The 144179-nt window shown below is 46.0% G+C and overlaps 2 long non-coding RNA genes across 4 annotated transcripts; both read right to left on the bottom strand.

Moving 5' to 3' along the window:
• Window positions 1-1795: 1795 nt before the first annotated feature.
• Window positions 1796-3103, bottom strand: LOC135374921 (uncharacterized). Its single transcript, XR_010417151.1, has 2 exons — window positions 2414-3103; window positions 1796-1994 (listed from the first exon to the last, which is right to left on the bottom strand). It is a non-coding gene; the product is annotated as an uncharacterized LOC135374921 (long non-coding RNA).
• Window positions 3104-33121: 30018 nt separating this feature from the next.
• Window positions 33122-101203, bottom strand: LOC135378928 (uncharacterized). Of its 3 annotated transcripts, XR_010418641.1 has the most exons (8): window positions 101137-101203; window positions 80385-80465; window positions 34641-35273; window positions 33951-34022; window positions 33819-33890; window positions 33687-33758; window positions 33555-33626; window positions 33124-33494 (listed from the first exon to the last, which is right to left on the bottom strand). It is a non-coding gene; the product is annotated as an uncharacterized LOC135378928 (long non-coding RNA). The 3 variants fall into 3 exon arrangements; XR_010418640.1 differs by having other exon boundaries at window positions 33122-33494; window positions 33951-35273; XR_010418642.1 differs by lacking the exon at window positions 33951-34022.
• Between the last annotated feature and the right edge of the window lie 42976 nt (window positions 101204-144179).

Raw genomic sequence — 144179 nt, 5'->3', positions numbered from 1 at the left:
AATATTTTTGCAGCGCATGGATATCGTGAGAAGGCGTTCGTACTCATGCGCCGGAAGCACGCGGTACACATGAGGTACAGCTGCTATAGATCGCGCTTAAAAGGTACCTAGCCGGTACGGATGGGTCTCGGAGCCCTTGTACCGTTTGAATTTCGCAGTGGTCGCGAATTCTACCTGCTGGTTGAGGAATGTACCTCATGTGTACCGCTTGGCCCAGGTGCGGGTCCTCATTCATGCGGTACATATCGGGTGCCGGATTTAGAGTGTAGTCCTGATATCCAACGGAAACAGAGCCCGGCGGATAGATTCAGAAACGACTTTGACATAAGGGATGACAACGCGTGTCTAGCGGGTGCGGTTCCCGTCGCGCGGTCCAGATGTTTGCATGCGCTTGCGAGGGTCCTCGATAAACCTGCGTGAGTAGCCACGTTTGTCCAGATAACCGGCGATCGTCGCGTCCTCTGAGGCTTGTAACTCAGTGCACGATGATAACTGTTCAGATAGGTGAAATAACGTTCGTACCACACTCCGTTTGTGCTCCGTGGGGTGGTGTGAGTCAAAACCAGGGAAACTGCCGGTATCACAAGGCTTTCGGTAGACACATGTTTGTATGCCGCCCGAGCTACATCGGCGCGCACACACATCCAAGAAAGGAAGCTTGCCCTTTTGTTCCATCTCGTAAGTGAAATTCATCGATGGCGCAATGCTGTTTAGAACCGAGTGGAAGTCATCAACGTGGTCACCGTTGAGAATCACGAACGTGCCGTCGACGTAGCGGTGATAGAACTTGACCGGGTGGCAAAATCGTTCCATGGCGGTTTCTTCAATATGCTCCATGACAATATTAGCTAAAGTGACTGACACGGGGCTACCCATGGGACAGCCTACAAGGTGGTGGTAAGTCCTCCCGTTGAAACAGGCTGAAATAGGCTGAAATATGCGTATGTCAGTTTTCACGGGATAAAGTAGGGTTTGTATTTAAAAAATATGCCTACAGTCAGCTGGAACGCCTTGTAGAGTGCATAGGCAAAGTATGCAATGAGGTTCCTTGACAATGACATTTCACATATTGCCTAAAGCAATCAGACATTCTGCAGAATTTCAGTATTTCATCTGTTGCAAAAAAAAAAACATCTAATGTCTCAAAACTAACACGTTAATTTCTTGCCCCTTTGCCGATCTAGACTGCTTTGCGCTTGGTGTCCTGCGTTCTGCCATTGCTGCTGAAGGAGCAGCCAGACTACCTCAAAAACTCTAAGTACCCCTGTTATGCAAACAATTGTTAGTTATGTCTCTTGTAACGATATTTTTCACACATTTTCATTTGTTCATCAAGCACATTTTTCCTCTCTGTTGATGCCACAGACTTTCTCTCGTATTTCATCCTCATTCTTGATAATTCCAGATAATTCAAGCCTACATTCACAGTTCCTTTATCTCCTGATACTTTCTCAGTCTCCTGGTACTTTGACAAATGGACAATTAAACAAGCTGTTTCGTGTTTAATCTTGTGTGCCATACTCACTAAAAGCCACCACCTTGCTTGACTATTTTTGTGTTCCTCGGCTCTGAGCTTCCGAATACATGAGTAGTAGGTACTGGACTCTCACAGTGCACAACGCCCAACTGGCCTGAACACGATTTAATTAGCAATTAGAGCTAATTGGGACCCCCCACATTAATCAGCACCCTCCAGGGAGCCACCACACTAATTGGGGAAAGTCTAACTCGTGTCCAGACCAGCTGAGCGTTGTGCACTATGAGAGTCCATAAAAAATAAAAAAATAGATAGAAATAGAGTGGAGAGAAGGAGTTTAATTGAAGATCAACGGCGCCATCTTGAAGAAAGCGGTCCGGAAAGGCCGCTGACCGTCGCTGGGCGACGGAGCACAGAGGCAGGTTGCAAAGCATCGCAGCTATGACCACCAGTTCCGGACATCCTGTGACGTCAGCTGTGACGTCATCACGGCATGTCTGGGCAAGTTAGGACAGCTCTGGGCATGCAAGGAGAAAAACACTCGTAATACAGAGGCTGGAAAAGCAAGAGTATGCAAACCATCAATAGCTAACAACAAAAAAATTAGTTACACAACAAATGAGCCCACCAGAACAGGAGCACAGAACCATGCGACTGCTCCATCCGAGAGGCAGGCAGAAACTGACTCGTAATGGTTTTTGTCCTGTACAAACCCCGCAGCTGCACCCCCTAGCGGTTACTTTCTCAACTAATCTCACAACAAAATTATTAAGAATCACGCCAGCGCTACTCCCGGTCCCAAGGCAGAAGATGATAGAAAATGGCGGGAATGCCCGGACAACAGCAACCAGCACCCGACGTGCACGGGCACGAAAATCGCAAACAAAGCGGGAACAAAGTTGGCGAAATCATTAGTTACACAACAAATCACCTCACCACAGTAGGAGCGCAGACCGATGCGACTGCTCTCGTCGACAGCCAGGGATCAAGTGACGACGGAGCGAACGACCGCACGTCTTCTCCCAACGAGAGCCAGAGGTGGACTGACGTAAGCGCCACTCTACGGGTGCTACGCATGCGCGCGCTCGTAGCGCTCTCTGCGCGCTCCTACCGCCACCTGCGAGAGGCTAAGAGAGAAGAGCATTCCTGCGCCCCCTGCTGGCCGTTCTCATTGGTCGTGAGGCTAAGTGAGAAGAGCATTCCTGCGCCCCCTGCTGGCAGTTCTCATTGGTCCAGACATCATCCTATTGTCTCAGGGCTACACTGTTTTTTTCCACTAATGCTCCTTTGGTCAATCTGCAGTGAAGCCACGGTATGACGTCATCATGCACCTGCGTGGCTCAAGGACGCGTGCGCTCTAGACAGGGGACCTATTATTTATTGAATCACTATCCCAAGATTATTTGCTTTATTCTTCTATAACGATTGCATAGGAAACTATTGCAGAAGAGCACCATGCATGAAAACTGATCGTAGGAATTCCAAAGTCTTACTAAATGAGACTTGCAAAAGAACAAAACATCCTAACATGTAACTCCATCAACGGCTAATAAGAGGACTAGGCACTCAACAAATCAACGCGCGCAGAACTCAGGGCAGCACTATCGTCAAGACGACAATGTTCCTTGTCAAACAAAGACAAAATACAAAGCGTTAACAAAGGAAAGCATGCATATCGGGGCATGTCAGGACACGTCAGGACAAATTCGCACGACTGTTGGGCAACAGAGGAAAACGAACACTTGAACAGAGTGAAAAAGGCACTCACCATCATTTTTCCCGTTCACAGCATTCCCTCATTGTAAATCCGCTCGTCACAAAATCCACCTGCATTGTCGAACACCATTCACCAGTGACGAACCATACATCCACACCCCACCAGAGGCAGACGGAACCCCACCTAAGCTACGCTCTTCCACTGACGGCCAACGCCAGGATCATAATTACCGTGTCTACACCCGCCAGTGTCCAAGAGAGAAGTGAATCCTTGCGCCCCCTGCAGGCCAGTCTCATTGGTCGTGACGGCATCCTATTGTCTCAGGGCTACACAGTTTTTTTTTCACTAATGCTCCTCTAGACAAGGTCAACCTGAAACAATAGTCTCTCGGTATGCGGTCATCATGCAGGTGCGTGGCTCAAGGACGCGTACGCTCTAGACAGGGCACCTGCTATTTATTGAATCACTATCCCTAGATTATTTCCTTTATTCTACTATAATGATTGTGTAGGGAACTATTGCAGAAAAACACCATAGACAAGAGGAGATTGTAGCATTTCATTCCCAAAGTCTTACTGTACAGGAAAAAAAAAATGGTTCAGCAAGACATAAAGTCACACACCTGTCCCCCTCGCGGCTACTCTCTGAACTAAATGAATCGCAAAATTATTAAGAATTGCTCTACTCCCATTCAAGGCAGCACTATAGTCAAGAATATGCCTTGTACAAAAGGAAAAAAACTACATGCAGAAGGAAAGCATGTCAGAACAAGCCCAGGCATGTCAGCACATGTTTGTCAGACAAGGGGGGAAAAAGCGAAAAGAAACAAAGAAGGAAACCAGCATCAAACTATTTCTTCTTATTCAAAAACAGTGCTCATCATAAATCTGCCCAGGACAATACACACTATTTTTCTATTGCCACACTTTTTTCCAGTAACGGTCAATGCATTGCTACAGACTGCGTGACGTCATCACATCCTGTCTGAAGAAGAAGACACCGGCAAAGACTCCTATTATTTATTGAATCGCAAGATTATTTCCTTTGTCCTACTCTTAATGACATTGATTCTCTCATTAAAATTCAACAAAAAAGCACCCCGCATATTATCGATTTTCACCCCAAAGGCTCATCATGGTCATTAGAATTACAGTAAACTGCCACTGCTCTTTTAAAATAATAAGTGAGACCACTCAACATCACCTCCAGGCTTATGTAATACATGACCCTTTCTATGCTCATACATTCGTTGCCTGAGGCTACACCTGCGAGCAAAAAAGGCGCGAAAGCACAAGACAGAACGCCTTTACGGGAACACGATAGCATTCCTATACTATATTAATGATTATTGCATTGCAGTTTAGAAAAACTACAACTAAACTATAATTTTAGGAGCCCAACTTTCTATGGAAACTATAATTGCCCTATTACTTGGATCGCTACTAATGAAGCGCTCCAATTTTTTCTCTCTTCCCATTTCAGCCTTGTCATGCAGGGAAGCAGACTCATATCCAAAATAATTAATTTACACTGAGGGTGCCGTGCTTCAGGAATTCCTATCCTGCGTTCAGATGCAAGCATTTCTTCACGGATACCTTTAACAGCTGACTTCCTCAACATATCGAACACCCAACAAAATCAAACAAACAATCAGAGAAACCCTCTTCTCAGCTGCACCATGCGACTTTCTTCTGCGTAAAATCGGTGATTTGAAGAAGAGAGCAGCGAAAAATTGCGCGCGCTTGTGCTCGACCTGAAGCATATGCCAATAAACCAAGAAAAAGGCACTCATGTCTGCTATCTGATAGTGCCACATACACAGACGCATTGCCCTTGCGTAAAGAAAGCACAGGACACGGATACACAAATTTCCTTGGGTGAGCAGGGAAAAGGCTTAAGACCACAGGTCACGACACATCGCCACGCGGCTAGCACAACATGACACCAACAAGATACTAGCAGCGGGAAGAACTGCAACACTGCTAAACAAGTCCAGACATGCCACGATGGCGTCACAAATCAGGAAGAAAAAAAAAGCACACGCACGCACGCACAGAGGACAACGCATTAAACACACGGAGCGCTCAGGAATAATCGTAGCGTCACCGCACATCGCTACGAAGCTAAACGTCTAACACAAGACGACGACAACAAGATATTAGCTAAGGGTAAAAATTGCAACACTACCGAACAAGTCCAGACATGCGACATCGCATACAAAACACTGCTCATCGGGGAAAAGGCCTAAGCCTGCGGCGGATCATCATAGAGCGTACACAACTTCATTTTTTCTATTTTGCGTAAACTAAACGCGGTCTGCTTGGAAAACGACGTACAAATTTTCTTAAGGAGCAGAGAAATATTTCTACTCCGTGCTCAGATACCAGCATTTCTGCTCAAAAACCTGCAAAATTAAACACTGCTTACTTCGTCAAGATATCGAACAAAATCAAACAAACAACCCCACTTCCACTGGTAGAACACTATTCAGCTTTTACGCAGGAGGCTTTCTTCTACATAAAAAGTAGAGAAAATAAGAAAAGAGCAGCGAAATATTATACGCACATTTGCTTGACTTAAAAAACCTGAAGCATATGCCAATAAACCAAGAAAAAGACACTCATGTCTGGTATCTGATAGTGCCACATACACAGACGCATTGCCCTTGCGTAAAGAAAGCACAGGACAGGGATACACAAATTTCCTTAGGTGAGCAGGGAAAAGGCTGAAGACCTCAGGTCACCACACATCGCCACGCGGCTAGCACAACATGACAGCAACAAGATACTAGCAGCGGGAAGAACTGCAACACTGCTAAACAAGTCCAGACATGCCACGATGACGTCACAAATCAGGAGAAAAAAAAGCACACGCATGCACGCACAGAGGACAACGCATTAAACACACGGAGCGCTCAGGAATAATCGTAGCGTTACCGCACATCGCTACGAAGCTCAACGTCTAACACAAGACGACGACAACAACAAGATATTAACGAAGGGTAAAAATTGCAACACTGAACAAGTCCAGACATGCGACATCGCATACAAAACACTGCTCATCGGGGAAAAGGCCTAAGCCTGCGGCGGATCATCATAGAGCATACACAACTTCATTTTTCTATTTTGCGTAAACTAAACGCGGTCTGCTTGGAAAACGACGTACAAATTTTCTTAGGGAGCAGAGAAATATAGAAATTTGTACTCCGTGCTCAGATACCAGCCTTTCTGCTCAAAAACCTGCAAAATTAAGCTCTGCTTACTTCGTTAAGATATCGAACACCCAACAAAATCAAACAAACAACCCCACTTCCACTGGTAGAACACTATTCAGCTTTTACGCAGGAGGCTTTCTTCTACATAAAAAGTAGAGAAAATAAGAAAAGAGCAGCGAAATATTACACGCACTTTTGCTCGCATAGCTATAAGAGAAAAAAATAAATAAAATAACGACGCACACGCTAATAAACTGTGACAAAGACACCCATTTCTGCTATCAGATAATTATTGCATAATGCTAAATACTCATTTGCATTGGCCCTGCGTGAAGAAACCACAGGACAGGGATACACAATCTATCTTAAGCGAGCACGGAAAGTCACTTCTACTCGAACAGCTTAATACCATAAAGTCTGAATTTTTGCAAAGAAAATAAAGCCTGAACAGCGCTACGAAGGTGACAGACACATACTAACGGACAAACAAACACTTCTTCGAGTCTGTATTATCTTTTAAAAAATAACGAAAGCACACATAAAAAAAATCAAATCGGCTAGGTAGCCTACCAGACGTTGTGCCTTAAAGTTGGCTGCACGCAATGTGCGGAAGCATGCTGTGAAGCCAACTTGCGGTTTTGCTGGATGCACATGAAGTCCGATTCCAATTGGAAATCGCGCTAAGGACGTGCCAAACGTGGAATTTTCGCAAGATTAATCCCAATACCTGGAATTCTGTTCATTTTAGCGGGAATGCTGGCGCTTGTGCTCCATTATTCGAAATTTTCGAATATTCGAATTTCTCGATTATCAAATTTTCGAATACGAATATGGTTCGAATATCAACAATATTCGAACAATATTCGAAATTTCGAATATTCGCACACCTCTAGTGAATACTGACACTCAACGATATATAACAAAAAACAAACAAATTCCATTCTCATGAACTCTCCTCTGCCGAGCGGCTTTCTCCTGCTCTACCTGGATGCTGACTTTTTCCCCCCTCACCTACATTCTGAGTAAAAACAGTGACAGAAGAAAAGAACCGCGAAAACTTACACGCATTTGTGTCACAGGACAGGGATACACAAATTTCCTTAAGTGAGCAGGGAAAAGGCTTAAGTCGGTACCGCTCAGGAATAATCGGAGAATCACCGCGTATCGCTACGCGGCTAGCGCTTGAACAGCGCTACGAACGTGACAGATACATACTAACAAACAAACAAACAACAGCAGGACCGGCGTCGGGCACTCATAAAATACCCTGGCCAAAACAAAGACTTCGCCAGGTTCGCGAGGCAATTCCATTAAAAACGCTCGTCCTATCCTACAGATAGCAATGCAAACGCGACTGCCCTTATTTTTTAAACCACTATTTCACGCAATAGTACATAAATGTATCACTCGTGCCACACGAAAAGGCAAACACTTACTTGTCAAGTGGGGTCCCAGCGCGTGCGCGCGCGCACACACACAGGCACACACACACACACTAACATTTTCACACTCACAAACACAAAGTCTATTTTCACAACCACATAAATCCATATTATTCCTCAGGTCAATAATTATCCTGCCATCGTCAAAAGACGGCACAGACATGTATGCTTACGCAAGACAATCGGTCCTCGTTCCGGATGTAATAGGATATCGTCACTCGGCCGGCGCGAACCAATAAAGAAAGAAAGGAACGCATGTTCGCTATACGAAGAAAACGGTGCCGTGCTTCTACGCAGCGATCATTATACAGACGCGTAAATGTGAACATCATTCGCTACACACTGTAGCTCTCATCATTTTTAAACCAAACCGTGTTCATAGGTCTTCACTAAATAGGTGAGCCGATAATGACTCCAAATAAAATAAAATAAAATAATCATTCCAGCATCGCTGGCTGCAAGCTTGGGTACCCAACAGAGCAGCGCGCTCCTATCAACACGCCTTGGGCTGACCTTACACACCCGAAGCCTTTTCTGAATGCATTCTGCCGGCGCTGGAATAAAAGATTTATCGCGAGGGTACTACGATGTCAGCTCTGTTGCTGTTTAAGTGATAAAACAGTGCGCCCGAACCGCGAAGCGCGCGCGCGGGCCCGGTCTCGCGGTTTGGACTCGCGACGCGTGCGATTCCCCGCGGCGCGAGCGCAACGCGGACCCGTTCTCGCGGTTTGGACGCGCGCGATTGCCCGAGTAAGCGCACTGTTTTATCACTTAAACAGCAACAGAGCTGACATCGTCGTACCCTCGCGATAAATCTTTTATTCCAGCGCCGGCAGAATGCATTCAGAAAAGGCTTCGGGTGTGTAAGGTCAGCCCAAGGCGTGTTGATAGGAGCGCGCTGCTCTGTTGGGTACCCAAGCTTGCAGCCAGCGATGCTGGAATGATTATTTTATTTTATTTTATTTGGAGTCATTATCGGCTCACCTATTTAGTGAAGACTTATGAACACGGTTTGGTTTAAAAATGATGAGAGCTACAGTGTGTAGCGAATGATGTTCACATTTACGCGTCTGTATAATGATCGCTGCGTAGAAGCACGGCACCGTTTTCTTCGTATAGCGAACATGCGTTCCTTTCTTTCTTTATTGGTTCGCGCCGGCCGAGTGACGATATCCTATTACATCCGGAACGAGGACCGATTGTCTTGCGTAAGCATACATGTCTGTGCCGTCTTTTGACGATGGCAGGATAATTATTGACCTGAGGAATAATATGGATTTATGTGGTTGTGAAAATAGACTTTGTGTTTGTGAGTGTGAAAATGTTAGTGTGTGTGTGTGTGCCTGTGTGTGTGCGCGCGCGCACGCGCTGGGACCCCACTTGACAAGTAAGTGTTTGCCTTTTCGTGTGGCACGAGTGATACATTTATGTACTATTGCGTGAAATAGTGGTTTAAAAAATAAGGGCAGTCGCGTTTGCATTGCTATCTGTAGGATAGGACGAGCGTTTTTAATGGAATTGCCTCGCGAACCTGGCGAAGTCTTTGTTTTGGCCAGGGTATTTTATGAGTGCCCGACGCCGGTCCTGCTGTTGTTTGTTTGTTTGTTAGTATGTATCTGTCACGTTCGTAGCGCTGTTCAAGCGCTAGCCGCGTAGCGATACGCGGTGATTCTCCGATTATTCCTGAGCGGTACCGACTTAAGCCTTTTCCCTGCTCACTTAAGGAAATTTGTGTATCCCTGTCCTGTGACACAAATGCGTGTAAGTTTTCGCGGTTCTTTTCTTCTGTCACTGTTTTTACTCAGAATGTAGGTGAGGGGGGAAAAAGTCAGCATCCAGGTAGAGCAGGAGAAAGCCGCTCGGCAGAGGAGAGTTCATGAGAATGGAATTTGTTTGTTTTTTGTTATATATCGTTGAGTGTCAGTATTCACTAGAGGTGTGCGAATATTCGAAATTTCGAATATTGTTCGAATATTGTTGATATTCGAACCCTATTCGTATTCGAAAATTTGATAATCGAGAAATTCGAATATTCGAAAATTTCGAATAATGGAGCACAAGCGCCAGCATTCCCGCTAAAATGAACAGAATTCCAGGTATTGGGATTAATCTTGCGAAAATTCCACGTTTGGCACGTCCTTAGCGCGATTTCCAATTGGAATCGGACTTCATGTGCATCCAGCAAAACCGCAAGTTGGCTTCACAGCATGCTTCCGCACATTGCGTGCAGCCAACTTTAAGGCACAACGTCTGGTAGGCTACCTAGCCGATTTGATTTTTTTTATGTGTGCTTTCGTTATTTTTTAAAAGATAATACAGACTCGAAGAAGTGTTTGTTTGTCTGTTAGTATGTGTCTGTCACCTTCGTAGCGCTGTTCAGGCTTTATTTTCTTTGCAAAAATTCAGACTTTATGGTATTAAGCTGTTCGAGTAGAAGTGACTTTCCGTGCTCGCTTAAGATAGATTGTGTATCCCTGTCCTGTGGTTTCTTCACGCAGGGCCAATGCAAATGAGTATTTAGCATTATGCAATAATTATCTGATAGCAGAAATGGGTGTCTTTGTCACAGTTTATTAGCGTGTGCGTCGTTATTTTATTTATTTTTTTCTCTTATAGCTATGCGAGCAAAAGTGCGTGTAATATTTCGCTGCTCTTTTCTTATTTTCTCTACTTTTTATGTAGAAGAAAGCCTCCTGCGTAAAAGCTGAATAGTGTTCTACCAGTGGAAGTGGGGTTGTTTGTTTGATTTTGTTGGGTGTTCGATATCTTAACGAAGTAAGCAGAGCTTAATTTTGCAGGTTTTTGAGCAGAAAGGCTGGTATCTGAGCACGGAGTACAAATTTCTATATTTCTCTGCTCCCTAAGAAAATTTGTACGTCGTTTTCCAAGCAGACCGCGTTTAGTTTACGCAAAATAGAAAAATGAAGTTGTGTATGCTCTATGATGATCCGCCGCAGGCTTAGGCCTTTTCCCCGATGAGCAGTGTTTTGTATGCGATGTCGCATGTCTGGACTTGTTCAGTGTTGCAATTTTTACCCTTCGTTAATATCTTGTTGTTGTCGTCGTCTTGTGTTAGACGTTGAGCTTCGTAGCGATGTGCGGTAACGCTACGATTATTCCTGAGCGCTCCGTGTGTTTAATGCGTTGTCCTCTGTGCGTGCATGCGTGTGCTTTTTTTTCTCCTGATTTGTGACGTCATCGTGGCATGTCTGGACTTGTTTAGCAGTGTTGCAGTTCTTCCCGCTGCTAGTATCTTGTTGCTGTCATGTTGTGCTAGCCGCGTGGCGATGTGTGGTGACCTGAGGTCTTCAGCCTTTTCCCTGCTCACCTAAGGAAATTTGTGTATCCCTGTCCTGTGCTTTCTTTACGCAAGGGCAATGCGTCTGTGTATGTGGCACTATCAGATACCAGACATGAGTGTCTTTTTCTTGGTTTATTGGCATATGCTTCAGGTTTTTTTAAGTCAAGCAAATGTGCGTGTAATATTTCGCTGCTCTTTTCTTATTTTCTCTACTTTTTATGTAGAAGAGAGCCTCCTGCGTAAAAGCTGAATAGTGTTCTACCAGTGGAAGTGGGGTTGTTTGTTTGATTTTGTTCGATATCTTGACGAAGTAAGCAGTGTTTAATTTTGCAGGTTTTTGAGCAGAAATGCTGGTATCTGAGCACGGAGTAGAAATATTTCTCTGCTCCTTAAGAAAATTTGTACGTCGTTTTCCAAGCAGACCGCGTTTAGTTTACGCAAAATAGAAAAAATGAAGTTGTGTACGCTCTATGATGATCCGCCGCAGGCTTAGGCCTTTTCCCCGATGAGCAGTGTTTTGTATGCGATGTCGCATGTCTGGACTTGTTCGGTAGTGTTGCAATTTTTACCCTTAGCTAATATCTTGTTGTCGTCGTCTTGTGTTAGACGTTTAGCTTCGTAGCGATGTGCGGTGACGCTACGATTATTCCTGAGCGCTCCGTGTGTTTAATGCGTTGTCCTCTGTGCGTGCGTGCGTGTGCTTTTTTTTTTCTTCCTGATTTGTGACGCCATCGTGGCATGTCTGGACTTGTTTAGCAGTGTTGCAGTTCTTCCCGCTGCTAGTATCTTGTTGGTGTCATGTTGTGCTAGCCGCGTGGCGATGTGTCGTGACCTGTGGTCTTAAGCCTTTTCCCTGCTCACCCAAGGAAATTTGTGTATCCGTGTCCTGTGCTTTCTTTACGCAAGGGCAATGCGTCTGTGTATGTGGCACTATCAGATACCAGACATGAGTGCCTTTTTCTTGGTTTATTGGCATATGCTTCAGGTCGAGCACAAGCGCGCGCAATTTTTCGCTGCTCTCTTCTTCAAATCACCGATTTTACGCAGAAGAAAGTCGCATGGTGCAGCTGAGAAGAGGGTTTCTCTGATTGTTTGTTTGATTTTGTTGGGTGTTCGATATGTTGAGGAAGTCAGCTGTTAAAGGTATCCGTGAAGAAATGCTTGCATCTGAACGCAGGATAGGAATTCCTGAAGCACGGCACCCTCAGTGTAAATTAATTATTTTGGATATGAGTCTGCTTCCCTGCATGACAAGGCTGAAATGGGAAGAGAGAAAAAATTGGAGCGCTTCATTAGTAGCGATCCAAGTAATAGGGCAATTATAGTTTCCATAGAAAGTTGGGCTCCTAAAATTATAGTTTAGTTGTAGTTTTTCTAAACTGCAATGCAATAATCATTAATATAGTATAGGAATGCTATCGTGTTCCCGTAAAGGCGTTCTGTCTTGTGCTTTCGCGCCTTTTTTGCTCGCAGGTGTAGCCTCAGACAACGAATGTATGAGCATAGAAAGGGTCATGTATTACATAAGCCTGGAGGTGATGTTGAGTGGTCTCACTTATTATTTTAAAAGAGCAGTGGCAGTTTACTGTAATTCTAATGACTATGATGAGCCTTTGGGGTGAAAATCGATAATATGCGGGGTGCTTTTTTGTTGAATTTTAATGAGAGAATCAATGTCATTAAGAGTAGGACAAAGGAAATAATCTTGCGATTCAATAAATAATAGGAGTCTTTGCCGGTGTCTTCTTCTTCAGACAGGATGTGATGACGTCACGCAGTCTGTAGCAATGCATTGACCGTTACTGGAAAAAAGTGTGGCAATAGAAAAATAGTGTGTATTGTCCTGGGCAGATTTATGATGAGCACTGTTTTTGAATAAGAAGAAATAGTTTGATGCTGGTTTCCTTCTTTGTTTCTTTTCGCTTTTTCCCCCCTTGTCTGACAAACATGTGCTGACATGCCTGGGCTTGTTCTGACATGCTTTCCTTCTGCATGTAGTTTTTTTCCTTTTGTACAAGGCATATTCTTGACTATAGTGCTGCCTTGAATGGGAGTAGAGCAATTCTTAATAATTTTGCGATTCACTTAGTTCAGAGAGTAACCGCGAGGGGGACAGGTGTGTGACTTTATGTCTTGCTGAACCATTTTTTTTTTCCTGTACAGTAAGACTTTGGGAATGAAATGCTACAATCTCCTCTTGTCTATGGTGTTTTTCTGCAATAGTTCCCTACACAATCATTATAGTAGAATAAAGGAAATAATCTAGGGATAGTGATTCAATAAATAGCAGGTGCCCTGTCTAGAGCGTACGCGTCCTTGAGCCACGCACCTGCATGATGACCGCATACCGAGAGACTATTGTTTCAGGTTGACCTTGTCTAGAGGAGCATTAGTGAAAAAAAAACTGTGTAGACCTGAGACAATAGGATGCCGTGATAAGTGATAAGACAGTAAGATAAGACGTAAGTGATAAAACAGTGCGCTTACTCGGGCAATCGCGCGCGTCCAAACCGCGAGAACGGGTCCGCGTTGCGCTCGCGCCGCGGGGAATCGCACGCGTCGCGAGTCCAAACCGCGAGACCGGGCCCGCGCGCGCGCTTCGCGGTTCGGGCGCACTGTTTTATCACTTAAACAGCAACAGAGCTGACATCGTAGTACCCTCGCGATAAATCTTTTATTCCAGCGCCGGCAGAATGCATTCAGAAAAGGCTTCGGGTGTGTAAGGTCAGCCCAAGGCGTGTTGATAGGAGCGCGCTGCTCTGTTGGGTACCCAAGCTTGCAGCCAGCGATGCTGGAATGATTATTTTATTTTATTTTATTTGGAGTCATTATCGGCTCACCTATTTAGTGAAGACCTATGAACACGGTTTGGTTTAAAAATGATGAGAGCTACAGTGTGTAGCGAATGATGTTCACATTTACGCGTCTGTATAATGATCGCTGCGTAGAAGCACGGCACCGTTTTCTTCGTATAGCGAACATGCGTTCCTTTCTTTCTTTATTGGTTCGCGCCGGCCGAGTGACGATATCCTATTACATCCGGAACGAGGACCGATTGCCTTGCGTAAGCATACATGTCTGTGCCGTCTTTTGACGATGGCAGGATAATTATTGACCTGAGGAATAATATGGATTTATGTGGTTGTGAAAATAGACTTTGTGTTTGTGAGTGTGAAAATGTTAGTGTGTGTGTGTGTGCCTGTGTGTGTGCGCGCGCGCACGCGCTGGGACCCCACTTGACAAGTAAGTGTTTGCCTTTTCGTGTGGCACGAGTGATACATTTATGTACTATTGCGTGAAATAGTGGTTTAAAAAATAAGGGCAGTCGCGTTTGCATTGCTATCTGTAGGATAGGACGAGCGTTTTTAATGGAATTGCCTCGCGAACCTGGCGAAGTCTTTGTTTTGGCCAGGGTATTTTATGAGTGCCCGACGCCGGTCCTGCTGTTGTTTGTTTGTTTGTTAGTATGTATCTGTCACGTTCGTAGCGCTGTTCAAGCGCTAGCCGCGTAGCGATACGCGGTGATTCTCCGATTATTCCTGAGCGGTACCGACTTAAGCCTTTTCCCTGCTCACTTAAGGAAATTTGTGTATCCCTGTCCTGTGACACAAATGCGTGTAAGTTTTCGCGGTTCTTTTCTTCTGTCACTGTTTTTACTCAGAATGTAGGTGAGGGGGGAAAAAGTCAGCATCCAGGTAGAGCAGGAGAAAGCCGCTCGGCAGAGGAGAGTTCATGAGAATGGAATTTGTTTGTTTTTTGTTATATATCGTTGAGTGTCAGTATTCACTAGAGGTGTGCGAATATTCGAAATTTCGAATATTGTTCGAATATTGTTGATATTCGAACCCTATTCGTATTCGAAAATTTCATAATCGAGAAATTCGAATATTCGAAAATTTCGAATAATGGAGCACAAGCGCCAGCATTCCCGCTAAAATGAACAGAATTCCAGGTATTGGGATTAATCTTGCGAAAATTCCACGTTTGGCACGTCCTTAGCGCGATTTCCAATTGGAATCGGACTTCATGTGCATCCAGCAAAACCGCAAGTTGGCTTCACAGCATGCTTCCGCACATTGCGTGCAGCCAACTTTAAGGCACAACGTCTGGTAGGCTACCTAGCCGATTTGATTTTTTTTATGTGTGCTTTCGTTATTTTTTAAAAGATAATACAGACTCGAAGAAGTGTTTGTTTGTCCGTTAGTATGTGTCTGTCACCTTCGTAGCGCTGTTCAGGCTTTATTTTCTTTGCAAAAATTCAGACTTTATGGTATTAAGCTGTTCGAGTAGAAGTGACTTTCCGTGCTCGCTTAAGATAGATTGTGTATCCCTGTCCTGTGGTTTCTTCACGCAGGGCCAATGCAAATGAGTATTTAGCATTATGCAATAATTATCTGATAGCAGAAATGGGTGTCTTTGTCACAGTTTATTAGCGTGTGCGTCGTTATTTTATTTATTTTTTTCTCTTATAGCTATGCGAGCAAAAGTGCGTGTAATATTTCGCTGCTCTTTTCTTATTTTCTCTACTTTTTATGTAGAAGAAAGCCTCCTGCGTAAAAGCTGAATAGTGTTCTACCAGTGGAAGTGGGGTTGTTTGTTTGATTTTGTTGGGTGTTCGATATCTTAACGAAGTAAGCAGAGCTTAATTTTGCAGGTTTTTGAGCAGAAAGGCTGGTATCTGAGCACGGAGTACAAATTTCTATATTTCTCTGCTCCCTAAGAAAATTTGTACGTCGTTTTCCAAGCAGACCGCGTTTAGTTTACGCAAAATAGAAAAATGAAGTTGTGTATGCTCTATGATGATCCGCCGCAGGCTTAGGCCTTTTCCCCGATGAGCAGTGTTTTGTATGCGATGTCGCATGTCTGGACTTGTTCAGTGTTGCAATTTTTACCCTTCGTTAATATCTTGTTGTTGTCGTCGTCTTGTGTTAGACGTTGAGCTTCGTAGCGATGTGCGGTAACGCTACGATTATTCCTGAGCGCTCCGTGTGTTTAATGCGTTGTCCTCTGTGCGTGCATGCGTGTGCTTTTTTTTCTCCTGATTTGTGACGTCATCGTGGCATGTCTGGACTTGTTTAGCAGTGTTGCAGTTCTTCCCGCTGCTAGTATCTTGTTGCTGTCATGTTGTGCTAGCCGCGTGGCGATGTGTGGTGACCTGAGGTCTTCAGCCTTTTCCCTGCTCACCTAAGGAAATTTGTGTATCCCTGTCCTGTGCTTTCTTTACGCAAGGGCAATGCGTCTGTGTATGTGGCACTATCAGATACCAGACATGAGTGTCTTTTTCTTGGTTTATTGGCATATGCTTCAGGTTTTTTAAGTCAAGCAAATGTGCGTGTAATATTTCGCTGCTCTTTTCTTATTTTCTCTACTTTTTATGTAGAAGAAAGCCTCCTGCGTAAAAGCTGAATAGTGTTCTACCAGTGGAAGTGGGGTTGTTTGTTTGATTTTGTTCGATATCTTGACGAAGTAAGCAGTGTTTAATTTTGCAGGTTTTTGAGCAGAAATGCTGGTATCTGAGCACGGAGTAGAAATATTTCTCTGCTCCTTAAGAAAATTTGTACGTCGTTTTCCAAGCAGACCGCGTTTAGTTTACGCAAAATAGAAAAAATGAAGTTGTGTACGCTCTATGATGATCCGCCGCAGGCTTAGGCCTTTTCCCCGATGAGCAGTGTTTTGTATGCGATGTCGCATGTCTGGACTTGTTCGGTAGTGTTGCAATTTTTACCCTTAGCTAATATCTTGTTGTCGTCGTCTTGTGTTAGACGTTTAGCTTCGTAGCGATGTGCGGTGACGCTACGATTATTCCTGAGCGCTCCGTGTGTTTAATGCGTTGTCCTCTGTGCGTGCGTGCGTGTGCTTTTTTTTTTTCTTCCTGATTTGTGACGCCATCGTGGCATGTCTGGACTTGTTTAGCAGTGTTGCAGTTCTTCCCGCTGCTAGTATCTTGTTGGTGTCATGTTGTGCTAGCCGCGTGGCGATGTGTCGTGACCTGTGGTCTTAAGCCTTTTCCCTGCTCACCCAAGGAAATTTGTGTATCCGTGTCCTGTGCTTTCTTTACGCAAGGGCAATGCGTCTGTGTATGTGGCACTATCAGATACCAGACATGAGTGCCTTTTTCTTGGTTTATTGGCATATGCTTCAGGTCGAGCACAAGCGCGCGCAATTTTTCGCTGCTCTCTTCTTCAAATCACCGATTTTACGCAGAAGAAAGTCGCATGGTGCAGCTGAGAAGAGGGTTTCTCTGATTGTTTGTTTGATTTTGTTGGGTGTTCGATATGTTGAGGAAGTCAGCTGTTAAAGGTATCCGTGAAGAAATGCTTGCATCTGAGCGCAGGATAGGAATTCCTGAAGCACGGCACCCTCAGTGTAAATTAATTATTTTGGATATGAGTCTGCTTCCCTGCATGACAAGGCTGAAATGGGAAGAGAGAAAAAATTGGAGTGCTTCATTAGTAGCGATCCAAGTAATAGGGCAATTATAGTTTCCATAGAAAGTTGGGCTCCTAAAATTATAGTTTAGTTGTAGTTTTTCTAAACTGCAATGCAATAATCATTAATATAGTATAGGAATGCTATCGTGTTCCCGTAAAGGCGTTCTGTCTTGTGCTTTCGCGCCTTTTTTGCTCGCAGGTGTAGCCTCAGACAACGAATGTATGAGCATAGAAAGGGTCATGTATTACATAAGCCTGGAGGTGATGTTGAGTGGTCTCACTTATTATTTTAAAAGAGCAGTGGCAGTTTACTGTAATTCTAATGACCATGATGAGCCTTTGGGGTGAAAATCGATAATATGCGGGGTGCTTTTTTGTTGAATTTTAATGAGAGAATCAATGTCATTAAGAGTAGGACAAAGGAAATAATCTTGCGATTCAATAAATAATAGGAGTCTTTGCCGGTGTCTTCTTCTTCAGACAGGATGTGATGACGTCACGCAGTCTGTAGCAATGCATTGACCGTTACTGGAAAAAAGTGTGGCAATAGAAAAATAGTGTGTATTGTCCTGGGCAGATTTATGATGAGCACTGTTTTTGAATAAGAAGAAATAGTTTGATGCTGGTTTCCTTCTTTGTTTCTTTTCGCTTTTTCCCCCCTTGTCTGACAAACATGTGCTGACATGCCTGGGCTTGTTCTGACATGCTTTCCTTCTGCATGTAGTTTTTTTCCTTTTGTACAAGGCATATTCTTGACTATAGTGCTGCCTTGAATGGGAGTAGAGCAATTCTTAATAATTTTGCGATTCACTTAGTTCAGAGAGTAACCGCGAGGGGGACAGGTGTGTGACTTTATGTCTTGCTGAACCATTTTTTTTTTCCTGTACAGTAAGACTTTGGGAATGAAATGCTACAATCTCCTCTTGTCTATGGTGTTTTTCTGCAATAGTTCCCTACACAATCATTATAGTAGAATAAAGGAAATAATCTAGGGATAGTGATTCAATAAATAGCAGGTGCCCTGTCTAGAGCGTACGCGTCCTTGAGCCACGCACCTGCATGATGACCGCATACCGAGAGACTATTGTTTCAGGTTGACCTTGTCTAGAGGAGCATTAGTGAAAAAAAAACTGTGTAGCCCTGAGACAATAGGATGCCGTCACGACCAATGAGACTGGCCTGCAGGGGGCGCAAGGATTCACTTCTCTCTTGGACACTGGCGGGTGTAGACACGGTAATTATGATCCTGGCGTTGGCCGTCAGTGGAAGAGCGTAGCTTAGGTGGGGTTCTGTCTGCCTCTGATGGGGTGTGGATGTATGGTTCGTCACTGCTGAATGGTGTTCGACGATGCAGGTGGATTTTGTGACGAGCGGATTTACAATGAGGGAATGCTGTGAACGGGAAAAATGATGGTGAGTGCCTTTTTCACTCTGTTCAAGTGTTCGTTTTCCTCTGTTGCCCAACAGTCGTGCGAATTTGTCCTGACGTGTCCTGACATGCCCCGATATGCATGCTTTCCTTTGTTAACGCTTTGTATTTTGTCTTTGTTTGACAAGGAACATTGTCGTCTTGACGATAGTGCTGCCCTGAGTTCTGCGCGCGTTGATTTGTTGAGTGCCTAGTCCTCTTATTAGCCGTTGATGGAGTTACATGTTAGGATGTTTTGTTCTTTTGCAAGTCTCATTTAGTAAGACTTTGGAATTCCTACGATCAGTTTTCATGCATGGTGCTCTTCTGCAATAGTTTCCTATGCAATCGTTATAGAAGAATAAAGCAAATAATCTTGGGATAGTGATTCAATAAATAATAGGTCCCCTGTCTAGAGCGCACGCGTCCTTGAGCCACGCAGGTGCATGATGACGTCATACCGTGGCTTCACTGCATGCAGATTGACCAAAGGAGCATTAGTGGAAAAAAACAGTGTAGCCCTGAGACAATAGGATGATGTCTGGACCAATGAGAACTGCCAGCAGGGGGCGCAGGAATGCTCTTCTCACTTAGCCTCACGACCAATGAGAACGGCCAGCAGGGGGCGCAGGAATGCTCTTCTCTCTTAGCCTCTCGCAGGTGGCGGTAGGAGCGCGCAGAGAGCGCTACGAGCGCGCGCATGCGTAGCACCCGTAGAGTGGCGCTTACGTCAGTCCACCTCTGGCTCTCGTTGGGAGAAGACGTGCGGTCGTTCGCTCCGTCGTCACTTGATCCCTGGCTGTCGACGAGAGCAGTCGCATCGGTCTGCGCTCCTACTGTGGTGAGGTGATTTGTTGTGTAACTAATGATTTCGCCAACTTTGTTCCCGCTTTGTTTGCGATTTTCGTGCCCGTGCACGTCGGGTGCTGGTTGCTGTTGTCCGGGCATTCCCGCCATTTTCTATCATCTTCTGCCTTGGGACCGGGAGTAGCGCTGGCGTGATTCTTAATAATTTTGTTGTGAGATTAGTTGAGAAAGTAACCGCTAGGGGGTGCAGCTGCGGGGTTTGTACAGGACAAAAACCATTACGAGTCAGTTTCTGCCTGCCTCTCGGATGGAGCAGTCGCATGGTTCTGCGTTCCTGTTCTGGTGGGCTCATTTGTTGTGTAACTAATTTTTTTGTTGTTAGCTATTGATGGTTTGCATACTCTTGCTTTTCCAGCCTCTGTATTACGAGTGTTTTTCTCCTTGCATGCCCAGAGCTGTCCTAACTTGCCCAGACATGCCGTGATGACGTCACAGCTGACGTCACAGGATGTCCGGAACTGGTGGTCATAGCTGCGATGCTTTGCAACTCCGTCGCCCAGCGACGGTCAGCGGCCTTTCCGGACCGCTTTCTTCAAGATGGCGCCATTGATCTTCAATTAAACTCCTTCTCTCCACTCTATTTCTATCTATTTTTTATTTTTTATGGACTCTCATAGTGCACAACGCTCAGCTGGTCTGGACACGAGTTAGACTTTCCCCAATTAGTGTGGTGGCTCCCTGGAGGGTGCTGATTAATGTGGGGGGTCCCAATTAGCTCTAATTGCTAATTAAATCGTGTTCAGGCCAGTTGGGCGTTGTGCACTGTGAGAGTCCAGTACCTACTACTTACATGTGCCTATTTAATGCAGTTTTTTATTTACAGGATATGTACCCGTCACTGGTGTATGATGGAAAGCTTCACGAGACCAACGACATCCGCGTAAAATTTGAACACTTTGACACGGAGATGTCTGACGCGTTGCAACATCGTTGGAACTTTACTGGATGCTCGACGTGAAGTACAGCCCGAAAGATAGGAATACCTGGACTGTTATTGAGTATCAGATTGGAGTACGCCAGAGCGTTCTGCCTCCCCTGGCCATCCAACTTCTGAGATCTCTGGAGAGAGGATAAAAGCCATTACCCCCACTATAAGACTGTTTTGTGCTCCTCCTTCTTTCCTACAGAGAACACACGAAGACCTGACATGGTGGCCAAAAGTGACAGTCCGGTTGAAAACATGGATGTGGGAAACACCGTCTTATGTTTCCTAGTGCTCCTCACAGCCACCGTGCAAAATATTTAAGAAGAAGTCGTATCCCGCGATTTATGATCGATTTTCTGCTACGCCATTGTTGGCCCCGACTTAAGGCCGCAACGAGCTCTCGCGTGACATGCAAAAGAGCAAAGCCGCACGTGACTTGCGCATGCCTGTTTGCGCGATATTTGGTTGTTGCATGCTAGAATTTGCCCATTACTGGCTAGTTCCATCTCAAATCGAACAATTCGGTACACTTGATGTCTCGAATGAAGGGGAAAAAAATATAACAATTCGGTACACTTGATGTCTCGAATGAAGGGGAAAAAATATATGTCGAAGCCGTCGGTGAGTTAGGAAAAATAAACGCTTTCGGAATTCTCTGCGCTGCACGGTTCGGGAAGTAGGAGAGGAGGTAAAAACTGCCTCTCGGAAGACTATGTCGTCGCGCGCAGGTTTGACCGTTCCCTACAAGGCTATTTCTTGTCGCATTGTAGTAGTTTTCTGATCTGGGTTTAGACCACCTGGGCCACAATAGGCTCCTGGGTTGCCTGTGCTGTGTCAGTTTTTTGTTTGTCTGCAAAAAATATCAAAGTTGACTCAAAGCGCCGAAAAGCACCATATTCACTGCAACTTTGCGGGCGATGTAAAAACGGGTAAGATTGAGTTTGATGCCGTTTAATTTGTCATTCATGGGGGCTATCGAATTATATATAATTTGCTACTCTACTCTGTTAGGAACGTAAGCGATACCTCTTTAAGTAGCACCATACCACCGAAAAATGGCCAATTTCGGAACCGTTTATCTAAAAAAAAAACACCAAAAACTTTCCTCGAAAATTTTATATGTTGTAGGTAGCAGGGTGTCGTAGCGAACCGAAAACCGGAACCAAAAACCGAAAAGAACCGCTATTTTGGTGCGAACCGGAACGGAATCGAAACCGTATACGTTTTTTTCGCTCAGGAGGGAAACCGAAAAGTATATTTAACGGTTTTCGGTCCAAGAAAAAACTTCGACGTGTTGGACTACGAATAGGCGAATGAAACAGACGTCGTGTGCTCTGAAGTCATGTCATGGATTGGCAGATTAAAAGCGCTAAAAACACGAGGACGACGGACACACAGTTAGCGCACAGTTCTGCGCTAACTGTGTGTCCGTCGTCCTCGTGTTTTTAGCGCTTTTAATCTGCCATGCCTTACCAACAGGCCCAGTCTGAAGTTTTAAGCATGTCATGGATACTGTACGAGGGTTACGGATGTCGGTATACTCTGACCCTTAGTATCCCTTTGTAATGGTTTATCGTTCGCGCATGCACACAGACATTGAGGTACATGTCACTCTCTAGCAATGTGCAGTACTGTTCGTTTTAATTTGACCCCCCAAACTCTCCTCAACTAAACAGAGACCCAAGGGGACTGTATTACGGCTTCTCTATCGGTAATGTCGCGCAACGCGTCCCTTGTTTGAGAGCAGCTAAGTTGAATACATGTACGCACACGCGAGGGCAAGCTCATGCGAAGTGGCAACTCTTTTGTGGACGGGACACGAAGAAAATAAAACGGAGCCGTCGAGCGCGTTTGTGAGTGAAGGTGTTCCTCGATTTGCGTCGTACTCGTGCGGTGGTGCTTGCTGGCTAGACAGTAGCAACAGACATTCGGATGGGACGTGATCGCTCCAACCCAGCAAGAAAGTACTTTACGTATGACATCACGACAAACAAGTCCGTTTGTAGCATGTGCTTCAAGAAAGGAAAAAGCCTATTTGAACAGACAGTAACATACAGGAACCAGGAGCTACCAATTTCACAGCTGTCTATTAATATTAAATACCATGTATGCGGAATAAACGGGTTTACATTTTGTAACATTGATTTTTTTTTCTGGGAATGAATATGCCCAGCAGAAGTGGAACCGGCTAAAACCGGTATGAACCGTTATTTTTTTGCTCCGGAGCAGAACCGGTACCGGACCGTTTATGATGTAACCGGAACGAAAACCGGAACGAAAAACGTTTCGGTTCGACACCCTGGTAGGTAGTCCCTTAGACTATGCACAGTAGAAAAATGAAAATTCAGACTTCATCGGTAGGCGCACTGTGAATTTTTTGCCACCCCTATACGCGGAGCGCATTCAAGCAGTGGCACTGTGTCCCGCGTGTTCCAAAATCGAATTTTCCAAAGGGGCTTTCAACTTCTGTCTTCACATGAAAGTAATTGCTACAGTTTGAAGCCGTTCTGAGCGTTTATGTTCATAACAGTTTATAACAGTAATCGCTGAATGTAGATTGTAGAGCAATCATATGTGTTAGCACTTTTTTGCGGGATGTCACACATGCATTGCAAGTGCTGGGAGCCCGTGAAGACCAGAATGCGTTTACATCTTTGTAAGAGCTTTATCTGTTCAGGATGATTATAAACAAGCATATTTACTATGCACATTATGGCAGGAGAGCCGCAGAGACTTCCAGCATTCTTTAAAACATTTCCTTTTCTGCGGCTCTATTACCCTGGACGGCGGAAATCGCTGAGAGGAAAGTGTCGTTGTGTAGTGTCTTGCGCACAAACACATTCAAGGCTAATTCATGGTGCCTTTTCTGAACCTTGTCGAAACAGCGCGACTGGCGCCGCTGTCCAATATGCTCTTCGGTTCGACATGCTGCGACCATGGGAAGGTCCTATAGTCCGATTAACTCTCGGAAGAGACCTTGCGCGAAGTTTCATCATTCTCGACTATAGAAGTGCCCGGAGTGCCCTTATACAGAGTATGTGAATACATCTGCATTACCGTACTGTGTCATCCTGGCATCACACCTACCGCAATGGCCTCTTCGTTGTACAGCGATGACCGTGTGTATTGTGCTGACCACCGCCTCATACACAGGAAAAGGTGTTTCGGATAAAGGACTTTCGCTTTGCATTGGAGATCGGCGTAGATGCCGTAAAGAATGTGGTTCCAGCGTATCACACCGAAGGCGTAACAGAAATGGACTAGTTGTGCAGAGGCTCCTTCAAGTACTTCACAGCAAAAGTGGCTGAATCACAGCAAGCAGTTAACAATGTCGCCCACAGTTGAAGGAAGCTCACGGGATGAGCCGTTTGTGCATCTGCCCGCCGTGGTCGAAGAAATCATTGAGCATATATCATCTTAAGCCATTAACGTCACATCGCTGAAGTAAAGAAGGAAGTCGGTGGAGGAATATGCACAGCGCAATCACTCCCAAATATGTGAAGAAATGGGCAGAAAGCCAGGCCGTAAACTGCATGGGGACCGCTTTCGGTGTTTCCTTGCCAGGTAGATCTAGGAGTAACTGCCAGGTTTGCAGCGAGTTAGCATGGAACGTGAGAAGAGCCTATCAAGAAAATCTGACAAGAACCTGCTATCAAAAGTAACATTAAGAAAAGTGGCTCCTACAACAACCTAAAGCAGTTCATGACACGAGCACTCTCATCCACCCAGAATGCTCTGCATAACTTACGTTACCTTCTTACCTTGTCTTCTTCGCTGTCAGGTTGTTTTTATTTTGTGTACTGTAAATATGCTTAAATATGATCACCGTGAACAAATATACCTCTTATAAAGACGCAAAAGTATTATAAAGTATTCTGTTCTTCACGAGCTCCCAACAGTTGCAATGCATGTGTGACTCCCCGCAAAAAATGCGAGCACATCTGGTTGCTCCACAATCTACATTCAGCGATTACTGTTATAAACTGTTATGAACATAAACGCTCAGAACGGCTTCAAACTGTAGCAATTACTTTTATGTGAAGACAAAAGTTGAAAGCCCCTTTGGAAAATTCGATTTTGGAACACGCGGGACACAGTGCCACTGCTTGAATGCGCTCCGCGAATGAGTTTCCGGTTCCCGGTAACGTCAAAGCCTTGCAGCGCTTCCTAGGTATGGTTGGTTTTTACAGACAATTCATTCCTAATTGTGCCGAGATAGCGCAGCCGCTTAACCAGTTGTTGTGCAAGGACACACACTGGAATTGGAGAGAAGAGCAGGAACGATCATTTCGAGCTCTATCACTAGAAATCGCTGATACGGCTAGGCTTTATCTGCCAGACCTTAACAAACCATTTGTTGTGCGAACAAATGCAAGCGATTATGGTGTTGGCGCAGTTCTCTTGCAGGAGCATGACGCTACTCTTTGTCCAGTGGCTTTTGCAAGTCGCACGCTAAATCCGGCAGAACGGAACTACTCCGTCACGGAAAAGGAGTGCTTGGCGATCATCTTCGCTTTCAGGAAGTTCGACTTCTACCTGCACGGCAGTACCTTCACTGTCCAGACTGGCCACCAGGCACTTTATTGACTTCAGCAGCTCTATTACCCGTCTGGACGACTTGCCAGGTGGGCCCTGACGCTACAAGGCTACTCCTTCAACGTGGCGGGGCTCGACGAACGTGGTAGCAGACGCGCTGTCCCGCGCGCCTCTACCGGAGGAGGGAGAGGAAGGCACCGAGGCGCCTTCTCAACTTCTGGAAGCAGCACAAGTGGCACGAGATGTATCTTCGTTTTGGGGCACGGTCGTGAGCAGAGAACAGCTCCTCAGAGAGCGGACGGCCTTTGTCAGCGGGTGTAGCAGTGCATAGCTGAGCAAGACTCGGCGGGCACCGGAACGACTGACGAACGGCACGACTCCTATCTGCTGGGCGAGAATGGCATCCTGTTCAGATACATACCCCAGGCGCATGAGGACGACGGCTCATCCCCGTTCAGAGTCGTGGTGCCACGGAAGTTGCGTAAGTTCTTCAACATTACTTTCATGACTCGGCCTGGCAGGTCACAATAGCGGCAAGAAAACTTATGAAAAGTTGTGTCGTGTTGCAACATGGCCAGGAATGAGGCAGGATGGAACAAAGTATATTCGTACTTGTCCCGTATGCCAGAGAGCAATACCTCGTGGTGGCTTACCCCCTGTGCGCTTACAGCCTGTTCAGAGAAATAGACCCTGGCAGATAGTTGCTTGTGAAGTGATGGGACCATTTCCCCGTAGCCCTAGAGGCAACCAGCATTTGTTCGTGGTTACTGATCATTTCACGAAATGTGTTGAGCTGTTTCCTGTCAAGACACTGAGTTCCCAGGGACCGTGGGAAAGACTACTCGACACCTTTTGCCGGTTCAGGTTTCCCGCACAGCGGATCACCGACAACGCAACCTACTTGACAAGTAAGGTGTTCTCAGATTCTTGCGCTGTCTTAGGCACAAGAAGACTTCCCCGTATCACCCTCAGGCTAACATTACCGAACATGTTAATCGGAACCTGAAAATGATGTTGGTTGCTTTTACTAGTCAGCACCACCGTGACTGGGATCTTCGCCTGGCTGAGCTGGCGTTCGCTACACGGACGACGATCCACAGGTCTACTGCTTCACCCCGACGTTCCTGAAGTTGGGACGAGAGGCCCCTTTTGCAGTGGAGAATACTCTGGGCCTCCAGGATGGTGCTACCCGGCCTCCTTACTCAAGGTTCGCTGAGGACCTCCGGAGTCGACTGGACGTTGCAGCTCGGACGGCTCGGGAGAATCTGGACGTCGCAAAGTTGGACCAGGCTCGCCGGTACAACCGTGGACGTCGAAATCTAACCTACAGCGTCGGTGACCTCGTCCTTCGACGGACTCACCCGCTAAGTGATGTTCACGAGGCTTTGCAGCTTCACTCGCAGATAGGTGGGATGGGCCCTTCGAGGTAAGTGCGTGCTCCTCCGGTCTCACTTACAGGCTTCGTCGCTGCGACACCTCCGAAGAGACTGGGCTAGTTCACATCTCGGACCTGAAGTCTTACCACCTCCGACACCCGGATGGAGAGGAGCACGATTTGCAACCTGCCTCCCTCCAAGACCCGGATCCCGTTCCTGGACCTGTGTCCAGCCGCTACGGTTTGCGTCCCCGCAGGCGGCGCACGTAGCTGCCAGTAGCTCCATCGCTAAGCACAGTGCTTGTGATTTAGTGCTTTATTAGTGTGATTTCTGTTCCGCAGTTTTCCGCTATGTCTGTTTTAGGGCGGCGCCTTCTCAAGCACCCAGGGTTTGAGGCCGCCTTCTTACCGTTTCCCTTTTCTCCTCTTCGCAGATGCATCGTCACCAGGCGTGCTCTCCTTCCCGTCAAACTTGGGAGGCATCTGGACCCCACAGTCGCTCGGGCCGCCCGTTCTCCCGATCCCGCTCACGCGGAGGTCTACCTCGGGTCTCTGGACGTAGGGACCAGGCTGGTCGCTCTCCCCGTCCCAATCTCATTCGGTGGCCACCTGGACAATGGTGGCCAACGGCTTGCCTGTATCGTGGACCTCACGCTCACGTTGGAGCCGTCAGCCCCTGCCTCTTCGTGGAGAAGACCCGTCCTAGGTCCCCGCCCCGTTAAGGGGTCTCGCACTAGCCGACAATCACCCTTCAGATCCTCTCCAGCCTTTGACCACTGAACAGAAGTGGATCCTGTGCTCGACGTGTCAGGTTCCTGATGTGCACCGCAGTGGCTCCCTGCATCAGTCTCGCCTGGATGCTACCCGAACGGCGTCCGACGTCACCTCTGGCCTGTCCACATTACGCCGGCTTCGCCCTGAACTTTTGGCAGGGTCACTACCCCCTAGGCCACCGCCCATTCCTCGACCAGTTCCCTCAAACGCGGATGAAGCCATCCTCGACCTCAGCGACGACCTAATGACTCTGTAGGAGGGGAGTGGGGAATGTGGCACCACTGCGACTTCCCTACGGCAGAGGGAGCATCAGAGCGACATACCGTATTTCAGAGGGGGGCGTAACCGGGACGGTGGTTTAGAAAGGAGCGCAACGCTCCTGAAGATCTGTTTTGTTGTTGGGTTCCGCTGCGCGGGCTGGATACCATATCTTGAAAGGTGAATAAACCTTGTATGTTCGTTTGAATTTCTGGTTGTGCTCCTTGTTCCTTCGCGGACGGAACGGACGGCCTGACGCCCCGAGGTTGTGGGAACGTAGGTTTCCACACACCTTAGGTGAAACACCCTGTGTTTTGCCACAGCAGTGTCATTTATCAGGAAATCTCAACTGGAGAGTTAAGACCCCCATACATCGATAATATTATCTTATGCAAGGAGTTTGTAAGCTACACCTCCCTGATCGTACAGTACTGTACGATCAGGGAGGTGTAGAATGAGAGTGTCGCTCTTACGTAAGAGCGACACTCTCATTCTCGCAACTACGCTATCAATTTCATCTTATCGCTCACGGATGGCTACCGAAGAAAGTTTCATGTACGATAATTCATTGAAACTCGGAACAGATATCAATTGCGGCTTCACGGGCTTCATTTTATTATCCAGCTTTTGCCGTACAAAATACACAATGAAAATGAACAACTTAGTAACAGACTGAAAAAGTTTGTGATATTATACAGGACCACAAATATCTCCAGCGGTGATCAATGCAATCTTTAAGTGACATATCAGAAATTTCAGCATACAAATGCAGGAAGAACGGATAGAGAAATATATTATTAATAATTATAATTGGGGGAGTGCGTCGCGAGACAACCGAGATAAAATATATTAATAAATGAACGTATGGGGCAATAACGTGCTTTCCGCTATATCATCGAGTTAGAATGTCATAAGCATGATACAGACAGATTGGGAACACGTTTTATTAAGCAGGAGCGACAGGTACCGACAATTAGCTGCTCGATGCAAAATAAATGGAAATATTACACTTCTACGCTGAGCTTTTTTCATAAAACTTGAACAGTGATTTGCCTTGGGCTACACTCCAGGAAAAAAGGTGTGAAAATAGTTACCACCTAGGTCAACATAGTGTCTCATAAGGGTCTAAAACGGTGATAAAAGCAATTATCATACATCCAAATTGCAACAAAAAGACATACTCCCCCTCGCTCGCCGAATCAAAAGCGGTAGCCCTATCATTCGTAAGTAGCAGGGAGAACTGTGCAACCTTTCAGGCACAACATATGCTATAACCATTATCTCCTAAAATGTGTAACTGTTCCACCTTTTTGTCTAAGTGTGTAGTTGGAGAGGTGGTGTAGTCGGTTCAGACTGCAGTGCAAGGTGATCAATATATCTGGACATTTTCACAGCTCTGAAACTCCTGTTACCTACACGGGACAAGTTAGAGGGGCAATACCATGTACATTGAACATGTGTACTTCTAAATTTTTATCTTATTTTTTCAGTTACTCATTATATACACACAACGAGCATTAACCATCACGTGTTTGCTTCCACTTGCCAGAAACGGAATGTGTAAAAAAAATGGGGTGGGTACAGTCTGGTCGGAGTCGTAGTGTTTTACGTGAAAACGTCACAATCTGCGATTCCTTTACTACTTTGCGGGATCTGAGTGAAAGAAATGCAAGCGTTTATTTATTTATTCATTCCATTAGTTTTGTGATATATTATTTGAGAGTACGGACTCGCTATGAGCTCCGGCTGCCGAATTTGCCTCTACCGCTAATCTCCATCGCTCTCTCAGCTCTCTCGATGGCTCGGTGCTGGACTCTGGGAAATTTGGGCTTTTTTGTTTGGTCCTCTCGAACCGCACTTTCTTCAGATTGCCGTTTCTCCCGGCTCTGATCATATTTTAGTTTTCTATACGCCGTCATTCTGGCGAAAATTTGATTTTCAAATTTGCAAATTTACTAACCATTTGTCGTTACATCGGACATCGCTTCAGGTCCGTGTAGAACTTCTCAAGCGCTTTCAAAAGATACCTCGATCGGCATACTAGTTTTACGCATTCGCGAGATAGACTGCCGGCAAGGTGCACGTACCCCTATATTTCCGTATCTCTCGCACGCACCCGCCAGAGTGCGTCAGCCGCTGCAGTGACCTGTTAGCTAGAGCCTTACACGTGTAAGCTATCTGGATTTAGCCAGTTGATTGCTAATGGTTTCTTAATCACAGATTTATCGCGTCAGGAATCGTCATGAAATACTGCATAATTTCGTTTCACCGTAAATTGTTGACCTGGCGACCAAACCGAAATTAGAAAAAAATTCACGTCATAAAAGAAAAGAGAAAAGGTGGATGAGCTGATGAAGATAATTCTCGAACTTTCTCTTGTGTCGCCATGACCTTCGCATGGATCGAACAGTTGGCATGATAGACACCTTTATCATCCTTATTTCCTAGCTCTTAGCAAAAGGCGTCAAGTCTTTCGTGGTATGTACGACCTTGTTCTCGCGCGGAAGACCCTTAAGGGCGTGTTAGGGCTGTGGAGGTAATAAAGCCCCGGACCACTTTGGTATTTGAGGAGCCTACAGCATAGCATGGTTGATGGAGCCGCATTTTCCCCAGAAAATTATTTTTTAACAGCCGCAATGGGAGCTACCAGGATGCGTCCCTAATCATTGGCACATTTGGCTTCTTTTCGAGTTTAGCATGTCTGCTAGCGCGGTGTCCAACGGCAATTCCTCGCCAAGAGCCCGAAACCATGGCCCCTGAAGTACTGCGCGCACGGGGTACTTATTGAAGCATAGCGTCTCCTTTTCAGGCAGTCAGACATCAAAATTATGATAACACTGTGAGGTGTCTCCATTAAGAACATGATCACATGTTATTCCTTGCCGAACGCGCTGCATCGAAAAAAGAAATTGGGGTCACGTCAGTGCTCCTTTAGAGGAATATCCTCCCCTTCATAACCTATAACCGGTGACAACTCCGTAGTAAAAAATGAAGTGTCCAATACATTGCAATATCTAATTACGTAGTGCCCCTCTACCTGTATTGCACGATATTGGCTAGAAATGCCTGACCAGGCCTTCGAGTTACCGCATGTATACCTCTTGACATTTTGTAGGGACATTAGCTTCTAATGTTCCAAGTGCTGTGTAGCAGCTCATTTGTTCCGGCTTAGCAACGGTGATTGATATTCGCTGTGGAACTCTAAGCGTGTCTCTTTCCATCTCTACTGCTCTGCGTCAACTACATAAGCGACTTCTGTGAAGTCTATGCACTCTAAAAACAGAACTTCACCGCATAGCACGCTGTGTTCCAACCATCGCCACGAATTATTGGGTTATCGCTTGCGATCCGAAGAGAGATGGATGCGTATGCCTATTTGTGGCAATCGTATATCCAAATTGCCACGCCCTGGTCTACTTTCGAATCAAAAGCGATCACGCTATCATTCGTGGAAATGGTCGGCATACGGCGTGCTATGCGGTGAAGTACTGTTTTTAGAGTGTGTCATCAGGGTTTACTCCCCAGATTTTCACAGGAGTGGTCTTCGTAGTCCAAACGAAATGCCTGCTCAAAAGTTGATTTAGATCATATAAATCAAAGTCAATCAAGTGAATAAAACTTTCTCGATACTGTCATAAAAATCGTGATCCTTTTACAAGGCTGGTTGTAAACAATTACCTACTAGGGTTCGACGCCTGGGACCCCGGCGTCCTGAACTCCCGGGATTTGAGCAGAATTTGAGCATTTGGCAAGTCCAAATCCCGGGATTTCGAGAAGATAAATTTCGGCCTTTTTGACAACAAATATTCCGTGGTACGAGCGAAAGGGAAATAATGGTTCCAATCGACGTTTTGTTTCAAGCGTCGCTTCCTAAAAAAAAATATCGTTTACGATCCGAAACGGACCAACTTGGTCGCCCACGACACTTTACAACGACATTAGCTGCTGACACATGTAAACTACGCAATTTGTAGAGGAAAACAGCCCTCAAGTAGCATAAAACCCCCATGAAATCAGAAGGAGTTTTCCAATCCTACAACAAGAAATATTGCAGGATATCTCTTTTGTTCTCTTAATCCTCACGAATAAGTATATTTGAAACAGTAAATACAACAAGAACAATAAATACTCTCTAAAGTAAAACGGAAAATGGAGACAGCCTTTTCAGAGAATTATAGACTCTGCTGCTTCAGACCAGAACACAACAGTCACTGTGGATGAATAAAAGGCAAGACGAGCAAACCGCATTATTCCATGTATTCACACAAGTGGCATTCCCCAGAATACTCCAGCGAATGATGCGAAATACATCATTCATTTTTGCGTAACTAGAATTGCTGTACATCATAAGTGTGAATCTTCTCGTGCACTGCTAACTGCGAGAAATATCCTGGACGCAGCGGTATCGCGTAGCAGCCGACAAGAAGAGACGGATTTCATTGCGGCATTTCACTTGACACGCAGGCACGGTGCGAGAGAGAGAGGGAGATACATGATGACGATGATATGGGGATGACTTCCGCTCATTGAGTAGAATGCTACCCCATTGCTATTGGGGGGAAACGAGAGGGTGGTGATGAGGATGATGCTGACGGCGCTGACGGGGTCTTAGAGGGAGTCCATCAGGCCGGTACTTTCAAGGAAATTGATAAAGGGAAGGAAGACAGACATATGCTTTCGTTTGTCGCGGCACGGTGCGAATACTCAATGTAATACGCAGGGTTGCCCCATTGAGCAGTTTTTTTTTTGCGCTTTTTTCCTTTCGAATGTTCCGTGGGGATGATAGAAGACGCGAACTCTATCAAAATTTGTGATAGCATGGTTGTGCAAGTGGATACGGTCATATACGGCATCCTGGGTATAGTTTCGAAAAAAATCCCGATCCCGTCCCGGAATTCCGGGATCCACATTTCGAAATTCCGAAATCACGGGAATGTAAAACGGCTCGGGATTCCGAACCCTACTGCCTGCCTTTACATCGGTTGCCCATGTACCGTCATTGTGGATTACCCAAATGTGTTCTGTTTATGTGTTTCTAGATGTCTACAACACTGGTGTAGCGCAGACCACACGTGCGTTCTGCAACACTACAAGAGGTTACAATTAAAGTGTCGTACTCAGCATATCATATTTCACTTTTTCATGCATCGTCTTATAGTGTATTATTGAACTGAAGCGTGCAACTTCAATGACAAGCAAATGGCATCGTCGATTATATAGTGGTGCCCTTGAACTCCTTCAAGCGGTATGAGGAAGAACGCAACACCAGGATTACTGCCACCCTGTGGTCTCACATAGGAAGTACGGGTATGGGTGCCGAATACAGCAGTTACCGGGATGCTATAGTCTTCGTCATGAGGGTGGCAGACTGTAAAAAATTTCACCGTAAAAAAAACGGGCAAATGCAAGGAAAGTTGGCTGCCAAACATTGGCCGTTTTTTTTACGGTGGCCCCGTATAAGTTGTGCCCGTGAAAAATACTGCATTGGCCAGTAATTTTAACAGGCATACGCCGTGTAGCATTACTGTGCTGTGGTCGTTAAAAAAACTGCATTGGCCAGTAATTTTAACTGGCATATGTAGTGTACCCTTATCGTGCTGTGCCCATCCCTGGAGCCCATCTTTTTTTTTTTTTTCTACATACAGTCGTAGCAATGAGAGCAGTTTAAGTAATGACCATGCGTAACACATTGTGATGTTTGTCACATCGGGATTTATTTTCTATGTACATAGTGATGAAAATGCGCCAATCACCTCTGGCATCAAAACCCTGCAAAGAGAAAGGAAATTGTTACAGGGAGCAGGGCAATTGACATGCAGTTATACTCACCGTTTATTTTTTCAAAGGAAGAACATTCGAAGGAACCATGTGCACCCATCAGTCAGCTCTGGCGTCAAAACTCTGCAAAGAGAAAGGAAACTGTTACAGGGAGCAGGGCAATTAACATGCAGTTATACTCACCGTTTATTTTTTCAAAGGAAGAACATTCGAAGGAACCATGTGCACCCATCAGTCAGCTCTGGCGTCAAAACTCTGCAAAGAGAAAGGAAACTGTTACAGGGAGCAGGGCAATTAACATGCAGTTATACTCACCGTTTATTTTTTCAAAGGAAGAACATTCGAAGGAACCACGTGCACCCATCAGTCAGCTCTGGCATCAAAACACTGCAAAGAGAAAGGAAACTGTTACAGGGAGCAGGGCATTTGACATGCAGTTATACTCACTGTTTATTTTTTCAAAGGAAGAACATTCGAAGGAGCCATGTGCACCCATCAGTCAGCTCTGGCATCGAAACACTGCAAAGAGAAAGGAGATTATACTCACTGTTTTATTTTTTCAATGGCAGAACATATGAAGGTGCACACAAAACGCGAAGACGGCACGGAACTTCTTCTGGCAGCGTTCATAAGGACATCTGATCATGACCCTCTCGTATGTGCTGCTTCATATGTGACACTATCTCTATATTCGTAGTGAACTGACGCGAGCACGAATGGACGTGACATACTTTCGTGGTTTTGGAGAGCAAATCGATTCGAGGCGACCGTCCTGATGTGTTCTTGTAACGTCCCAAAATGTGACATCTGAGTGTTGCATAGTTGGCCGCCGTGTACACACATAATGCATGACAACACGGTATTCTGCTCGCTTCATGTACATGTCTACAGTGGTCAACGTAGCCCATCAGAGTGTTAAAAACACAAGGGCACCTTCCGCGACGATACATTACAATAAGAGCGCCTTGATCACCCTACGAGCCAGGACGCATGACACACGGAGATCTGAAACTAGGGAGAAGCCTCACAGCAAACGCCACGATTTACTGGTGTCCCATAAGTTCAACAAAAACAAGGCATACGGTGCACCACGCTCAAATCGCAAAGAACAGGATGTGCGAACAGAAATGTGCTTACCTGGCTACGTGCATTCACGAGATTTACAACGACCACTTCGTCCTTCTTCCTCAACGATCGTCCGCGCACGATGTTCGGCGTCCGGCTGTTGTTAGAGTCACTAAATAAGCTACGCTTATTTAGTGACTCTAGCTGTTGTGAATGACGGCAATGACCCGTACTTGGCTTGGCCTTGCCTCCGCATTGAAGCTTTTGGCCGGCGCATGATGATGGCGCCACCGTTTTACGTAGTTTTCGCAGTATTTGTGATTACGGTAACACGCCGTCGTCAGATACTACTAAACGCCCGTAGAAATCACAGTATTTTTTTACAGTGCAGAGGGTTATCGTGTACGGCGTATTGAATGGCCATTCCAGGTTATCGTCATTGCGACCGGGGCACAGGCGTAGCGCACCCGCCAGATGCGGCTTTCCAGCCTGGTCCTCGGCAGTAACCTCTAGCTCGAAGGTGTAATCTTTCAACATGAACCTTCTACTGACTATTCTGTAATTTGCTCCGACTTCACCAAGTTTCACCAATTTGCTTATTCCTTTCGGCCTCCATTTTATCTCTGTATCTGCCACACACTCCAGGTTCCCATCCGCAATAGGGTTGTTTCGGTTATCTTCAATACACGGACTTGGTGGCCGCACCTGACAAAGATAGAAAAAACGACGTTATATGTGAAATGCAAATGCAAAAATGCAATATTCAAACGGATGAAGGTGGGAAAGAATGAGCATGCATACAAAGGATGTACATATGAGGAACATAATAGAGGGAAACGGCAATTGGGGAAGAGGCGCAATATTTGAAACAAAACATGAGACAGTGGAATGGTGAGAAGCAAATGTTACTAAATAGTAATAGTGAAGGCAGCTAGAGCAAAGAAGCAGATGAAGGCACCAAAAGTTAAGGTAAATAATATGCATATCACTTTTAAATTCGGCGTATGAGGAAAAAATAGGATATAAGGACGAACATGTATTTTCCGAAATTTGGCAGCGTGTCAGTGGATCATATGGTATAGTTTTCTGTACATAAAATGACGGGGTATTGCGAGGGGACCACAAGACTAGCGGAAATTTATGCGGCCTAGCAAGAATGGGGAGCTGACAACGCACACATGTAAATGAACGTGGAATCAGCAATTTGACACCGCGATGTTAGGGGGAGGAGTCGAAAGTGGTTTCAGAGAGTCGGGTAGTCGAACGAATCAAAGACAGGGATACCCCGGAGTTGGAACAAAGTGAAGCGCACGTTTCTGAACAGCTTCGAGGCGATTTTTCACACTAAGGCATAAAGCGTTCCATGCAACAGATGCATATTCTAGTTGTGGTAAAACGAGCGTCTTCTAGAGTTTAACAAAAACCGAGGGAGTTCCAAAAACTTGACACGTGTCAGTTAAGTAGCCCAGTGTCCGAAGAGCAGAACGACATACTGCGGCGACATGATCATGGGACGTCAGTATGGCTTCGGAGCAGCCTCCAAGATCACGGACACAACTAACCCGAGGTATTTCAGCACTTCACATGTAGCGGAAGAGTGTAAAGTTTGTTTTACAGGTAAACCAAGCATTGTTAGTTTTTGCAACGTTGACCTCGATGTGGTTGTTAGTGCCTGGTGTTCAAACAACAGTTATCCAATGAAGATGGGTAGAAATCCAGCGAACCGGTAGAGATGTAGGAAGGGAGTTGCCTCAGGACAGAAGCCGCCGATATTTCGAACAGAGACTGTTCTTCTTCTGGGCACCGTCCTCATCATTGGCATGGTATTTAAAGGGTTAGGTGTGACGTGTTTAAAGGTTCATGCGAATTGTGGGTCAACAGCCCCTAGAGAAGAAAGGGTCCGTACGGGCTTCTACGGCCGGAGTGAATGGCCGCTTTGTTAGAGTGTGGAGGGGATTATGTGGACGTAGTGATTTAGGCTCCCTCCTCGCAGCGACCGATCCTCGTAGTGACCCAGGATCTAGGCTCCAGACGGGGTACAGAAAAATGGGAGGTTCACGGACACGTGGACGAAACGGGACAACAGGCAAGAATTTGCAAGCATAGCGAAAGATAAGGAGGTCATTGGTTACGTGGGGAAAATTCCAGAACCCACGCATACACACGCGGCAAACGACAACACTCCAAACACAACCCGCACACACACAAAGTTCACGCAAACTGTGACACGGAAGACCACAAGCACGCAAACACAGACAGATGACATCGAGGAACACAGCGAGTCTCCACAGCCACTGACCCCACAGCCACCGACCCCACAGACACGACGCACGCGCACATCACGCGGAAAACACCGTTGACTATCTAATCACCAGCCTACCATGCAGTCAACGCACTTTCTATGAATGCGGAAACTCATGGAGAAACATAGCCGATACCTACATCATCTACGGATCTACACCCACCACCTGGCTCACAACACAGTACCTAAAGACCTCACCCCTAAAACAGTTCCTGCATTAGGAAACTGACACCTGAACTAGAGCTAGAGTGGGCATCAGCCCTTAGCAACACAGCCCGTACGCTTCTAGAAATATTAAAGAAACAGCGCCACGCGCAACTCGCTACGATCCAGGCCCATATAAACAATATCAGTCTCACCGACGCGGAGGCAAACACTCTCGAACTACACATTCAACAACTCAACCGCGAGCTAGCTAACAAGGAACACCCAAAACTCGGAAAACCTAATTCCAACAACGACACGGATACCAGACCCACTAACACAACACACGCAGCAGCCGAACAAATCATTTCCAGCACCACAACCACAACTCTCCGCAATATCGCTGGGCCACCCCGAGAAAACGCTGACGCCAGCACCGTAATAGATATATCACGCTCTCTAACCAGCGACGAACTACAAGTCCTCTGTAGGGGGTTAACATTCTGCCCTACACTCAATTCTGTTAACGAATACGAAATCCACAAAGACATATCAGACTTCGCGAGATGGCTACGCCTTAGACGATTATTCGCTGATACAACACAAGAAAACAACAACGACCTCCGGCTACCATCAACCTGGACACCAAATCACCCGAGAACCCGCATTAGACCTGTACATTAAACAAGTAAGCAACGACATCCTTCGCGGTATTTACCAAAGCTCGCGTGGTCACAACCTCACTAAAACACAGCGCAACATCATCAAAGCGCTAGCTAACAGAGATGATATCATTATCAAGCCCGCAGATCAGGGTGGGAGTATCGTCATCTGGCCCACAGATAAATATATTTCTGAAGCTCATAGGCAACTCAACAATACGCAACACTACCTCAAACTGGACCATGACCCAACAAAGGAGTACACGGCGCTAATAACCCATACCATACAGGACCTCCACGAACGAAAGCTTATCACATGTGAAGACCTCAGATATCTCACCCGATCAAACACCGGTGCAGGTCGTTTCTATTTACTGCCCAAAATTCACAAGGTACACGCCAACGAGCTATATACGGCTGACATCCCCGGCAGGCCAATTGTACCTAATAACAACACACCAACAGAAAGACTCTCGAAATTCCTGGACCACTATTTAAACCATATTCCGACAACACTGCCATCGTATGTACAAGACACACCCCACCTCCTCAGAATAATCAGAGATATAAACAACACTCGTACATTTGGTAGGGACACAATACTAGCCACGCTGGATGTGACATCACTGTATACTAACATCCCACACAACGACGGAATCACAGCCCCCTGCAATACTCTTTCTACAACAAACATCAGAAAAGACACGGAAACCATACTCGCTCTAATGGACTTGGTCCTTAAACTGAACTACTTCGAGTTCAATGGCGAATACTACCTACAAGTACACGGTACAAGTATGGGCACACCTGTTGCACCCACATACGCAAATATTTTCATGGGGTTCTTAGAAAACAAAGTTCTCAGCGCCGTCTCATTAAAACCCACTGTGTACCTTTGATACATCGATGATATACTGATAAGATGGGAACACGGGGAATATGAATTTCAAAAGTTCGTAGATCTACTGAACACCGCGCATAGCAACATAAAGTTCACATCACAACAGTCAACTCACTTAATTAACTTCCTCGACACCACAATATCACTAGACAATGGCAACCTCACCACAACCCTGTACAAAAAGCCAACTGACAAACAACAATACCTTGACTTCAAGAGTCACCACCAGCGTCACTGTAACGTTGGAATTCCTAATGGGCAGAGTGTAAGACTACGCAGAATTTGTTCAAACGACACAGATTACGCTGAGAAGCTTGACGAACTCTGCAGTACACTTGCCCAAAGGGACTATCCAGACTCTCTCCTAACCGAATTCCGTCGCAAGGCACTCACACTCGATCGAAACGAGGTTCTGGAAAACCGAAAAAATCCTGACGCGTGCCAAATATTCAAATCACAAGATATTCCAACGCACTTCCAAACATCAAAGCCATTCTACAGAAGCACGAGCCCCTCCTCCAAAGCAGTGACCGACTTAGGAACATATCCACAAATCCCATACAGGTGACATACCGACGCGCAAGAAACCTAGCAGACTCCTTGGTCAATGCCAAAATCAGCAAAACGAGCACCCCGTACACGGGAACACGACCCTGCAACCTCCCGCGCTGCAAAACATGCAAGCACGTTCAACACGCTAACTCCATCAAAAGCACTGCGAGCAATTACGCCCACCCCCGTTAACCAAGTATTCACATGTACAAGCTCCAATGTCATATACTGCATTGAATGCGGCGACTGCTCTATGCAATACATTGGTGAAACCGGCGAACAAATGAACAACCGCCTTACCGGACACAGAACCGACACGTCCAACAAACTCCCCAAAGCAGTCGCCGAACACTTTAACGTTCCTGGTCACAATTTTGACAACATTAAACTATATATTCTAGAAACCGGGTTTAGATCCACACGTGACAGACGTTATAGGGAGTCTTATCTCATATACAAGTTCAACGCTCTTCACCCGTCCGGTATCAACAAATCATAAGGCACCCTAGAAACACTTCACAAATAAAATATGCTTTTCCCTTCTACTTCCATTATCATCTGTTATGTTCTGCATGGCCACTGCTTTCTGCTCTCTTTATTGCATGCCACAGCTTTGTATTACAAATATATATTTAAAAAAACTTTGCTCGTTCTGGTATTTTCCCCACGTAACCACTAACCTCCTTATCTTTCGCTATGCTTGCCAATTCTTGCCTGTTGTCCCGTTTCGTCCACGTGTTCGTGAACCTTCCATTTTTCTGTAACCGGTCTGTAGCCTAGATCACTACGTTCACATAATCCCCTCCACACTCTAACAAAGCGGCCATTCACTCCGGCCGTAGAAGCCCGTATGGACCCTTTCTTCCCTCCGGGCTGTTGACCCGCAATTCGCATGAACCTTTAAACACGTCACACCTAACCCTTTAAATACCATGCCAATGATGAGGACGGTGCCCAGAAGAAGAACAGTCTCTGTTCGAAATATCGGCGGCTTCTGTCCTGAGGCAATTCCCTTCCTACATCTCTACCGGTTCGCTGGATTTCTACCCATCCAAGTACTCAAGTAGTACTTCAAGTACATTTCTGTGTACTTGTACTTTACTTTAAGTACATTTTAAATCGTGTACCTTTTACTGTACTTAAAGTACTTTTTTCCGAGTACTTTCCCATCAAGTACTCAAGTACCCAAAATTGGGCCCCAGACAAAAAATCACAAAAGATTATAAAAAATGCACCCTACTAAAAGCGCTAAAATGACAACAAGAAAAGGAAAACACACAGATAGCGCTATCTGTGTGTTTTCGTCTTCTTGCCATCACTTTAGCGCTTTTAGTGGGATGCAGTACCAACAGTCCCAGTCTGACATTATACCAAAAAAGGATTTTGGTGCTTTTAAAGAGCATATTTGTTGAAGCAAATCTATTGTTGAGATGCTTGAAATGTTGGAAAAATATTATCGCTTCTATGATTATGTAAAATGAATGGAATGCAAAGACAGGCACACATTATGACACTGCAACCGGCAGCACAATGACTTGGTCTGTTGTCATTTCCGTTCTCCTAATGCAAGGTTCTACTCGTTTTTTTATATTATTTCCTTCATTGGCAATTAATAATCATTCTATATCACAATGTGTGATTGGATTACATGGTGAACATTCGACGTTGTGTAAAAATGAAGGCTTAGATTGTGCTTCATATTTTTTTAACTTTCTTCATATTCTTTTTTGAAACATGGTATTTCAAAAAGCAGCTAGGAATGCCCAGAAATATATAATCGCTGTTGGCTCGTGCTTTTTTCCCCTTGAAATTTCCTAGCCTGTTATAGGAGAGGATTTCTACCGCAACACCACACTAGGCGGGTGATCTTGGGTCACTCGGGTATAATACTATTTTGCATAATCACAGCACAGCTGATTGATTACCTCTCTACATGTTACTGCAAATTATGCCATCTGATTTAGTCCATATTCGCGAGGTAGCACTTAAACTAGGACTTTATGGCTTCAGAGTATTTGTCAAGAATGCTCGCTAAGGTTTTGCCAAAAAAGGCAAGACACGGATACTAAACAGTGAAATGCAAAGTGATACAAATTAAATTGCCAATATACTTGATGAGTACTTAAGTACTTTGCGTAGTACTTTGTACTTTACTTGAAGTACATTTTGAATTGGGTACTTTGCACTGTACTTGAAGTACTAATGATACCAGCTACTTAGTACTTTACTTTAAGTATAATTTTGATGTACTTTGCCCATCACTGGTCTAAGGGTCTACGCTTTATGCTTGATGTGCTTTCGGAATGCTTCGTCGTTGAAGATACGTGATAACGTGCTGTGTGGCATTCGCCACCCGCACAAAAGTGCACATGCGCGTAGGTCGTACAGGGTCGGCCACACTTAAAAGTATCGCGGGACCGCATGACCTGCAAGAACGCCAGCGCCACGTAACGGATGCTCCTGGGTTTGAGACCTCGCGCCTAGCGAATGTTCGCCACCTCCCGGTTGGGTCCGTCATTGCTCTCGTAACACTGGCGGACGTGGAGACCCAGCGAGGGGAGATCCACCTGCTGTTGCTATTCAATCTCTGCTGGCGATGTTTTGATCAGTGCGTGGGGCGCCGTAATATTTTACTTTTACTCCTCGATTCCGATAAGACAGAGATTACGGCGAGCCACGCACTGATCAAAACATCGATAGAATAGCAACAGCAGGTTGGTCACCCCGCCTGCCAGTGATATGAGAGCAATGACGGACCCAACCGAGAGGTGGCGAACGTTCGTCAGGCGCGTTGTCTCAAACCCAGGAGCATCCGCTGTGCGGCGCTGGCATACTTGCAGGTCATGCGCTCCCGCGATACTTTTAAGTGTGGCCGACCCTGTACAAATGCACAGGCTTAGAATATCTTAAAACAGTGTCGCCTGCATGTTGCTGTGTCATTGAACATATAAATCTGTTTTTTCTTCCACCCGTTTTTCGAATGTGCTTGTCTGCTTGTACAAAAAAGTACAGAACTCCGACTTAACATAACAAAATAACAAGTTTTACTCAGACGTTTCGTCCGTCATGCGACGGACATCATCAGTGCCAAACTGAATGACAGATTATACAACCGGTCGCTATTTAAGGAGATGGCAGTATTGTTCGGGAAGGGGGCCACGGTTTATGTTACAATCCGAGGGGTCACCACGTATGTGCCAAGAGCCTAGCAGCTTCCTGGGTCCCCATCTTTGTTCGTGAACCAAGGTCACCGCGTTGTCGAAGTCGAAACAATGTCACGTGTCCCAACAATGCTCTGTAAGCTCCGTCTTGAACCGTGTGGCGTTGGTCGCGCTCTTTATGTCCCGTTTATGTTCTTTGAAACGAATGTTCCGTTTTCTGCCTGCCTCACCAATGTAGCACGTGTCAGAGTCTTGGCAGTGTACTTTGTAGACTGCTCCAGATTGGTCTTCCGGGGGGGACGGGGTCCTTCGGTTTCGATATAACACTTCGAAGTTTAACATGCGGTTTGAACATAGTCCTGATATCCAACGGAAATAAAGCCCGGCAGATAGATTCAGAAACACCTTTGACATAGGGGATGACAATGCGTGTCTGGCGAGTGCGGTCCCCGTCGCGCGCATATCATCGTCATCATGTATTTCTCTCTCTCTCGTCGCGCGCAAGTAAAATTTGTTATTTTGTTATGTTAAGTCGGAGTTCTCTTTTTTGTCCAGTAAAGTCATCTCCCGGTTTTTGGAGTATTTTTGCGTCTGCCTGTGGCCAGCCTTTCCATTATTCAGGTGAGAGGCAGAGTGGTTGGGGAATTTGCGCAGTTCAACGCTGGACTGAATTTTCACATCATGTCTGATTTTTGTATAATACGGTTGCTAGAATAGCAAAATATTAATGTGAAGATTGAGTGATTCATCATGTTGACAGGTTCGCGCCCAGAATACAAGACTTGGGAGTTATGTGCTACTACAAACTCGATCAGAGTATCTCAACGTATAGAATATCACCAGGTGGAATATAGAGATATATAGAAGAGAGATAAAGATAGAATATATCTCCAATATTGAATACCTGTCGAGAAAATGCAGGCAAGCTTCCCCCTCGACTTCACAGGATGTGTGTACTTCACTCTGGTGTATTTCATGGAAGCGATACATGACAGAACTACTTGACTACTACTTGGAATGGCGCCTGCATCCCTGCAGCCCCCGTACATCTCTTCCCGTATCCCTGCAAATCTTTTTCCTGAGGTGGTTGAATCCCCTGATGTTCCCCACACGGTCAGCATTTTATGTTTGTATTATTGCATTTGCTATTGTATTTGTGTTGTGTTTGTATTTTATTGATTCGTTTAAGCACTTCGCTGTAGAGCCAGGACTGCTCCTGGTATTCAAGACTATAACGTCTGCTTGGTTGTTATCAGGTTAATGTCGTCTGAACGGAACCTATCCTCGTTGTCTTCCTACGGTGAACTGAGCGTGTCTGCATATCATCTACACCATCGGCACGTGCGATTAGAAGTCAGCTATAACATCAGACGTCGCTGCGAACAGTCATCGTTGCCATATAAGCTTGTCAGCCTGCTTCTGAGATCCATTCTTTGAGCACTTCACTGTAGAGCCAGGACTGCTCCTGGTATTCAGGACTATAACGCCTGCTTGTTTGTTATCAGGTTGGGTAATTGCTATTCCTGTTTCTTCTTGCTAAGTCCTGGCTCTTGCGACTGTGTCTTGACAATGCCTACTAACATCGAGCTTGAAAAATAAATTAAAAACATGAAGGCCCAGTTAATGCAAGCTATTCGGGAATCAACGGAAATTTTCATGACGGCAAACTCAACTGTGTTAGCTCAGATGGAAGAAGTGACGAAGGGTATAGTTTTCATGAATGAAAAATTTAACGAGACACAAAAAAAGTTGGAAGCGGTACTCAGTGAAAACTCGAAATTGAAGAAGGCAAATGCTGAGTTATCTCGGCGGGTTGGCGAGCTGGAGCAGTATTTGATATTATACAACATTGAAATCAAGGGGATGCCTGTGACACAGGGTGAGGACTGTCTAAAGATTGTTCAGACCATTGGCGAAAAAATTAATGTCCAGATTCTTGAATCTGACATTGATGCTGTCAATCGTGTCCCAGTTTTTAACAAAGCGAATGAAAGAAACATTATCGTACGTTTTACGTGGATTACGTCAGATGTCCTATCTACTTTAATGACCATCTATCCCCAGATAATAAAAAGTTGTTTGCTAAAGCAAGAGATGCTGCGAAGTCACACGGTTGGAGGTTCGTTTGGACGGATCTGTGATATCAAAGTGCGGAATTCAACAGATAGCCCTGTTATACGCGTGAAATGTGCTGCGGATCTTGCTAAGATCGTATCTATGTGATTGGTCACTTTTGGTGTGTATAGTGCTGTCGCGGGCAATTAAAACTTCTACCATGGATTTTCTTTAATTCATTTCAACGCTAGAAGCCTGAGAAAGAATTTTGATGACATAAATTCGTTTCTGCGTGCTACCATTGACAAGTACTCTTTGATTGCTTTGAGCGAAACTTGGTTAAGGAGTGATGAGAGTAGTTGGAGGGGGGTGAGAAGGACCACGGGGGTGAAACTACGGCACCCCTGCCCCTGAGCCTTGCGCGTATTTCTCCCCACGCGGCGCGTGTGCGGAGGGTTGTCCAGTGCTTATATGCGGGGGGAGGGCTGCTGCACGCTTACCCTCTCACATTTTTCAGCCTGTGCAGACTTCTTTCGACATTTTTGAGCCTTGGCAGACTTGCGTCGCGTATTTTTTCCCGCACCCGCCGGGCGGCGCTCGGGTGGAGGTGCTTACCGATGGGTGGCGCGGCGACGGAGGGCTGCGTGCGCGCTTACCAGCTCATGTTTTTCAGCCTGGGTCGACTTCTTTGGCCATACGTGGGCCGACTTCAATCGTATTTTTTTAGCTACAACATGTGTGCAGTAGGCTGTTTACATGCAAAGGATAGCCATACACAAAGGTATAAGTGAAAATATATTTATTAAAGTCATTAGTGTCAGAAATTATGTTATGACTCTGTGTGAAGGAGAAAAACCCAGCCAAGAAACCTGATGCAGGTGGATGATGCTGATCAATGTGGGGGGTCCCAATTAGCTCTAATTGCTAATTAATGGCGTCCAGAAGCCTTGTAGCGTTTCCGGATAGTTGTGGTCATTCATTACTACTAACGTTCGCTCCGGCATCTATAGTAAAGCTTTTCCTCTCACTCTCTATGACGTCATTGAACGTGTTTCAACTTGTTAAGACGTGTTTGAACATGTTTTTACTTGTTCAGGCACGGGCGAACCGTCGAAGTCGTCCCTGCACACACTAGTTCCTCTCTTTCCCTCTCCTAGACGTCATTTAACGAGTTTGAACATGTTTTGACCTGTTTGAACATGTTTGGACGTGTTTAGACACGAACCCCGCGATAAGAAAAGCAACACGCAGCACGAATTAGACTAGTGGTTAGTGTATCGCGTCCCGTGTCGGAGAAGGATCCTGAGTTCGAATCCCACTCTGGGTATTCTCGTCGCCATATAGAAGCCGGCCCAGAGTGTTAGCTTGGCATTAGTGTAACGTTTTATTCAACGACGATGGTATCATTGTCATATGCGACATCGCAAAAAGGCGCGAAAGACGGAAGGCGGGGTGGGCAAAGTACAGACGACACCGTCGCAATGCGAGGAGGAGGAGAGCGGTGTAGCGACTTTAAAAGGTGCGCTGGTTCTACGGCGATTGATCGAAAGGCCATGAGGGGCATCCATCCACGACTTTAGTCGTTTCGTGGACCAAAATGTAAGTTGACCGGTTCTGCTGTGAGTGTATTCTGTGTATGGCATTGTTTTTTTTCAGGAACCAATAGCCGCTGTCATCGCATGTCACTAAGCACACAGGGACTCATCCCAACCTCTCTCATCACCATTAATCTCAAGCGTTCCTCAACTGAAGGGAAAAGTTAGCATTGTTTCATGAGGGGGAATCTCGTACTGATTTTGTTCGATCGCAGTGCCATGCTGTCTCGTATGCCAGTACGACCCCATCGATGTCATGCTCGTGGCCGTAGAAAGAGAGCACGAAGCTAGAATAGAGAATCTCGGTAACAGCACAGTCGTCCTTTCAGATGACGACGACGACAGAGTTAGCAGTCCGCCTTTCGTATTAAGTGAGACGGACGACGACGAACCCCTAGATGGGCATGACAATGCAGACGAATTGCTCATGTGGAAAGGGGATCAGTCGAATGCAGATATCATTCCTCTGTCTGGTAGGATTAGAGATGAAACACCAGATGCAAGCCCAGAATTTCGAAACGAAGATGGGCCTGTCCAGGGTCGTAGAATCGTTGAATTAGAGAACACGCCATAGAGAATCATCCCTCTGTCACGGAGAGACGATTCCTTCCTTTTTTTGTCACAGATGAGGCATTTGATGGAACGGCTACTAGGTACAGGCTTCTCAGTTCCCCGCACGACGACAACGTCAACGATTTGCGACTCTATCCAACGAGCATAGTTCCAGTAATCACGCGCGTCCTCGAAGCTTATTTCATGCCTTTCAAATTTTGTCTGTGCTCGAAAGCGCTCATGATTAAGGATGGAGCCGACGGATTGACTTCTCATCTCCTTCACGTGAACCTTCACATGAGAGTGGTTCATACTCGCCAAGAAATCGAAGGCGCGATAAATGCTGCCATCGCAGAGTCCTCGCAACGGGTAGAAAACTATGCGAGAGAAGGATCTTGTTTCACCTCGAACGACGGTCCAATGTGTCGACTTAAAACTAACGCGCTTAAAACCAAAGTGGATTGGGTGCACGATCGAGCTTCCCGAAATGGGAAATTAAAGGGAAAAACAAAGACTCTCACAAACGTCAAACTTCCACAGAATCACGAAAACGAGTGTTTCAAGTATAGCGAGCTGGCACTCTTGCATCCTTTGAGGAACAACCCAAACGATTATGTCAGATACCACAAATACATGAATCCTTTGAATCCGGAGACGCGTGTAACGTACTGGCCGCCCTGCTTCCCAGTCACTTACGAAGACATTTCCCTGTGGGGGAGAAAAAACAAGATCTCCGTGTACATCTACGTGTTCGACGAGCAGACGAGTTCTATATCTACCGGGCGGATTCCCTGCACGCTCTATCTGGATAAAGTCCACCTGCTCGAGGTTAGGGAGCATTTCTATGGAATCAGAAAATTTAGCACGTTCATGGGACAAGGTGACTATTTTTGTTGTGAGAAATGCACGAGCGGCTACAGGACGAGAGGGGCGTTAGAGCAGCACGAACGTCTGTGTCTAGACGTAAACGAAGTAATTCTCGAAATGCCAAAAGTGGGGGGAGCACCTCCTTCACCAAGATACAGTACATGCATCCCCACCCCTATTTCGCGGTGTGGGACACGGAAAGCATACTGGAAAAGGATGCACTCGTTAAGGACGCCTCGAGTGTGCACAGGATGAGCTCGTATAGCAGTGCTAGTGAGAAGTTGTGATGGGAAAATAATGGGCGTAGATGGCTATTTGGGACCTAACGCGGCAGAAAAATGCTTGCTCGCGCTCAAGGGATTTAGCGAACAAATCGACAGGCTGACCCGTCTTCCCTCACCGTTGGTCATGAGTGTGGTAGACCCTGGAAGTCGCTGAGAAGGCGTGTTAGCTTAGCTCAATTGGTAGAGCCCTGGACAGGCAATCCAGAAGATGCGGGTTCGAGTCCTACAGCTGGCTAACCCTTTCAGTGATTTTCATCTTTCACCGTGGTAAACCTTGTTCCATTTAAAATGGGAAGAGGTACGCTCACCGGCGATTAGTCAAACTCCCCCATGTGAAACTCCCATGCGAAACTCCCCCAAGTACACGAGCTTTCTTTGAACTTCGTAAGCTAACCGATAAACCAGTCCGCTATGATTCCCATCGCGCCACTTTACAACTCTATAAAGATCAGGAAAAAATTCCTAAGGGTCTCACCATTAACCTTAAACCCACATTTCCCCTAAACTCTACACATCAGTACAAGTGGGACGAGGTCCTCAAAAATCCTTCTACCGCGTTAATCGACGTGCTACTATCCCACTGTGAAGAAGCTATAGACCAATCATCCCAGCAGGCAAAAATTATCGATTATAAATCCATCTTAAGCGACAGCCATCAGGCGGAATTAGTACAGTACGCCAAAGACAGGGAAGAGGCAATGTTCAATGCTAAACGAAGAAAATTAGTCAGGGACAACGTTAATGCACTAGTTACCCTTGAACGAAGTGCACCAGTTGAGGAGTGTGACCATATTAAGAGTACATGCACCACTTCTACGCCATCGCTAGATCAGCAAATTCTTGCCAAAAGAGCAGATTCCACTATTGCAACCTCACCTGCACGTGCGTTAACCGAAAAGTCCCATAATGTCGCTAACCTATCGTCCCACACACTTGCCGATTCAGAGGTCTCACTACTTAGCCGTGGGCTCTCATTCTGCCCCAATAACAGTAAAATAAATGAATACCAATTTCATCTATATCTAGATAATTTCGCCCGTCGTCTACATCTAAAGGAATACTTTCTGTAGACAAAGGAGACCAGACCCAATACCACCAGCTGACTTTACTAGAACTGAACTGAACCGTCGCTCAGCCTACAAGCGAAAAAACCAAAGCGCGAGACCCCCGCGCCCCCATTCTCCTCTTCGTTCTCAATCTTTAACATCCTCCCCGGGGCCAGGATCCACGCTAGCTTCGGGTAGGTAGAGCCGCTGCGCAGGGCGCACGATATGTCGTTTGTTCGGCAGTCTTAGCGTGAATGCTCTTGCGACGCCGTCTCGACCTGGGTGGCTGGCGGTTACGATTGCCGTTTTCCAGAGGAGCTGTGGTGTTGAGTCATCTCCCACGATGACTACATCACCCGCCTTCAACCCCGTTGGGTCACCGCGGGAACTTTCGTGAGTGGAGCGCAGCTGGAGGAGGTACTCTCTCTTCCATCGCCGCCAAAACATCGCGATAGCTTGCAGCTGCTCTTCCCTGAGCCTGTGCAGCGTCGTCGTCCCAACCTGCTCCTCTTCTGGGGATGCCGGGAGCTGGATTGATCTGCCGCCGGTTAAGAAGTGCGAGGGCGTAATTGGTGGCGCTTCGTTGGGATCAGAACTCACACCGGTTGGCATCCTACTATTTATCACCGCTTCAATTTCGTGGAGCAACGTGGTGAGCCCTTCAAAGGTCTGACGCGTTCGTCCAAGTGAGACCTTCAGTGCGCTTTTCATGGTCCGAATCATCCGCTCCCACCATCCGCCCCACCAAGGTGCGTAGGGAACATTGAACTTCCAGGTGATGCGAAGGTTGGCGGCAAAGTTTTGCACATCCTCGGCGGGCAGGAGAGCGAGAACACCGGCGCATCTTTGGAAGGTCCGGGCGTTGTCCGAATAGACTACGGATGGAACGCCGCGTCGCGCGATGAAGCGCCGAAAGGCGAGCAGGAACGAAGAAGTGGTCATGTCGCTACCAAGTTCCAGGTGGACGGCTCGTGTGACGGCGCACGTAAAAAGTGCGACGTAACTCTTCGTGACAGTTGGACCCTGCTTGACATAAAGGGGGCCACAGAAATCCACGCCGATGACATGGAATGGGCCGGACTCGGTTATACGGTCACGCGGAAGTGGAGCGAATGGAGCGTGCTCTGGTCGAAGCTTCATGCGGCGGCATACGAGGCACCTAGCGACGACACACTTCACTGCCTGACGCCCCTTCAGGATCCAAAAGCGACTGCGCAGGTCAAGTAGCGTCGTCTGGACCCCTGCGTGGCACAAGCGTACATGTGTGTGCATCACGGTGTGATGCGTGAACAGGTGCGTGTTTGGTAAGATGATAGGATGTTTCAAGCTGTCTGAATCAAGAAGCTCAGCTAGTCGACCCCCGACACGCAGGATCTGGTCGTTGTCCAGGAAAGGCCGCAGTGCCGCGAGTCGTGAGGAGCGGGGCAGTGGATCGGCACGACGAAGAAGTGCGAGGGTTTCGTGAAAGACTTCCTCTTGGACTTGCCGAATCCAGTATAGCTCCGCTTCGGCGATCTCGGATGCAGTTAACGGGCCGCGGTTGTGTGATTTTCTGGGATGGGCGTTCTTGATGAACCTGGCAACCCATGCAGTGACTCGAAGCATTTGGCTGAGGGTGCCGTAATGATCTAAGCTGAACACAGGCGGAGGACGTACTGCTGATGCAGCGTTGCACATCGATGGTAGAGGAGCGTCCTCATTGCTTGGTGGTGGCGACGGAGGACGATCGGACCACTCGGAATGCCAGTTATCGCGGGGCTGAGACAACCATGGAGGTCCATGCCACCAGAGAGACTCGTTCTGTAGGCGATGAGCAGAAATCCCGCGAGTTAGAAGATCTGCTGGGTTGTCCCGGCTCTTACAATGGTGCCATGCGGAGTCTGTTGTCAACCGGCGAATTTCGTTCACACGGTTTTGAACGAAGACAGGTGTCCGGGACTGTGCGCTTGTGATCTAGTGGAGTGCGACGGTGAAGTCTGTCCAGAACTCCGTACGCAGCGGAGAGAGTAGTGGCATCTTTCGTGCATGTGCAGCCAGCCGCACAGCGATGAGGCACGCGAGGAGTTCCAGGCGCGGAAGAGAGACACTATTGACCGGTGCTACACGTGCATTGGCAAGGAGAAGGGATGCGGTCCACTGTTCCTGTGGATCGAACGTGCGTAGATAGATTGCAGCTCCATACGCGCGGGGGCTGGCGTCAGCGAACACGTGGATCTCGTCGTTGCCGTCCGATGAAGTCGACGACGAAGGCAGAAGGCGCGGCAGACGTATCGAGTTTAAGAGCGGTAGCTCAGAACACCAGTCCGCCCACTGCATGAGGTGCGGGGCTTGCAATGCATCATCCCATCCTTGATCGCGTGCCCATAACGACTGGAAGACTAAGCGGGCTCGTATTGTGAACGGTGAGAGATATCCGAGTGGATCGAATATCCGTGCCACGCCGTAAAGAATGGTGCGCTTCGTGATGGGCTGGTTGGCGAGATAGGACGAGATGCCATTCATAGTGAACGTAACTTCGTCGGTGGGACGATGCCAGTGCAACCCGAAGACCTTCATCGTATCCTGACTGCTCACTGTATCGTACGCGATGCCGTCTTGGCAGAATTGACGGCTGAGGGTCGGCGAGTTGGAGCACCACTTGCGGAGGTCCATGCCAGCTTCTTGCAGCATCGTGACTGCCTCACGATAAATCTGAAGCGCCTCTTCTTCTGATGTGGCTCCTACGATGAGGTCGTCTACGTAGAACGCGCTCTGTAGCCGCTGGGTATTTATGTTGTACACTATCGAAGTGGTGACGGAGTGTGGCGGCTAGGAGAAACGGACTAGATGCGGCTCCAAAGGGGACACGCGTCATTCTCCATTCCTGGATCTGGGGGTATGGGTTTTCTGGACATGGAAGGTCTTCTGGCCACAGAAAACGCAATGCGTCGCGGTCTTCGGGACGAATTAAAATCTGCAGGTACGCTTTCCGGATATCCGCGGTGAGAATGATAGGATAACAACGGAAGGACACCAACTGAAGCAGTAAGTCTGCGTTGATGTTGGGCCCCTTCTGCAGTACTTGGTTTAACGATGGGGCACCGCTGACGTGTGACGAAGCGTCGAATACCACGCGAACATTTGTTGTCGCTGCTTCCTTCCGGATTACAGCATGGTGAGGAAGATAGTTGAGGTTCTCCTGAGGTACATCCGGGGCTTTCTCTGCGTGGCCTTCGAGGAAATATTCGGAAATCGTGTCGTGGTACTGCTTTAGGAGATCTTGATGAGAGAGAGGGCTTGATGAGGAGTGGTACCTGGTACCGGTCTCCCTGAAACGTGACATAATCTTCGAACTGTTGTTGCGCTGGGTGACTCTAAGTTTTCCCGTCGACAAGGTCAGTGATTCCAAGGGTGTCCAGCTTCCACATCTCAGCTGGGTCGAGGTCACAGGGTTCTATTGGCCCGCACGCAAGCGAGAGTGCCGTGACTACTGTAGACGGAGCAGATGTGGAGTGAGGATAGGATCCGTGAATCACCCATCCGAAACAGGTTTCCACAGCTGTTAGATCCGGTCGGAGACGTCGAATGCTGCCGGTTACCATCGTCCAGTAAACGTCCGACCCAATCAGAATGCTGATGACCGCATCGACGGGGTCTGCGGGAGACGATGCATCGGCGATGTTCAGACCCAGGTCGTGCATCTCATTCTAGAGTGTTGCGTCCAAGGAGTGATTGGTAACCGCACAGACCTCAGGAACTTCTAGTGGCTCGAAAGTAATTGTTTCTGGATGGTACTGGCTCCTGAGCGTCAGGGCTACCCTCCGACAATGGTACGTTGTTGGAGTCTTGCTACGCCCAAAGGTGTATACGGTTATGCTCTCCGTGCCAAGAACTGGGCATTGGAGCTGTGTGGCGACGTCTTGACGGATATAGGAACGATGGCTACCAGTGTCGAAGAGCACCCGAACAAGACTAGTGCCGGTGTTTCCGATGGCGAAAGCTCGAGCAGTTTGCAACAAAACAAACTGAGTTCGTCGGAGGCACGCTGCTGTGGTCACCGGTGAATTGGATGCGCTTGAACTGTCTCGGTGCACCCGGTTGGGAACCTGGACCTGTGATCCCGGGTCGGGGGTATGGACGGCGTTGACGGCAGCCGGAGAGCGATCAGGACGGCTTGGTTGAATGTCGTGAAGCAGTGAAAGGTGGTGCCCACGACATGTCATGCATGTGAGTGATCTCGACGAGTGACATTCCCGCGCTAAATGGTTGCGTTTGCCGCATTTGAAGCAACAGCGATTGGCCGCGAGAAGCCTTCGCTTCTCAGACGGAGGAAGCGTGGCTTGACATTCCGTTATCCCATGGGCAGTGCTGTTGCATAGCGGGCAACTCCGTGGAGGACTGCTTGTCGGTGTCGATCGTGCGGTTAAGGACAAGGCTGTCGGGGGAGCATCACTGAAGGAGTCTGAAGATTCACGTGCGAGAGGCTTGCGATGGGCGAGGCGGCAGTCTTCTCGACTTTCTATGTGACTACAACAAAAACTTCATTACGTCTTCGACGGCTTTGATCCGTTCTGCGGTAAGGATGTCGCTCGTAACAGACTGTGAGGCAGTGGACCCGGTGGTGGGGCCGGTCGACTCAGCGCGCTCGATCTGCCGTTGCCGAAACTCGACGGCCAGGTCCTCAGGAAGGCAGCGCATCACAACGCGATGCAGTATCACCGCGTAAGTTGATTGGGGAACGCCGAGGTTGTTGAGGCAGCCCGTTCTGAACTTGATTGAGTCGTAGAGATCCCTCAGCTTCTCGACGTCCTTCGCAGCTGCTACAGGATGAAGACTTAAGAGCTTGTCGATGTGTGCGTCCACGAGTGCTGCCTGTCGTCCGAATCTTTGTTGCAGTGTACTGATGGCCGTATCGTAATTGGAATCTGAAATCCCAATCCATTCGATGGCTCGCCTAGCAGGTCCGGACAGATAAGAGAGAAGATATTTAAACTTCTCTATATTTGGCAGGGAAGCACACTCATGAATCGTTGTCCGGTAGTGGTCCCAAAATCCCTGCCAATCATCCACCTTGCCCGAGAATGCAGGCACGTGCAACTTGGGAAGAACGACGGACCGAACCGTGGCTGACTGATGGCTACCGGCGGCTATTGAAGGTGCAGTTTGCGGCCGTTGATCTGAGAAAGCTGTGGGAGCAACCGCAGAGCTTCGCATGAGGCATTGGGCCTTGGAAACCGCGAGGCAGATGTCGTCCTGATACCGACTGGCCGCTGTGAAATCTTCCTCGAACTGCTCGTCGCTTATTCCTGCTTGAACGGTTGTGTCGAGATCCTTGAGCTCCCTAGACTTCTGCTCAAGGAGACGCGCCGTATCTTCGACATCGGGGAGCGACGGCTCATCACTACTGGAGAGAGCTTGAATGAATGAGCCGATGAATGAGCCTCGTAACGGCGGCGCGGACGATGCCTCGGGCCTTCTGGTCTCGATTCATGGCTGGATCGACGATGATATACGGCTCGACGGACCAAAACTAATGTAGACAAAGGAGACCAGACCCGATACCACCAGCTGACTTTACTAGAACTGAACTGAACCGTAGCTCAGCCTACAAGCAAAAAAAAACAAAGCGCGAGACCCCCGCGCCCCCATTCTCCTCTTCGTTCTCAATCTTTAACACTTTCATGATAAGCCTAAGTCGGATCCCCACCCTTTCAAACCGCCATCCAACTTTACGCCAGAGGCTAACCGTGAAAAGGCTCTGGACATGTACATAAGTGCGGTTCAGAAGGATATCATTAACGCCTACAATGAGTCATCCAACCGGAAATCGAAACCAAATCTAAAGCCAGCTGAACAGCGCAGCCTTTCTGATCTTCAGAGTCGTAGCGACTTAGTCATCAAAAAAGCTGATAAAGGCGGTGCAATCGTGGTAATGGACAAAAACAATTATGTTAACGAAGGTCTTCGACAACTATCGTGCACATCATTTTACAAACTCCTCGACACTGACCCTACGGAGCAAATTACAGCAGATGTTATCCGCAGTCTGAAGGCAAGAAAAATGATAGATACCACCCTGTACGACTACCTACTCCCCAAAAACCCCATAGCGGGCAGGTTTTACCATGCTCCCTAAAATCCATAAACCTCGAAATCCAGGGCGCCCCATAGTTTCATGCAACGGTACAGCTACTGAGGTCATCTCAAGCTTTGTAGACCACCTTCTCAAAGATATACCTCCGCAACTACGATCCTACATTAATCACTTTCTTCAAATATTAAGTAAATGTGACGCTCCTCCTTCCAGTCTGCTAGTTACGCTAGACGTTTCATCTCTGTATACCAACATCCCCCACGAAGATGGCATTGCTGCAGCTGAAAGGGCGTTTTGAAAATATTCAGATACCCCCTATGACCCGTGTGTCCTATCCACATTTCTCAATCTTATTCTCAAAAATAACAACTTTGAATTCGACGGTAAGCACTACTTGCAAGTCAATGGCACGTCTATGGGTACAAAAATGGCACCAAACTACGCAAATATTTTATGGTAGCTCTAGAGGAGGAATTTCTGTCCAAGCGCGTAAAGAAGCCCACGCTTTACAATCGTTTCCTCGACGACATCTTTATGGTGTGGCCACACTCAGAAGATAACCTAATCACATTTATCGGCGACTTTAACCAAGCACATCCGGCCATCAAGTTCACCCATTCGTATTCCGCTTTCACTGTCAACTTCTTAGATGTACAGGTGAAGTTAACCAACGGAGTCTTGTCCACAAACCTGTTCCGTAAACCTACGGACTCTCAACAGTACCTAGCATTTAACAGTTGTCACCCGCGTCATACTAAACTTGCCATCCCTTACAGCCATATCCGGTACAGGCATATCTGTTCCAGTAGCGACGACCTGAGCAGCAATCTAGCTGAACTTAAACAAAGATTCATCGATCGCCAATTTCCACCTAATTTGGTTGACGACGCACTAAACAGAGCCCGCAAAGTAGATCGCAAAGCCCTGTTCCAAAACCACAAACGCATGATTGATAATAGTTCCGTAAACCTCATTTTAACATTTAGCAGCAATATTCCAGGCGTTAACAGTATACTAAACTGTCACCACAGCATCCTTCTCCAATCAGAGCGCATGGGACAAATTTTCCCTCAGCCACCGCGGGTTACGTACAGGCGCGCACGCAACCTGCACGATAATCTAGTTAGCTCTAATGTTAGCAAGCTAGCACATCCAGGAACCGGTTGCCGCCCGTGCGATGGTCGCAGGTGTCAAATATGCATATTAATTCAAAGTGCCCAAGTACTTAAAAGCACAAATTCTAATTTTTCCGTCAAAATTAATGGTGACGTTGACTGTAATTCATCTAACGTCATTTATGTCATTCAGTGCAACATGTGCCAAGCAGAATACGTAGGTCAGACTAAAACATCATTTCGGATCAGGTTCAACAACCACCGGTCTGACGTTACAAAAAGGCGAAACCTCCCAGTCTCTCGTCATTTCAAACAACCAGGTCATTCCCTAAATAATGTGTCACTTTTAATTCTCCAGTCAAATTTTAGCTCAGATCGGTGCAGAGAACAACGCGAATCCCATCTCATTCACAAATTCCAATCAACCATTAACGAAGATCTCGGAGCACTGTCAACGGTAAGAAATCTGGCCGCCTAGTTGAGCTTCTTTCTTTCCGTTCCTTTCTTTCCTTTCTTTTTTTTTTTTGTTCAGCAAAGTCCGAAGCAGCACACACCCTGCCTAGGAATATTTTTCCCCAAGTGGGGAGAGTGTTTTTCCCTGGAGAGGGACCAAAGGAGAATGACCTCACCACCCGGACTTGACCTTCTGGAATATTCCCGTAGCTGACTCACCGACAACCGCCTGTGGCGTGCCTTGTACTGATGATGACGTCACACACCAAACCTATTTAAGCAATCTGTAACCCCCAGCGCATCTTTTGCCCTGACGAAGACAGTGCCACTGTCCAAACGACGACCCCGTTTCTCATTCAACTTTTAATTTCTGCCCATTAAATGAGCTAGTGTTTGTAACTTCCCTAAAATCTGTTGTCCGCGTCTTTTTCCTTCAACAACTGTAAAACTTCGTGTCCGTTTGACTTTTGTACTTCCCTCGACCTATATATATATATCGCATTTCATGGAGGCCGTCTCCACGGACGGCGCTGACAGAAGCGGTGTCGTTGACGTAACGCCACAGAAGTTTGAGGTGTTCGAGATTGACCTTTACCTCCTAGGAGTAGATTAGTGGTGCTATCTGTGCATACTAAGTGACAAGTTCTACTTTTGTTTTAGTGCTGTCGCTAAAGGTTTCTCGAAAAAGACGGGATCTTCTGGATAGCTGATGTTTTCTTTTTCTGTTACTTTGACTCTCGAGACACATTTTTCGTATTTTCCCTTGGCAGAGTAAGGTCGGTGGTCAGAGGAACGGTTTACACGGAGGTCTGACCCTTTGCATTCTTTAGTCTCATGGCTCGGCTCGCCGCACTGTGCGCAACAGGCAGAGCCACGAGAATGTCCGGACTTGTTGCGTCGAAAACAACAAAACGGTTTCGGCATATACAGTCGAACACCTACCGAGAGGTCGCCTACTTTGAGTTTTCCTGGAAGTGTGGGCCTCTGAGATGTCAGTACTCCATTCGGTGTAGGAACGTATTCCCCAGTTTTACGTATATTAATCTTACGTGAGTCCACGAGCTCCTGATAATTTGGGATCACTCTGGTTTACACTTCGCAAAATAAACTTCGAGAATAAACTCCTCGAAATAAATCACGAAAAAATCCACGGTGTAAAGATAAAGCTGTAAAAATCAACTTTTGCGATACAAACGCTTCAGATTCAAACTTTCAAAATAAATCGTCTCTGATTGGTCGACAGGCACGACAGCCTCAGAGCACCGAAGGCTTCTAGCTCCCGCGTCTCAAAATAGTTCCCCGCAGGGTGAGGCTTTTTGCGGTGGGCTGGGAACGAGAGTACCGAGTCAGGACGAATCGTTTACTGTATTCTCCGCCGGCTATCATGATTCTGTTGACACTGCAGTTAATGATTTGTTCTGCTGCTCGCCTGTCAAATTTGAGTATGTCGAACTCTGAATTCGTGTCGTGTCACCAAATGAGTTCCCGGTGTTGGTCCCAGCCATGGTGGACACCTGCTATTTTATGAACATTGTCGCGAACATCGCCATTCTCCTGCAGCTGCCGTGGTTGTGAAATCGTACACTCTAAATCGTTTTACACCTTAAAGGGTGTAAATCAAAACGTTCATGGCGCACACCTTTTAAGGTGTATTTTAGCACCCTCATGGCAATTGGGGTGTAAAGGGTGTAACGCCGAATAAACCTGCTGGGTTCGTGGCAATATGCTGGTAACTGTGTATTCACAATTACCAGCACATTGGATATAATCACATTGAGGTCCATATATGTACGCACATCAAGGTGATTAAATATGTGTGTAAACGTGCGCAGCCGACATACAGACAATCATGTATGGCATGGCAGCTGTGCATGGCAATGAAGCATAGCAGCTGTATATAGCTTTTCGTGAAATTGTAGACCTTCTCATGAGCAGGCATCTCCCCCATATGTATGTTCATTACTTAGAACGTCGCATTTATTCGTTTCTTCAAGGTTTTGCAGTGTTGTACCCACAAATATATATCCCCTGTAAAATGCGCTACATTGCTCATTATCCGCGACTCATCAGGACGTTTGGTCCTCCCCTAGCTGTATGGTGTATGCGTTTCGAAGGGAAACACCAGCATTTTAAAGATGTTGCTAGAAAAACTCGAAATTTTAAGAACATAACCCTTTCAATAGCAAGAAGACATCAATTTTATGAAATGTATGTGTGGTCGCAGCCCTTAATCAGAAATGCTACATCTACTGATGGCTCCAAGGAGATACTACTTCAACATGCCCCAGAAGCAATCCAGAGTTACATTCATGACCATGATATTCACGCAGAATCTATAGTCTATGTAAAAAGTGCAGTTGATAATGATAACACATTTGCTTCACATCCTCCACACATCATCACACATCTTCCGAGGAGACTTACCCGTGTTCGTTGAGATTGCTGGCAAATATATTATTAACTCTGATATACCATTTTTCTCATAAAAACATTAACTACAGTTGGGTATGATGAGCAGTATCATGTATTTGTTCTGTCTTGCAACGAGAAGCAACGTGTTTTAAGAAATTTAAGCACTATCTCAACAGACCTTCTAAATCTGCATACATTACTTGTACATACATTGCAATGTAACTTTCCATTCCCTGTTGTTGTATTCAGTTTTGTTCATGTGAACGAAAATAAACATACTCCCTTTACATGCCCAGGCGACACACTTATCACCATATTTCACCTGAGGGTGTAGTACACCATTGTCACACCTTCAGGAACTTCCAAAACAAAGTTGTAGGGTGTGAAAGGGGTGTGATCTTTGTTAATACACCTATTTTACACTTTTAAAGGTGTGAAACGATTTAGAGTGTAGAGTTGAAAAGTGACGATCGACGAAAAAGCCTGATTCCGATACCGTGTGGATGTGTTGTGTTTATCCGTCTGTATGTGTTTGTGTGTGTTCCAGCCTCAGAACCGTAGAATCGTGAAATGGGAACCTGCCTGTGGTTTTCCTTGTGAGCCTACGTTCTGATAAACGCAAGGAACAGGTACTGGACAGACTCTCGAAATGCATTTCTGCAAATACGCTGTATATGAATGTGAAGAAATTGTTTGTTTGTTTGCAAGAAAAAACTATTTTCTCTCGGATGAATAACTTGAGTCAGCAGAGGTCCTAATTTTTTGTAACCAGCATACGGTAATCTCAAAGTGTAACAAAAGAATATTCTAATTTCAGGAACATCCACATTGATTCGCGCACCTTCCTAGACAACGATTTGCCATGCAAAAGCTGCAAAAGATGTATCTAGACGTAATACTTCAAGCACTTTGTTTTCACTGGTCTTTGAATACCCTGGAACCTAAGAATGCAACTTTCTTAAATACCGTGAAATTTTCTCACAGAAATTTTTGCATCTTTTTTATTCACGTGGATATACAGTGCAAATTCTGGTTATCAAATGTTGGAACTGAAGAAAACCAAGCGCAAGAAGTAACTGAAATCAGAAGTGCGAGAACTGAATGGCACCCTCTGTTGTATTTGTTTGCCTTCCTTTCTCTTCTATGATCTTCACATTCAGAAATCCCAAAGTACATTTATTAGCAGGTCACTCTTTTTGCCAAGCAGCCACGCCAAGAAGAGGTCTAAAATTTACGGTACCAGCTACTTCATTGTATGGTACCCTTGCACCTATTTTTACAGCTTATAAATACTGCGCTGAAATATGAAACCGCTATAAAACTTGCATCCTGCGGGACATTACATGAAATGTGCTGCTTGCAGTTCTGCAGCGTTGTTTCCTCCTCACGTTCAAGTGAAAAGTCAAAAAGAACGCTCCGAGACTTACTCTCACACAACCATTATTTCGCGGACATGTCCTCGCACTAAATGGTCACGAGCATACTTTTGAAAACTATAGCGGCACATAAGGAAACCGACGTTGCATTTGCACCAACCTTCTATTTCCAATAATTAAACGAGACCTAATTAGTACATCCACTTGGGTATAGAACATGTTGTCATCCCTTGTAACTGCAAAAATATGATTTCTCTAAGAATAAAAAAACAGTCCATGGACACGCTATATGCACCGCACCTACTAGAAATTAACCAGTGCTTACTGAAAATATACTGTTTTTTGTGTTTTATGTGATGTATGGCCCACATTTTCTTTTTGACCAGCTATGCCAGTGTGAGAGCTCCTACGCCAGACTAGCTAATTCCTCCTCTTTGTCCTCGATGCGGTCACATATAGGTTACGCTACAAGGAAGCTAGCTGGTACCACAGTACCAAACAGGTGAATTAACATGAACACAATCACATAGCAGAGTGAATAACAACCACTGTTATTGACTTAGTTTGCTTGGTCGATGGCAACTGAAGGTGGCATATTTCTTTCCTCAATTTTTTTTATTGGTTTGTTCCAGCTAAAAACAGAAGCCATACACTGAGCAGCAGGGCATAATAAAACCCTCTATAAGCATCACTTTGCCTCTTTGGCTTTGGCAAGCATGGCTTTGCCTCCACAAGCGTAACTTTGACATAATTGCTTTGTGCCGTGATATAGGGTAATATGACTGTGTTCGCAGTACCATTTAAAACGTTGGCGCCTATAGGGCTAGATTGCAGCCCCCTATTGTGTGCAGATATTCTGATGCCTGCAGAGCTGTAAGCTGTTCTTCCGGGTGAAAGAAAGCTTGAAGACTGCATACGTTGTGGCTCACTGCCAAAGAGATACGGTTGGAGAAGAAATTACTGGACATAAAGCACAGTGAGGCATGCTCCACTCAGGTCACAAGGAGGTACAATTAATTTGAGCCACCTTCTGTTAATGCAGCAAAAACACAAATTTCCACTGAAAGAAAGACTGTGGGCTTTTTTTCTGTTGTTGTTGAAGGGCACACGAGAACGTAATAAATTGTTTCCAAAAGCTGTTGCGTCGCATTCTGACATGATCTGAGCCAATATGGTCAGCTGATGCTATAAGATCTACAGAAAACACATGCCAGCAGACTCTGAACATGCTATAGGAGAGGGTATGCTCTTGAAATGATGAGATTTGTTCACTTTCCAGATGACTTCAGGTATGTGAAAACAATCATAAATGTTGACAAAGCTGTTATGAAGCAGCGACTGCAATTAATCTGTAGAAGTGGGCAGAACGGTTGAATGCTGAATTTGTTCAAAGTGTGCTATAGCGCCATACAGATGGGATATGAATGAGCTGACGAAACATTTTTCTTGCGTAAGAGCAAATACACCTGTAGGTTCTCAAAGTCTTTTTTTTTTGCTTTCTAGATTGCCTCAACTGATGAACAAGCTGCAGCACATTATGGTGAAATTTTTTAAATTTTTTAAAGAAAAATAAACCTCTAGATTTTCAATATGTTGCAGGAGAGGACTAGTTATACAAATAAGGGAAGATTTCTTGTAGACGACCTATATGTGAATATGCTATCTGAAAAAAAAAATTTTTTTTGCAAGTGCTTGATATTCTCAAACATATGGTTAAACAATGAATATAGATCAGCTTGATATTTTTATGTGAAGCTAATCACAAGCAATCAGTTACGAGCATAAATAATCTGGGGCTCCTTCAAGAATGCTAATTTGTCAGAAATTTATCGTAAACTTGACCCCAAATGTGCTCCGTTGTCGAGTTCTCACTACATCACCAGATTTATTCTCATTCTACATGCCCTTTGGGATGGCAGAGCCGTGCTTCCCCTCTAACACCAGGCAAGGAAAGCGCATAAATGATGTATATGTAGATGTCAGAAGGAAGCTCGTAATGGACGACTTCATATTTCGGCATAGTTTAATGCGCCCCCATCGTTCAAGAAAACAAAATGATGAGTTACATTCGATATATGCATCGTCTAAAAAATGCACATAATTTTTTCCAGTGATATTTAAGAGAGGCAAGCTACATCTTTGGCTGGTTTTGGCTGGAATAGCCCAGATTGACAGTTATAACACAAGCTGATGTATGTCAGCATTGGAAATATAAAGGAAAAAAGGCAATTTAAAATGCCTCACTCAATTCACTACTTTTCATAGCTTACACCTTGACAGGTGTTTTTTTATCCTAAAATGATTTCATTGCCAAAATCCACGAGAATCACCGTCATCACATTACCAAGTTTCAACTGTATACCAAGTAATAACAAACATGTGCTTACTTTTTCTGCAATCAAGATGTGAATTTCATCGTTGAGTTGCAGGCTTCAGTGAAAAATCACTGCTTATGATGTCGCTGCTGAGTGAGTACGGCACTGCTAGTGACGCAACATGTGATTCCAGTGTCTTTCACCCCACCCCACGTTATTTCGTGAGCAATTAGCATCAGAATCAATGAGCTTGCATGATGCACTTATGAAGGGTAATTTCATGTGTGACGATAAACATACTGCAGTGCTAATTTACAATGTAATTTGTGGCTGTGGAGCACACTCATATTCAGTATGCCATGTGAACTAGAGGAGCATTTTCTGCCATAAACATTAGATGAGCAAAGACCCCCAAAAATGTAAGCACTGTTTACGTGCATTTCACAACCTGCATTTTTATTACTCAGAGGCCCTCTTCGTAGCTAGAGGGAAAGGGCGCTGGCAATGTGGCGCATGTTCATATGGTGTAGAACCAGAGACACAGAAGAAGATTGACAGGATATCATGATCTCAATCATGTCATTGTGTCCGTGTTACTGTCTCCTGTTCCGCATTTGTTCATCTTTTTGTGTAGTTGCTGGATTTTAGCCCAACATCAGGGGTCAGCAATTAGAGCACATCCAGAACGTGCAAGGCATACATTTTTTCATTCTCCGCATTCCTCATTCAAGTAACGTTGAAGGAGTAACCATGCGAAGAAACAATACAACAGTGAAGCTGGCTTCAGTACACTACAACATGTCACATGTAACAATATACAGTATGCCTCAGTGTTTCCCAAACCGTGTGTCAGGACCCCCATTGAGGCCGCGATAGCACAAACGGGGCCCAAGAGAAAGCAGATGAAGTGAGAGCAATATGAAACAAAACCAAGGAAACTATCTCTCTACGACTTCATTATATTGAAGTTGTTTTACAAAAATGCAAGTTCAGTTCAGCGCACAATCAGTCTGCAGCAATGCTTTGAATCAAGTGTGTCGCAGTATTCCTCACTGTATCATGACGAGACCTTGGACCTACATCAGACGCTACTTGCACGCACTAGTATAACATTCATATTTATTTACTTCGAGAACCCCAAGGGTCCGGAGGACATTACATGGGGGGTGGGAACTGGAGCGTAAGATACATTTACAGAACTTGATAGAAACAAACAAGCAAGCAGAAAAGAACACAATTAGGAGTAAGTAAACAGGAAAATAAAGTAACGACGAGAGTACAAACTTATATGAAAACAAGTATTAAAGCGTGAAACAGGGAGTTCGTTCACATAAGTACAGATAATTAACAAATATGATAAGGGAGAGAGAGAGAGATTTCATAGCAACTGTCATACAAGCGTGGTGGTCTTGTGGGTGGAGTGAACGGGAGAGGGTGTTACAAAATACTGTATGCTCGATAATACTTGTGAGAGGTGATGGGATGTTGTTGCATTCGATGGCAGTTGAACAAAAGAATGATCTGAATAATGCATTGGTATTACAATGAAAGCGTATGACCTTATTAATGTGGTCGATGCGAGGAAAAATGACACTCGGGCAGGTGATGGGCGATTGGTGCGGTGGCAAGATGAAAAAAAAAAACAATGGAAGAGGGCTAGCTTGGCAAGACGGCGACGATGTTCCAGTGAGTCGAGATTAAGATTTGATTTTAACGCGGTTACAAGGGATCGAATTAGTAGTCGTTGGAAATGAAACGGGCAGTCCGAATCTGGATGGCTTCTAGGGCGTCGCAAATAGATGATGAATATTCCAGCTTGCTTCGTTCAAGAGCCGTGAAGGTTAGGAGCTTAAGATGGAGGCCGCCAACCTGAGGGTGCGTCTAACAAAGCCTAGGGAGCGAGAAGCGTTAGTTATTATGTGGTTGATGTGGTCGTTCCAAGTTAGGTTGGAGGAAAGGTGGATTCCAAGATATTTGTAAGAGTCTGCTCGGGTTAATGTGATATCAGTTAGAATGTAGGGGAAGGGAAGAAGACAGGAGACCCGTCTTCGAGAAAACGACAAAATGCGACACTTTGCAATGTTCAGAGGCATTTGCCACTCATTGCACCAACGCTGGATTAGTTAACGGTCGCTTTGTAAGGTTAGTTGGTCAGAAGGAGAGAGGATTTGCCTGTACACTACACAGTCATCAGCAAGGAGACGAATCGTGGAAGATATGTCTGAAGGAAGGTCATTTATATAGATCAGGAAAAGGAGAGGGCCGAGGACTGATCCCTGAGGGACACCAGAAAGCACAGGTACATTTGGGGATAGGTGGTTGTTGCAAGTAACAAATAACGTACGATTAGTCAGAAATTGAGCTATCCAACGGACGGCATACGGGTCGAGGTTAAGCAGATAGAGTTTGTATAGAAGCTTAGAGTGCCGCACCATACCGAAGGCCTTGCGAAAGTCTAAGAAAATGGCGTCAGTCTGATGATTATTGTCCGCGTGGAGAAAGATGTCGTGAACAAAACTGGCTACTTGAGTTTCACACGAAAAGAGCTTTCGAAACCCATGCTGCAAGGGATAGAAGAAGCATTTTTCTTCAAGGTGCGTAACTACGTTGGAGTGTGCGTTCGAGAATTTTACATACTACACAAGTGAGTGAAAAGGGGCGGTAGTTATTAACGATGTGGCAGCTGCCTGATTTGTGAATAGGGACAATCTTCGCAGTCTTCCAGTCCTGCGGTAAAGCAGAATCTTGGAGTGACTGAGTAAACATGCAACATAGAATCTTGCTGGAAATAGATCTTGCGTTGTATAGAACCTTCGGGTTAATAGAGTCCGGACCAGCACTTGACGACAGCTTAAGTGACACAATGATTTTACAAATGCCATGAGTGCTGATATGAATGGGGACCATAGGTGACGAGGCGATTACTGATAATGGAGGTTGGGTGTACCCGTTATCGGTGTTGAAAACGGATGAAAACAAGGAAGCAAAAGCGTTGGCGCAGTCGTTGTTGGCGGGTGTCAGTTAGACTGATAAGGTGGGATTCTTGCGGAGATAAAATTTTCCAAAATTCTTTTGGTTTATTCGTCAAGAGAGACGGGAGGTCGATGGTAAATAACTTATGTTTCACTTCCTTGATCGAGCGCCTGTATTCCCGTTCACAGTAGTGAAATTTAGCCCATGATACGTCGTCGCCAAGACGCTTTGCCTTCCTGAATAAACGCTTTTTCTTGGTTAGCAAGAGTTTAAGACTTTTCGTGAACCAAGGATTGCGATCATAAGATTTCACTCTTATCTTTGAAACATTGTACTCAGTTAGGTAGTTTATGTTGCCACGAAAGAGGGACCAGTTATCCTCAATGGAGTGAGGTGAGGTGCCAAGAAAGGAATTTTCATACAGAGCTTCAAGACCCTCGTTGATGGCTTGGAAGTTAGCTCGAGCGTAGTCGTATATGGTTTTATCGTTGAATTTATGAACATTTGGACTACTTGAAGAGGTATCTGAGAAAATGGCCTTATGGTCACTGAGACCATCAGTGACATGCAAAGAAGTGATGTGCTCAGGATGGGAGGTTAAAACCAAGTCAAGGGTTGACTGCGTGGCATGAGTTATTCGGGTAGAATGTGGAACGACATGCGATAGATTAAATGTAAGGCATAAATCCACAAACAGTGTATCTTGTGAACTCCGGGAAAGATTGCAGTGGAGCAAGTCCCAATTTATTGACCGTATATGTATCAGCGTATATTGAAGGTATATATTACTGCATATGTATCAGGGCAGATTTCAAGCTTCCTGAGCGCGCACAGACGGTGATCTCCGTTGTCTCGCGACGTAACAGACGGAGAAAGACACCGGCTGTCACACACACAGACATCCCGAAGGCTATGCCCATCTTTGTTGATGCACCCACAAATCCACAGGAAAACTGCCGAAGCTCTCCCACTCGTATTAAGTACCTGTAGCTTGAACTACAAACAGTTTGGTGCACACCCCACAAAACGAGAACAGCTGATTGCTGATTTCATGCGCGCGGCCATGCGAGCCAAGAAGGACAGTTCAACAGAGGAGCAATTTTAGGAAGTTCAAACGTGGCAATGAAAAAACGGCTAGGAAGCAAGCGATCTGGTGAAGATGATGCAAGATGAGACTTCGTGTTTTTGTGTCTGTCCTTTCGTGTTCCCTAGTCTCGGGGTTTTACATTATGCATCGAACGTGGCGCCAGTCGTCGGTGCAACAATTTCCAGAGTGAACCGAGCCCGATCAGCTCAGATAACGCTTTTTTCATTCTTTTTCTTTTTAGTATTATTTATCATTATTTTTGATTCATTTCCAATTCTAATTCCAATTCCAGCTCAACCGCTCAGCGCGCTGACACTAGTGCAACGTAGAGTCAAATAAATCTTTCGCTTCCCTAAGGAGAAGAGTTCTTGAAGTATATTCGTGTTGTGTGATTCCTTTTTCCCTCTCTACGTTCCAGTAACATACGGTTTCTGAGCCAAGACAATATAGTTGCGAGCGCAATTGACATACAAAAGTATCCCGTACCGTGAAGACCACCACCCCAAACGTGGGTGCCACGTTTCGAAATTTTTAAACGTGGATTTTAACTAGGACAGTCTCTCATATCGGTATCTGGCTTTTGTTCAAGACGTCCTTATTAGAGTTAAGTAATGAATTTAATTGATTAGTAATCCTTTATTAGTCATTATAGTCTCTCTTGGGAAAGATACGCGCCCGTAGAACTCAACTGTGAAAATGACGTGCTCTCGTGACTTTTCCATAAAAGTTTGTCCAAGCTGAAACACAACTGCACACACAAAATAAACGGGGTGCCACAAACGCATACTTCGTGGTCGTATAGCCATTTTTAATAGAGATTTTTTAAAACAAAACATCTAGGACAAGTGTACATTAGTTTCGCACTTACGCGTACGCGAGTGGAGGAAAACCTTATCTGCAAGGTATTTTGGCATTCTGATTTCCAGAATTCACTAAGATGTATTTTTTTATGAAGCTTTTTTCTTTCTTTCGAGAAACAGAAAGAGCAGAATTGCTGGCAATCGGTTTACATATGAGACGAATCCTTCATCTATATGCTTGAAATTATTATCCACAGAGGTGACATTTGTTTTTAGTGCGCCGTTTCAGATTTTCCATTATGGAGATACCTCGCTCGCACTAACTCGGAAGTCGGCAAGGGGGAGCGAGCCCTAACTCAACCTAACCTGAAGGAGAGCACTGCGGGACAGGGGGTTAGAGATCGAGAAGTACGGCATTTTCAAAGAGGTCCTTGGAGGGAAAATTCGGGGGGGGGGGGGCAGAGCCAGACCGTGAAAACTCGAGGAGCGATGGACTGTTCCCCCTGCCCCCACATTCCCATTGATACCGGAACTAAACAGGAGCAGCTTTCCAAGCTAGGGCTCCGGAACGAACCGACAACAGTAAAAAACAATAAAGAAAAAAGAAAAAAACAACAACAAGAAAGCAAAAAAAGAGGAAGGAAGCACAAAAAAGGTATATTCACTTCAACCGCAACGGGTCAAAAAACATTGCAAACACGTTTTTCTTGTGCCGGTCATCGGCATTTAGCAGCCTTTGATGAACCGTGATGTGGATTACAGGCCCACATAATGACAAATGAGCAAGCAAGCATCATCGCTGCTCACTTTTTGGTCACTTTACGTCGTTTGAAGTGCAAATTGTTGCGCCTACCACTAGCGCCACATTCGCGTTCAAATTGCTCTTCTGTTGAACTGTCCTTGTCGGCTCGCATGGCCGCGCCCATGAAATCGGCAATCAGCTGTTCTCGTTTTCTGGGGTGTACACCAAACTGTTCACAGTTCAAGGTACAGACACTTAATCCGAGTGGGAAAGCCTCGGCGGTCTTCCTGTGGATTCGTGGGTGCATCAACGAAGATGGGCATAGTTTTCGGGATGGCAGTGTGTTCGACAGCTGATATCTGTGCGCTGAACTAACTTCTATTTTTTTAAAACAACTTCAATATATTGCAGTTTTAGCGTGATAGTTTCCTTGGTTTTGTCGCATATTGCGTTTACTTCATCTGCTTTTTCTTTTCGCCAAGTGGTGTAACCCCCGCTTTGACTATTGCGGCCTCCCTAAGGTTTATGTGTCAGTTTTGGAAACACTGATATTGTTACATGTGACACATTGTAGTGTACTGCAGCCAGCTTCACTGTTTGACTAATAATTTGCACGGTTACTTCTTTAATATTATTTGAATTACTTTCATCTGATACCGTACCATTAAATAGGATAGGAATCCATAATGGTTTAGAATTATTTTTCCTTTGCAATGTTCCCAGACTGATCTTGGTGACAAGTTGTCTCTCATTAAATTCCTTTTGGGTTGTATTTCACACTGCTTACAGCATAACGTGAGAATGAGAAAATGTATGCTTCACATGTTCTCAGCATTCTCTAAAGCAGCTGCTCCTGGGCTTAAAATCCAGAAAATACACACGAAAAACGAAAACAAAAAGCAAATGCAGAACAGACGACACATCAAAAAGGACACGACAAAATGATTGGGACTGTGTTATGCTATACATTTTTTTTTGTGTGTGTCTCTCTGGTTCTGCATTTTTGTGAACATGTGCCATGCTGCCGGCACCCTTGCCCTCTTGTCACAAACACGCCCTCATACATAAAAATGCAGACAAAAAAGTAGAGAACTACAACTTAACCAAACAAGAGAGAACAAAGATGGGGACACAGGAAGCTTCTAGAGTCTTGCCACATACGCAGTGACCCCTCGGTTTATAACAAAAACCGTGGCCCCTCACCGAACAATACTCCCATTTCCTTAAACAGTGACCGGTTGTGCAATCTCTCATTCAGTTTGGCACTGATGATGTCCGTCGCATGACGGATGAAACGTCTGACTAAACCTTGTTATTTTGTTATGTCAAGTCGGAGTTCTCTACTTTTTTGTCTGGTTATGTCGTCTCCTGGTTTTTGGAGCATTTTTGCATAAAGATGCAGGTTGTGAGAGGCACATAAATACTGCTTAAATTTCTAACCAGTCTGTCACAAGACATGTGAAAGGATTGCCAAATTAAAATTCAGTAATACAAAAATGATTCTGAAATACATAATTCCAATAGAAGGGAGAGTAAACATTGGAATAACAGGTAAAGGTAAAGCACTGAAGTGTTGGCATTCTTCTGATGTGTATGATATACTGCTTTATTTAACCCATGACATATATGTTGTCAAACATTAACTTCTTGCATTCAACATCAAGATGCTGTACCTATTCCATCTAAGCGACTAGTCTTTACACGAACACGTGGCACACCATTTTGGCAGGAAGATTTGATATCTCTGCTTGTTGGACATATCAAGCAAATACTGTGCCCAAATTGTGTTACCTACATGACATGCTGCATCTGCTGTGATATGTTACGGGAGAAATACTCCTGAAGCGATTAAAGGAAGTGCATACGAGTACATATGCTTTGCAAAGTTGTTCCAAAGTTCCAAGTAGTTGTTACAAAGTATGTTCGTGTTGAATTGGCAAAGGATTAGACATCTCATAAAAGAAACTAGTGAGAAATGCAAAGCCGCAAGCACTGTTGCATGGCCATGTTCACAATGGGCAATGACGCTTTCCACTTTGCGTATCGCAGACTGACTATGCTCAATGAGTGGTTTGCAGTGTTTCCTATTGATGTAGGCCATGGCAACTACCGATGAACTTTGCAGAGTGTGCAATGATATCTTTTGTGAACGAGACAAACCTCAATATATTCCCCCGTAATTTTGATCCTACAATTAATTGAGTTGAGGGTTTCAGGTATTTAGGTGTGTACCTCTCTTCCGATATTTAGTGGAAATCACACAGTAGCTACGCATCCTCTAAGCCTCTTAAAAAAATGTCTTCTTGAAGTGGACACGAAAACTGCCTTTCGCAGACAGTACGCTGCCTGCATACAAAGCCCTTGTACAAAGTGCCTTAGAAACGGTACAAATGACATCATACTGTTCAACAGAGCCACCAATTTGGTACAGTTGAGCTACGCTCAAAGCTAGGAGGGACGAGTTCGCATCAAAAAGGCACGGTCTTGAGGGAATTACGGTGGTCTCTGAGAGAGCAAGCGACTTTCGGTCCTACTTTTCTTTCAAGAGGAGGCAGCGAACAAGTGCCCATTCGTGGATCCCTTTCCGATTTGTTTCGGTATCAGTCTGTCTACCAATGTCATGATGACATTTATATTCTTTTGAGTTTCTTACGTGCTCTCCGGGACATGTATGTAGGTAGGTATGCCGAGAATTTTTTTTTATTATTAACCTTTTTTGTAGTTTGAATCCCTAGAAAAACCATTGCACAGCACCGGAACACAAAGGCTACATAATGACCCAGTTTCACCAACCTTTTCAGCATCTGAACTAAGATGAACGGTCATTAAACTACCTGCTTCACTAAAGGAGTTATTACTGAAGTATTCACCGCATCACCGATGGAAAAAAAGACGTGTCTATTAAGTTCAAGAATTGGCAACCCTTGGTATTGGTTCAGCTAACCAGAGTTTGTGAAACCGGGCCTATGGAAGTCACCGAAACATTGATCACATCACAAACCAAAGTTTGTGAAAAGAATTGAGTGCTAGCATGAAGTTTCGGCAATTGTGAGTAGCATTTGAACTGATGCCTATGTAGCTGCAGCGTAATTACGAGCAATTCAGAAAAAGTAGTACAAAATTTGAGGGTGCTCTACTCTATCTTCCTCTGCATGGTACTAAAAACTGTGATCATTCCAAGTGCTCATCCTCTTGGCCCAGATTCGGCAGCAGATTTATGAGCCATTTGTGTTCCTATTTGTGGTACTGTGGCAAACTAGTCACTCCACACACATACCAGCATTCCTAGGTTACACATAACATGTAGTTGAAGTGTATACGAAGAGGGGAGTCAAGTCCTGTACATGACATGAACAACATACAGGAACCGACACTGAAGATTTTTGTTTAAGTTTAATTTGTACAAGCTTTCGCGTGGAGGTCCACGCTTCCTCAGGTAGGACCTGAGGAAGCGTGGACCTCCAAGCGAAAGCTTCTACAAATTAAACTTAAACAAAAATCTTCAGTGTCAGTTTCTGTATTCTGTTTATGTAACATGTAGTTATAAGGGTGGTTTAAACCTCCTCGCAGAAGTTGCAGATGTTCATCAACTTTACTTTGAGATGGACAGGGAGTTTCATTGCCTGGGGCGATGCTCTACCCCATAGCTGCTTGTGGTGTGAGGAAGGAAATAATGTCCCATGGAGTCCAAAATTGCCATAAGAGCTTTGAGAGCAGGCATTCGTGGGCTCGATTTAGCCATAAGCCAAGCAATTTTATCTGAAAATGACAGTTTGGAAAGCTTGGTAGTGTGGGCAGCGACACTGAATATACTCTGAGTCTTCTACAGCACTGCAGTGACAGTATGTGAAAGAGTCAACTTGCCACAGATGGTAATGGCACTGAGCTGTAAATGCCCCATTGAGTCACAGTCCGCGAGTCACAGTGCACCATCTTGGCGAGAAGTGTTTTGTGGCATCCAAAAACCAAGCTCTGGGTCAACATTACTCAGTATATACGGGAGGAAAATGTCAGTTGTCCATTGACAGGAAGACTATTTATACAATCCATTGATGTGTTGGCGAACGACATCTGCTGTCTACATGACCAGTAACAGTCCTTTGCTATCTTTCACTGTGATTTAATTAAACGCCTCCCTCATGTGACGGTGTTCCCGGCACAGTTTTACCTTGCTGAACCACTTTTCGCGGCTCTTATCAAACATAACATTAGCGGTTCTTCGTAGGCTGAGGCCGATGAACGCAAGATACGTTTACATGATGTTTACGTGATCACCGTCGTGACAAATGGTCGACACAGCAGTTTTGCGGTACGTTTTATATGTTGCTCATCCTGGACATTTTTGCTACCCGATTTCCTGTCCAAAACAGCTACGACTGCATCAATGTCACTTCACGCATGAATTCCTTCATGAGTTGCACGCACAGTCGTTACACGTCTGAAGAATAAATACCTGACGAAATTGGCAGAAGAAACATATGCTTTATTAGAGCTTGCAGTGATTATCCTTTTTATGCAGCAGATCCCGCAACATAATACGGCTCGACGGCTCCGTCGTTACACCATTTTCTCAAATAGCCTCGTCCTCAATGGTAGCCGAACGGCCGAACCGCTGAAGCGTTGTTTTCCTAGTATTCATACGCGTAGTTATTTACGCCTGTAACTTAATTAAATTAATGAATAATTGAGAGATACATGCTGAATACGACACAGAATTGCATAAAGACTCCTTATTCTGGAGTGTGACCCTCTTAAACACTGATTTTCTCACGTAAAACACTGGACTGCATAAACCCATTGTGATTTATTTTGACAGCCTGGATTTCAAAGGATTGGAATTTGAAGGGTGGATTTCTTAGCGTGGATTTCAAAAGTTTTATTATTAAGAGTGGGTAACGGGGTACACCCGATAATTTAGGCCCATATCAAGATCTCCTCAGCCGGCACATCAATCAGCTGTGAAACTGAGATGACGCTTCTGCAAGTGTTCAGTACCGTGTGCAATAAATCTGAAACGCCTTTCCCGTCATTTCTTGCGCGTTCAGGATACGTCTGCGGACTTTTTGTTTGCTCATTTTAAAAGGAAGTCTCCAGATCTTATGCTTGATTTGATTTGATTTGGGCTTTTGTGGCGCATTAGCTACTAAGGCCATACTGCGCCAAATACCAGTGTAAGTTTATCTGGGTATAATTTGTGTACTTACTAAAACAGTGTTGAGTGCTGGGTTAGTAATTAAAATCACAGATCCTTTAAAAACCCGGTATCTCTAAAAAAATATAGATCTTTTCAAAGGGTATGAAACTTTGATCGCCCAGCAAAAGCGCCGGGTGGAGCGGTAAGAAGTTTCTATAGAATAAAAAAAAATGACGTTCACGAAGATGCTGATATGCTGGGCATACAATTAGGATATGGAGGATTGAGAGCTGTTCCCCACAGTGATTGCACTCGGGAGGGTCTTCTTCCCGTAAGAGATATCCATGTGTTAAGTATGTGTGTCCCAAACGGAGCCGACAAGATAGCACCTCATACAGTCGATTGGATGCCGATGGAGAAGGGCCTATCTTTGGTTTTGTAGTGTGTAACTTGTTGCTTGCCTGTTGGTCCCAAAAGCTCTGCCAGTGTCTGTTAATGCTGCTTTTTAAACATATCCTGATGGATATGTTTAAATATATCCTATATTTTGATGGAATGTCGAAAGTCGTAATGTCGTTTGTTAGGGCAGCAGCAGCTGCTCGATCGGCCTTTTCATTTGCGGGTATCCCAACATGGCTGGGTATCCAGCAGAGCAGTAACCGATAGGCCCTGTTAGCTATAGTGCTTGCAATGCGCCTTGCACGATGGACAATGGGGTCTTCTGTGAAATGAATGCTACATATAGTCTGTAAGGAACTCAAAGGATCTGTGTATATGACTGATGATTTGATACGATTTTGTAAGATATAATTGAGGGCTAAAATTATGGCATACACTTCCGCTGTGAAGACAGACACGGTGACCTTCAAGCGATGTGACCTCGTAACTGTGCCAGTAACCATAGCGCACGATACCCTGGAAATTTTTTTTCCCAGAAGTTTTCCAGAAAGTTTTTGAGCCATCAGTTTACAACTCTACATGGCTAACAAAGCTATCGTTCAGCACTTCAAATTCCTCTTGCAGGACAGTGTTAGCAGTTTCACGGTTGTTGTATCTGGAAAGGGATTTTGCATTTTGTTGTTTGTTGATTTTGCAAGTTGCATTTTGGAGGGGGCTGCCATGGGGGGATTTTCTTAGTTGCCTCAAGGATCATAGAGTTGTACTCTGGAAACCCATAGTGTTCGACTGCTTGTGACATTCTAATACTAAAAGAAGGCACAGCTGAAGGCCTGTTCAAGAAGTGCTGTCTGAATTGTGTATCTGTCACACATTGATATGCTGGGTTGTCAGGGTGACCTCTGATTCTGAGTGCATATAAAGTAATGAGGTAAAACCTGCGTCTCTCTAAGGACCGTTGATTCGATACTATGTAAAGACTTTGTATCGGAGCAGTTCTGAAAGCTCCAAGAATGAAACACAGTCCTTGGTGGTGTACTGGATTAAGGATTTTGAGTGTAGATGGCCGTGCTGAGCCGTACACAGCACATCCATAATCCAATTTGGAAAGAACAGTGAAGACATAAATACTCTTGAGTGTGTCACGATCTGCTCCCCAGGACCACTCAGAAAGCACCTTTGATGGCCTTTACCTTGAGGTGTTTGAGGTGAGGAAGGAAAGTCAATTTCCGGTCAAATATAAGCCCAAGGAATTTATGCTCAGGCTTTACAATAATGTTGTGTCTGCCCATTTTAAGTGTTGGTTCGGGAAACACTCCCCGTACCCTAGAGAAGGAGACACAGACAGGCTTCTCCGGGGATAACTTAAAACCGTTTTCATGCGACCATTTGACCAACTTGTTTACTGTGAGCTGAAGTTGACGTTCGCACCTAGCAATGCTGGAAGAGGAACAAGAAATGTGTACGTCATCCACATACAGTGAATACCTGACTGAAAGAGGAATGGCACTTGCTATGGAGTTACAATGAAAAGAGCCACACTTAGGACGGATCTTTGCGGTACATCGTTCTCTTGTATGAATGGGCGAGAAAGTGTCGATCCATCATGGACCCGAAATAACCGTCCTTGAAGAAAATTGGCAATGCTGCGAAACATGCGGCCGCTTATTCCCAGAGTGTGCAGGTCCTGCAGAATACCATACCGCCAGGCAGTGTCGTAAACCTTTTCGATGTCGAAAAATACGGACACACAATGCTGCCTTCGGACAAATGCTTCTCTGATGGCAGTCTCTAGCCGCAGCAGGTGATCTGTTGTCGAGCACGCAGCTCTGAAGCCACTCTGGAATTTATCGAGACATTTATTCTCTTCAAGGAAATACATCAGGCGATCATTCACCATGCGCTCAAAAGTTTTCCCTAGACAACTTGTGAGCGCTATGGGTCGATAGCTGGAAGGGTTTGAGGGGTCTTTTCCAGGTTTTAGCTACGGAACAACGGTTGCCACCTTCCAGCCAGACGGAAGACAACCCTCTCGCCAGACAAGATTAAAGAAATCAAGAAGGGATCCTAAAAATGTGGAAGATAAGTGCTGGATCATGGAGTAGGTAACACGATCGGGACCTGCTGCTGTAACTTTACTGGATGACAGGGCCCTTTGTAGCTCAGTCATTGTAAAGAGTGAATTGTATGCATACTTGTCACCGCCCTCGCTTGGAATCGTCTGTTTCTCAGCAGATGATTTTATTTTCAAAAAATCGCTGCTGTAGTGAGCTGAGCTGGATACATGTCGCATTTGCTCCCCAAAGGCATTGGTCTGCTTTTCCAAACACTGACAAATTACGCCATTTACGTGCAGTAATGGGACAGAGAAACTTGTGTAATCTCCTTTGATTTTCTTTAGCCTGTCCCATATAAGTTTTGAGGGAGCGTTACAATTTAAAGAAGATACAAAATTTTTTCAAGATTCTTTTTTCGCCTGTCTTCGTGTCCAGGGTGCTTTCCTGAATGCAACTAAGTTTGGAGTTGTGGGGTGCCTTCGAAAGACACCCCACGCCCGATTTTGTTCTTTGCGTGTAGTTTCACAGTCGCTCGTCCACCAAGGCTTGGAGCACTTAGGGAGTCGACCGGATGTTTGTGGGATTGACTGCTGAGCGGCATTTATAATAGTGTCAGTAACAAGATTATTGGCATCTTCTATACTTAAACCTTGGAAAGATGTTAGGATATTGGCCTTCTCCTTGAAGAGAGTCCAATCGGCCTGTGACAGTTTCCACCGAAGTGGACGTGCACCTAAGGTATTTGTGGTATTATGCAGTTTCATGACAACCAGAAAGTGGCCGCTACCCCGAGGATTCTGCTCTACTGCCCAGTCAATGGTTTAAAACATTGATGGGCTGCACAAGGAGAGGTTGGTTAGCGCTGCTTACATACGTAGGACTTACTTTGTTTAGAAGGCAGATAGACCTAGAAAGTAATATGTTTTCCAGCAATTTTCATCGCCGATCGACTATCGAGCTGCCCCATAAACAGTTATGGGCAATAAAATCTCCCAGTAAGAGGAAAGGCGGCGGGAGTTCGTCAATTAAAGTTTCGAGAGTGTTCTGAGCAACCACAGCTGATGGTGGCAGGTACACGGAACATACAGTTATGACCACTTGAAGACAAATTTGAACGGCAACTGCCTCGAGTGCTGTTTTTAGTGGAAGGTGGTTTGCAGGGAGGGTTTTTGATGTTAGGATAGCAACACCTCCAGATGTACGTGTTGCATCAACCCGATCGTTTCGGAACAAGTTCCATCTCCGTAGTGTATGTGTTCGATGTGGATTCAAATACCTCTCTTGTAGTGCAAAACAGAGTGTGTCATACTTGTCCGAAAGATCATTGACATCATCAATATTAGTGAGAAGCCCTCGACAATTCCACTGAAGGATCGCCATAATATAGAAAATGAGAAACGTGTGCACAAGAGGCGTTTTCGCAATATGGAAGAGACTACTGTGTAAAGAAACTTTCATTATTTCTTCTTTGGGGGCATTATAGGCTGTCTCAGAGTTTTTACCCGCGCAGCCGCGAGTTCCTTCGGCGATATATCGGGAAGTGAGCCACTCCCTGAAATACTGCTCTTAGGCTTTCTTTGAGATTGTGAGCTCACGCTCGCGAACGAGCCTTGCGAGCTCGTGTCAGCATCGCATTCCATGGAGCTTGCCTCCACGGTTTGCGATGACGAAAGTGGCGCCTGTGAGAGTGACGCCACAGAAGAGGGTTGGGAAGTTGTGGTTACAGTTACAGGAGGTGGTGTTTCAGAAAGAGGCGTACATGTTTTGTCATTTTGTGTTGTATTCTCTGTCTGTGTTGCGCATGAGATCATCCTTGGTTTCTCTTAAACGACAGATGAAAAGGATTTCTGGAACTGGAACGGAGATGCCTTCTTCCTGGCTTCTGGATAGCTGGATAGCTTAGTTTCTGTGTGACTTTGATGTGCATCACCTCTTTCTCAAACTTCCACTTTGGACGAGACCTAGAGTATGAAGGATAGTCACCTGCGCAGTGGACGCAGTGATCCGGCCCTCTGCACTCCTTAGAGTTGTGGTCCTGCTTGCTGCAGCGGGCACAGCATGCAGAACCTCTGCAAGTGTCGGAAGGATGACCAAAGCGGTTACACTTGAAGCATCTGAGAGGATTAGGGATATATGGCCGCACCTCTGCAGTCAGATACCCTACCTTGAGCCTTTCTGGTAAAGTCGGGTAGTCAAATGTGAGGACTGTGTTGCGTGTCGTCATGTACTCATTGTTCTTCCTGATTTTGATTTTTCTTACGTCGATCACCTTTTGGCTTTTCAGATTTTCAAGAATCTCTTCTGACGGAACATCAATGAGTTCAGCTAACGACACAACACCACGGGAGGTATTGAGAGTCCTATGCAAGGTTGATGATATTTTGATTCCGAGCATCTGCTGTGTGTTCAGAATTCGCTCACAGTACAGCTTCCGAAGTCCATTTAAGCAATAAGACACGTCATCTGAGGCGCTTAATTTCAGTCACATTTTTTGACAGCGATGCCACCGCCTCCTCAATGAAAAACGGTGACATTTTTCTAAGTGGAGTGTTCTGTTCATTATCAGTGCTTGCACTGCTAATGACAATGTACTTTGCTTGAAAGGCGTCGAACGCCTGTTCGAAGACTTCGGTCCGCGGGCGCTTGCCGCCCATGATCGAGGAGGAAAAGGAATTTTTAACCATATGAGGTTTAAGAAAATGAATGTTCCCATTGGTCACCCACACTTCACATTCATACATGTGGGAAGGTCCCGTTGTTTTAAGGAAAACCCATCGGCCGGGGCTTGACCAAGACCCCGACCGCCACCGTTCAAGGTTTCTGACCCTTCACCTTGCATCTCCTCGGCACGGTACGGTTAACACCTTGGGACTGGGGCTGGGGTCCGTGGTGGCGCCACTCACCAAACATTAGCCGAAGCCGGTGCACCCTGCGGGGTCCAGATCTTGTGCGTTGGATTTCAACGAAAAGGTGAGGTGACAGGTAACGAAACAGAAAAGGTGACATCTTTCCCAGCACATTTTTGTCTTTGTGTGTGTTCGAACGAGAGAGTACGATGTACTTCGCAGTGAAGTCTCTCGATACAGTCCGTAATGGGGTCGGGGCGCTTTGCCCCGATATCGGAAGAAAGAAAAAAATTTATCCACGTAGAGGTGCTCCTACCCGTCACCCGCACTTCACACCGAGAGATGTGGAAAGGGCTCGGCAGTTTAGCAACCCATCGGCAAGGAATGGACCGATGTCCCGACCGCCACTGTTTAAGGCTCCTACCCTTCGCCCTGCATCTCCTGAGCGAGGTACTCATAACACCTTGGGACAGGGAACTGGGGTTCGTGGTTGCGCCATCTCAACAAATAGCTGCATGTACAGATGCCCCCTGCTGGGCAGTCTTGCACAGAAGTGCATTACAAAGCGCGATACCGAAGCTAACTGACTGCATGTGGAGAACATCTTTACAAGTTCATCGTGTCGTCCGGGCAAGGGATAGCCGTTTCCTCTACTTGGGACTTACCATGACGGCGCAGGGAAGTGACACGATCTTGCGTCGGCACAGATAGTGTGTCTACCTTCTGCAACCTAAACATTATGCATGTTTGGCGTACGGTATCTGCTCTGGCGAAAAAAAAAAAAAACTTCCCAAATGGACATTATAAAATAAGCTTATCTAGATGCGGGTCGTACGAACTGGATGAACAACCGGATCCCGATCTGATACCCAACAGAGCATGTGTGCGGTCTCAATGCCTATTATGATTCCAAGCAAGCACATGTGAAATGAATTCGTTTTTGTTGTTCTTGATGAACGTTGTATTTGACCTTTGCCAAACGTTTGGAGGGGGTGGAAGAGGTCTGGATAAATCACTTGTTCCGAATTTTAACACTTTATGATCCGAAACAGTCACTTTGAGGTAACGGTGATTAATTGGGAATAGCACACTTACTGGGAATAGCTTCATCAGGCGCCTCATTATTCCTTCAGAGGGACTATTCAAGGGCAGTAAAGACCCAGGGTTAACTCTATCAAAAGATTTCTTTTCTGGCTCATGTGTCTCATCCAGTGTCACTGCCCCCCCCCCCCTTCCCACTCAAGCATGTTCAGTTCCCTGTCACTCAGATCACCATAGCGGGCATCTCGGAGGGGACACATGTTGGAGAAGGTATCTTCCTGGATTGAAATGCTTCGAGTTGTTCGAACACTTCTCTGGTACGTTTTTGTCTTTCTGTGCGGGAAGGAAGACTCTGCGGCCCTACTTTATCATTCCGCGATAGATAAGAACACATAAGCGCGGACGCGCGACCACAAATGGGCGGAGTCAACGCGCTCATTTTCTTGTTATTTTGGTTTCGTCACTGGCCATCCTATCAGAGCCAGTCAGATCTTGCGACCACCTGAAGAGAAAATCTGACCCGGGGCTTAGAGTTGTTGATAGCGCTGCCTCCTGTCGACTTCCTCGGTCATTGTACTTTTTTTGCAGTTTTTTTTTCATTAGTTACCCACTTGACACAGCAGTACTCGAGCAGATTAACACCGACACTGAGAAGTCATGCAGCAAACGTCTCCCTTTCAACTGTAGACAGTCTTTCTGTGGACAGCACGAGTACTGTTTAGTTGCCATCCGACGCAGCAAGGATAGGAAATAGAGGAATAAAAATAAAAGGAAAACAAGCTCTGCATGCCAGAGCACCTAGATAATTACATCATCCTCTATGCCAGCACCAATATATGTACTTGTAAGAGCTGTGTGACATGAATTATGTTTACCTGGCTATGTGTGCGCTGTTCACTGTGCACAATAGCACTGCGTGGCTGTGTTCTTGATAGTTCGTCGCTCATCTTGACCTCCTGCAATAGATGATATCTTTACTGTGTGGTTGTTATACTGCGATATTTGTGAGGGTTAGTATTCCAGATAATTGTTTACATTAGACAAAGTTGCTAACTAATCTCATTAAATGGAAAGCACCGTTCACACATGTAGTACATTGGATTGAAAATGCTTTTGTGGTGATCGTGCTCCCTTGAACTTATTTATTATATGTTTATTTATTTCATTATACTACAAAGTTCGAGGGCACAGGTAGGGGGGTGCAATAACAGTGAGTAGGAATTGTCAGAAAAGCGAAGTACTACATTTTTTGAAGGAGTATGGAGATATGAGGCGTGGAATACATCATGGCTACCGTCTGCCAGTCCAAGAAAGGAACTGCATAATACTCTCTTTTTTTCCTTTTTGTTGCGCTGAACGTTCACGGTGGGATATTGCTTCAGTTGTGTTTGGTGCATGGAAATAAGAAGTACATGTAACACTTGACATGTTAGTAGGCACTTTTGGCCAAGCGGGCTGGAAGGTTCTGGGGAAAAGTTGCAAAATTTATCTTGAATTCCACAGCGCGGGAGACAAAACGTTATAATAAGAGGGACGAGATAGCATGCCTGTAGGCGTTCTATACCATCTCTACTATTCTGACCTTGTATCACCATGTCCTGTGCAGTAGAAAAGTCGATATAAATATGTACCAACTTCCCTGCTACGCATTCTCGTCCAAATTTTATAGTTTATGTTCCGTTCAATATGTTGGATATATATATATATATATATATATATATATATATATATATATATAACGAGTTGGATCGGACGGTACGTAATTATAGTTGAAATAAATGGCAGACAGAAGACGAAAGTAGGGGAAGTAACAAAAAAGGGGTTACTTCCCTACTTTACTTCCCCTACTTTCGTCTTCTGTCTCCCATTTATTTCAACTATAATTAAAATAGACGTCCGATCCAACTCCAACTTTTCAATATATATATATATATATATATATATATCACAATATATATATATATATATATAGGGGAGAAAAGACACCAGAGACTGAAGTAGGGAGTAGGGGAAAGTTATTTATTAAGTTGGCATTAAACTAAGGGTCTGGGGGAGTCTACGTTTCGGCGGAAGCTCCGCCTTCTTCGGGAATGAGACGAAAATCTATGTACAACGTCTTTTAAAAGGTTACAAAAGTGTCGTCACAGCTGGTACAATTCCACTGCGAGGCAGTCGTCAGTGAGTCATGTTCTGGAAGATTCCGGAAGGTTCCTGGGTCATCGGCCGGGGAGATTACGTGTCAGAGCCTTGGAGTTCCAGAAAGGTCTGGGGTCGCGCTCGTTGAAAACCTGTTGTCCGGGGTGTTCTTAGCGTCATTGTGTCCAGCTGTAAAGGAAAGAAGAAAAGAGGCAGCGGGCACTCCGAGGACATACAGAAAAAAGTTATCCGGATATGCTTCTTACAGTTGATAGCACTCATTTATCCTCATTTATTAGAGATGGGAATTTGTAGATCAAGTACGATTCGCGTTGCTCTCTGCAGCGAGGTCGCCCTGGGTTTCCTGGTTTATGGATTTTCGGTAACATTTCCTAGATGTAAAAGTAACCTTAACCGAGAAGGGTTTTTCCACTGACCTGTACCGAAAGCCAACTGATGCTCAGCAGTACCTTTCCTTTAACAGTTGCCACCCGCGCCATATTAAACTCGCCATTCCTTATAGCCAGGCACTCCGATACAGGAGGATCTGCTCGGACGACGATGTTCTAAACAAAAACCTCGAGGAATTAGAGCAGCCCTTCGTTAACCGTAATTTTCCACACAGTCTAGTAAAAGACGCTCTGTCCAAAGCACGACAAACAGACCGGAGGAACTTATTCGGTAAACGCAACGACGAACCCAAGGGCGACCGCGTAAACCTTGTTCTTACCTTTGGTGCAGGCGCGGGTAATATTAACAGTATCCTCCACCGCCACCATAGCATCCTTCTGCAATCTGAACGGACACGACAAATATTTGCCGAGGAGCCACGAGTCACCTACAGACGCGCCCGCAACCTCCAAGATAGACTAGTCAACTCCAAAGTTCCCAAACCATTAACACCTACGGTGGGATGCCATCCATGCAATGGTAAAAGATGCCAAATATGCAAATCAATGCAAAGCACGGCAGCGGTCAAGAGTACAAACTCCGACTTGTCCCTTAAAATCAATGGCGACTTTGACTGTAACTCCAGTAACATTATTTATATCATCCAATGTACAACATGCTCCGCGCAATATGTAGGTCAAAGTAAAAATTCATTTAGGATTCGATTCAATAACCACCGATCAGATGTTTCGAAAAAAGGTAGCCTCCCGGTTTCTCGCCATTTTAGTCGACCCGGTCATTCCATTAATAACGTCGCACTTTTTATTTTAGAGTCAAATTTCACATCCGATCGCTGCAGAGAGCAACGCGAATCGTACTTGATCTACAAATTCCAATCTCTAATAAATGAGGATAAAGGAGTGCTATCAACTGTAAGAAGCATATCCGAATAACTTTTTTTCTGTATGTCCTCGGAGTGCCCGCTGCCTCTTTTCTTCTTTTCTTTACAGCTGGACACAATGACGCTAAGAACACCCCGGACAACAGGTTTTCAACGAGCGCGACCCGAGAACTTTCTGGAACTCTAAGGCTCTGACACGTAATCTCCCCGGCCGATGACCCAGGAACCTTCCGGAATCTTCCAGAACATGACTCACTGACGACTGCCTCGCAGTGGAATTGTACCAGCTGTGACGACACTTTTGTAACCTTTTAAAAGACGTTGTACATATATTTTCGTCTCAGTCCGGAAGAAGGCGGAGCTTCCGCCGAAACGTAGACTCCCCCAGACTCTTAGATTAAATGCCAACTTAATAAATAACTTTCCCCTACTCCCTACTTCAGTCTCTGGTGTCTTTTCTCCCCCATCTATATTCAACATCCTGGTCGTTCGAACCTCAATTTTGTAGTATATATATATATATATATATATATATATAGTGCCCAGTGCCCGAAGTGCCCACGTGCTTAACAGCACAAATTCTAATTTCTTCGTCAAAATTCATGGTGACTTTGACTGCCATTCATCCAACGTCATTTGTGCCATTCAGTGCAACGCGTGTCAAGCACAATACGTAGGTCAATCAAACTTTAGCTCCGATAGAGGCAGGGAACAACGCGAGTCTTACCTCATTTACAAATTCAAATCAACCATTAACGAAGATCCCGGTGTACTTTCAACAGTAAGGAATCTGGTCGTCTAGATGGGATATACTTTCCCATTTTTTTCCTTTTATTTTCCTTTTTTTTTCAGCTATGGCCTCAGTACAGCTCACCCTGAGCTGGCTCCCCAAGAAAGATGATATCACCACCCGGACTTGACCTTGCGGAATGTTCCAGAATATGACTCTGACAACTGCCACGTGGCATATTTGCACCGATTGTGACGTCACCCAGGAAACCTATTTAAGCAATATGCAACCCTTGTACCTCTTTTGTCCTGACGAAGACAGTGCCACTGTCGAAACGTCGACCATTCTTTTTTTAATCTATGTGTTAAATTGCCCATTAAATAAATTAGTTTTTGTTAACGTCCCTGTAATCTGTAGTCCTCTGTCCTATTATTTCACTTTTATTCAACTTCGTAGCCGTCTGATAAATTAACTTATTTGTTCTATATATATATATATATTTACAATTTGATCGTGCACTCCCAGCCAAGGACAGCTGTTTCGCTCTACTTGGAGCTCGTCAGCCTGGCGTAGGGAAGTGACACAATCTTGGGTCGGCACAACAGTGCGTCTAAGCGAGACGTCAATGTTCCACGGTGACGACGCCACCAGTGGAGGCCGCAGTGCAAGCCAGCAAGTACACATAAAAAGTAAAAAAAAATATCCGAAGCTCTGTAGCTGAACGTTGAGCATATGTTAACAATTTGATCGTGCACTCCCAGCCAAGGACAGCTGTTTCGCTCTACTTGGAGCTCGTCAGCCTGGCGTAGGGAAGTGACACAATCTTGGGTCGGCACAACAGTGCGTCTCGGCGAGACGTCAGTGTTCAACGGTGACGACGCCACCTGTGGAGGCCGCAGTGCAAGCCAGCAAGTACACATAAAAAGTAAAAAAAAATATCCGAAGCTCTGTAGCTGAACGTTGAGCATATGTTAACAATTTGATCGTGCACTCCCAGCCAAGGACAGCTGTTTCGCTCTACTTGGAGCTCGTCAGCCTGGCGTAGGGAAGTGACACAATCTTGGGTCGGCACAACAGTGCGTCTCGGCGAGACGTCAGTGTTCCACGGTGACGACGCCACCTGTGGAGGCCGCAGTGCAAGCCAGCAAGTACACATAAAAAGTAAAAAAATAGCCGAAGCTCTGTAGCTGCACGTTGAGCATATGTTAACAATTTGATCGTGCACTCCCAGCCAAGGACAGCTGTTTCGCTCTACTTGGAGCTCGTCAGCCTGGCGTAGGGAAGTGACACAATCTTGGGTCGGCACAACAGTGCGACTCGGCGAGACGTCAGTGTTCCACGGTGACGACGCCACCTGTGGAGGCCGCAGTGCAAGCCAGCAAGTACACATAAAAAGTAAAAAAATAGCCGAAGCTCTGTAGCTGCACGTTGAGCATATGTTTACAATTTGATCGTGCACTCCCAGCCAAGGACAGCTGTTTCGCTCTACTTGGAGCTGGTCAGCCTGGCGTAGGGAAGTGACACAATCTTGGGTCGGCACAACAGTGCGTCTAAGCGAGACGTCAATGTTCCACGGTGACGACGCCACCAGTGGAGGCCGCAGTGCAAGCCAGCAAGTACACATAAAAAGTAAAAAAAATAGCCGAAGCTCTGTAGCTGCACGTTGAGCATATGTTTACAATTTGATCGTGCACTCCCAGCCAAGGACAGCTGTTTCGCTCTACTTGGAGCTCGTCAGCCTGGCGTAGGGAAGTGACACAATCTTGGGTCGGCACAACAGTGCGTCTAAGCGAGACGTCAATGTTCCACGGTGACGACGCCACCTGTGGAGGCCGCAGTGCAAGCCAGCAAGTACACATAAAAAGTAAAAAAAAATATCCGAAGCTCTGTAGCTGAACGTTGAGCATATGTTAACAATTTGATCGTGCACTCCCAGCCAAGGACAGCTGTTTCGCTCTACTTGGAGCTCGTCAGCCTGGCGTAGGGAAGTGACACAATCTTGGGTCGGCACAACAGTGCGTCTCGGCGAGACGTCAGTGTTCAACGGTAACGACGCCACCTGTGGAGGCCGCAGTGCAAGCCAGCAAGTACACATAAAAAGTAAAAAAAAATATCCGAAGCTCTGTAGCTGAACGTTGAGCATATGTTAACAATTTGATCGTGCACTCCCAGCCAAGGACAGCTGTTTCGCTCTACTTGGAGCTCGTCAGCCTGGCGTAGGGAAGTGACACAATCTTGGGTCGGCACAACAGTGCGTCTCGGCGAGACGTCAGTGTTCCACGGTGACGACGCCACCTGTGGAGGCCGCAGTGCAAGCCAGCAAGTACACATAAAAAGTAAAAAAATAGCCGAAGCTCTGTAGCTGCACGTTGAGCATATGTTAACAATTTGATCGTGCACTCCCAGCCAAGGACAGCTGTTTCGCTCTACTTGGAGCTCGTCAGCCTGGCGTAGGGAAGTGACACAATCTTGGGTCGGCACAACAGTGCGACTCGGCGAGACGTCAGTGTTCCACGGTGACGACGCCACCTGTGGAGGCCGCAGTGCAAGCCAGCAAGTACACATAAAAAGTAAAAAAATAGCCGAAGCTCTGTAGCTGCACGTTGAGCATATGTTTACAATTTGATCGTGCACTCCCAGCCAAGGACAGCTGTTTCGCTCTACTTGGAGCTCGTCAGCCTGTCGTAGGGAAGTGACACGATCTTGGGTCGGCACAACAGTGCGTGTCGGCGAGACGTTCATGTTCCACGGTGACGACGCCACCTGTGGAGGCCGCAGTGCAAACCAGCAAGTACATATAAAAAGTAAAAAAAAATAGCCGAAGCTCTGTAGCAGCACGTTGAGCATATGTTTACAATTTGATCGTGCACTCCCAGCCAAGGACAGCTGTTTCGCTTTACTTGGAGCTCGTCAGCCTGGCGTAGGGAAGTGACACGATCTTGGGTCGGCACAACAGTGCGTCTCGGCGAGACGTCAATGTTCCACGGTGACGACGCCACCTGTGGAGGCCGCAGTGCAAGCCAGCAAGTACACATAAAAATTAAAAAAAATAGCCGAAGCTCTGTAGCTGCACGTTGAGCATATGTTTACAATTTGATCGTGCACTCCCAGCCAAGGACAGCTGTTTCGCTCTACTTGGAGCTCGTCAGCCTGGCGTAGAGAAGTGACACGATCTTGGGTCGGCACAACAGTGCGTCTCGGCGAGACGTCAATGTTCCACGGTGACGACGCCACCTGTGGAGGCCGCAGTGCAAGCCAGCAAGTACACATAAAAAGTAAAAAAATAGCCGAAGCTCTGTAGCTGCACGTTGAGCATATGTTTACAATTTGATCGTGCACTCCCAGCCAAGGACAGCTGTTTCGCTCTACTTGGAGCTCGTCAGCCTGGCGTAGGGAAGTGACACGATCTTGGGTCGGCACAACAGTGCGTCTAAGCGAGACGTCAATCTTCCACGGTGACGACGCCACCTGTGGAGGCCGCAGTGCAAGCCAGCAAGTACACATAAAAAGTAAAAAAAGAGCCGAAGCTCTGTAGCAGCACGTTGAGCATATGTTCACAATTTGATCGTGCACTCCCAGCCAAGGACAGCTGTTTCGCTCTACTTGGAGCTCGTCAGCCTGGCGTAGGGAAGTGACACGATCTTGGGTCGGCACAACAGTGCGTCTCGGCGAGACGTCAATGTTCCACGGTGACGACGCCACCTGTGGAGGCCGCAGTGCAAGCCAGCAAGTACACATAAAAAGTAAAAAAAAATATCCGAAGCTCTGTACCTTCACGTTGAGTATATGTTTGTAATTTGATCGTGCACTCTCAGCCGAGGACAGCTGTTTCGCTGTACTTGGAGCTCGTCAGCCTGGCGTAGGGAAGTGACATGATCTTGGGTCGGCACAACAGTGCGTCTCGGTGAGACGTCAATGTTCCACGGTGACGACGCCACCTGTGGAGGCCGCAGTGCAAGCCAGCAAGTACACATAAAAAGTAAAAAAATAGCCGAAGCTCTGTAGCTGCACGTTGAGCATATGTTTACAGTTTGATCGTGCACTCCCAGCCAAGGACAGCTGTTTCGCTCTACTTGGAGCTCGTCAGCCTGGCGTAGGGAAGTGACACGATCTTGGGTCGGCACAACAGTGCGTCTCGGCGAGACGTCAATGTTCCACGGTGACGACGCCACCTGTGGAGGCCGCAGTGCAAGCCAGAAAGTACACATAAAAAGTAAAAAAATAGACGAAGCTCTGTAGCTGCACGTTGAGCATATGTTTACAATTTGATCGTGCACTCCCAGCCAAGGACAGCTGTTTCGCTCTACTTGGAGCTCGTCAGCCTGGCTTAGGGAAGTGACACAATCTTGGGTCGGCACAACAGTGCGTCTCGGCGAGACGTCAGTGTTCCACGGTGACGACGCCACCTGTGGAGGCCGCAGTGCAAGCCAGCAAGTACACATAAAAAGTAAAAAAATAGCCGAAGCTCTGTAGCTGCACGTTGAGCATATGTTTACAATTTGATCGTGCACTCCCAGCCAAGGACAGCTGTTTCGCTCTACTTGGAGCTCGTCAGCCTGGCGTAGGGAAGTGACACGATCTTGGGTCGGCACAACAGTGCGTCTAAGCGAGACGTCAATCTTCCACGGTGACGACGCCACCTGTGGAGGCCGCAGTGCAAGCCAGCAAGTACACATAAAAAGTAAAAAAAGAGCCGAAGCTCTGTAGCAGCACGTTGAGCATATGTTCACAATTTGATCGTGCACTCCCAGCCAAGGACAGCTGTTTCGCTCTACTTGGAGCTCGTCAGCCTGGCGTAGGGAAGTGACACGATCTTGGGTCGGCACAACAGTGCGTCTCGGCGAGACGTCAATGTTCCACGGTGACGACGCCACCTGAGGAGGCCGCAGTGCAAGCCAGCAAGTACACATAAAAAGTAAAAAAAAATATCCGAAGCTCTGTAGCTGCACGTTGAGCATATGTTTACAATTTGATCGTGCACTCCCAGCCAAGGACAGCTGTTTCGCTGTACTTGGAGCTCGTCAGCCTGGCGTAGGGAAGTGACATGATCTTGGGTCGGCACAACAGTGCGTCTCGGTGAGACGTCAATATTCCACGGTGACGACGCCACCTGTGGAGGCCGCAGTGCAAGCCAGCAAGTACACATAAAAAGTAAAAAAATAGACGAAGCTCTGTAGCTGCACGTTGAGCATATGTTTACAATTTGATCGTGCACTCCCAGCCAAGGACAGCTGTTTCGCTCTACTTGGAGCTCGTCAGCCTGTCGTAGGGAAGTGACACGATCTCGGGTCGGCACAACAGTGCGTGTCGGCGAGACGTTCATGTTCCACGGTGACGACGCCACCTGTGGAGGCCGCAGTGCAAACCAGCAAGTACATATAAAAAGTAAAAAAAAATAGCCGAAGCTCTGTAGCAGCACGTTGAGCATATGTTTACAATTTGATCGTGCACTCCCAGCCAAGGACAGCTGTTTCGCTTTACTTGGAGCTCGTCAGCCTGGCGTAGGGAAGTGACACGATCTTGGGTCGGCACAACAGTGCGTCTCGGCGAGACGTCAATGTTCCACGGTGACGACGCCACCTGTGGAGGCCGCAGTGCAAGCCAGCAAGTACACATAAAAATTTAAAAAAATAGCCGAAGCTCTGTAGCTGCACGTTGAGCATATGTTTACAATTTGATCGTGCACTCCCAGCCAAGGACAGCTGTTTCGCTCTACTTGGAGCTCGTCAGCCTGGCGTAGAGAAGTGACACGATCTTGGGTCGGCACAACAGTGCGTCTCGGCGAGACGTCAATGTTCCACGGTGACGACGCCACCTGTGGAGGCCGCAGTGCAAGCCAGCAAGTACACATAAAAAGTAAAAAAATAGCCGAAGCTCTGTAGCTGCACGTTGAGCATATGTTTACAATTTGATCGTGCACTCCCAGCCAAGGACAGCTGTTTCGCTCTACTTGGAGCTCGTCAGCCTGGCGTAGGGAAGTGACACGATCTTGGGTCGGCACAACAGTGCGTCTAAGCGAGACGTCAATCTTCCACGGTGACGACGCCACCTGTGGAGGCCGCAGTGCAAGCCAGCAAGTACACATAAAAAGTAAAAAAAGAGCCGAAGCTCTGTAGCAGCACGTTGAGCATATGTTCACAATTTGATCGTGCACTCCCAGCCAAGGACAGCTGTTTCGCTCTACTTGGAGCTCGTCAGCCTGGCGTAGGGAAGTGACACGATCTTGGGTCGGCACAACAGTGCGTCTCGGCGAGACGTCAATGTTCCACGGTGACGACGCCACCTGTGGAGGCCGCAGTGCAAGCCAGCAAGTACACATAAAAAGTAAAAAAAAATATCCGAAGCTCTGTACCTTCACGTTGAGTATATGTTTGTAATTTGATCGTGCACTCTCAGCCGAGGACAGCTGTTTCGCTGTACTTGGAGCTCGTCAGCCTGGCGTAGGGAAGTGACATGATCTTGGGTCGGCACAACAGTGCGTCTCGGTGAGACGTCAATGTTCCACGGTGACGACGCCACCTGTGGAGGCCGCAGTGCAAGCCAGCAAGTACACATAAAAAGTAAAAAAATAGCCGAAGCTCTGTAGGTGCACGTTGAGCATATGTTTACAGTTTGATCGTGCACTCCCAGCCAAGGACAGCTGTTTCGCTCTACTTGGAGCTCGTCAGCCTGGCGTAGGGAAGTGACACGATCTTGGGTCGGCACAACAGTGCGTCTCGGCGAGACGTCAATGTTCCACGGTGACGACGCCACCTGTGGAGGCCGCAGTGCAAGCCAGAAAGTACACATAAAAAGTAAAAAAATAGACGAAGCTCTGTAGCTGCACGTTGAGCATATGTTTACAATTTGATCGTGCACTCCCAGCCAAGGACAGCTGTTTCGCTCTACTTGGAGCTCGTCAGCCTGGCTTAGGGAAGTGACACAATCTTGGGTCGGCACAACAGTGCGTCGCGGCGAGACGTCAGTGTTCCACGGTGACGACGCCACCTGTGGAGGCCGCAGTGCAAGCCAGCAAGTACACATAAAAAGTAAAAAAATAGCCGAAGCTCTGTAGCTGCACGTTGAGCATATGTTTACAATTTGATCGTGCACTCCCAGCCAAGGACAGCCGTTTCGCTCTACTTGGAGCTCGTCAGCCTGGCGTAGGGAAGTGACACGATCTTGGGTCGGCACAACAGTGCGTCTAAGCGAGACGTCAATCTTCCACGGTGACGACGCCACCTGTGGAGGCCGCAGTGCAAGCCAGCAAGTACACATAAAAAGTAAAAAAAGAGCCAAAGCTCTGTAGCAGCACGTTGAGCATATGTTCACAATTTGATCGTGCACTCCCAGCCAAGGACAGCTGTTTCGCTCTACTTGGAGCTCGTCAGCCTGGCGTAGGGAAGTGACACGATCTTGGGTCGGCACAACAGTGCGTCTCGGCGAGACGTCAATGTTCCACGGTGACGACGCCACCTGAGGAGGCCGCAGTGCAAGCCAGCAAGTACACATAAAAAGTAAAAAAAAATATCCGAAGCTCTGTAGCTGCACGTTGAGCATATGTTTACAATTTGATCGTGCACTCCCAGCCAAGGACAGCTGTTTCGCTGTACTTGGAGCTCGTCAGCCTGGCGTAGGGAAGTGACATGATCTTGGGTCGGCACAACAGTGCGTCTCGGTGAGACGTCAATGTTCCACGGTGACGACGCCACCTGTGGAGGCCGCAGTGCAAGCCAGCAAGTACACATAAAAAGTAAAAAAATAGACGAAGCTCTGTAGCTGCACGTTGAGCATATGTTTACAATTTGATCGTGCACTCCCAGCCAAGGACAGCTGTTTCGCTCTACTTGGAGCTCGTCAGCCTGGCGTAGGGAAGTGACACAATCTTGGGCCGGCACAACAGTGCGTCTCGGCGAGACGTCAGTGTTCCACGGTGACGAGGCCACCTGTGGAGGCCGCAGTGCAAGCCAGCAAGTACACATAAAAAGTAAAAAAATAGCCGAAGCTCTGTAGCTGCACGTTGAGCATATGTTTACAATTTGATCGTGCACTCCCAGCCAAGGACAGCTGTTTCGCTCTACTTGGAGCTCGTCAGCCTGGCGTAGGGAAGTGACACGATCTCGGGTCGGCACAACAGTGCGTGTCGGCGAGACGTTCATGTTCCACGGTGACGACGCCACCTGTGGAGGCCGCAGTGCAAACCAGCAAGTACATATAAAAAGTAAAAAAAAATAGCCGAAGCTCTGTAGCAGCACGTTGAGCATATGTTTACAATTTGATCGTGCACTCCCAGCCAAGGACAGCTGTTTCGCTTTACTTGGAGCTCGTCAGCCTGGCGTAGGGAAGTGACACGATCTTGGGTCGGCACAACAGTGCGTCTCGGCGAGACGTCAATGTTCCACGGTGACGACGCCACCTGTGGAGGCCGCAGTGCAAGCCAGCAAGTACACATAAAAATTTAAAAAAATAGCCGAAGCTCTGTAGCTGCACGTTGAGCATATGTTTACAATTTGATCGTGCACTCCCAGCCAAGGACAGCTGTTTCGCTCTACTTGGAGCTCGTCAGCCTGGCGTAGAGAAGTGACACGATCTTGGGTCGGCACAACAGTGCGTCTCGGCGAGACGTCAATGTTCCACGGTGACGACGCCACCTGTGGAGGCCGCAGTGCAAGCCAGCAAGTACACATAAAAAGTAAAAAAATAGCCGAAGCTCTGTAGCTGCACGTTGAGCATATGTTTACAATTTGATCGTGCACTCCCAGCCAAGGACAGCTGTTTCGCTCTACTTGGAGCTCGTCAGCCTGGCGTAGGGAAGTGACACGATCTTGGGTCGGCACAACAGTGCGTCTAAGCGAGACGTCAATCTTCCACGGTGACGACGCCACCTGTGGAGGCCGCAGTGCAAGCCAGCAAGTACACATAAAAAGTAAAAAAAGAGCCGAAGCTCTGTAGCAGCACGTTGAGCATATGTTCACAATTTGATCGTGCACTCCCAGCCAAGGACAGCTGTTTCGCTCTACTTGGAGCTCGTCAGCCTGGCGTAGGGAAGTGACACGATCTTGGGTCGGCACAACAGTGCGTCTCGGCGAGACGTCAATGTTCCACGGTGACGACGCCACCTGTGGAGGCCGCAGTGCAAGCCAGCAAGTACACATAAAAAGTAAAAAAAAATATCCGAAGCTCTGTACCTTCACGTTGAGTATATGTTTGTAATTTGATCGTGCACTCTCAGCCGAGGACAGCTGTTTCGCTGTACTTGGAGCTCGTCAGCCTGGCGTAGGGAAGTGACATGATCTTGGGTCGGCACAACAGTGCGTCTCGGTGAGACGTCAATGTTCCACGGTGACGACGCCACCTGTGGAGGCCGCAGTGCAAGCCAGCAAGTACACATAAAAAGTAAAAAAATAGCCGAAGCTCTGTAGGTGCACGTTGAGCATATGTTTACAGTTTGATCGTGCACTCCCAGCCAAGGACAGCTGTTTCGCTCTACTTGGAGCTCGTCAGCCTGGCGTAGGGAAGTGACACGATCTTGGGTCGGCACAACAGTGCGTCTCGGCGAGACGTCAATGTTCCACGGTGACGACGCCACCTGTGGAGGCCGCAGTGCAAGCCAGAAAGTACACATAAAAAGTAAAAAAATAGACGAAGCTCTGTAGCTGCACGTTGAGCATATGTTTACAATTTGATCGTGCACTCCCAGCCAAGGACAGCTGTTTCGCTCTACTTGGAGCTCGTCAGCCTGGCTTAGGGAAGTGACACAATCTTGGGTCGGCACAACAGTGCGTCGCGGCGAGACGTCAGTGTTCCACGGTGACGACGCCACCTGTGGAGGCCGCAGTGCAAGCCAGCAAGTACACATAAAAAGTAAAAAAATAGCCGAAGCTCTGTAGCTGCACGTTGAGCATATGTTTACAATTTGATCGTGCACTCCCAGCCAAGGACAGCCGTTTCGCTCTACTTGGAGCTCGTCAGCCTGGCGTAGGGAAGTGACACGATCTTGGGTCGGCACAACAGTGCGTCTAAGCGAGACGTCAATCTTCCACGGTGACGACGCCACCTGTGGAGGCCGCAGTGCAAGCCAGCAAGTACACATAAAAAGTAAAAAAAGAGCCAAAGCTCTGTAGCAGCACGTTGAGCATATGTTCACAATTTGATCGTGCACTCCCAGCCAAGGACAGCTGTTTCGCTCTACTTGGAGCTCGTCAGCCTGGCGTAGGGAAGTGACACGATCTTGGGTCGGCACAACAGTGCGTCTCGGCGAGACGTCAATGTTCCACGGTGACGACGCCACCTGAGGAGGCCGCAGTGCAAGCCAGCAAGTACACATAAAAAGTAAAAAAAAAATATCCGAAGCTCTGTAGCTGCACGTTGAGCATATGTTTACAATTTGATCGTGCACTCCCAGCCAAGGACAGCTGTTTCGCTGTACTTGGAGCTCGTCAGCCTGGCGTAGGGAAGTGACATGATCTTGGGTCGGCACAACAGTGCGTCTCGGTGAGACGTCAATGTTCCACGGTGACGACGCCACCTGTGGAGGCCGCAGTGCAAGCCAGCAAGTACACATAAAAAGTAAAAAAATAGACGAAGCTCTGTAGCTGCACGTTGAGCATATGTTTACAATTTGATCGTGCACTCCCAGCCAAGGACAGCTGTTTCGCTCTACTTGGAGCTCGTCAGCCTGGCGTAGGGAAGTGACACAATCTTGGGCCGGCACAACAGTGCGTCTCGGCGAGACGTCAGTGTTCCACGGTGACGAGGCCACCTGTGGAGGCCGCAGTGCAAGCCAGCAAGTACACATAAAAAGTAAAAAAATAGCCGAAGCTCTGTAGCTGCACGTTGAGCATATGTTTACAGTTTGATCGTGCACTCCCAGCCAAGGACAGCTGTTTCGCTCTACTTGGAGCTCGTCAGCCTGGCGTAGGGAAGTGACACGATCTTGGGTCGGCACAACAGTGCGTCTCGGCGAGACGTCAATGTTCCACGGTGACGACGCCACCTGTGGAGGCCGCAGTGCAAGCCAGCAAGTACACATAAAAAGTAAAAAATAGACGAAGCTCTGTAGCTGCACGTTGAGCATATGTTTACAATTTGATAGTGCACTCCCAGCCAAGGACAGCTGTTTCGCTCTACTTGGAGCTCGTCAGCCTGGCGTAGGGAAGTGACACAATCTTGGGTCGGCACAACAGTGCGTCTCGGCGAGACGTCAGTGTTCCACGGTGACGACGCCACCTGTGGAGGCCGCAGTACAAGCCAGCAAGTACACATAAAAAGTAAAAAAATAGCCGAAGCTCTGTAGCTGCACGTTGAGCATATGTTTACAATTTGATCGTGCACTCCCAGCCAAGGACAGCTGTTTCGCTCTACTTGGAGCTCGTCAGCCTGGCGTAGGGAAGTGACACGATCTTGGGTCGGCACAACAGTGCGTCTAAGCGAGACGTCAATGTTCCACGGTGACGACGCCACCTGTGGAGGCCGCAGTGCAAGCAGCAAATACACATAAAAAGTAAAAAAGGAAAATTAGATTAATTAGAAAATAGAAAGGACCTAATAATAATAGAATTAGAATAGAATAGAATAAAATTAGAAAGGACCTTTCTACAAAAAGGGCAGATGTTTGCCTGGTCTGAGTGACCCCTGGTTTGCCAATCCCGAACGATGCGCAGCTACCCAGGGCTCACGAGCCGCAAACACGGCGAAACACGTGTCCTCTGGTGCTGTCGCATCGTTCCATGAATATATATATATATATATATATACTCATGGAACGATGCGACAGCACCAGAGGACACGTGTTTCTTTAATAGCTTTTTTTCCTCATCATAATTCACTGGCTTGCACTGTGGCATTGAGGAGTGCTCAGTCACCATCCCTGGTGTATATAGCTCGCTGAGCGACCCCTGGTTTGCCAATTTCGAACGGTGCGCAGCTACTCAGAGATGACGAGCCGCAAACACAGCGAAACACGTGTCCTCTGATGTTGTCGCATCGTTCCATGAGTATCTGTTTCTCTGCGTGCAGCCATAGAAGCAATCTTAATCTGTAACTTTTAATTTCAAATACGTCTAGTGTCATTTACTTGTTTCTTTAATGGCTTTCCCCCCTTCATTATAATTCACTGGATTGCACTGTGGCATTGAGGAGTGCTCAGTCACCCTCCCAGCTGTACATCGCTCGCAGAGCGACCCCTGGTTTGTCAATTCCGAATATATATGTTTGTAATTTCATCCTGCACTCCCAGCGAGGAGAGCTGTTTCGCTCAACTTGGAGCTCTTCAGCCCGGCGTAGGGAAGTGACGCGATCTAGTGTCGGCCAGGATAGTGTGCTGCGGCGAGGCATCAATGTTCCACGGTGACGGTGCCACCTGTGGAGGCCGCAGTTCAAGCCAGCAAGTACATATACAAATGAAAAATAGCCGAAGCTCTGTACCTTCACGTTGAGTATATGTTTGTAATTTGATCGTGCACTCTCAGCCGAGGACAGCTATTTCACTCTACTTGGAGTTCTTCAGCCCGGCGTAGGGAAGTGACACGATCTTGGGTCGGCCCTGATAGTGTGCCTCGGCAAGGCATCAATGTTCCACGAATCCACGATGACGGCGCCACCTGTGGAGGCCGCAGTGCAAGCCAGCAAGTACATATACAAATGGAAAATAGCCGAAGCTGAGTCCTCGGCTGAGAGTGCATGATCAAATTACAAACATATGCTCAACATGCAGCTACAGAGCTTCGCCTATTTTCCATTTGTATATGTAATTGCTGGCTTGCACTGCGGCCTCCACAGGTGGCGCCGTCACCGTAGAACATTGATGCCTCACCGAGGCACACTATCAGGACCGATCCAAGATGGTGCCACTTCCCTACGCCGGGCTGAAGAGCTCCAAGTAGAGTGAAATAGCTGTCGTCGGCTGAGAGTGCACTATCAAATTACAAACATATGCTGAACGTTAAGGTACAGAGCTTCGGCTATTTTCCATTTGTATATGTACTTGCTGGCTTGCACAGCGACCTCCACAGGTGGCGCCGTCGCCGTAGAACATTGATGCCTCACCGAGGCACACTATCAGGGCCGACGAGTGATCGTATCACTTCCCTACATCGGGCTGAAGAGCTCCAAGTAGAGCGAAACAGCTGTCCTCGGCTGAGAGTGCACTATCAAATTACAAACATATGCTCAACGTGAAAGTACAGAGCTTCAGCTATTTTCCAGTTGTACATGTACTTGCTGGCTTGCACTGCAGCCTCCACAGGTGGCGCCGTCGCCGTAGAACATTGATGCCTCGCCGATGCATACTATCATGGCCGACGAGTGATCGTATCACTTCCCCACGTCGGGCTGAAGAGCTCCAAGTAAAGCGAAACAGCTGTCCTCGGCTGAGAGTGCACTATCAAATTACAAACATATGATCGACGTGAAAGTACAGAGCTTCGGCTATTTTCCAGTTGTATATGTACTTGCTGGCTTGCACTGCAGCCTCCACAGGTGGCGCCGTCGCAGTAGAACATTGATGCCTCGACGAGGCATACTATCGTGGCCGACGAGTGATCGTGTCACTTCCCTGCGCAGGGCTGAAGAGCTCCAAGTAGAGCGAAACAGTTGTCCTTGGCTGAAAGTGCACGATCAAATTACAAACATATACTCAACGTGAAGGTACAGAGCTTCGGCTATTTTCCATTTGTATATGTGCTTGCTGGCTTGCACTGCGGCCTCCACAGGTGGCGGCGTCACCGTGGAACGTTGATGCCTCGCCGAGGCACACTATCAGGGCCGACCCAAGATCGTGTCACTTCCCTACGCCGGGCTGAAGAGCTCCAAGTAGAACGAAACCGCTGTCCTCGGTTGGGAGTGCACGATCAAATTACAAACATATGCTCAACGTGAAGATAGAGAGCTTCGGCTATTTTCCATTTGCATATGCAATTGCTGGCTTGCACTGGGCGGGCTCCACAGGTGGCGCAGTCACCGTGGAGCATTTATGACTGGCCGAGGCACACTATCAGCGCCGACCCAAGATCGTGTCACTTCCCTACGCCTTAATCTTTTTCGAGGACACAAGCGATGACAGTGTACTCTTTCGGCCCCCTGACATTAAGGGTGAAGGAACGAAGTGTCTCCTAAGGTGCGCAATGCACAGAGTAAAGAAAAAAATGTGTTCTTTTACGAGTTTTTGCGGACGATCTATCGAACGGATTTTTGTTCTGAAAACGGCTACGATATCAGGTGACCGAAAGGAACGCATGTTCTCATTTCAACTTTGCAGCTTTTACTGACTTGTATTTCCTGCGAAACGGATAGAGCACACAGTTCACCCATGCAACTACGTCATCCATGACACCAATTGGATGACGTCATAGACCGATTCTCACCTAAAATTCCATGGATCAAAACAATTCTTGGTATCTCAGAGTAACGGTGCGCTAAAGTAATAGACCTTCCTTTATTCGTTATTAATTCATAATAACTCAGCTTGGGTCGTGCATATTTTTTCCCGAGTGTGGAAGAAATCTGCATAGAATGTAAATAATCGCGGATATAGAATTCAATGTGCATTGTTCTCATCCTCTTCAGGTAATGCCTTACTGACAATCTTGCTGTAGCCCAAGTTATCACAGTTAATTGATCTTATTGCGCTATATATGGCTGGTAACAAACAAAAAGAAGCGTCATTGGACCGCAAGTAACAGCATACGCGGGGAGTCTGGCTAAGCTGTGATGCACAAGTTTTGGCACATTTTATGTGACATATAATGTATTATCCCTTGCTAAAACTAGCTTCCTAACTCACCTTATTGTTTCAGATGCCTCCAAGAAATATATCTTAGAGATATCATCTAGCATCATCTGTGAAGCTGTTGAAGACGCTGTAGCGGCTGACTGGGCAGTAGCGTATTTCATCATGTGTGCGGCCCTCTGCTAGCTAACAGAAAGAGATCGTACAAGCAACGGGTGACTGTCCATTCTGTCCATCTCTCAGCATATGCGCCCAGTCCTGTTTGCGCTAGGGTGTCGCCCCGACAAAAGTGCGACACCCCCGTGTTCGGCACACTTTTGTCCCAAGCTGTACTTGAAGTGGAGAAGTGACAAAGCTGCACCGTCGTGATATGCTTGAGGAACGGAAGCGATAGGAAATGTATCCAAACGGGGCGTTGTGCCCGAGAAACACGGGAAAGACACGGACACGCAGTAGTCTCCACTGTGCGGCCACACGGACTCGGGCACTGTTAGCAGCAGCCTTGAGCAATGCTGGATGCTGTTTTACCCACTTGAAATTTCGACATGACACGGAGTAGAAAGCTCTGTTGGCTGAGAAGACACGGACTTCAAGACGTGTGAAAACACGCCACTCGCGAGGAAATACGATAGTGTGTATGTCCGACATGAACTGGAGTGGAAACTGTGAAAAGTGCTAAAAAACAACAACAGAAAACATAAAAAACCAAGCAAATATCTGGCACTGTGTTCCAGATATCTGCTAATTTTTTTGTTTTGTTTTTTCTCACGGATGATCACCTAGTAAAAATGCGGTCCCAACAGGGACGCATTTCATTTACGCGAAGACCGTCACTAGTGTGAAACCGAGATATTAACTCAGCACGCACACCAGAGAAATACACTGGCCTTGAACAGACACAGAAGCAGTTCGCTTGTTGTTCCAAGTCAAGGTCTGGGTACGCCCGCATTTCCTCGAGAAGAGCGATACGTGTCAGTAGACAGGATGTGATGCGTACTTCCGTGACAAACTGCCAGAGGCGATTCGATCGTACTAGCAAGATATACTTGGCGCCATCTACGGCCAGGCACATCGGCGACTACACGTGACAGCGGCCGATCAGCCATGCCAGTCTTTCTAGCTCACCATAGTACTAGTACGAAGTGTAGGAATTGCGAAGTGTAAACGGGCAATCAAGTGAACTGTGACCGATTTTCGTTTCGTGTTTTCTCTAGTGGGGGCAATTTCCAAACGGTAAAAACACGAGACAAGGAAGGAAGGACAAATACATGACGTTCTCTAAAACAAGTTCGTTTAGTTCATTTCACACGTCTAACTCGTTCACACTGAACGAAGCATGGACGAACGGCACCACTACATAGAAGTATTCTTGTACGAGGAGTTGAAGCTTGCATAGTATCGTATTATTCTAACAAGGGCAAGCAGTAGCGTGGCGTATCATGGAAATCTGGACACGAAAGTCCATATACATCCTCAGGAGAGCCTGCTTGTGTTTTTATTTATTTTTACTGCCTATTTTGCCTATTTGCTTCTTGGAATATAAACGGCTGCCTATTTCTGCCCATTTTAGTGCCTAAATATCCGGGTCGTAATGATGAGCCAAATTATGGACGTCCGGGGACGCCGGTGTTCTATTGAAAATTGATAGGAAAAATCGAACCGTGCGGTTCTCGATCATTTCTAGCTGATCCACTAATGCAGTGATGTAGTATCTTAATGTCAATGACGACAATGTCTACTGGAGATGCACCGCGAGAAACTTCCCCAATAGGAACTAAAAAAAAACAGAAAAAAAATCATATACTTTCAACGCTGCAGATGCCTGTCTCGCGATCAAGTGAGGCAGACGATAAACACATGTGCCCATATTCCGGAACTGATAAACTTCCACGTAGCGTTTCGCGTGATTTACCCATGCTTTTATCACTCATTGCTTACATGTTCTAATGATGGACATTGCCTGTCAGCCGATTGTACGCGAACTTCAATCCCAATTTTGGATGCTTCAGATAATAGAGAGTTTTAGTGTATCGTACGCTATCGCCTTTGCGTACGTAGGGGATAGCGTAGTGGTTCTGCGCAGTGCGCGAAGCTCTCTTTATGTTTTGCGCGTGCGCATAACCACCAACGCTATTCCTTACGCACGCAAAGGCGATAGCGTACTATCCACTAAAACTCACTAATAAGTTGTTCAAGTGAAGAGAGAACGTTGAATCTTGTGAATCTTGAATCTGCGAAGAAAATTATACAGAATACGCTCCTTGTCTGGGAGCTTGTGGACCTCAATGAGCGCCTAACTAGTCTGAGATGTATTTCAGCTCGACCGATCCTGGCACAATAGAGTTTTAGTATATCGTATGCTATCGCATTTGCTGCGTAAGGGATAGAGTTGGTGGTTCTGCGCACGCGCAATACATAAATAGAGCGTTGAGTATTGCGCAGAACCACCATGCTATCGCGTACGTACGCAAACACACCAGCGTACAATATAATAAAACTCAGTGTCCTTCTCGTACGCAGCAGAGCGTTCGTGTACGCTGCCCCACGTCGCAGTGATGTACTATGACACGTGGATAGAACATAAGGGCGAAAACCATAATACGAAGCGGTTTTGCAGAACAAAAAACGAAACCGATCTTCTCAAGGTGCCCTAAAAACAAGGAGGAGTTTCTGTAGCATTCTGTCAAGCGCCGTATACAGTGAACCACATGGAAGTACTGGCTGCCCCAGGTACCCGATGGCGGATAAAAAAAATTAACTTACATATATCTCCAGCCTTTTAACGAACACTGGTGTTAGCGTCCAACTGCATCTAACGCGTCACTTCTTCAAGTGTCTCGTACTTTGTACGCCGTTCCTGACGATATCGGCCGTTATCTCTATGCAGCGATTGCGTCGTCTATCCGCAAGCGATCAGAAGACAAGTTTCCTCTTGAACGCTCCATTTTGCACTGGGAGAGAAATATGAGCTTAATTCTACCAGTAACCTCTCAGAATTGTTTCACGAAAATCCCTGGCTGAATAATTCGTGAACAGGTGGCGCCATCGAAGAAATTTCTTTTTACGCTGTGCCGATAACAGGCAACTAACTCGAAACGGCCGTCCATAGCTGGGATTGTGTCACGCTTGACTTGTAAACATATGCCTCACGTGCAGTCATGGCGCATTCGCTCATTTTTATAATTGTATCTGGACCTACTGGCTTTGCCCAGCGGCCTCCAGAGGTGTTGCTACACAGTAAGTCGAAAAACAACCTTTTCTACACAAAAAAGGTGTTTTAAGTGATATACACTTTTTTACTGCACTGACCATGATGAAGAGTGTAACAGACAGTTTTTAGAAAATAGTTTTTAAAAAAGCACCCTTTTTAACTCCAGATGCTGGGATCAGAAAAGGTGCTGAAGTGATTTATACCCTTCTGCACCCCGTGTTACACCGTTTTAACCTAAAGCATGTAAGCAAGGGTGTTTTCAAAAACGAATGAAGTTAGGGGAGAAATATCATGTCAGTGTGATCCCATACGACGTTGCAAGGCACTAGAGGTCGACCTCAAGGGGGTACCCAGCATCCCATGCTGCCGAGGGGGGGGGGGGATACGTGTATAGAGGCATATTTGTGGTTCTATTCTTTGGGAGACCAGCTGTATGGGTAATACCAGCAATTTCTGGGTGTGCTGAAAAAGAAAACCATGTGGGGTGGACGCCCATCCTGCGGGGTAGAGAGATTCGTGTTATCGGCTCTCTAAACTAAGCGGTATTTGAACCTGAACTTGTGATAAAATGTAGTAGCTTGAATGCCACTTTGTCACCTTTAAAGCTCAGCTACGCCGATTTTCGAGTGCTACAGAATGGAATGGTACTCGCACGATGTGTTCATAAGGGAACACTGATTATGTGTGCAAAATAGTTATCCGAAATTCCTCGCGGTTTCTCGAAAAAGTGAATTTTTAGTTTCACTGACATTCCGTTTTGTGGCCCGCATACCCTGCGTCGACGACACATTCGTGGTCTGCCCGCGCTCCGGCTTGGCATGACTTTTGGCTTAGTTTCTTCCGCCAAGCCCGCCAGTTTCTTCTGCCGAGCCGTCTGCTGCGCAGATTCACATTGGGGAAGTGGTAAACAGTTCGCTATTAAGGAGCCAGTATATTTCTGGACTTCACTGAACCCACGAGGAACGTTAGTTTCGCTTCCTTCGACTGCAAAGCATTTGCTAAGCCAGTACAGACTTCCTGGTGTTTCGTGTTCTGTGGTGCGTGCGGAGAATGTGTGAGCGTTTTGCTCCCGTCTGCAAGAACTCTTCACCGTGCAGTTCCAATGTTTCAAACCACAACTTTCCGAAAGGCGAAAGAAAAAGCTATTGACTGCAACAATCGGTTGCAACTCCGACTGGGTGCAACCTGCGAAAGCAGCGATTTTACCTCTTCATATCGCTCAGACGAATATTACGGAAGCAATGCGCAACTTGTTTCATACGAGGCTGAAGGTGTCACGTCCGGGATGCTGTGCCAACCTTATCTGCAGCAGGACATTACAGGGGCAGGACTTGGCAGCAGATAAACGTAAGACACGTAATGTTAGACAAGTCAGTCATGCGGTGCAAATGCCATCACACAGAAAAGAAAAATACGTTATCTGTCAGTTACTGCTTCACCCTTTAGAGATTACGCCTCAGCGGGTGTATTCTCAGTGCAGATTTGGAATTTCCTTATTTGTTAAATGATTTCGCAGGCATTCTGGTACCGCCGAAAAGCTTGCACTCCACATCTCAACTATCACCGTCTGGGTTTCAAGCTGAAGCCTGTCACCAGTGCCACCCAGACGCCTCTTCAAAGTTCATCTGTTTTTGTTGACGGAACAGTGACACCTGGTACTGAGACATTTTCATTCAGACTGTTTTATTTTCTGATGAATCAAGTGCATTCTATCACTTGTGCTCGACTTCTTGTGTTCCTATACCCTTGTGTTGCTCGCTAGCTTAGAGCGACCATGCCTGAGCTGTTTGTGTTCTTACTCCAGCGCTTTCAGAGTACATTTAAGCAGTATCATGGTATTATATGCACGGCAGCACATCTTGTGTATTTTGAGTAAGGTACAAATTAAAATATTTGCTCAGCTGTTGTATTCTGCTCCCAAATAAGGTGTTCTTCTAGAGCCCTGAAGGGCAGCTCAAGCAGTTTCATGTGTGCAACAGCACATACCTTCTCTCAGTTTTGAATAAGATACATCGAAATCTTCCACTTGATGAGTTGCGGTCATAAATTATGTTTTTCGAGAAGTTTCAGGATTACATTCAAACAGCATCATGTGTGCAACAGTACATTCTTTTTCACAGGTTTAAGTAAGGTAAATCTGTCCACTATTATGTTCTAGCAATGCAACAGAAGCTTGTGTTGCATTCAAGTGGTATCAGTTATACGAAAACTTGTCTTATGCCTTTCTGTAGCTGCTGTACTAATATTGTGAGTACAGAGACATTCCTGCATGACATATCGGAGCATATTGTGTGCTATTGTTGGTATGACCTGCAGCAGTATATTGATAATGTTAATTATTCAATGACTTCAGCTAACATTTACATTCTTACTTCCAGGGAAACCTGTCACGCAGATGCCCTACCCCTTGGTATGTCCTAAAAGCGATAAAACCCCAGTGCAGGGGACACAAAGAGACAAAACAGACGAAGCACTGTTAGGATGGTTAGGATGTACCACCAAGAAGCCCGGTTTTTATCGCTTTTCAACCCTTGGTTTGCTTAGTTCGAGATTGTACCGAAATAATCCACCTGGAGCGTTATTTTTCAATTGGCAGTGGCATTACTATCACAACACGCCACACACTGCGTGTCTAAGGTCCGTGTACAATCTATCAAACCTATCTCATCAACCTATTCTCAGGTACAGGCGAGCTGCTACGCTCATTACAATTACATTACATTACAATTATTACAACATGAAACAACTGACACAGAGATCGTAAAGTTATGCCTTTTCCTCCACGCCTCGGGTTTCATGATGTTATCCTCACATGCAGCTCATTTTGCCTGTGCTTCGAAGCATGAGCAAAAGCACATGTTGTTTTTGGTCACATTACACGGGGCATAACTACAGTGAAACCTTCCCATGTTGGACACCCGCGGTGCAGCCGAAGCGTGTCCTACTTATAGAGGTGTCAGAGTTACGGAATATGAGGGAAACAGAAAATGGAAAAGATCACAGCTGTGCTGCCAGAAATGTACCCCTTCTTCAATTTATGGTCCTTAGTGGTACCTGGTGGTGGTGCCTGGTAGTTGTACCTGGTCGTAGTGGAACCTCTGCCCACTCTTCACTGATAATTATTACTGATTTTGGTAGACACAGTTCCGTTCAGATTCCACTCAATGGCATTACCTCTGGAGCTTTTCGAGCAGCGAGGACTTGTCTCTGAAGCGTCAGCCCGCTTTTCATTGCCTTCGTGCAGAGCGTGTTCAAAGGCTCTACACAAACAGAAGACAAGTGCTCACACAAAGAATTACAATGTAGACTGACAGCACTTATTTTTGGACTAAAAAAACTAAAACAACAAAATGCTGAGGCCAGTATAGGGGAACAAGGGGGCAAAAGTCAAGGCCACTGACTCATTTTGGGTCTTTTTGGTGCAAAGATGGGCCGAGATTGAGGTAATTTGGCCAGGGTTTTGTCCGACTAAGCACGGAAAACCCTGTACCACTTCCGGGATAGGAAGGTGTCCGACATGGAGAATTTTGTCCCCATGTAGTGGGACGTAGTGTAGTCCCCGTGTAGTGTAATGGGAGCCTGCCCGTGCAATGAAATCTTGTCCGACATGGGGAGTTGTCAGAGGTAGGGAGGTGACCGACTTTGGAGGTTTTTCTGTACAGCATTCTACGTCATGTCATCTAACAGTTGTTCACGTTTGCATATTTTAACCGTGGAATTTACCCTGCATGCACCATACCATGTCCAAACACGAACAACTGCTAGACAGCGGGATGTACTGTTGCCGTATAGCACTTATGGCGGCTTGCGTCCTGTGATCGAAAACAATGGTATCTTTTACTGCTACAACTGGTAAACTACAGTAAAGATTTAGAAATACTGTGTCGTATCATAAACCACTATCGGAAATGTCAGTTTGAAAAACTGGAGAAGAGTGCCACGTGTGCTGTACCACGTAATGCACTGCAGGCCCACCACAGTATGGTAATGCTCTGAATACTGACTTGCTCCAAAAAAGGAATGTGTGCATTTCTTGTACTAACTTCCTCTTAAGCAAAGTAGTCGAAAATGTTTTTAGCCAATGGGGAGGGAGATGACATCTGGAGTCTCGTTGACCTACAATGTGTCATGTGTGAAGGCCATTTTGAAGAGTTAGGTGTACAAGACTGTGTTCCCACATTCTGTGTTGACAAATGTCGTGTTGACTAATAACCATAATAAAATAGAGAGTACCTTTGTCGCTTCAAATATTTGTGTCATGGCAAAGTATGTAGAGGTACATCTGTCTCTACTGCCAAGATTGATTTTTGTGCCTAAAATATGACAGATAGTTGTCTATTCAACACCACTAATCATGTGCCCGCCTCCATGACATGTCTGTGACATTCCAAAGTGATTAACATGTCCCATAGATGTGTGCAATGCTTAAGATAACTGTGTACCTTTTATGGATACTTGTTTCAAGACAAGTACTGTGATTTGCTAACAGCGCCTGGCTGTACGTTCATAACTCTACATAAAAATAGGTAAAGTTTCCGGAGCGAAACATCATGAAGGTCTATAACGAAAAGCCCGAGACGAGGGATAGGAATGGACATACACAATGTCTCAGTGTAGAGACACAGTGTTCGTGCCGATCTAAGAGCGTGTCACATCCCTACGCTGTGCCGAGGAGAGCCAAGAAGCTCGAAACGGCCGTCCACAGCTGGGATTGTGGCACGCTTGAACTGTAAACATATGCCTCACGTGCAGCCATGGAGCATTTGCTCATTTTTATATTTGTATCTGTACTTACTGGCTTTGCACTGCGGCCTCCAGAGGTGTTGCTAACAGCCTGGAACATTGATGTCTTGCAGAGACACAGTGTCTGTGCCGATCCAAGAGCGTGTCACATCCCTACGCTGTGCCGATGAGAGCCAAGAAGCTCGAAACGGCCGTCCACAGCTGGGATTGTGGCACGCTTGAACTGTAAACATATATATGTATATATATATATTCACTGGCTTCACTGGCTTTGCACTGGGCTTTCAGTGAGTGAGTTATCTCACCCTGACGGGAGGAATCACGTGTTACGTGACCTTCTGACGCCATCCACTCAAACGTTGCCTGCCTGCGTACTGCTGATGAGGTCCAAGAAGGCCGAAAGAGCTGTCCAGTACTGGCATGGCGATGTTTGAGTTACAGGCATATGCTATACGTGCAGCCAAAGAGCTCCGGCTATTTTTTTTCCTATTATATATATATATATATATAAGTGAAATAATAAGACTTGGACTACAGATTACAGGAACGTTAACAAAAACTAATTTATTTAATGGGCAATTTAACACATAGATTAAAAAAAGAATGGTCGACGTTTCGACAGTGGCACTGTCTTCGTCAGGACAAAATTTTTTTCGCGTCCATCTGTACCCAGTTATCCGTATATATATATATATATATATATATATGTTTACAATTTGATCGTGCACTCCCAGCCAAGGACAGCTGTTTCGCTCTACTTGGAGCTCGTCAGCCTGGCGTAGGGAAGTGACACGATCTTGGGTCGGCACAACAGTGCGTCTCGGCGAGACGGCGAGACGGACACTGTTGTGCAAGTAGAGCGAAGCAGCTGTCTGGGAGTGCACGATCAAATTGTAAACATATGCTCAACGTGCAGCTACAGAGCTTCGTCTATTTTATATATATATTATATATTTTATATATATTATATATATATATATATATTATATTATTTTATATATATATTTATACTTTATATTATATATTATATATATTATTATATATATATATATATATATTATATATATGTATATATATATACGGATAACTGGGTACAGATGGACGCGAAAAAAATAGACTAGAAGTGATGAAGAGACTTGGGAGGCCGTAGAAGGGTTAAAAACGGCTGCTACATTTATTATACGAATAATTAAGTGGGTACTAGAAATTGATTTATAGTTAGGGGTCGACGTTTCGGCAGTCAGCGCTGCCTTCAACAGGACCAAACCTGGAAATAGGTGACAAGGGCTTATATACTAGGGAAAGGCGAAAATGAGTGGGGAACAGTGCACGTGGAGCGGTGTTGGTGATGTTGCAGGAGCAATGTTGCTGGTCGTCCATTGAGTACTTGAGTCCATTGAGGGTGTTGGGTGTCTTCCAGGAGAGTTCTTCTTGCTCGTTTAATAAACCTGAAATAATAAAAAGAGAGGCGGCAGAAAGAACGAAAGACGGTCGGGGGGTTTGGTCTACGAGCTAAGGCTGCGAACTATAGACAATACGCCGGGGTCTTCGTTTATCGTGGACTGGAATTTGTGGATTTGGAATGATTCACGCTGTTGTCTGCTACGGTCTGAGGGGAAACCAGGTTGTAAGATGTACACGCGGATGTCCTTGAATGAGTGGCAGGTTTGATTGAAATGACGCGACACAGGGAGATTTGGTTTCGTTGTAATATCGGATCTGTGATTATTGAAACGAATTCGGAATGATGGTGTAGTTTGGCCAACATAGTGTGCTTGGCATGCTTTGCATTCTGATAGATATATCACGTTAGATGAGATGCAATCAGAAGCACTTTTAATTTTTACTTGGAGGTTGCTGTTTATGCTTCGTACTCTCTCTGCAGTCTGCATTACAGTACAAAATTGGCATCTTCGTCCGTTGCATGGATGGCAGCCTTCGGTTGTAGGAGGTGACGTATTGACTTTTGCGCTGTCTAAGTGGTCTTGAAGATTACTTGCACGATGATATGCTATGCGAGGCTGTTCTGGGAATATTTCTCCAAGGCGCTCCGACTGTGTTAAAATTGGATGATGACGTTTCAGTATGTTTTTAAGGTTAGGGATCGCGCCATTGAAGGTGACTATAAGATTAACAAGCTTAGGGCGTTCGGGGCGTGTTGAGTTTTGTAGAAGTTCACTGCGATTAGTACGGCAGGCTCTACAAATGACGTCCTTCACCAGATCCTGGGGGAAGTTTCGGCTGACCAGCGTGTTTTGAAGATTGTTAAGGTTTGCGTCCAGTTCGTCATCTTGGGAACAAATGCGCCTGTAACGGAGGGCCTAACTGTAGGGGATGGCCAATCTAGTATGTCGGGGATGGCAGCTGTGAGACGATAGGTACTGTTGGGAGTCAGTCGGTTTTCGGTACAGGTTTGTTACGAGGATGCCATTGGAGATGCTTATATGGACATCTAGAAAATCTATGCTCTCTCTAGAATAGGCGTGAGTGAACTTTATAGCGGGGTGCACGTTACCGAAGTTTTCAATAAACGACAAAAAGGAGTCTTCGGAATGTGGCCAAAGGATGAATATGTCGTCCAAAAACAGCTTAAAAATTAGAGGTTCGAAATTAAAGAAATTTAAAAGAAATCGTTCCATTCTTCCATGGGAAGAATGGAACGATGCGACAGCACCGGAGGACACGTGTTCCGCCGTGTTTGCGGCTCGTCAGCTCTGGGTAGCTGCGCATCGTTCGGAATTGGCAAACCAGGGGTCGCTGCGAGCGATATGCCCCCGGGAGGGTGAGTAAGCACTCCTCAATACCACAGTGCAAGCCGACGAATTATAATGACGGAAAAAAGTCATAACGACGACGCAATAAACGCTGTTTCTGTTGTCGTGTCTCCTACTTTGTCCGACGTCCCCCTTGGCAGCCTAAACTACTAATGTCACACCAACTACCCCAACTTTGCACTTTGGTGTGCAATAAACGCGCCGGCCAGTTGTCACCTGGCAGGTGCACAGCACGGACCTATGTTCCTTATTATCTGCTAGGTATCCACAAATCCATGGTATACGGGAGAGTGGCGACGGAGGACAGTACAAGTCTAGCAAAGTGGCAGGAACAGAATGTGCCACTCACCCTGATCATAGCTGAAGATGCGAGTGGAGCAGAGCCAGTGACGGCAGCACTCGACTGAGCCGAGCACTGCCTGTTCCCTGGTGATCAGCGCCCGTAGTCCAGTACGAACTGCCTGAAGCAAGCCTATGCTCCCACAGTCGTGGCCACTGAAGGCCAACCGGCACCGGCGTATCCAAATTTGGAAATTTATTTCCGCAGTCAAACACGCCAGATGTTTCCGATCCCTTGGTGCAACCGGCAGCGGTTCCATGAACTTACAGTGGCCCATTCGACTCTTGGAAGGTCAAAAACAACAGCCGCTCTGCTCCACAGGAGCAGCGGAATCTGGCACTGAAGGAAGCAGTGCTCTGGTGACTCCGAGATGCTACAAGACGGGCAGTGACCCGTGTGACAAATATGGAAGCGGTGTAAACGTTCACGAAGCGGGAGGACACCATGAGCCATCCTCCACTGGAGACTCGCTCGACGGGCGTCCAACCAGCCTGCCGTGATACGTCGCCAGGCGCTCCCGGAAGGACTACCCACGGCACCAGGCCGGGAGGGAACCAGCACCGCCTCCATGAGCGCGGCGTAGAAATCCTTGGCTTCCCAAAGAGAGACCTCAGCGTCTGGGGACATCTCGCGTACGCGTCTGACGGCAGCTATGCAAGCTGTGAAAAGAGGGGAGGGAACTTCTGCTCTGGGACGGCTGTCAGTGATATCGGTGAACCACCGGACCACCGGAAGCCGTTACGCAGCCTCCTTGGGTCACTGATTAGTTGAGTGTGTTTCCTCTTAAGGGGAACCTAACCAGAGAGAAGAGAAGCCGTTACGCAGCCTCCTTGGGTCACTGTTTAGTTGAGTGCGTTTCCTCTTAAGGGGAACGTAACCAGAGAGAAGAGAAGCCGTTACGCAGCCTCCTTGGGTCACTGTTTAGTTGAGTGTGTTTCCTCTTAAGGGGAACCTAACCAGAGAGAAGAGAAGCCGTTACGCAGCCTCCTTGGGTCACTGTTTAGTTGAGTGTGTTTCCTCTTAAGGGGAACCTAACCAGAGAGAAGAGAAGCCGTTACGCAGCCTCCATGGGTCACTGTTTAGTTGAGTGTGTTCCCTCTTAAGGGGAAAGTAACCAGAGAGAAGAGAAGCCGTTACGCAGCCTCCTTGGGTCACTGTTTAGTTGAGTGTGTTTCCTCTTAAGGGGAACCTAACCAGAGAGAAGAGAAGCCGTTACGCAGCCTCCTTGGGTCACTGTTTAGTTGAGTGTGTTTCCTCTTAAGGGGAACCTAACCAGAGAGAAGAGAAGCCGTTACGCAGCCTCCATGGGTCACTGTTTAGTTGAGTGTGTTCCCTCTTAAGGGGAACGTAACCAAAGAGAAGAGTTTGGGCGGATGAAATTAAATCCAACACTACGGCACATTGGTAGACAGTCACAACCGGTCACATGTAACTAAGCCTCCATGTATTACACCAGGCCTGAAAGCTTCGCGATTTCCCCATTGAAAGCGTGTGCTGCACTTAGTTCACTTACCTGCCATATCGCGCTCCCTACATGGTCCAGGATGGCGATGCTATTGTGACCTTGCCAAGTTTCGGAGCTCCGCGAATTTCGGCACAGTTCTGTGTTCTGGGAAGTCGAATGTGGTGTGTATGTAAGGGGGGGGGGAGGTGCTCGACGGCGATGATTTGGTTTGATGTTTTGTTGTCGATGTTGTGTGCCTACCTGGTTTCCAGTCTACGCTTCATGAAAGCCGTAAGCTGTAAGCGTGGAGAACAGATTCGAATGACGCACTCTGTCGAAAGCTTTTGCCTGGTCGAACGAGGCCAACACCGCTGTTAGCTGTCTCAGATTTAAGCACTGCGTGGTGTCACGGATAGCCATCCTGTGGAGGACCGATGACCTGCCAGGGACCGAACAGGCTTGACATGGATGCAACACCTTCTCCAACTGCGGCGAAACACGTAGGAGAAGCGCCTTGGCTAGAATTTTGTAGTCGCAAGTCAAAAGTGTTATGGGGCGATACGCTTCCGGGTCCTGCGTTCTTGAAGCGTCTTTGCAGAGAAGGACAATTATGCCACTCTGCATTGTGGAGCAGAGCGTGCCTCGCGACAAGCATTGATTACCATGTAGCGGCCGCTGGACAACGACGAGGATGGCCACCCGCCTGGAGCACCCGCTTCTCAGTTCCACCGGCGCGGCCATGGAGATAGGCCACCGTCATCGCCTCTCCGTGGCATACCATCATCGCCGGTCGGGATTCATGTAGAGAAATACCATCGTCCTCTACATATGGTGACCCGAACAGCGAACACCATGTTCGGTGTAATTGGGCCATGCACCATCCTAAATTTTTCGGCAAACTGCCATCGCAAAGCTTGGTCGCTTTTCGCAAAGCTTGGTAAGCGGATGGCATTCACTCGATAGATTTCGACGGACCGCCAGGGCCAACCAGCAAATGACAGAGCGGCTTGATGGTGCGCGCGCAGCGCCGTATAAATGGCGATAAAAATTCGCCAAGCCCAGAAACTCACGAAGCTTCCGGCGTGTGGTAGGGCGGAGAAAACGGTCAATGGTGTCAATCTTCTGGCGCAGGGGGATGATGCCGGAACTGTCAATGCGATGGCCGAGGAAGGTGAGGGAAAGAACACCTCAGTTCGGTAAACAATTAGGCCTTTTACCATCCCAAGTTTTGCAACAGCTTCACCGGCATGGTGGTGAGCATCCCATCCTGGAAGCCTCCCAGCCCAACGACACCCTGGGTTCTGGCAACAGCCGACCATTCAACTGCGACTCGTCTCCTTCGGACCGTTTGCTCCACACGCCATGACCTGGTCACATTTCCAAAGGCTTCCTCTGCTCGCTAAGACCACCGGTGTACTGCAGACGCCATATTGCAAAGCATGTTCTTCCGGCACACACGCGCTTCACAGATGGAGCCGCCTTCACTCCTGCCGCATCTCGGCACTCTTCACCGCTCCCAACGCTTTTCACTGTCGGCCGCGACACTCGAGCCTTGCTCACCTGCCGGTCGCGGCAGTCGCGGCAGCCGACGCCACGGCACGCTTCAGCCGGCATCTCGGCGTCTCACCACGGCTCGCATAGCCTTGCCTCACTCACCCAACCTGGGACTCTCGAGCTTCGGCTCCCGTGCCGGTCGCGACCCAGGACCACGACACCGAGCGCCTCACTCTCTCCCGCTCGTCTCTGCCTGACGGATCGTTGTTTCCGTCCTCCCCATCTGTGACATGTCGCCAACGTGTGCCGTGCCATGCACCTGTTCAACCATGCACGCCTACCACGGTCGCCCTCAACTGCAACCTTTCCCAGGCGCGTTACCTGGACTCCAGCTCTTGCGATGCGTCCACAACGCATCTGACTGCAGGGGGACCCCTGTAGCGGCCGCTGGACAACAAAAAGGATGGCCACGCGCCTGGAGCACCCGCTTCTCAGTTCCACCGGCGCGGCCATGGAGATAGGCCACCGTCATCGCCTCTCCGTGGCAGACCATCATCGTCGGTCGGGACTCATGTAGAGAAATACCATCGTCCTCTACATACTATACGAGTTAAAGCACCGCCAATTACCCTCCAGAAACGTTTGAAGAACTCGACTGGGAGGCCATCAATGCCTCAGCACTTTCCGTTCTGTATTGATGAAACAGCGGCAAAAAGTTCATTTTGCGTGAGCGACAGAGTGGGCACTCTGGGCTAACCACCTGCTCGTTGGATGATGACTCTTGATAAAGGGCCGCGCAATGCTCACACATTGCAGCTCGAATGTCATCAGGTTGTGTGAGAAGTGAGCCGTCAGCTGACCGGACAACGGCGATATCCGAGGCCGGGTTTCGTGCCACATAGCGCCGGAGGAGTAAGCAGGAGCAGTATGCTTCCCGACACCAGCGTTCGACGTTTCGCTGCGCTGCGAAATTGGGCCAGGAGCGCATTCTCATGGCCATCAGGCGCCTCTGCACATCCGCTATATCAGATGCAGTGTCATGGCTGCGAGAGCCAGGGTGGCGTAGAATAGCTAACACCTGCCTGAGTGCGTCTCTACACTCCCGGTGTTCACGCGCGCGCCGTCTTCCCCAACATTGAAAGCGATCAGCGGCTCCCAGCTTCAAAGCCTCCCAGTGATCGGGCCCGAAATCGGGGGCGGAACATTGTTGCGACAGCCAATGTTGCATATCCTCTTTAATTTCGTGGTCGTCTAGCAGAGACACGTTCAATCGCCAAAGGCAGCGACCCGTGCGAAAATTCTTCAGCCCTGACAAAGATAAAACGACTCCATGATGATCAGTGAGGTCCCCGCCGGTTTCGTGTTCCACCCAGAAACAGAACTAAGCATTCCCGAAGACACATAGAAGCGATCCAGCCGACTGTGATGGCCACGGGAGTTCACCCAAGTGAATTCATATCTGTCGCCATGAACGTGAGACCAGGCGTCCGTTAAGCCAATGGCGCTTACAAGGCGTTCGAGCTCTCTGCACGCCTGTCTACCGTGTTGGCGGTCGATCGTGCAATTAAAATCACCAGCAAATATCAAGTTTTGGCTGCCGAAAAGAAAAGTGTCTAATCGACGGAAGAAGTCCGATCGCTAACTACGACGTACAGGCGCATAAACATTTACAATACGAAATTATTTGCCGTCAATCTGAAGCTCCAAAGATACCACCCTCCCATCCGTATCAATGTCAAACCACCGGATGGAGCCCTGAAAAGACGGAAATATTAGAAAGCCGGTGCCAGCCCGCTGAGGCGAGCCACAGCGGGATCACTATGGTTTACACTTCGCAAAATAAACTTCGAGAATGAACTCCTCGAAATAAATCACGAAAAAATCCACGGTGTAAAGATAAAGCTGTAAAAATCAACTTTTGCGATACAAACGCTTCAGATTCAAACTTTGAAAATAAATCGCCTCTCATTGGGCGACAGGCACGACAGCCTCAGAGCAGCGAAGGCTTTTGGCTCCCGCGTCTCAAAATAGTTCCCCTCAGGGTGTGGCTTTTTGCGGTGGGCTGGGAACGAGAGTACCGAGTCTGGATGAATCGTTTACTGTATGCTCCGCCGGCTATCAGGATTCTGTTGACACTGCAGTTAATGATTTGTTCTGCTGCTCGCCTGTCAAATTTGAGTATGTCGAACGCTGAATTCGTGTCGTGTCACCAAATGAGTTCCCGGTGTTGGTCCCAGCTATGATGGACGCCTGCTATTTTATGAACATTGTCGCGAACATCGCCATTCTCCTGCAGCTGCCTTTGTTTTGAAGTCGTAGAGTTGAAAAGTGACGATCGACGAAAAAGCGGTCCATGTCTAGTTTAGGTCCGCCAGTCGATTTCAACCTTGAAATCTACATACCTGGATGTAACAGTGCAAGGTGCATCGTAATCTGTAATTAATATGCGGCGCTCGGTTCCACAAATTCCTCTAGAAACCTGTGATTCACGGAAAGTTTCGGCAGCGGCGACCATGCTATCTCCATGCGCCCATTGTTTACCTACGAGTGCCTACGCACACCTCACCCTCTTCCCGGCATTCTTTTCGCCTGTTCTCTCTCGCCCGTTGCTAGGAACGCGGACCACTTCCGCTAGCAGACAGCAGCCCCGCGTGCTATGGAAGTCTATTTGACTCTTGGATATGATTCAGAGTGGCCGCAGATGGACGTTTTACATTTTTCTGAAGCGTCTGCCACCAAACACACCTTCTCTTATAGATATCTCCCTTTTCATTGACCTCCTGAAGAAATAATGACGGGGCTACTATACTTGACAACAAATGCACCAGTGCAAGGACGCTGAACGCCTCACATGGACAATAAAGACTCAGATATGTATAAGAGAAGGTGTATTTTGGTGATAGACGCTTCAGAAGAATGTAAAACTACCATCTGCGGCCACTCTGAACCAAATGCAAGAGGCAAATGGACTTCCATAGCACGCGCGGCTGCTCTCTGCCAGCGGAAGTGGTACGCGTTCCTAGCAACAGGCGAGAGAGAACAGGCGAAAAGAATGCCGGGAAGAGGGTAAGGTGTGCGTAGGTACTCGTAGGTAAACAATGGGTGCATGGAGATGGCATGGTCGCCGCTGCCGAAACTTTCCGTGAATCACAGGTCTCTAGAGATATTTGTGGAACCGAGCGCCGCATATTAATTACAGATTACGATGCACCTTGCACTATTACATCCAGGTATGTAGATTTCAAGGTTGAAATCGACTGGCGGACCTAAACTAGACATGGACCGAAAAAACTATTTTCTCTCGGATGAATAACTTGAGTCAGCAGAGGTGCCCTAATTTTTTGTAACCAGCATACGGTAATCTCAAAGTGTAACAAAATAAGATTCTAATTTCAGGAACATCCACATTGATTCGCGCACCTTCCTAGACAAAGATTTGCCATGCAAAAGCTGCAGAAGATGTATCTAGACGTAATACTTCAAGCACTTTCTTTTTACTGGTCTTTGAATACCCTGGAACCTAAGGATGCCATTTCCTTAAATACCGTGAACTTATCTCACAGAAATTTTTGCATCTTTTTTATTCACGTGGATATACAGTGCAAATTCTCGTTATCAAACGCTGGAACTGAAGAAAACCAAGCGCAATAAGTAACTGAAATCAGAAGTGCGAGAACTGAATGGCACCCTCTGTTGTATTTGTTTGCCTTCCTTTCTCTCCTATGATCTTCACATTCCGAAATTCCCAAGTACGTTTATTAGCAGGTTACTCTTTATGCCAAGCACCCACGCCAAGAAGAGGTCTAAAATTTACGGTACCAGCTACTTCATTGTATGGTACCCTTGCACCTATTTTTACAGCTTATAAATATTGTGCTGAAATATGAAATCGCTGTAAGACTTGCATCCTGCGGGACATTACATTAAATGTGCTGCTTGCAGTTCTGCAGCGTTGTTTCTTCCTCACGTTCAAGTGAAAAAGCAAAAAGAACGCTCCGATACTTACTCTCACACAACCATTATTTCGGGGCCATGTCCTCGCACTAAATGGTCACGAGCATACTTTTGAAAACTATAGCGGCACATAGGGAAACCGACATTGCATTTGCACCGACCTTCTATAACCAAAATAATTAAACGAGACCTAATTAGTAGATCCACTTCGGACGTAGGACATGCTGTCATCCCTTATAACTGCAAAAATATGATTTCTCTAAGAATAAAAAAAAATCAGTCCATGGACACGCTATATGCACCGCACCTACTAGAAATTAACCAGTACTTGCTGAAAATATACTGGTATTTGTGTCTTATGTGATGTATGGCCCACATTTTCTTTCTGACCAGCTATGCCAGTGTGAGAGCTCCTACGCCAGACTAGCGAATTCCTCCTCTTTGTCCTTCATGCGGTCACATATATGTTACGCTACAAGGAAGCTAGCTGGTACCACAGTACCAAACAGGTGAATTAACATGAACACAATCACATAGTGCAGAGTGAATAACAACCACCATTATTGACTTAGTTTGCTTGGTCGGTGACAACTGAAGGTCGCATATTTCTTTCCTCATATTTTTTTTATTGGTTTGTTCCAGCTAAGAACAAAAGCCATACACTGAGCAGCAAAGCATAATAAAACCCTCCATCAGCATCACTTTGCCTCTTTGGCTTTGGCAAGCATGGCTTTGCCTCCACAAGCATAACTTTGACATAATTGCTTTGTGCCGTGATATAGGGTACTATGACTGTGTTCGCAGTACCATTTAAAACGTTGGCACCTATAGGGCTAGATTGCAGCCCCTATTATGTGCAGATATTCTGATGCCTGCAGAGCTGTAAGCTGTTCTTCCAGGTGAAAGAAAGCTTGGAAACTGCATAAGTTGCGGCTCACTGCCAAAGAGATACGGTTGGAGAAGAAATTACTGGACATAAAGCACAGTGAGGCATGCTCCACCCAGGCCACAAGGAGGTACAATTAATTTGAGCCACCTTCTGTTAATGCAGCAAAAACACCTATTGCCATTGAAAGAAAGACTGTGGGCTTTTTTTCTGCTGTGGTTGAAGGCACACGAGATCATAATAAATTGTTTCTAAAAGCTGTTGCTTCGCATTCTGACATGATCTGAGCCAATATGGTCAGCTGATTCTATAAGATATACAGAAAACACATGCCAGCAGATTCTGAACATGCTATCGGAGAGGGTATGCCCTTGAAATGATGAGATTTGTTCAGTTTACAGATGACTTCAGGTATGTGAAAAGAATCATAAATGTTGACAAAGCTGTTATGAAGCAGCGACTGCAATTAATCTGTAGAAGTGGGCAGAACGGTTGAATGCAGAATTTGTTCAAAGTGTGCTATAGCGTCATACAGATGGGATATGAATGAGCTGACAAAACACTTTTCTTGCGTAAGAGCAAATACACCTGTAGGTTCTTAAAATCTTTTTTCTTTTTTTTTGCTTCCTAGATTGCCTCAACTGACGAACAAGCTGCAGCACATTATGGTGACAATTTTTTAATTTTTTTAAGAAAAATAAACCTCTAGATTTTCAATATGTTGCAGGAGAGGACTAGTTATACAAATAAGGGAAGATTTCTTTTAGACAACCTGTATGTGAATATACTATCCGAAAAAAAAAGTAATTTTTTGCAACTGCTTGATCTTCTCAAACACATGGTTAAACAATGGATATAGATCAGCTTGATATTTTCATGTGAAGCCAATCACAATCAATTAGTTACAACCATAAATAATCTGGGGCTCCGAATGCTAATTTGTCCGAAATTTATTGTAAACTTGACCCCAAATGTGCTCCGTTCTTGAGTTCTCACCACATCACCAGATTTATTCTCGTTCTACATACTCTTTGGGATGGCAGACCCGTGCTTCCCCTCTAACATCAGGCAAGGAAGTCGCACAAATGATGTATATGTAGATGCCAGAAGGAAGCTCGTAATGGACAACTTCATATTTCGGCACAGTTTAATGCGCCCCCATTGTTCAAGAAAGCAAAATGATGAGTTACATTCGATATATGCATCGTCTAAAAAATGCGCACAATTTTTTCCAGTGATATTTAAGAGAGGCAAGCTACATCTCTGGCTGGTTTTGGCTGGAATAGCCCAGTTTGACAGTTACACAAGCTGATGTATGTCAGCATTGAAAATATAAAGGAAAAAAGGCAATTTAAAAAGCCTCACTCAATTCACTACTTTTCATAGCTTACACCTTGACAGGTGTTTTTTTATCCTAAAATGGTTTCATTGCAAAAATCAATGAGAATGACCGTCATCACATTAACAAGTTTCAACTGTATACCAAGTAATAACAAACATGTGCTTACTTTTTCTGCAATCAAGACGTGAATTACATCGTTCAGTTGCAGGCTTGAGTGAAAAATCACTGCTTGTGATGTCGCTGCTGAGTGAGTACGGCACTGCTAGTCACGCAACATGTTATTCCAGTGTCTTTCACCCCACCCCACGTCATTTCGTGAGGAATTACCATCAGAATCAATGACCTTGCATGATGCCCTTATGAAGGGTAATTTCATGTGTGACGGTAAACATACTGCAGTGCTAATTTACAATGTAGTTTGTGGCTGTGGAGCACACTCATATTCAGTATGCCATGTGAACTAGAGTAGCATTTTCTGCCATAAACATTAGATGAGCAAAGACCCCAAAAAATGTAAGCACTGTTTACGTGCATTTGACAACCTGCATTTTTATTACTGAGAGGCCGTCTTCGTAGCTAGAGGGAAAGGGCGCTGGCAATGTGGCGCATGTTCATAAGATGTAGAACCAAGACACAGAAAAAGATTGACAGCGTATCATGATCTCAATCATGTCATTGTGTCCGTGTTACTGTCTCCTGTTCTGCATTTGTCAATCTTTTTGTGTAGTAGCTGGATTTTAGCCCAACAGCAGGGGTCAGCAATTAGAGCACATCCAGAACATGCAAGGCATAGATTTTGTGATTCTCCGCATTCCTCAATCAAGTAACGTTGAAGAAGCAACCATGCGAAGAAACAATACAACAGTGAAGCTGGCTTCAGTACACTACAACATGTCACATGTAACAATATACAGTATGCCTCAGTGTTTCCCAAACCGTGTGTCGGGACCCCCATTGGGGCCGCGATAGCCCAAACGGGGCCCAAGAGAAAGCAGATGAAGTGAGCGCAATATGCCACAAAACCAAGGAAACTAGCTCTCTACGACTGCATTATATATAAGTTGTTTTACAAAAATGCAAGTTCAGTTCAGTGCACAATCAATCGGGAAACAAGCTAACTCGCAGCAATGCCTTGAATCAAGTGTGTTGCTGTATTCCTCACTGTACCATGACGAGACTGTGGACCTACATGACGCTACTTGCAAACACTAGTATAACATTCATATTTCTTTATTTACTTATTTCGAGAACCCCAACGGTCCGGAGGACATTACATGGGAGGTGGGAACTGGAACGTAAGATACATTTACAGTAACTTGATAGAAACAAACAAGCAAGCAGAAAAGAACAACACAATTAGCAGTAAGTAAACAAGAAAATAAAGAAACGACGACAGTACTAACATATAAGAAAACAAGTATTAAAGCGTGAAACACGGAGTTCGTTCACATTAACAAATATGATAAGGGGGAGGTGAAAAATTTCAAAGCAATTGACATACAAGCGTGGTGGTCTTCTGGGTGGAGTGAACGGGAGAGGGTGTTACAAAATACTGTATGCTCGATAATAGTTGTGAGAGGTGATGGGAGGTTGTTCCATTCGATGGCAGTTGAACAAAAGAATGATCTGGATAATGCATTGGTATTACAATGAAAGCGTGTGACCTTATTAGTGTGGTCGATGCGAGGAAAAATGACACTCGGGCGGGTGATGGGCAATTGGTGCGGTGGCAAGATGAAAAAGAACCAATGGAAGTAGGCTAACTTGGCAAGACGGCGATGGTGTTCGAGTGAGTCGAGATTAACCGCCGTATTCTTGAACGAGCCTCGACTCGAAACTCGACTTGAGCTGCTCCTCGAGGCCGGTTTTGCGCTTCATAAATCGACCTTGACTCGAAACGCTCCTCGAGTGGAGGAATTCCTCCGTACATTCCTCGAAAATCTGGAGGTAGCATCGGTGCTGCCTCGAGAACGCTCCTCAACTCGAGTTTGGCTGGTGTCATGGCGGAAGACAGGTCGTTCGCTGCGTCCATCGACTGCGTTTTGTGTCACGATGGCCTTGAACTGGGTGCTGACAACATTACCACTGAGCGACAACGTTCAATATGGGGCCATCAAACTCCTTTTGATGATTTTGATGATCACGAGTTCCTCATATATACGGTATACGGTACCGCTTCACGAAGAAAACCGTACGAAGCCTTTTGGATACATTGCCAGTGGAGGAAAATGTGTGCAATCGTGGGCTGCCTCTACCTCCTGTGCTACAGCTGCCCGTCGACATGTGATTTTATGATGTTAGGACTTTTCGAACTGCCACAGGAGACATTGTGAATGTGTCAGAAACGACGGTGTGCCGCGTTGTGGAAAAAATCCAACACCTTCTCGCAAGCACACTTTTCAAGACAAGGTGTAATAAATTTTCCTTCTGTCGCGCTATTTAACACAAAGAAGGTGTGTTTGAAGGATGTTTTCACGCAAAAACCGGTGCAAAAAAAGAAACAGTGCATTGATTGGACATCTAAAAAAAATAAACATCTGATCTGCCTCCTCAATGTTTTTCTGTAATCTTTATACTGTATCAAGCTGGCCCAACCCTTGCTCCAGCTATCACCGAAACGGCTCAACAAATCTTCCATTCATGTTTTTTTTTCTCTCTCGTTTTCTTTTTTCCTTTTCCTTTTTTTTTTTTTGCAGTTGTTGCTCCAATTGTACGAATTCCGTTTGTTGGGTGGGATAACAGGCTCCACCGTTTAGGCAGAGCGCGATTGAGGGCCATAAAAGTTCGTACGACATGCTCGCGGTGACTCCCCAAGAATGGTCTCCCCGATTCTTTGCTCGGGATGTTGTTGTAAAATCTGTTTTGTTTGTTTGATTGTTTATAAGTACACTCAAGGTGTTGGGTAAACGTACCCATCCGCTAACAAACAGTCATTCGCGCCACATATTGTAACATAATAGAAGAGTGGCAAGCAGTGACATCATCTTTCATATTATGTACTTGATACGAGGTGACCATGCCATTAAGCTAGCTGCTGCCGTTGTGGTTGTAATTGCCAGACCAGAAAACTAGGAAACCTATCAGTCTGTTTCCCTGTTCGAAACACCTGCACCCTTCTTCAAACACTTGCAGACCTTTGTGTTTGTATTTGTAATGCACGTTGGTCGAAATAAAGTAAAGAATTACATTTATTTTTCATGCCAGAAGTGTGTTTTAAGCACGATAATTAACATTTTAGAGTGGTCCCGAAAGACGGCTGGGGACGAGAATACAGCTTTATTCGAGGACGGTTTCTCGAGGAGCGCCTTGGCGGAGGAATCCCCGAAGCGGGTTCATGAAACGCATAGGCTCTTCGAGTGGAGCAGCGCCACTTTCCTCCACTCGCTGGAGTCGAGGCGGAGCGTCGAGTCGAGGCTTGTTCAAGAATACGGCGGTAAGATTTGATTTTAATGTGGTTACAAGGGATCGAATTAGTAGTCGTTGGAAATGAAACGGGCAGCCCGATTCTGGATGGCTTCTAGGGCGTCGCAGACATATGTTTGGGGAGGGTCCCAAATAGGTGATGCATATTTCAGCTTGCTTCGTACAAGAGCCGTGATGGTTAGGAGCTTAAGATGGAGGCCGCCAACCTGAGGGTGCGTCTAACAAAGCCTAGGGAGCGAGAAGCGTTAGTTATTATGTGGTTGATGTGCTCGTTCCAAGTTAGGTTGGAGGAAAGGTGGATTCCAAGATATTTGTAAGAATGTAGGGGAAGGGAAGAAGACAGGAGACCCGTCTTCGAGAAAACGACAAAATGCGACACTTTGCAATGTTCAGAGGCATTTGCCACTCATTGCACCAATGCCGGATTACTTAAAGATCGCTTTGTAAGGTTAGTTGGTCAGAAGGAGAGAGGATTTGCCTGTACACTACACAGTCATCAGCAAAGAGACGAATCGTGGAAGATATGCCTGAAGGAAGGTCATTTATATAGATAAGGAAAAGGAGAGGGCCGAGGACTGAACCCTGAGTGACACCAGAAAGCACAGGTACATCTGGGGATAGGTAGTTGTTGCAAGTAACAGATAACGTACGATTAGTCAGAAATTGAGCTGTCCAACGGACGACATACGGGTCGAGGTTAAGCAGATAGAGTTTGTATAGATGCTTAGAGTACGGCACCATATCGAAGGCCTTGCGAAAATCTAAGAAAGCGGTCTGATGATTATTGTCCGCGTGGAGAAAGATGTCGTGAACAAAACTGGATACTTGACTTTCACATGAAAAGAGGTTTCGAAACCCGTGCTGCAAGGGATAGAAGAAGCATTTTTCTTCAAGGTACTTAACTACGTTGGAGTATGCGTTCGAGAATTTTACATACTATACAAGCGAGTGAAATGGGGCGGTAGTTATTAACGATGTGGCAGCTGCCTGATTTGTGAATAGGGACAATCTTCGCCGCCTTCCAGTCCTGCGGTAAAGCAGAATCCTGGAGTGACTGAGTAAGTATGCAACGTAGAATCTTGCTGGAAATAGATCTCGTGTTGTATAGAACCTTCGGGTTAATAGAGTCCGGACCAGCACTTGACGACAGCTTAAGTGACACAATGATTTTACAAATGCCACGAGTGCTGATATGAATGGGGACCATAGGTGACGAGGCGATTACTGATACTAATAGAGTTTGGGTGTACCCGTTATCGGTGTTGAAAACGGATGAAAACAAGCAAGCGAAAGCGTTGGCGCAGTCGTCGTCGGCGGATGTCAGTGGGTGATAAGGTGGGATTTTGGGGGAGATAAAATTTTCCAGAATTGTTTTGGTTTATTCGTCAAGAGAGACGGGAGGTCGATGGTAAAGAACTTATGTTTCACTTTCTTGATCGAGCACCTGTATTCCCGTTCACAGTAGTGAAATATAGCCCATGATACGTCGTCGCCAAGACGCTTTGCCTTCCTGAATAAACGGTTTTTCTTGGTTAGCAAGATTTTAAGACTTTTCGTGAACCAAGGATTGTGATCATAAAATTTCACTCTTATCTTTGGAACATGGTACTCGGTAAGGTAGTTCATGTTGTCACGAAAGAGGGACCAGTTATCCTCAATGGAGTGAAGCAAGATGCCATGAAAGAAATTTTCATACAGAGCTTCAAGACCCTCGTTGATGGCTTGGAAGTTAGCTCGAGCATAGGCATATATATAGTTTTATCGTTGAATTTATGGACATTTGGACAACTTGAAGAGATATCTAAGAAAATGGCCTTGTGGTCACTGAGACCATCAGTGACATGCAAATAAATGATGTGCTCAGAATGGGAGGTTAAAACCAAGTGAAGGGTTGACTGCGTGGCATGAGTTATTCGGGTAGGATGTGGAACGACATGCGATAGATTAAATGTAAGGCATAAATCCACAAACAGTGTCTCTTGTGAACTCCGGGAAAGATTGCCGTGGAGCAAGTCCCAGTTTATTGACCGTATATGTATCAGCGTATATTGAAGGTGTATATTACTGTATATGTATAAGGGCAGATTTCAAGCTTCCTGAGCGCGCACAGACGGTGATCTCAGTTGTCTTGCGACAACTGAGGGAGAAAGACACCATTTTTTAGCGGCGAAAAATAGGGACACTCGGTTAGACACAGAATAGGAAAGAACAGGTCGCATTATTTTTTGTCGCAAAAAAATGGAGTTGTACCAACCGGCCCTAATTTTTCTGTTGAGAAAGACACCGGCTGTCACACACACAGACATCACGAAGGCTATGCCCATCTTTGTTGATGCACCCACGAATCCACAGGAAGACTGCCGAAGCTCTCCCACTCGTATTAAGTACCTGTAGCTTGAACTACAAACAGTTTAGTGCGCACTCCACAAAACGAGAACAGCTGATTGCTGATTTCATGGGTGCGGCCATGCGAGCCGAGAAGGACAGTTCAACAGAGGAGCAATTTTAGGTAAGTTCGAACGTGGCGCCAGTCATCGGTGCAACAATTTCCAGAGTGAGCCGAGCTCGATCAGCTCAGATAACGCTTTTTTCATTCTTTTTCTTTTTAGTATTATTTATAATTAATTTTTATTCATCTCCAATTCTAATTCCAATTCCAGCTCAACCACTCAGCGCGCTGACACTAGTGCAAAGTAGAGTAAATAAATATTTCGCTTCCTGGCTGTACTTGAAGTCTATTCGTGTTCTGTGATTCCTTTTTCCCTCTCTACGTTCCAGAAACATACGGTTTCTGACCCAAGACAATATAGTTGCGAGCGCAATTGACATACAAAAGTAACCCGTACCGTGAAGACCACCACCGCAAACGTGGTTGCCACGGTTACGGTTTTGGCCCATTTGCATGTCAAAATTCAGGGATTGATATTTTAATACACGTACGTGTTTCAAAATTTTTAAACGTGGATTTTAACTAGGGCAGTCTCTCATATCGGTATCTGGCTTTTGTTCAAGACGTCCTTATTAGAGTTAATTAATGAATTTAATTGATTAGTCATCCTTATTGGTCATTATAGTCTGTCTTGGAAAAGATACGCGCCCGTAGGACTCAACTGTGAAAATGACGTGCTCTCGTCACTTTTTTTATAAAAGTTTGTCCAAGCTGAAACACACACACACACACACAAAATAAACGGGGTGCCACAAACGCATACTTCGTGGTCGTAGCCATTTTTAATAGAGATTTTTTTAAAATAAAACAACTAGGACTACGTGTACATTAGTTTCGCACTTACGCATACGCGAGTGGAGGAAAACCTTATCTGCAAGGTATTTTGGCAATCTAATTTGCATAATTCAGTAAGATGTATTTTTTTTATGAAGCTGTTTTTCTTTCTTTCGAGAAACGGAAAGAGCAGAATTATTGGGAATCGGTTTAGATATGAGATGAATCCTTCATCTATATGCTTCAAATTATTATCCACAGAGGTGACACTTGTTTTTAGTGCACCGTTTCTGATTTTTCATTATGGAGATACCTCGCTCGCACTAACTCGGAAGTCGGCAAGGGCGGACGAGTCCTAACCTAACCTAACCTAACCTAACCCAACCTAACCTAACCTGAAGGAGAGCACTGCTGGACATGGAGTTAGAGGTTGAGAAGTACGGCATTTTCAAAGAGGTCCTCGGAGGGAAAATTCGGGGGGGGGGGGGGGGGGGCAGAGCCAGCACCGTGAAAACTCGAGTAGCGGTGGACTGTTCCCCCTGCCCCCACATTCCGATTTATACCGAAATTAAACAGGAGCAGCTTTCCAAGCTAGGGCTCCGGAACGAACCGACAACAGTTAAAAACAGTAAAGAAAAAAGAAAAACAAGAAAGAAAAAAAGAGGAATGAAGCACAAACAAGGTATATTCGCTTGAACCTCAAAGGGTCAAAAAACATTGCAGACTCGTTTTTCTTGTGCCGGTCATCGGCATTTTTAGCAGCCTTTCTGAACCGTGATGTGGATTACAGGCCCAAATAATGACAAATGAGCAAGCAAGCATCCTCGCTGCTCAGTTTTTGGTCACTTTACGTCGTTTGAAGTGCAAATTGTTGCGCCTACCACTAGCGCCACATTCGCGTTCAAATTGCTCCTCTGTTGAACTGTCCTTGTCGGCTCGCGTGGCCGCGCCCATGAAATCGGCAATCAGCTGTTCTCGTGTTCTGGAGTGTACACCGAACTGTTCACAGTTCAAGATACATATACTTAATCCGAGTGGGAAAGCCTCGGCGGTCTTCCTGTGGATCCGTGGGTGCATCAACGAACATGGGCATAGTTTTCGGGAGGGCTGTGTGTACGACAGCTGATATCAGTGCGCTGAACTAACTTCTATTTTTTAAAAACAACTTCAATATATTGCAGTTGTAGCGTGATAGTTTCCTTGGTTTTGTCGCATATTGCGTTCATTTCATCTGCTTTTTCTTTTCGCCAAATGGTGTAACCCGCGCTTTGACTATTGCGGCCTCCCTAAGGTTTATGTGTCAGTTTTGGAAACACTGATATTGTTACATGTGACACATTGTAGTGTACTGCAGCCAGCTTCGCTGTTTGACCGATAATTTGCACGGTTACTTCTTTAATATTATTTGAACTACTTTCATCTGATACTGTACCGTTAAATAGGATAGCAATCCATTATGGTTTAGAATTATTTTTCCTTTGCAATGTTCCCACACTGACCTTGGTGACAAGTTGTCTCTCATTAAATTCCTTTTGGGTTGTATTTCACACTGCTTACAGCATAATGTGAGAATGAGAAAATGTATGCTTCACATGTTCTCAGCATCCTCTACAGCAACTGCTCCTGGGCTTAAATCCAGAAACTACACACGAAGAAACAAAAAACTGTAGAACAGACGACACATCAAAAAGCACACGACAAAATGATTGGGACTGTGTTATGCTATACTTTTTTCTTTGTGTGTGTGTGTGTCTCTCTGGTTCTGCATTTTTGTGAACGTGTGCCATGTTGCCGGCACCCTTGCCCTCTTGTCACAAAAACACCCTCAGACATAAAAATACAGACAAAAAAGTAGGGAACTCCAACTTAACATAACAAGAGAAAACAAAGATGGGGACACAGGAAGCTTCTAGAGTCTTGGCACATGCGCAGTGACCCCTCAGTTTTTAACAAAGACCGTGGCCCCTCTCCGAACAATACTCCCATCTGCTTAAATAGTGACCGGTTGTGCAATTGCTCATTCAGTTTGGCACGATGATGTCCGTCGCATGACGGATGAAACGTCTGAGTAAACCTTGTTATTTTGTTACGTTAAGTTGGAGTTCTCTACTTCATTGTCTAGTTATGTCGTCTCAGGGCTTTTGGAGTATTTTTGCATAAAGATGCAGGTTGTGAGAGGCACATAAACACTGCTTACATTGCTAACCTGTCTATCACAAGACATGTGAAAGGATTGCCAAATTAAAATTCAATAATACAAAAATGATTCTGAAATACATAATTCCAATAGAAGGGAGAGTAAACATTGGAATAACAGGTAAAGGTAAAGCACTGAAGTGTTGGCATTCTTCTGATGTGTATGATATACTGCTCTATTTAACCCATGACATATATGTTGTCAAACATTAACTTCTTGCATTCAACATCAAGATGCTGTACCTGTACCTGTTGATGCTGTACCTGTTCCATCTAAGCGACTCGTCTTTACACGGACACATGGCACACCATTTTGGCAAGATTTGATATCTCTACTTGTTGGACATATCAAGCAAATACTGTGCCAAAATTGTGTTACCTACATGACATACTGCATCTGCTGAGATATGTTACGGGAGAAATACTCCTGAAGCGATTAAAGGAAGTGCATACGAGTACATATGCTTTGCAAGGTTGTTGCAAAGTTCCAAGTAGTTGTTACAAAGTATGTTCGTGTTGAATTGGCAAAGCATTAGTCATCTCATAAAAGAAACTAGTGAGAAATGCGAAGCCGCAAGCAGTGTTGCATGGCCATGTTCACAATGGGCAATGACGCTTTTGACTTTGCGTACCGCGGACTGACTATGCTCAATGAGTGGTTTGCAGTGTCTATGATTGATGTAGGCAATGGCAATTACCGATGAACATTGCAGAGTGTGCAATGACATCATATGTGAACGAGACAAACGTCAATATATTCCCACGTAATTTTGATCCTACCATTGAGTTGAGGGTTTCGGGTATTTAGGTGTGCACTTCTCTTCTGATATTTAGTGGAAATCACACAGTAGATACGCATCCTCTAAGCCACTTAAAAAATTTGTCTTCTTGAAGTGGACACGAAAACTACCTTTCGCAGACAGTACGCTGCTGGCATACAAAACTCTCGTACAAAGTGCCTTAGAAACGGTACAAATGACATCATACTGTTCATCATAAAAACAAATGACATCGTACTGTTCAACCGAGCCACAAATTTGGTACAGTTGAGCTATGCTCAAAGCTAGGGGGGACGAGTTCGCGTCAAAAAGGCACGGTCTTGAGGGGATTACGGTGGTCTCTGAGAGAGCACGCGACTTTCGGTCCTACTTTTCTTTCAAGAGGAGGCAGCGAACAAGTGCCCATTCGTGGAACCCAGCCCACCCCTTCCGATTTGTTTCGGTATCAGTCTGTCTATCAATGTCATGATGACATTTATATTCTGTTGAGTTTCTTACGTGCTGTCCGGGACATGTATGTAGGTAGGTATGCCGAGAATTTTTTTTTTATTATTAACCTTTTTTGTAGTTTGAATCCCTCGAAAAACCATTGCCCAGCATCAGAACACAAAGGCTACATAATGACCCAGTTTCACCAACCTTTTCAGCATCTGAACTAAGATGAACGGTCATTAAACTATCTGCTTCACTAAAGGAGTTATTACTGAAATATTCCCTACATCACCGATGGAAAAAAAGAAGTGTCTGTTAAGTTCAAGAATTGGCAACCCTTGATATTGGTTCAGTTAACCAGAGTTGGTGCCTATGGAAGTCACCGAAACATTCATCACATCACAAACCAAAGTTTGTAAAAACCATTGAGTGCTAGTATGAAGTTTTGTCAATTGTGAGTAGCATTTTAACTGATGCCTATGTAGCTGCAGCATAATTACAAGTAATTCAGAAAAAGGAGTACAAAATTTGAGGGTACTCTACTCTATCTTCCTCTGCATGGTACTAAAAACTGTGATGATTCCAAGTGCTCATCGTATTGGCCCAGATTCTGTAGAAGATTTACCAGCCATTTGTGCTCCTATTTGTGGTACTGTGGCAAACTAGCCACTCCATTCACATAACGGCATTCTTAGGTTACACATAACATGTAGTTCAAGTGTATGCGAAGAGGGGAGTCAAGTCCTGTAGATCCCATAAACAAAATACAGAAACCGACACTGAAGATTTTTGTTTAAGTTTAATTTGTACAAGCTTTCGCGTGGTACAAGCACCTCCACGCGAAAGCTTCTCCAAATTAAACTTAAACAAAAATCTTCAGTGTCGATTTGTGTATTTTGTTTATATAACATGTAGTTATAAGAGTGGTTTAAACCACCTCGCAGAAGTTGCAGATGTTGTTCATCAACTTTATTTTGAGATGGACAGGGAGTTTCATTGCCTGGGGCGATACTCTACCCCATAGCTGATTGTCCTGTGAGGAAGGAAATAATGTCCCGTGGAGTCCAAAATTGCCAAAAGAGCTTTGAGAGCAGGCATTCGTGGGCTCGATTTAGCCATAAGCCACACAATTTTATCTGAAAATGGCGGTTTGGAAAGCTTGGTAGTGTGTGCAATGACACAGAATATACTCTGGGTGTTCTACAGCACTGCAGACAGTATCTGAGAGAGTCAACTTGCCTCAGATGGTAATGACACTGAGCTGTAAATGCCCCATTGAGTCACAGTCTATGAGTCACAGTGCAGTATCTTGGCGAGAAGTGGTTTGTGGCATCCAAAAACCGAGCTCTGGGTCAATATTGCTCAGTTTAGACGGGAAGAAAATGTCAGTTGTCCATTGACAGGAAGACTATTTATACAATCCATTGATGTGTTGGTGAACGAGATCTGCTGTCTACATGACCAGTAACAGTCCTTTGTTATCTTTCACTGTGATTTAATTAAACACCTCCCTCATGTGACGGTGTCCCCGACACAGTTTTACCTTGCTGAACCACTTTTCGCGGCTCTTATCAAACGTAATATTACCGGTTCTTCGTAGGCTGCGGCGGAACGCAAGAGACGTTTACATGATGTTTACGTGGTTACCGTCGTGACAAATGGTCGACACAGCAGTTTTGCCGTACGTTTTATGTGTTGCTCATCCTGGACATTTTTCGCTACTCGATTTCCTGTCCGAAACAGCTACGACTGCAATGTCACTTCACCCATGAGTTGCACGCGCGTGTTAGCACACTAAGTCGTTACACGTCTGAAAAATAAATACCTGACGAAATCGGCAGAAGAAACATATGCTTTATTAGAGCTTGCAGTGATTATCCTTTTTATGCAGCACATCGCGCAACACCATACGGCTCCATCGTTGCTCCATTTTCTCAAATAGCCTCGTCCTCAATGGTAGCCGAACGGCCGAACCGCTGAAGCGTTGCTTTCCTAGTATTCATACGCGTGGTTATTTACGCCTATAACTTAATTAAATTAATGAATAATTAAGAGATACATGCTGAATACGACACAGAATTGCATAAAGGCTCGTTATTCTGGAGTGTGACCCTCTTAAACACTGATTTTCTCACGTAAAGCCATGCTTAACCCTGGACTGCATAGACCCATTGTGATTTATTTTGACAGCTTGGATTTCAAAGGATTGGAATTTCAAAAGTTTTATTATTAGGAGTGGGTAACAGTGTACAGCCGCCACAGCTGAAGAATGCCTTTACCCCATGTGAAGTTTCTAGAATCTGAATGGACCTTCCGGATAATGACATGGTTTCTTGCAGCAGTAGAATATCAACGTGGGCCAATTTCGCCCAGCTGACAACTTCCAACGGTTTGGCCTGTTTGCAAAACCCACGCACATTTAAGGTGGCGACACGAAGCTGGGACATAAAAAAGAGGGATACTAAGAATACAACCATAGTATTGACAGAGAATCTAGCAAGGGACGTCCGGATCATCGGGCTTGCGCTTGGAATCAGGAGCAGATATTTCGTCAGCAACGGTGGCGGCGTCGCCCACTACATCAGGAGGCTCGTCCCAGGAGTCATGCTTCCGTTTACAGCCAGGCGTGCCAGGCATCACAGCACCTGCCTCCAGGTCGATTAGTCGATTACTAACCTATCGGAGTCGGAAGACGCGACACTTACGCTGTCCTCATCTACAGTGTCTACCTGCTCGACCGCAGGAGCAGGATCGAAGGAATCACCCACGGGGGCGGTACCACAGTTGCCGCGCTCCGCACCCCGAACAGATGCACAAGCTACTACAGCGGGACAACCGCTGGCACCCTCTTGAACTGCCTCACCGACAGTTACTGCGTCTGCTGTAGTAGCTACTGAGGGTGCGTTAGTGGTACACTCCAACTCTACGGAGCGCACAGGCTCCCCCACAACCACCGGAACAGGCAACACGGGAGCGCCCTCGACACACTATCACCGACTACACGTGAAGCCCACGTCTTGACTATGCAAGAAGGTATGGCGTGGTCACCGCCGCACCGCTTGCACAAAGCATCACACGACCCATGCCCAACCTCGGAACAACGGGAGCATACTGGTGCGATACAATCTTTTTTAACGTGCCCTTCGCAATTGCATCGTAGGACACGCGCTTGAAGCCATCGTAGCTGCACGCAACCCGCCTACCGCGAAGGTAGAGGAGATTGGGTACGGGGCACTTCATTTCCATCAAAACTCGACGGTTACCCGTTTCGATGCCCTCTAACTCTTTCTGCGGGAAGGTTTCCCTTGTAACCTTAGTCGCAGGCCCAAAGGCAGTAAGCGCCGCCTCCACCACCTGATCTCGGACCGGATCCGGTACGGACACTACCGTCACTGTGATGAAGTTGGATTCCATGGAAACCATCTCAATCTCCTGCCCACACACAAGCTTACCAAAAGTAGAATCTAGCAGAGGTGCGCGGAAGGAACACGTCCAGCTCTCTGTATATATGTATTGGCATCATCGTGGATGACCAACCATATTGGCTGGCTCCCTTTAACGCAACAAACGCACTAGTCTACAACCATCGCAACGCCAACACCTGAAGACGAGCTCACGGCAGGTCTGGGATTGATGTACGTGCTAAATGCCACCTCGCAACAAACCAAAACTCACGGAGAGTTGCTCATGGGACAGCAGCACGAAGGATATTAGAAGCGGATGATATACCATTCCTTTCTTCGAAGAGGGTCGCTGATGTTTGCCACCGCCTACCAAACTGGACGGCCCCAAGGACTGCTCTCTCCCTGTATAGCACTCTACGGATGCCCGCTCTGACCCTGTTCAGTACCTCAACGGCGATGCGAGAACGGCCACCTTGCACAGCTATGCAGCGTGCTATCCAGACCTGGGGCGCGTTACCGAACACTGCGCGAGCTTGCGAGCTCGCGATGCCTCCGCCTTCCGCGTCGTCTTCACCATAGCAACAGGGCATTCACGTGACGGTCACGTAGTACTCTTCGCGGGTGGCCTAAAAAACCCCGTTTTTCGAGAACGGCGCAGCTACTGCGCGTGGCAGAGGGTAATCGCCCGCGCAGAGAAGGAAGAACAACGCAAAGCTCCTCGACGTTCGCGTTGCAAATGGCGGACCCGGTGGACTTGTATCTGCTTTTCCTCGAAGAAGGTGTTGCTGAGGAAGAGCCGGTACGCAGCTTCCGCAGTCATCGAGATGCTTTCGAAGCGTTATCGGAAGACGAGTTCATTGCTACCTTCCGATTGTCGAAGGAAGCTGCCAGGGAGGTGTGCGAAGCTGTTAGGCCGGACTTGCAGCGCAGTAAGTACACGATCATAATGTGGTTCATTCTTTGCGCACGTAACAGCACCCCATTTTTAAAATATACATTTCAGCCCGAGAATCCCGTCGGACAACTCTGAGCGTAGAGCGGAGAGTCCTCACAGCCCTTCGTTTCTACGCTACTGGAGCTTTCCTTGGAAACATTGGAAATGAGGAAACGATCGCCTGCAGCAAGCGTGCAGTGTCACAGGCTGTCCATGAAGTTAGCGAAGCCATCTTAAAGTACCTTGCACCCAAGTACCTGAGGTTCCCCACAACTCCTGAGGCGAAGCTAGAAGTGAAACGTGGCTTTCATGAGCTGGCAGGCTTCCCAGGCTGTGTCGGTATGTGACCACACATGATATGTACGCATGAAAAGGCTAATGCACAGAGCGAATCCTGTGTTATCTTACGTGTTTTCAATACACTGATTTTCGGTGCAGAGGCGTTTCGTGCGAGACAGGGGTCTATGTCAGTCACTATGTGCACTGTGACTCATAATGTAGTACAGTATACATGCTGTACTGATAAGTTACGAGTGATCACACATGGTTCGAGTTGACTGTCTGTTGAAATGTGCTGCCTGCGACATATCCCAAAAAGTGTGTTCATGATTCCAGGGGCTATCGACGGTACGCAGGTAGCAATTTTGCAGCCGAGCATTTTCGACCCGAGATTTGTGGATGGCAATTACTATTGCCATAAAGGCTACCATTCCATCAACGTCTTAATGGTATGTGCCTTTTCTGCTCAGAATTTCAGTACCATGCATGTCTCAAACCAGTACGAGGCACAATTGCCCCATGTCTTTTTCTCTTCTCCAATAATGCTTTCTTCCATTTTGCTGTTCGCGAAGGGCACCTACAACAAGGTTCTCATTAAACATGTTTTCATATACCCAGGTTTGCGATGCCTCCATGCGGATACTCTTCCTGAATGCCAGGTTCACTGGTTCATGCCATGACGCAGCTGTATGGGCTGCCTGCAACCTCCGTCAAGCCGCCTCAACCGTATTTGAAGAAGGAGAGTGGCTAGTTGGTAGGATGCGTTTATCTGTTTATAATGCAATTTGTACTCTTACAGTACACAGTGCATTACACTTCACATTCAGTTCATTTCAGCAACCCATACTTGAACTAAGCAGCTGTATTCCATTAATTAATATACATTAAGTAGTGGGTTAATTAACATGGATGCATTACACTGTTGCAAGTTGTATAAAAGAACATCTGCCTTGCTAACTATCAGTTGTGTGAGCACTTTATTGTGTTATTGGATGAAGGGATAAATTATTGTGCCAGATACATTTATTACAGATACATTACATTACATATACATACATACATTATTACATGCCAGGTACATTACAACAACATTTATTTTCATACACTTTCATTTACATTATCTACAGCAGCATAACACATTGTCAACATGAATATATAAACACGCACAAACTCCTCCCACTTCTTCCTGCTCTCCCTTCTCTATCCATTTGTCTGAATTTGTGGATTTTCAAGAGAATAAATATAACTTTACAACTATTTACAGGTGACAGTGGCTACCCCCTCCAACCTTGGCTGATGACACCGGTTCGTACACCCACGACATCGGAAGAAAAAGATTGCAACGATGCACACAGCAGGACCCGCGTGTGCATTGAACAATGTTTTGGGCTGTGGAAAATGCGGTTTCGATGCCTCCAAAGGTACCGTACGCTGCACTTTGCTCCTGATCGAAGCTGCAGAATTATCAACGCCTGTGCTGTGCTTCACAATATGTGCTTGGCGTACAACACCCGTGAACCTCTTGATAATACAGATGAAGGTGATGGGCCAAGTGGGGAAGGGGCAGAAGCTGGTGCAGCAGGGGAGACACAGGAGGATGGAGCACAGGAAGAGGAGGACCATGACTCTCAGCCTATGAGAAATCGTGCAGCACAACTTAGAAGCCAGCTCATTACGCATGGTTTTAGGCGAAGAAGATAACCTACCTCATTGACTGTCATTTCGTCTGTCTCTTTCCAGGTGATAAGCGAAATATTCGCTCATAGGAGTGAGCAGCTGCAAGTGATAAGCAAGCTGTGATATGTGCAGAGACTGTATATTTTGTCATTCACGAAAAACAACTGAGGCTGAGCTGTGCTTGAGATATTTTAAAATGTAATTATCTAGCCAAGTCAACCCCTATTTATCCAGACTTCACAGATGTGGATCCAGCACCACACTGACAAACAGCATGGTGATAGATTCTAGTCCATTCAATGTTCCTTCATTCATCCGGGCCAGAGTTCCTGGATCAGACCAACGATTTTCTGAAAATGCTTAGGAGATTGCCCAACAGCTGCCTTCACTTATCCGGATTGGAGGGCTCAGTACAAAGTGTGCTACATTTGTGTGCGGTATTGAGTGAGAGACAGTGTGCGACCTATATTTCATCAAGGCAGTGTGACAACCTTGAAGAATTTCCCCTCGGACCTGTGTAACATGCATTGACCAAGTCATTTGAAGCCCTGGAGAATGGCGACTGTAAAACTTTCAACAACACCTTCAGCCATGCACATCACTTTGTCAGCTAATGTGTACAGTAATTTTATGCAAGTGTGCATTGTACCGTTGTTGTACTGTAGTGTACTGTTTCATACCTTCTGAAATCAACATCTTCTTTACTATCATCTAGTGACTGATCCCCTCTTGAGTTCTATTCATCAGGATACTTCACTTTCGATGCAATTTTTGTTGTAAACTACAAGATGAAGATAAAAAAGGGTTGACTGTAAAGAAGGCAGTCAAAGACTACCCGTACCTGTTTTTTCATTACATTTTCTTAGTCCTCTGCACAGCTGTCGTCATGAACTCAAGTGAGAAATACAGTGTGCACAATCAGTACTACCACTGCTCAACTGATCAAGTCAGCTGACATGCTACTTTAATGTGCTATGACTACTATTATTCACAATCATTCAATCCTGTTTCTCTTACTGACAACATTGTCCCATATCTGCCTTTGTATACAACGGTTCAACTCTACCTGACAAATTGTGGTCAAACAGTTGAATGTCTTCTTCTGCTCTTCCAGGAGAGCCTTTTGCTCGCTGAGCAACTCTTGCTGGCGCTGCATGAGTTGCCCAGCAATAGAGGGAGGAACTCTTCTCCTCCGTCGTCGGCATGCACCACCTGTGCCCTGGCGCCTGCTGTCAGACGGAGGAGGTGCTTGGTCCTGTAAGCCATGGAATCAGATGTTTTTAGAATAGTGGCTGGACAGTTTTCACCATATTGACATTACCGTCTCGGTTGGCTCAGCACCAGCAGGACCGGCCGAGGTCGATGGTACAGGCTCTTCCGCGTCCTGAAAAAAAAAAAATATGTACAACACATCACTCTTTTTGAAGGAAGGAGGACTCTATATAAAAAGGATGGAATGTGAAATGTTCTCCATTTGGGTGTACTGTTTCATAATTGCTTCAAAATCGTGTTATTCTAAGATTACTGTACATGTCTTACAGCAGAGACAGGAAGTCTCACTTCCATGGCTCCGGTTTCCACAGATGGCTCCACTCCTCTGGGAAATCCTGAGGCGGAGTCCCATCCAACAAGGGCCATCACCCTCTGGTCGATTCCAGACAGGTGGGCAGCGATGTCCACAGGAGTGGCCCCCTGACTGGACACACGTACCCACTGCCTCCACCCGTGGCCTGCATTTTCCGCGTCATCTCCCGTGCGCGGCTGCGCACACGGTACCTCCAGTCTTTCCAGAGCTGCTGCCACCCCTTAGCATCTTTATTAAATGCCCCAACAGCATTAAGGGTGGCAGCGATCCGGTCCCATTTGGCACGGCGACCAGCTGCTGTCTCACCCCGGAGGAAGGTCCGGTTATTGCAGAGTTCTGGAGCTTCCTCCAGTAGTGACAACAGCAGCATCCGTTGTGCCTCGGTTGCCATTGCTGTAAAGGGAGGAAAACCATTTACATTGATCACATTTACACTTACATTGATATGACGCATGTCAAACTTGAAATACTGCATGGTTAATAAACTCCCCTCAGGTTTATTCATTTGCATGCAACTGTACAATACGCTTTGAACATGTGAATGGAGGCAGTGGGTCATGTACAGCTCTTGGTGCAGCTGAAATTGCATGTATTCATGCACTAGCTTTAGTAATGTTTAGGTGAGTCTGAATAGGTAGCTGTACAATTCCAGCATGAACAGCATTTACACGAAGGATGGTGCAAGCCTTTCGCCTTTTTCTTTTCTTTGTTTCAGATGTTACTTCATGTAGATGGCTACTTACTTTATCAATTGCACTAGAGAGGGAGGGATCGCTATTGTCGCTACATCTCCCTATTTTTCACCATACTGCTGTTTTTTTTTTGTTTTCTTTATTCAAAATAATCATGGTAAGTTACTAACTACACCCCTACAGTAGCGCGCCAAGACAGACTGTGTGAAATGTTGCTTAAATTATACGCCGGCGCTAAAGGAAGGCACATCAAAATGAAATGAGAACTTAACGACCCACATCATGTATCGTGTGTACCGAGAGTGTTAAACTGCGTCGCCACGCACGTAAAAGTGTGGTTGGCGCCTGCTGCAAGCGTATTGTACAGTGTAATATAACTCGCGTCAGTGGAAGAAGTTCAATACGAAAAGCTCGTCATGGCAACAAAGTGCAGCATGCGAACTTGCGACGCAATACGGGAATGTAGCTACACGATTTCATTTCGTTGACTTACATATTCATGGCTTATACTAAGTCCTGTTGGGATATAAACTTTCAAAAGGTGGTATACGACTGTGCGATAGCACAGGCAATTAATTCTGAGAATACTTTTATACTTACCGGTAAATATTTGGGTTGTTCACTTTCGCGAGATGAATTTGGCGGTTTTCGTAGCAGACGACGAAGAGGTGTTCCCCCATTGGTCAAGTTGAAGAATAAGACAAACCACTCAAATGAATTGCAGTTTCGAGGCGTACTCACAATTCTTTTATTCATAAGAACAAAAGTATATATTGCACTTCAAGTTTATTTCAACCTGTTGTTATTGTATTGCTGTTACGAGACGCACGTGTTCTCGAGAGTTTCTTCGCTCCGCCACGGCTCGCGATGCGATGGCGCAACGGTAGTCTTACTGATCGTGCGACTGCCACCTGCGCAGCCCCGACGATGGGCGGAGCGTCGCGAGCTTGCGATGCCTCCGCCTTCCGCGTCGTCGTCACCATAGCAACAGGGCGTTCACGTGGCGCTCACATGGTACTCTTCGCGGGTGGCAAAAAAAAAAAAAAAAAACGTTTTTCGAGAACGGCGCAGCTACTGCGCGTGGCAGAGGGTAGTCGCCAGCGCAGAGAGGGAAGAACAACGCAAAGCTCTACGACGTTCGCGTTGCAAATGGCGTACCCGGTGGACTTGTATCTGCTTTTCCTCGAAGAAGGTGTTGCTGAGGAAGAGCCGGTGCGCAACTTCCGCAGTCATCGAGATGCTTTCGAAGCGTTATCGGAAGACGAATTAATCGCTACCTTCCGCTTGTCGAAGGAAGCTTCCAGGGAAGTGTGCGAAGCATTACGGGTGGCAGCAATCCGGTCCCATTTGGCACGGCTAGTGTTGTCTCACCCTGGAGGAAGGTCCGGTTATTGCAGAGTTCTGGAGCTTCCTCCAGCAGCGACAACAGCAGCATCCGTTGTGTCTCGGTTGCCATGGCTGTAAAGGGAGGAAAAGCATTTACATTGACCACATTTACACTTACACTGATATGCTGAAACATGAAATACTGCATGATTAATAAACTCTCCTCAGGTTTATTCATTTGCATGCAACTGTACAATACGCTTTGAACATGTGAATGGGGGCAGTGGGTCATGTACAGCTCTTGGTGCAGCTGAAATTGCATGTATTCATGCACTAGCTTTAGTAATGTTTAGGTGAGACTGAATAGGTAGCTGTACAATTCCAGCATGAACAACATTTACACCAAGGATGGTGCAAGCCTTTCGCCTTTTTCTTTTCTTTGTTTCAGATGTTACTTCATATAGATGGCTACTTACTTTATCAATTGCACTAGAGAGGAGGGATCGCTATTGTCGCTACATCTCCCTATTTTTCACTATACTGCTGTTTTTTTTTGTTTTCTTTATTCAAAATAATCATGGTAAGTTACTAACTACACCCCTACAGTAGCGCGCCAAGACAGACTGTGTGAAATGTTGCTTAAATTTTACGCCGGCGCTAAATGAAGGCACATCAAAATGAAATGAGAACTTAACGACCAACATCATGTATAGTGTGTACCGAGAGTGTTAAACTGCGTAGCCAAGCAACTAAAAAATGTGGTCGGCGCCTGCTGCAAGCGTATTGTACAGTGTGATATAACTCGCGTCAGTGGAAGAAGTTCAATACGAAAAGCTCGTCATGACAACAAAGTGCAGCATGCGAACTCGCGAAGCAATACGGGAATGTAGCTACACGATTTCATTTTGTTGATTTACATATTCATGGCTTATACTAATTGTTGTTGGGATATAAACTTGCAAAAGGTGGTATACGACTGTGCGATAGCACAGGCAAATAATTCTGAGAATACTTTTATACTTACCGGTAAATATTTGGGTCGATCACTTTCGCGAGATGAATTTGGCGGTTTTCTTAGCAGACGACGAAGAGGTGTTCCCCCATTGGTCAAGTTGAAGAATAAGACAAACCACTCAAATGAATGGCTGTTTCGAGGCGTACTCACAATTCATTTATTCATATGAACAAAAGTATACATTGCACTTCAAGTTTATTTCAACCTGTTGTTATTTTATTGCTGTTACGAGACGCACGTGTTGTCGAGAGTTTCTTCGCTCCGCCACGGCTCGCGATGCGATGGCGCAACGGTAGTGTTACTGATCGTGCGACTGCCACCTGCGCAGCCCCGACGATGGGCGGTGCGTCGCGAGCTCGCAAGCTCGCGCAGTGTTCGGTAACGCGCCCCTGGTAGTTGATTTATACCGCCAGGAGTACAAACTGGCGTCTATCGCAGACCGGAACTGGGAGCGAGCTCAGTAACTGGACCGTGCCCCACCGAATGAACGGAATGCCGTAAAGCACTTCAGCCTTGTGCCATAAAAAATCCGGGAGCAGACAATTGCGAAAAGCGTGCGTATGTATTGTCATCAAGCAGGAGAGCTACCTATGCGTATGCGTATAAATGTATCAACTGTTACCGCGGCGATCACCGCAAACGTGAAATTCGGGTCTGTTACATGTCATCGGCGTCAGTGATCCAACTTTGCTGGTGTGGCGGATGCGTTTATAACAAATATGTTCGTCACTGCTGCTCCCCTAGCGCAACGCGATGACGACGACGACGTCTGAGTTAACTATTGGTGGTGGCACTATTCTACAAAACATTCCTTCGAAGGCTTCCTTTGCCACAAAGTTGTTAATCAAACTGTTGGGATGATAAGATGCGAATAACATAAATTACCAATAACAGTGATTTATTATAATCACGCGCCTATTTTAAACATGGCGACTGTCAACATTCTCGAAGAGATCTAAGAAGCAGATCTTAGAAAGAATCTTCCCGGGAACAGCACCGCACGCGACACTTCCCCGACGACCTCTTTATCGGCCGCGTATTCAGAGACACGGCCCACCCGAGGCCGGACCGCGTTACCTGGGGGACCCTTCTAAGATATACGAAGAACCCGCTCGCCTTTACCTCCCTCCACCGCTGACACGCTTTGAAGGAAGACCAGATTTCAGAAAAATATCTTCCCGGGAACAGCATCGTAAAAGATGCTGCCTCGACGACCGTGTTATTGGAAGCGCGCTCAAGAGCACGGCCCACCCGAAGCCGGACCGCGTTATCAGAGACATTATGCATCAGAGTTAGCGACGGAGGTAGTCACATCTGGACAGACAATAACTTCACGTTACAACCCTACAAGCTACATAACAACGCCAGGAGAGTTTGCTTTTCATACTGGCCATACCAAGCGAACGATCCAAACACGGGAGGGTCGCTGGGGAGCGCAGTACAGTCCTAGCGAGCTTACTAGAACATGCTTTGCGGCTCACCCTGAACGTGACGGAAAAGTCGAGTAGACACTGGTCAGCGGCGAGAGCATTCCACAAGACCGTAGAGTGTTTCCTCACGGGCAGTGTGGCTACGAAAGCCTGCCCTGACAGCCTGAAACATAACTGCGTCTCCGAAGTCTGGGCCACCGAAACCCAGCCGCAACGACGAATCCATATTTGGTAATTAATAAAGCCAATTGTTTACGATGAGTGCGAGGAACCGGCAAGGGTTCTAGGAACTGGACGGTGGCCCAGGCGAGTTTCCACAGCTGAAATATTTGCGTTAATCTCCGCCACATCAAAGGAGAAAAGTGACAATGTCTGAAACAAAACTCTGCGGTTTCACACATTCAGCAAGACGGGCAACCGTGAGAGCGAGAGATGTGAAAATGCGCCTTATTCATAAGTACTACCCTCTGGTGGCCGCGGCGTCATGTTTGAGTATTCGGGCGGTCTTGCTATGTGCGATCCCATGTAATGGGACCAGCTGAAGAGTCGCCATCCTTGATGTTCGAGAGTTCTAGCATGGCAGGCGAGCAGGAAGAATGCAGAGCCGAGCTCACGAAGCTGACGCTTCTTTCGGAAAGCTTCGTTATTGTCTTCTACAACGAGCAAACAGCAAGCACGCTGGGTGTAGCTGCAACTTCGTGACTGAATCTGAACGACGAGTTGCGCGCCTTTCAGACTCTGTCGCTTTTGTACATCTGGGTACTCAACTGCTTGCCCGAAGATTACAGCAGAGTATTGTGATGCCAATTGTGCTGGGAATTGTGCCAATTGTGATGCCAATCAGGTGAAGGAGAACAACCCAGCCGAAATACCTTCACGACCTGTAACAGAAGAAACACAAGAGAGTTCATGTTAAGGAAACATACATTTATTCATTACTTAATATTTCATTCAATGTATTAATTATTGTACTCCTTATTAGTTCCATCATTTCCGACCCTGTAAAAACATAAAATTAACATCATAACATTGCTTACCACACGATAACTCACGTTGGGCACAATAGTGACCTGCAGAAGCGGTTATTATTATTACATGAAACCACATTTACATTATAATAATACATACATTGCGGTGGCGGCGGACTCCAGTAATCTGTAAGTGAATCTGAATAAATATCGACTTATACATTTCAATAATACATACATTGTGGTGGCGGTGGACCCCAATAACCTGTAAGTGAATCTAAAGTAATACCAACTTATTCATTTCAATAATACATACAGTTCACTGGATCCAACGTTGGGTAATCTGAAAAGATAGTCACATTATCAACATCCATACTCGTTTTATAATAATACGTACATTGCGGTGGCGGCGAAGTCCAATGATCTGAAAGAGAATCTCATTTATTATTGTAATCGTGTCCTATAACTTTTACTCACATTCGGGGGTTGGCTGTGCTACAGGTGTGTAAGATGAAGAAGATAACTAAACATGCACAACCATATTCCAACAATACATACATAACGGGGCAGGCGACTCCGGATCTGGAACAAGAAATACAATTTTAACACTCCTTTCATATCCATTATAATTCCTTACCATTTTCAAAAAAATATTGGGCTTGTAGTAAATACTGAAAAAGACAATATTCATAAGAAAACAGAACTACGTTGCGAATCAAAAACTTACTGCTTTCGTCGGACACAGGTGTGTACGTTGAAAAGATTCAAACAATTATATTAACTATTCATTCAATCCAGCAAAGTCATCAGACTCATATATTAACGTCAAATTAAATTTCGATAATAGACACATATTGGCGGCGGCGACTTGGAGCTGAAACAAAAAATCAAATTTAAACACCTTTTTCATATTCAGTATAATTTCTTGATTCTTCAAATAGTACTGAACTGGGAGTAAATACCGAAAAAGACAACAGTCATGAGGAAAAAAGAACTACATTGCGAAGCAAAAACTTACCGCTATCGTCAGACATTTTTGGAATATGAGTCAGTCAAGTGAGGAAGAAACTTCTAAACATGCAGCATCCTCATTATAATACAACCTCCTCTCCACTCTTTCCCGTTTATTACCTTTTGGACGAGCCCACCTCCTAATTTTCCTATTCGTTCCCAAGACCAGGAGCTCACTGCCAAAATAATTATGCGGAAACTCTTTCGTCGCTGTTTTGGAAAGAAATGTGAAGAGGAGGAGGAAGTTGAGTCTCCCAAAGATAGGAAATGGCGTCTGAAACAAGAAATTCATGAAGCAAAAACTGAAGCTATCAGACGCGTTTTGTCTCACAAACGTCTCCTCAGGGCCAAACGAGTCTGCTAAAAGTCAATTTGATCAAATCGATGGCTGGGGAAGCACTGGATGGTAATAAATCTAGTTTTATACATGTCTTATTATCAGTTTCATTTCTACCTCTGCAACACAATGTCCGACGTAACACTGTTTTTTTTCATCCACCCTGCACGAATTATTATATGTGGACCTTCCATGTCACGAAAAACTTCGTAACATCCTCAGAAATCTATCAGTATTCAGTGCAGTCTCAGATCAAATATTTTATATTGGTAAATATGATGCTAGCTGGTAGAATGAATTCACTAAGATTACATTTAGTAAAGAATTACCAACGACATGGGATAAGAACATACCAACACTGATTATAGTTGATGATCTCATGACTGAAAATAATGTTATGCAAGATATGGTTCATCCCTATACGAGAGCATCCCATCACAAGAATGCATCAATTATTTTTCTTTGTCAATACTTATTTCATAACGATGTAAACTACCGCACTCTATCCCACAACAGCACATATATAATATTATTCAATAATTTAAGATCTCGTGCGCAACCCGAACTTCTAGGACGACAAATCTATGGGAAATCACGGCTACCATACTTTCTGAATGCATTCGAACAAGCAACAGAGAGACCATTTGGTTATCTAGTGATTGACCTACATCCACTTACCCAGTCTGATAAAAGATTGCGAACAGGTACAACCAAGCTCGAGTCGCAATACGTTCTCGTATCAAAATGAAAAATCTACGTCACCATTTAACTTTTTTTAAAGTGCTTGCAACATGCACTCCAAGAGAATGGGACAACATATTGAAGGAGGCTCCTTCACACAGCATTGAAGCTCTTTCCGAAGTTTGCAAGAATATATTGAATGGTAACGTTAAACTGTCACCAAAAA

This window comes from Ornithodoros turicata, chromosome 1, assembly GCF_037126465.1.
Source record: "Ornithodoros turicata isolate Travis chromosome 1, ASM3712646v1, whole genome shotgun sequence".
NCBI lineage: Eukaryota > Metazoa > Arthropoda > Arachnida > Ixodida > Argasidae > Ornithodoros > Ornithodoros turicata.
This window is presented reverse-complemented; position numbering and strand designations above follow the sequence as displayed.